Genomic DNA, 114,184 nt, shown 5'->3' with positions numbered 1-114,184 from the left:
TTCCCTGTGTGCCACATACACACTTTTTGCAACTTTACCTACACACACGCACTTAGCTATCTGAATGGGGCGATTGATAGACTTCTATTGCATTTAAATACTATATATATATATATATATATAGGTATATATACCACAGAGGCTGTCCCAGAGCCGGCATCACATAGGTCCCCTGAACTGCTGGCTCCGCCCTGATCCCCTGAACGTCCTGCTTCACCCTGGCCGCCTGCTCAGCCTGCTTTTCCCCAGGTGTTGCCTATTAGTTATCTTGTGAACCTTTGTGTATATCCCAGTGCTTCTCTTGTTCTTTGTCTAGCGTTACATATACATGGTTGTATCGTGTGGTTTATCCTGTTCCTTGTCTAGAGTTATATTTCCATTGTCCTGTTTCAATAAATTTTTACTGCACTTGGATCCAATGCCGTTTTTTTCTGCAGCAGCCACGTTTCAGAAAGAGAGCACAAAATACAGAGTAATAAAACCCATGCGGCAAAGTAAATACTGTGTATCATTCAAATAAATATTCAATGAATTGAATTGTTAATTCATGAAATGTCTTAATGTCATTTATGAATGAATGACTGGTTTGTGCTTGAGGAAAAAAAGGAAGTCGAATGAGAAAATGTAATAATCGAGTAGGAGAAAATTATAGGGAATTTATTCAGATGTATACAGAAAGTATAAGTATATGAAGTACTTCAGTTAAACACAAGAAAGGGTAGTCAGGTAGGCTAATATTTATGTGGGTGCCAGTGCACCATAAATACCCATACCCAAAGAGGGCATTAAATGCAAGTTTTTAAAAGTCCTTTTTTATAGAATTTTGCATCGCTGCTGTTTATCTATCACACAACTGCAAATTATAGGCAAAGTAAATAGGTAAACACACTTCATGAACTCACAGGCGTGAGCCGCGCGACATACATGAGACAGCCTGACACCTAATTGCCTAACACAGCTGTCAATCAAACTCATCAAGCATTATGCAAAAACCATAGACTGTAAAAAATAAAATATTATTTATTTTAGTATTTGATATGTTATAATAACTTTGTAATTATGTTAAAATAATTTAAACAACTGTTATTTAATCAATATTATTATATTTGTATAATAAACTAGTCATCATAGTGGGCGGGCCTGTGTCAGCTACGCCCCTGGTTCAAGAGGAGTCAGTGGAGCATAATCCTGAGCTGCAAGAGATATGAGGCACAGAGAGAGGTGATGAAAAAAAGCTGAGGGTTTTCAGTAGGATGTGACAGATTGTTAGAGTGTGAGGGGGATTAGAATAGTTTGGATAATTAAATGTAGTATAAGAAGGCAAGAAATGTTGTGTATGTATATATTATTTATTATGTGTGTTTGTGTGTGTATGTGTTTATATATATATATATATATGTTCATTAATCAATAATTAAATTTAATAAATAATTATTTATTATGTATATATTTGTGTCTATAAACATAAATAAAATGGGGGGGGGGCAGTCTGTGTGGATTTGAGTGCGTGATAGTGTAAAAGAAAAAAGGGATCAAGTTCACAATTAGTCACGTACAAACAACACAACAATATTAGTAGACTACATCTTTGCATTAGAATATACAGAACATGAAAGATATACAATACAACAGGGAAAAAATAATAGAGTAGTTAAAAAGCAAACAGACAAGGAAAACAAAACATTAAAGGAGCTATAGGGTTTTTTTTTTTTAAATCATATTCGTAAATCACATTCTTCTATAACGGAAAAAAAGATGCATTGCATTTTTCTTTTTCATCACTTTGAGGGCTTTTCTATAAGAAATAAACTCATTATGAAATGCACAAAACATTGGTTTCACCTTCTACAGATTTGTGTATATAAAATGTTGCAGGATAAAGTCCATAGATAATTTCATTTACAGTAAAGTTTCCAAGGTGAGGTACCTTTGGGTAAAGGCAGTCATAAAGCCATAAAGCCTCAACATACACAGCAAAAATATGTTGGGAGATTTATCACCATGGGTATTCAAATGATCACTTTCCTGGTAAACATACAGGACAGGTCCATCTTTGCTAGTGTTGAAACAGCACTGTCGAAAGTGTATTATACAAACACTGTGTAAGTGTTTCATTTTAATCACATAAGGTGTTGAGAAATGTATTACTCGTAAGTATACATATTTAGCACTTTATGGTGATTAATCCCACACACCCAGTGTATTTATTTAATGTTGATTTAATGTAAATATTGTAAATACTTATTTTAAAATGGTATTGCAGATGAAATTTTAAACAAACCGTTATTTAAAAAAAAAAAAAAAAAACCTAGTGACTATGAATTTATTTGAGCATTTATTGAAATGTTAATATATCAAACATACAGTTCTATAAAATAACTTTGTTAGTCTCCAATGCAATAACATCTTAACACCTATTTGGTATGAAAACACATTCATTATGATAAATATCTACTGCATTTCAATGACTCAGCACCATAGGACATCTGTGCATCAAACAAAGAAACATTCCTCAAGTAATTTTTCAATTGAAAATATAACAATTCCAACATTCCATCCCTTAAATCAACCTTAATGTTAAAAACACTGTCTGGTTTGTAAATTCATTAAACATGTATGCATACAAAGAAAAAATGTCATCACAAAATATACATACATTAGAGTCTTATTATAGAGTCAAATCCAAATCTAAGTCGTAAGTATTCACTGGATGGATACATCCCATTTACAATTTTAAAATGTATTTCTTTAAGTTTGTAAGGTAAACAAAAAGCTACTGGGAAAAAGTTCTAAACATACAGTATAATCTGATGCACACTCCGGAGCAGAAGGGGTGGTAGAGCACCTACAATCTGGATGTCATCCGCCATAAAACAAGAAAGAAGAATAACATAACCCGGATGGTGTGATTTCCAGGTGTGACTAGCTGTTGAACAATGGCAGGGAGACATTTAAACTGGAGTTCATCCGTTAACATCTTCAGCGGGAGCCTTTGAGAGGGCTAGCTGGGGGAGTGTTGATCAGTTGGTTTGGGAGGCATTTTGGTTAAGAAGCGCCGAGTCCACCGAGAAACATTACGAGTGGAGTGTGGGAGAGGAGTGTGAGTGTGGGAGCTCTTCTGGGCTGTCACCTAATGAAGAGAAGACAAGGAACTTTATTGGAAGAAATGGGGAAACGTGACAAAGGAGTGAAAACGATGTCGGGTAGACAAAGCTGTGCTGGAAATGGGCCAGAATGGGCTAACTCGGATGACACTGAGAGTGAAGATCATATGGAGTTTAGTCAGGAGAGAGATAGAATAAGAGAGAAACGGGGTGGTGAAAGTGGAAAAGAGGGGTCAAAGAAATTCAAAGGGATGATGACTAAAGTGGATGGAAAGGATGATAATCTGAAGATGGATGATGAGTGTAAAGTAATACTTAGATTTGAGGAAGAAAATGGAGTGCTTGGTATGAATCCAGTGAAGTTGACTACGATATTAAAAAACCAAGTGGGAGATGTCAAAATGGCCAAAGTTTTGAGGGATGGAAACCTTTTAATAATATGCAAAAATGAAGATCAAAGAGAAAGGGCCTGTAGAATGAAGGAGATAGGAAGGTTTAAAGTAAGTAGCGTTAGTCGCGTGGAGAAGAGAAACATGTGGAATAGGGGGGTGATTTGGGGGATCCCGGTTGATGTAAATGTGGATGAAATAAAAGCAAACTTAAAAGGAGGGAAAGTGAAAGATACCCGAAGATTGACCAGCTTTAAGAATGGGGTGAGACAAGGAAGTGAAAGTGTGTTGTTGGAATTTGAGGATGAAATGCTTCCTAACCGAGTATCCCTAGGATATATGATGTATAATGTGAGAGAATACGTTCCTAAACCGTTGAGGTGTTTGAAATGCCAGAGGTTTGGTCACACAGCCATGAATTGCAAAGGGAAAAGAAGGTGTGCTAGATGTGGTGAGGACCATGATTATGAGAAATGTAGAAGGGATGTGCAACCGAAATGCTGTAACTGTGGAGGAAATCACAGTGTGGCATATGGGGGATGTGAGGTAATGAAAAGGCAGGTTGAGATTCAGCAGGTCAGAGTGAAAAATAAAATATCATATGCAGAGGCCGTTGGACTGGTGAATCACAGGGAGGAAAAAGTAGTACATGAGGCAAGTGAGAATCTGAATAATGATCAGCATGAACAGATAAAAGGGGGTAAAGTTCTGGTTGATTTAAGGAAATTAGTCATCTTTATAGCAGGGGTCATCAATGCTACCACTGAGGCAAAGTCAAAAACAGAAAGGATACAAATAATAGTAAAGGCAGCAGTGAACCATCTTAACCTGAATGATTTGTCCTGGGAAGAGGTGAGGAATGAGCTAAGTGCTCAGGCCAGTCAGGAAGCTTCATTTGTTGGCTGATATCATGGTTCTTATTCTTCAATGGAATGCAAGAAGCTTGGTGGCAAATGGGCAGGAATTTAAGTATTTTATCAGTTCGTTACCAACTACACCTGATGTAATCTGTATACAAGAAACATGGTTATCACAGAAATTAGATTTTAGTATATATAATTATGTTAGTGTAAGGAATGATAGGGAAGATGGTGTAGGGGGTGGGTGTGCTACATTTATCAAGAAGAATATTACATATCAAGTTATATCAAAAGGAAGGGAGGAAGAGTATATTATTGTTAAAATATGGACTAAGCAAGAGAAGTTTTCTGTGGTAAATTATTATAATCCATGTAGAAGATTAGATGGTAATAAATTAAATCAGATTGTTGAACTAGCAAGTGACCGCATTGTTTTATGTGGAGATTTTAATGCCCATAGTTCATTATGGGGAGGGGGGAAAACTGATTTAAATGGTCTAATAATAGAACAGTTGTTGGATGAGTTTGATCTGGTATGCATTAATGATGGGAGAAGCACAAGAATAGATGTTCACACAGGTAAAAGTTCAGCACTTGATTTAACACTAGTGGCAAAGGAGGTGGCAGGTATTTGTGAGTGGGAGTTATGGGAGGACTCTACTATGGGTAGTGATCATTTTCCTGTTTTATGTAAGGTAGGTGTGAGAAAGGATGAGAGGGAAGAAGGAAGAGAGGATAAATGGATATTAAATAAGGCTATGTGGGGTAAATTTGAATATCTATGTGAGGAGGCAAGTAGTGAAATTGATTTAAGCCAGGATATAGATGAAATTGATGAAAAATTTAAAGAAGTACTGATTAGAGTGGCTAACGTGTGCTTAACTGGGATAGAGTGGGGTTCTAGTAAAGGAGCCTTAAGAGGGATATATGTGGCTTTAGTAAGACCAGTGATGGAATATGGAAGTATAGTGTTTAGAACTGCATCGAAAACATCATTAAAGAGACTGGAAATTATACAAAATCAAGCACTACGAATTTGTTGTGGAGCCATAAGGTCCCCTCCGGCTTGTGCATTGCAAGTTGAGGTGGGCGAGCTTCCATTAAGTTTAAGATTTGAGCAACTGATGATGAACTATTGGACTAATCTAAACGGTCATAATGAAAGATGACATCCTACAGTTAAGTGTCTTATCCCTTGTTGGGAAAGTGGGAAGGCTAAGATAGAATGTTTTGCTTGGGCATCTAGTAAAATAGCAAGTGAAATTAAATTGCAGGAGAGTAAGTTCAGTCCTAATGTTCCTTTTTCAAGTACGCCGCCTTGGTTGTTTTCGCCACTAATCATAGACTTCTATATTCAAGGAGAAATAAAAAGACTTAATGGGAAAGGAAACTGGGTAGAAAAAGTGGAGGACAGAATAAGGTCTATATATAATTCATTTATAGCTGCATTTACGGATGGTTCAAAAGATCCTAAGAGTGGTGTTACAGGTTTTGCATTCACTATTACAGAATTAAAGATAAATGTTAAGGAAAGAACCTCTGATCATTTGACAGTATTTACTGTGGAAATGTTAGCTATTTTAAGGGTATTACAGTGGGTAGAGGAAAACAAAATTACCGAGGTTCTAATTTGCTCGGATAGTTTATCATCATTAATGTCTCTTCAGTCGTTATCATCTAATAGTAGACTTGATATTGTGTACGAAATCTATGAGACTGTATATAGACTGCAACATATTAATGCAGCGGTCAGATTTTTGTGGATTCCGGCTCATAGGGGGATTGAGGGAAATGAGACAGCAGATATGTTGGCTAAGCAAGCTTTGAAACTCGACAGAATTACAAAAGTGGCACTAAGTAAAGCTGAAGTCAAAGTAAAAATAAAGGAAAATATTATGAAGACATGACAGAGACAATGGGATGAAGGGAAGAAAGGGCGACATTTATACAATATTGTGCAAGAAGTAGGGAAAAGGAAATCTATAGATTGATGTACTAGAGAAAGTAGCATTATTTCGAGGTTGAGATTAGGACATACTGGATTAAATAAAACTATGTATTTATTGAAAAAGCACCCGTCAGGTTTGTGTGATTGTGGAAGGGGAGAGGAATCAGCTGAACATGTGATTAGTGAATGTGTTAAATATGAAAATCAAAGGATAAAATTAAAAGAGGAATTACTGAAATTTGGGGAAAATGTGTTGAACCTTAAAAATCTTTTTAAAATTGGAGAGCAGATAATGGGAGCTTTGTTGAACTTTTTGAAAGAAACTGGTTTAATGAAAAGGATTTAATTGATTGTTGAAGTTAGTGTAAAGGTAGAAAGAAGGTAAAGTGAGTTTTTTTTTTTTTGTGTGTGTGTCTCTTGTGATGGTTACATTTCTGGCCCACACTCCAGCACAGTAGGTGGCGGATATGCACCTTAAAGTCGGTTGCCACCCGCCAATAAAAAGAAAGAAGAAGAAGAAGACATAACCCGGATGTTATAACACAAATGACTTAAAGCATGTTTCGCGTTCGTTTGTTGTTTTCGCAACTACAATGTAGGTTTTTACATTACATTTGCATGCGGTCGGATGTATATCGACATTGTGCAGAAGAGCTGGGCTAAGCAACGCCTGGGTGTTATTCCACTCAGGTATACTTGGTTTTTCATGGACTATCTTTAGATTCATGTATGACAATTCAGATAGTTTATCGTCCAGTTCCCTAGTTGTGTTGCTGTCGTATCACTTTAATCCAGAGCAACAAATTCTTTCAGGCTGTTGTTTTTCTTCTGCTGCTCATAATGTCTTTAGCTGGAGCGCTGTGGTTTGCTGTTCAGGATGATTTATTCACAAACGGTGTGTGTAACAACACATCACCCAGCATCAGCAACACAAAACAAGACAAACAACCCAGCATCAGTGAGTGCATCTCTGCGCCGGAGACACACACTGTCCTGGACGGGCTGGATGATCGCTTTCTGTCTCAGTGTTTACATCTCAACCGGCAGTGTCTGAGGTTCATCGTCGATTTCATCCAGGCCCGTTTAAAGAAGGACGTGTTTGCGCCGACCTCCACAGAAGCAAACATTCTGGCCGCGCTTGCCTACTACGCACACGGGTCTTTTCCCAGTAAAATCACACAGCGGCTGGGAATAGATCAGGCAGCAGCGGGCGAGGCGGTGAATAGCATCACCAAACTCTTATCGGACCTGAGTCCGGATTTCATCACATTCCCGAACAGTTATAATGACCGCATGGGTGCCGCGCAAGCCTTCAAGAACATGAGCGGCATCCCGCATGTGGTGGGTGTGCTGGGGTACCTGCACGTGAAGGTGAGCCCTCCGGCCGGGGAGGAGCACATGTATATGAACACTCTGGGTTATCATTCAGTCATGATGCAGGTCATATTCGACGTGGATGGGAATCTCTTGAGTCTGGAGCAGTGCTGTCCTGGAGGAACTCCGGAACAGTCTGTTTGGGAAAACTCGGACATTGGCAGACAGTTCAGCATTTTTCAACACGGTCATACGTGGGTTGTTGGTAAGAATCTTTGAGAAGTTTTATCTATAATTTATAACCAGTGCTGAGTAGATCACTTACAAATTGTAGTCGGTTACTATCTGATTTCAAATTACATGCCAAAACCCATTGCGCTACACATTTTAAATGTACATAAATTGACTACTTTTAGATTACTTTTTATGGTTATGGGCAGGTGGGATTGACACAAATATAGATTTCTATCTTGATTCAGAAGCAGTTGCAGTTCATATTTATATAACCTACTGTACATTTAAGGGAATGCATCTTTTGTTGAAAGCAGTTTGCCTTTATTCAATTCAATTCAATTCAAATTTATTTGTATAGCGCTTTTCACAATACACATTGTTTCAAAGCAGCTTCACAGAAAGTGCATTTCATAAATGTACATTGAAAAATGTTAGAAAGAGAATGTTAAAGAAAAATGTTAGGATAAGTTAATCAATCATGTATTATTTTAGGCCATAACAACGCTGGCGTTGAGTCGTCTCTTCACAGGCGTCGAGTCGTCTCATCACAGGGGCATCTGAAGTCTCCATGAGAGGCTGGATACAAACTGGAGCTGATGACCTAGTTACCTCGGGACTAGTGTCCCGAGATAACAACAGAAAAGCAGATGGGAAATAATTAGCATAGCTGCTGTTCAGAATATTAATGCTGTTGGTGCGATTTAACTGTAGTATAAAACTTATTTATAATGTGAATGCTTGGCTAAAGAGATGCGTCTTTAATCTAGTTTTAAACTGGGACAGCGAGTCTGAACCTCGAACAATATCCGGAAGACTATTCCAGAGTTTAGGAGCTAAATGTGAAAATGCCCTCCCTCCTTTAGTGGACTTAGATATCCTAGGAATGACCAGAAGCCTCGAGTTTAGTGATCTTAAAGAGCGCGATGGATTGTAGGGCGATAAAAGATCAGTTAAATACACTGGAGCTAAACCATTTAGGGCTTTATAGGTCAGTAGCAATACTTTGTAATTGATACGGAACTTAATAGGTAACCAGTGTAGAGATGATAAAATTGGTGTTATATGATCATATTTTCTTGACCTAGTAAGAACTCTAGCAGCTGCGTTTTGGACTAACTGTAGCTTGTTTATTGATGATGCAGGACAACCAGCTAATAAAGCATTACAGTAATCTAGTCTCGAGGTTATGAATGCATGAACTAACTTTTCTGCATCAGAAATAGATAGCATGTTACGTAGCTTGGCAATGTTTCTAAGGTGGAAAAATGCCGTTCTTGTAACATATGAAATATGACTTTCGAAAGACAAGTTGCGGTCTAATATAACACCCAGGTCTCTTACTGTAGTGGATAAAGCGACAGGACATCCTTCCAAGTTAAAGTTGTATTGTGAGAGGTTTTGTGGGCAGTTTTTTGGACCAATAAGTAATACCTCCGTTTTATCTGAATTTAATAGCAGAAAATTACATGTCATCCAGTGTTTAATATCATCAACACACGCTGTCAGTTTAGATAATTTAGCGTTTTCATCTGGTCGTGATGAAATATATAATTGAGTGTCATCAGCATAACAGTGGAAATTAATTCCATGTTTTCTTATAATATTACCAAGTGGCAGCATGTATATTGAGAATAGCAGAGGGCCTAGCACGGATCCTTGCGGCACCCCATAGTCTACTGATGTTATCTTTGATTTTTCCCCATTTAGACAGACAAAATGGTAGCGGTCTGATAAATACGATCTAAACCAGTTTAATGCCTGTCCCTGAACACCAGTGTAATTTTGAAGTCGATCTAATAGTATTTTATGATCTATAGTATCGAACGCAGCACTAAGATCGAGTAGAACTAGTATTGAGATACAGCCTTGATCAGAAGCTAGAAGTAAATCATTTGTGATTTTAACGAGTGCGGTTTCTGTGCTGTGATGCTGCCTGAATCCTGATTGAAATTTTTCATAGATATCATTTTCTTGCAAGAAAGAGGACAATTGAGCGGACACAACTTTTTCTAGTATTTTAGACATAAATGGAAGATTTGAAATTGGTCTGTAATTTGCTAGGTTATTATGATCTAATTGTGGCTTCTTAATGAGAGGTTTTATGACTGCCAACTTGAATATTCTTGGAACATGACCTAAAGATAAAGACGAGTTAATAATATTGAGAAGAGGCTCTTCCACTACAGGTAACAACTCTTTCAGTAGTTTAGTGGGTATTGGATCTAATAAACATGTTGTTGGTTTAGATGCAATGATAAGTTTATTTAGCTCTTCCTGTCCTATAGTTGTAAAGCGGCGTAGTAATTCTTGAGGGGCGATAATTGCGGTTGAATCATAAGACATCATTAATGATTGTACATTTACAATTTTGTTTCTGATGCTTTCTATTTTGTCAGCGAAGAAGTTCATAAAATCATTACTACTAAACTGTGACGGAAAATTTTGCTCAGGCGATGCTTGTTTATTTGTTAGTCTAGCCACAGTGTTAAATAAAAACCTTGGATTATTTTGGTTATTTTCTATTAGTTTGCGGAGATGCTCAGCTCTGGCTGCTTTTAGGGCCTTTTTATAACGTGACATACTTTCTTTCCATGCGATTCTAAAGACCTCTAAATTAGTTTGTTTCCATTTACGCTCTAAGTTACGAGTTTCTCTCTTGATAACATGTGTAGCACTGTTGTACCATGGTGCTTTATTTTTCTCTCTAACCTTTTTCAATCTAATTGGTGCTACAATTTCTAATGTACTAGAGAAAATGGTGCTCATACTGCTAGTCATTTCCTCTAGTTCATCTGTTTGTTTGGGTTCACTGAGCAGCTGAGACAGATCCGGTAAGCTATTTGAGAATCTATCTATAGTGGTTGGAAGGATTGTTCTGCCTGGCCGATAACGTGGCGCAACATGACAGATTTCAGCAGTACGCAGTATGCAAGTTACCATGTAATGGTCAGTGACATCATCACTTTGTGGTATAATATCTATATCGGTTGGGTTGGTTCCATGTGATATAATTAAATCTAGTGTGTGATTAAGACGATGAGTGGGACCAGTGACGTTTTGCTTGACCCCAAAGGAATTTAATAGATCTGTAAACGCAGCCCCTAACGCGTCATTTGTGTTATCTACGTGTATGTTAAAATCTCCAACAATTAATGCTTTATCGACGTTGACCAATAGATCTGAGAGAAAGTCTGCAAACTCTTTTAGGAAATCAGCATAGGGCCCTGGAGGTCTATATACAGTAGCCAAGGCTAGAGATAATACAGATTTCTTTCTTACATCTAATAGCGTAACATTTAGCACTAGTACTTCAAATGAATTAAACCTGTGACCTGTTTTCTGGGTAACATTTAGAATATCTCTATAGATTGTTGCAACACCGCCCCCACGACCAATCAGACGGGGCTCATGCTTATAACCGTATCCTGGCGGAGTAGACTCATTAAGACCGAAATAATCATTTGGCTTAAGCCAGGTTTCAGTAAGGCAAAGTACATCGAAACTATTATCTGTGACCATTTCATTTACAATAACCGCCTTAGGTGTGAGCGATCTAATGTTTAGAAGACCTAGTTTTAGAAATTGTTTTTGTTCACTAATATTGCGATTTTCTGGTTTAATCACAATTAGATTTTCCTAGATCCTACAGTAGATTTAATGTTTGACCTCACTAAACGAGGAATAGACACAGTTTCTATATAATGTTCTACATTGGTACTTATGTCAATTAAGTTAGGACAGCAAATACTGTTATTTGGACTTTGACTTACTAGTCATATGATGGCGGTGTGCAGCGCTCTGGAGATGTTGTCCGACAGAAGAGCCGCTCCGATTCTGCTGGGGTTGAAGGCCATCAGGACGGAAGAGCCTAGGTCTTTCTTTATCACATTTTAAAATGTTCAAGGGTTAAATTCAGTATTTTCTTGCATTCATTAAAGGGTTAGTTCACCCAAAAATGAAATTTCTTCCATTAATGACTCACCCCAATGTTGTTCCAAACCCGTAAGACCTCCGTTGATCCTCGGAACACAGTTTAAGATATTTTGGATTTAGTCCGAGGGCTTTCAGTCCTTTGAATGTAAGTCTGTGCACACTTTGCTGTCCACGTCCAGAAAGGTAATGAAAACATCATCAAAGTAGTCCATATGTGACATCATTTGGTTAGTTAGACTCTTTTGAAGCGTCAACAATACATTTTGGTCCAAAAATAACAAAAACTCAGACTTTATGAAGCATTGTCTTCTCTTCCGGTTATGTTGGAATCCGCGTTCACGAGGCCACAGTGACGCTGCTGACGTAAGACGCTGTGACGTGTTATCTGGTGCGATAAAGTGTGCACAGACTTACATTCAAAGGACTGAAAGCCCTCGGACTAAATCTAAAATATCTTAAACTGTGTTCCGAGGATCAACGGAGGTCTTACGGGTTTGGAAGTCATTAAAGGGTTAGTTCACCCAAAAATGAAAATTCTGTCAGTAATTACTCACCCTCATGTTGTTCCAACCATTTAAGACCTTCGTTCATCTTCGGAACATAATTTAGTATATTTTTGATGAAATCTGAGAGCTGTCTCACTCCTCCATAGGCTTTCAGAGGGACTGAAACTTGATGGCCCAGAATAGTAAGTAAAAACGTCATTTAAGGAGTCCAAATGACTACAGTGGCTCTGTATTAAGTCTATCATGCGACGAAAATACTTTTTGAGCGGAAAAACAACAAAAATAACGACTTTATCACACTATTATTGTTGTTCAATTTGAGCCTCTGACGAGAGTTCGCGGGAGTGCCACGACGCATGCGCGAGAACTGAGATTACGGCGTTCTTCTTCTACTACTACTTGACTGGCTGCTCACTCTTTCGGAGTAGGGTTAATCTCAGTTCTCGCGCATGCGTCGTGGCACTCCCGCGAACTCTCGTCAGAGGCTCAAATTGAACAACAATAATAGTGTGATAGTCGTTATTTTTGTTGTTTTTCCGCTCAAAAAGTATTTTCGTCGCTCTGAAAGCCTATGGAGGAGTGAGACAGCTCTCAGATTTCATCAAAAATCTACTAAATTATGTTCCGAAGATGAACGAAGGTCTTACATGGTTGGAACAACATGAGGGTGAGTAATTACTGACAGAATTTTCATTTTTGGGTGAACTAACCCTTTAATGGAAGAAATTTCATTTTTGGGTGAACTAACCCTTTAATATACGCTTTCTTAAATTTCACATTTAAAAACAAATCTAGTGTTTGATAATATCTAAATATTAAAATGCAAAACCTAAAAATAAGTAAGCAGTTATGACCTGCAATACTCATGAGCAACCAGACTAGTAGATGCATGTATTACAGAGCCATACAGGAACCTAGTGGGTAAACCATGGCATTATAAATGAAGATTATAATTTTTCCGGCCACAACATGACTCTAACTTTCCTCTTTGAATTGGAATTTTCTCCATTTTAACCTTAAATACTACACTAATTGTAATCATTAATAATATTATTTGTAATTATTTATAATAAACAAGAATTAAAAACATTACTCATTATTGGACCATAATTATTGCACAAATAGTATTTAGTACCAAAAGATCTCAAAATATGAAATGCATATTATTGAATTAAAAATATATAAGATTTATTTTATTTAAAAATAGTTACGGTGTATGAGTTTTGGTGCCACATTTTACCACCAAGGAGTATGAGTGTGTATACCTGAATACCTGAGGTTTAAATACAAGAAAAACATTCAAATTTAATGTTTCCTCTCCATCACTCTCCAGAATAAAATGATACTGTACATTTTGTCGATGTAGTAATGCACACTGTGCTGTAATGTTTCCCAAAACTCACTGCAAATACCAGTATAGTGAAGCTGTTGTCTATCCTGCTTAAAGCCATTCAAGTGTATTGACAGCGCTGATTTGTTTGGAACTATTGAGAGCTCCATGAACCATGTGAAAGCGTGCGTCTCAAGCCAAATGCGTGAGAGTTGGCAACCCTGAGACAGTAATGTGTGGTTAAATGACTCGCCGATTGATAATTCAAATAATTATTATGTTAATTAGGAGCTGATTAGATATGCAATGATGCATTGTAATCGTGACAGGTAATCAATAAAAAGCCACTGCAGTCTGATTACGAGTATTTTAAAATGTAATATAACTTAATTTTTGGAATTTGAATACATAATTCAGATTACATGTAATCAGTTACTACCCAGCACTGTATATAATGTTACAAAATGTTTGTTTTTCAAATACATGCTGTTCTTTTGAGCTTTCTATCATGAAAGAATCCTGAAAAAGTATCATTCATGTTCCTACAAAAATACGAAGCAGCACAACCGTTTTTAACTGAGAAAATTAAGAACCGTTTCTTGAGCATCAAATCGGCACATTCGAAGGATTTCTGAAGGATCATCTGACACTGAAGACTGGAGTAATGGCTACTTAAAAATCAGCTTTGCCATCATAGGAATGAATTGTATTTTAAAATGTATGAAAATAGAAAGGTTATTTTAATTTGTAGTAATATTTCACACAAGCGGTTTTACGGATTTTAGTCAAATAAATGCAGCCTCTTTGAGCATAAGAGACTTTTCAAAAACATTTTAATTCTGTTTCAGATTCAACTGGTATTCTGAGCTATTTATGATTCCCTCAACTTGCAGCCACCACCATGCTTCTCCATTTGGGTATGGTGTTATTTTGCTGATCTGATGTTATTTTTGCGGCAAACATACCTTTTACAATTTTTGCCAAAAAGTTAAATCTTGGTCTCATCCAAGTGTGCTGCACCAGTCCTGAAAGGTGAAACCAAAACGTTTCGAATGCCCCCAGGTGGCTGGATGCAGTATAGGTCATAGGGATGGGCAACAGTGGTCGAGTAATCGAGTACTCGAACGTGACAGCGATCATCGATCATGAGAACGATGATCGCCCTGAAAAAAAAAATATTTGTCTCTTTTTTATTGGTTATTGCATCGTTTTGCGGAGGTCTGATTGGTTAGCGTTTTACAGCACGCCTCCAGACCGCGGCGAAATAAAGGCGTGCACTGCAGTGATGTCTGGAATCATGAGATCATTAAATGGTTAGTGCAAGATGTGCAGCGCCAATCTGTCATAGCCTACATAGCATTATAATGAAAACACGATGGAAATAGAATGCTGTAAATGATCTGTGCTTAGTTCCCCGTGTATCAGCTGATCCACAGAGAAACTAGCGAGAACACTCAGACTAGCGCGTGAAGTTCATGTGAGCATCCGCGTCCTTATCTGCAGATGCACGTTGTAAGATACTTATGTTGTCTATCTGTTTAATCTAATATAAGAAGCGTTTGGTTGAGCTTAATAAGCTAGAATAGCGCTGCCGTTATACCGGCTGTTGTTCATTCTCTTCAGTTTCAGCTCAAACGCATATTTCATGCTCGACATTATGGTTTAGAGACGGTCATATTCTTTTCAGATAAGCTATTTCTTTCTCAGAATCATTGATATTAGTAATGCAGCACTGCTATACTGTTCTCTTATTTTTTAACAGTAGACCTAGTTTATTTAAAGTTGGTTTTTCGAGTTCGAAAACGCGCAGTGATGTCTGTAAACGCTTCGATCATGAATAATAAAATTAAGTGCATGATGTGCAGAGTCAATCTGTCAAAGCATTATAATGAGAACAGGATTTTAATAAAATGTTTCTGTGTGCTTTCGTTGTCCGTGTATCAGCGTTGTTAAGGGAAGAGCGCATTCAAAATGTTCCGTTTCAAACCCTTCTCCTGTAAAATCTAGCACGCTGAAGTTTGAAGTTTAACACGCTTGATGACATTTAGGCTAGGGCTGTACGATTAATCGAAAAATAACCAAAACCGACATTCAGAACCTCTAACCGACGTATTTTTCCCATGTCGGTTATTTCGGTTTTCACGTGACTCCGCCCCGTCAGTCACATCAGGTGCAGTTATCTGTGTTTATAGATGCCCAGAATCATTATAGTAATTGCATGTTTTACACAGTTTATTCAGGTCAGTTAATTGCCGTTCGCCTACCGATGACACACATACACACACACACACACACACAAACAAACTGACACACACACACACACAGATGGCGCGCGCAAGCCCTGGAGCCAGATTGCTTTCACTTTCGTGCTCATAAAGTTTGTCAAGTACATGCGTTTAAAGGCTTGCCAGTTTCAACATTTAAAGCGATTGTGCACTATTCAAAAACAACAATACGGAAAACTTATCCGTTCAGTGGTCAGCTTTTTTTCTGTGACACAGAGAGCTGTGTCGCGTCTCTGACAACGCGCGCGCCCTGAAGGCAGACTCTTTCACCTGCGTCCTCACAAAGCTTGTCATTTGTATGTGGTTTAAGCCCTGCCAGTTTGGACATTAAAGCGAGTTTCGACCATCAGATGTGTATTATGTTGAACTAATGCCTGATATATTGTGACAAACGAACACTCAGACAGTAGCTCGCACATCACGCGAAGATCGCGCGCAGAAACGCAGTCTCAACGCTGTCCTGTGACTAAAGTAAAGTCACTAAAGTAGCTTAGAAACTCAACCGTTATAGTCATACATTTTAATACCTTTGAAGTAAGTACAAACCACAGCTTCATAATGAATAGAGACGGTATGAGTAATTCACACACACAATCACTCTCTCATTGATGCATTCAGATAAATGTAATGTAGGCCTACTGTGTGTATTTATCTGTATCTGATGTACAACAAACAGAAATCTGCCCCATAGACAATAACTGCTGAAAGTGAACCGTTTTCTTTAAGTATTTTAAAATAACAAAGAAATGCACTTTTTCATTAGAAAAAAAATCCACCTTTTAATAGTAGAACATATTTACAGTACAAACCTTATCAGTGAACTTACTCAACCTTATGAGAGCAAAAAAAATAAAATAATATTAATCGTTCATTAATCGTTATCGAGGTAAAATGTTCAATTAATCGAGGTTTTTATTTTTGGGCAAATCGTTACAGCCCTAATTTAGGCCCAATCCCAATTCTATTTTATACCCCTTTGCCTTCCCCTACCCCTACCCGTTCCCCTTGCCCCTTGAAACAGAGTGCCAAGGTGTAGGGGTGAAAATATTCCCCTAAGAAATGGGACACCACTACTATACCATTACACGTCATCATACCCCTTTTCTTTTATTAGTGTCCTGTGACATTTAACCAGTATGAACAGCAATGAAGTGCGTAGGCTATATCTAACAGAAATCAGGCGCGAGCACGTTTAACAAATTACTCAATCCCAACAGAGTTTTGCGCTGTATTTGGACTTAATAAAACAGCGCTTGTTTTCAGTTCAAAAACATATGAGCCAGAGTTTCCTAAGATGATACAGAACATACAAGACTAGTGAAGCCGCTTTTCCATCGGGCCAAACTGTTCTCTTTGTTTATTAGCCGTTCCATTCCGCGCTGATCCGAGCCGGCCGGTACAAATATGGTTTCGTTATCTACTGTGGTGCTGCGATAATGTTCATACGTTATACGTCAAGTCAGTCGTTGCCTTGGTAACGCAAGAGTTTACAGATGATATTAATACAGTGATGTTAATATCGACTGCGTTATGAAGGATGACCAGATATATATATATTTTTAAACTATTATTAATGTATTCAAATCACTCAAATAGTGCGTTTAGCAAGCTACGGAGAAACTGGCAGCCAGGCGACACGCAAGTGATCGATCCCGAGTGGCAACATACACACATTCTAGCAGCACGGTAGTCGGTGGAGGGAAACTCCTCATACCCCTTCATTCGAAGTGTGGTCCTGAAAAATCTTCGTTTGAAGGGCCATCTGGCCCTTCCCCTTACCCCTACCACTCCAGCCAAAAGAGAATCGAGACACCCCTACCCCTTCACGTGAACGCACAAAACGAAGGGGTAGGGGAAAGGGAAGAGCTTAGGGGTAGAAATGGGATTGGGCCTTAATCTCTGTAGTCCCATTAGCCACTTGTTAGCAACCGCTTTTTCAAGACACAACATCTTTAAAAAAAAATTCAAGAGTGAGGTAATACTGATGTGTATTTTATGTCGTAGAATAAACATGAATGTGTATTGAGCTTGTGTTCACCACAGATCTTATTTCAGCCATTTAACCAAAATTCCATATAAAAAATAAAAAAAACATTGACTTCGGTATGAGGGAACCAGAAGTGCTAAAATGCTAATTCAGGTCTGCGTTTTGGCCTTCAAAGATTTGTCGTACCTGCACCACTCTATTACACTTCAAAAACATTTTTTCCAAAGAGTTTTTTTTACATCAGTAAAAAACATCATGTTTGTTTTTGACATCATGATTGACAGCTTTTTTCTGGATCTTCAGGAGGAGATTGGAGCTTTAACTTTAATTTCTACATTTCCATATCTGTTTATTTCACACGACATGAGTTGTGTGGGCGGGGCCTCGATACCGCGGCTCCACTTTACGTTCACTACTGCGCAAACTGGGGTCCCAAATCAGCGCAAGATGTAAGTGGCATATTGGGACATTGGCCGCTTAATTTTTTTTTACAATGGAAGAGAGTAAGGTTGCGTTTCATTGTCTTTTTTTTTCTATGGTCTCATCAGATCTTAACACATTTGTTTTTCACCCACATGCTTTTTGAGACTGGATATGTTTAGCTGGGCTCAGCTTGTTTTTTAGTCAGAAAAGGCATTCGTCGAGCCACCCTGCCCCATAGCCCAGAGAGATAGTTGTCACATGTGAGCAACCAGTGAGCAACCGAAAGAGCTATAACTCTTTTAATGTTGCTGTAGTAGGTCTTTTGACATCTTCCCTGTCAAGTTTCTTTTTGTCTTCTAATAATGTCACTTTTTTGTGCCATACTTTCTCTTTGTTGATGACCGTCTTTGCTGTGATTCCATGGTAAATCTCATGCCTTGACTTTTTTTTTTTTTTTGTAGCCCTCACCTGAGCGAAACATTTCAACAATGAGATTGTTGATGCTTCATGAGCTCTTTGTGGCCTACGGCTCTTGTAGCACAGTGCTCCAGACTGCAACCAAATGGTTGCATTTTGCAATCTTTTTTCCTGCTCGTGCGACTATTTTGTTAGAGGTCGCACTGGTGCTTCCACCACGGTGCCCAACTGACAAGATCTGCATCTGCCATTTCTGTTACATATGCGAAACATCAAATGAAACGAAAGAGGAGCGGAAGTGCGGAACTGCGCTACTTGTTTGAGCTGCGCGGATCGTTTCTAAGCTCGGAGCAATAATAGACAGCTTGAGCTCCTACACAGGCCAATTTCGATCACATGACACCGTGCTGGGAGATCCAGTGAGAAAGTGCTTGTATTCGTCACAGATTTAATAAAATTACTACTGCGAGATCTATTGGGAAGCATTTGGGGCAGAATTTTCTGTTATAACCCATTGATATCAGATCAAACCGCGCTGAACTGGAAACCAGGAGAGACATTGTGTTTCAGTCCACAAATCACCAACATTCACCATTGATTTAATTAAGTAACACCCCATGGTATTGTGGAAGAAACAAGTCAAATGTTTTTTGAATGGTGTCATTATTCATCTCAGTGTTCATACAACCTTTTGAGAGTTAAAGTCAAGCACTTTTCAAGGGCTTTCAAGTGCTTCACACTTTTTAATGTGATGATTTGTAAAACTAAAAGTTTAAAGGTGTAGGCCACTTAGTGGCAAATAGGCACTTTTTTATTTAAAAAAGACATGAAATTACCACTATAAATAATAGATTGCGGCAGAGGAGCACTTATTCACAATTTCAAATTAACAAATTAGAAAGTCACTTAGTCACATGAAAAACAACAAATTTTCTTCAAATTTTGACTGTATTACCCATAAAAAAAGTGAAAAGTGTTCCTTTTATAATCACTGGAGCTAGTGAGTTCAGTGTGATGCTATAAAATAATAATGGTACATTTAATAATGACTGAATGGGAATGGGAGTAGAAAATAAAATTTTTCCCTATGCAAATTAGGTTTTTGCACATTACTTTTGTTAATAGAAGTGCATTCAGTGCTTCACTGTTAAATTTCCATTAATAAAAAAAAACTATTATTAGTAACAGCACAACAATGCAAAACAATGGTCATTTTATGATTAAATTAACTTTATGATAAATTTCCCTCTGGGTGCCACTGCTCTCAAATGTTAGTCTGGAGCACTGGAACACATTTTTCTCTGAAATGTGTCACTGCATAGGTTGTACTTTTTTACATTACATTCTGATATGATTAATCTTTGGTTCACTTTTCTAGGTTAAAAAAAAAACAGCAGTTTTCACAGGGCTGTGTAATGGCTTCCTGAAATTAGGGTGGCCATACGTCCGGATTTTAAACGTTCTGTCCAGCGCAGCCTCAAGCCGGACACTCATTTGTCCTCCTTTTTGAAGTTGCGCTGAATCAGCCTATAAAAACCTGCTCTAGAATCTTTATTGGGAAGCAGCAGCATAGCGTATAATGCCGTAAGATCTCTGGTCAAACAATTGGCTGAAAGCGGTGTCAAATAAATATCTGATATATCATTTGTTAAAAACGTAAACAAGCCTCCACAATGTGCTGGCTACGTCATATCATAACGTTAACATGCCTAAATGTCAGACGTTCAGACCTCATTTAATCCGGAACGGACAAAAGAGCACAAATTTATATCAAAAAGCACACCGTGTTGCTGTGAAGTGGACGTTAGTAGTCAAGGGAAAGCCGCCATTGACTGACATGCCAGCACGGAAAAACATAAAAGTAACCGCAACGAGCCGCAGGTACATCTTCCCTTAGGTCATTTTTTTGTGAAGCACATCACCTCAGTATGACAAAATCTCCGCTGCAGAGCTTTGTAAAGTCTATCATAATCATGCAGTCAAGCATCACCAGTCATACAGAAATGCATAAATAACCAAATAATCTGGCACAGTGCCAGAAAACATAACATTTCTGGACTTCTGTAAATAACAGAAATGCTTAAATAAACAAATAATGAATGCAAAAAATAAATAAATACAATTTCAGTTCTTAAAGAGCTGCCTGAGCTGCTGCAGAGGGTGAACTTCTTTGTTAAGAACTGAAATGTGTATATATTTATTTTTTCGCATTCATTATTTGTTAATGTATTTAATTTTCAATCATGGAATTCAATTGTCAAATATTTCAGAATAATGACAAACCTAACTTAACTACAATACTGTGATCGTGTGTCGACTTTCCACAGTCTCTACACGTAACTAATACAATTATTGAAAACTCCCCTCTGTCTTTTTGTCTTTTGTTTCCCACAGGTAGCAGAAGTCTTCTAGGTTGTGGGCATGTCTTGACCCCTGTCGAGGCCTTTCGCATCAAAAGCAACGCAGCCCTGCGATTCAACAAAGCACACGCTCAGCTACATGGCCGTACGCAACAGGTCTTTGGCAGTTTGAAAAGCCGCTTCCAGTGCCTGCGTGACGTTGGCCCCATTCAGTCACCCGAGTCAGTGGCATACAGCATTAAAGCCTGCTGTGTCCTGCACAACATCTGCAAGAAGTTCTCTGTGCCGTTACCTTTGGATTTTAGCCCAGAACCGCTCCATCCACCATCAGAGGTGGTGAACATCTTGGCAGAGCAGCCATTTGACTACATGGAAGACACTAAAGAGGAGATGATAGAAATGTTTTTTAATATTTCAGAAGATGGAAATGAATGAGATGTGACCAGATGTGTGAAAGAACAGTTATGAATGCAAGAAGCCAGAGTCATGTACTGATAAATGAAATGAACATAGACAAATGCATGCTATAATGCCAGTTTATTCTTCATATTCATAAGCTTTATTCAGTTAATCAATAATTAATAAGTTAATGCTAATAGACTAATATTTGTTAACAAGTGAAATGAATAAAAACAAAATGTTTGTCAATAGAAGGCTATAAACAAAGCTGGCTTAATACAAGTCCGTTACAAGGATAAGTATTGTAGTGGTACCATAATTCAGTGATGCTCTCAGCTGGTAATACCATGGTACTTTGACATACATCATGTTCACATACCAAACATTGTAGTACTATGTCCAAAAAAGATGTTAATACCTGGTATTAAGTTAATAACTTACAAATTGCTTGTGTCTGGAAACATATCACATTGTGCCAGGTTAGGAAATGTAAATCTGTTTTTCTTCGGGGCCATTTACACAACATTTTCAACAAAAAAAAAGGAAAACTTTTTGTGTTTGGCTGTTCATTTGCACAACAACGGAGTTTTGGGGGCTGAAAACTTTTGGAAACGGGTTTCAAAGTGTACGTTTTTTAAAAGCGATACCATTATTGTTTCTGTATAAACTACAAAAATGTGAATTTGAAAAAGGTGACGTCATCCATTTTTTTACAAAGTGACAAAAGGTGCCAACTACTGGCAAGCGCGATACGTTTTTAATCGTTTTCGTGGATGTAGGTGAACGGAGATCATTTTGACAACGTTATCATCTGTATGTGAAACTTTTCCGTTTTTAGTACATCGTTGTTGTGTAAACGTACTGTTATTCCATGACTTTTGCTTTGAGCATGTTTATATGAATGTATGATTCTTCACTAAGACAGCTCAGTATTTGTACAATATTAACAGCAAATTAATTTAAAAGTTAAAATTTAAGTGCTTAAATTTCAGTTCTTACTAAAGTGACTTGCAGTGAAGAAAAAAAATAATAATAATCACATTACTGGCAAACACCAAAACCAGTAACTTGCATGATTTACCAAAGCACAACATGTTTCCAGATTAACATCCTTTGGTGGTTCTGGAACAAAAATTATGTTTCTATCCAGCAATCAGCCCTTGTTCTAACTCTATCGCTCTGTAAACTTTCACAGGCAAAATCCAGTCATTTCGGTAGGAATTATCTTGATCTAGAATTTTTTGTGATGGCAAGTGTTTTCCCAATGCAGATTCAACAGGTTCAAGTTGGTCACATTAATTTGTTGGTCACATGCCTGATTGAAAGTGACTTAAATTTGACTGAAGTAGTGGCCGAAATTTCACTTAATGTGACTACAGCTTAAAGGGATAGTTATTTACTCACCCTCATGTCATTCCGAACCCACAAGACCTTCTCATCTTTGGAAAACAAATGAAGATATTTTGGTAACACTTTACAATAAGGTTCATTAGCTAACATTAGTTAAATACATTAGTTAACATGAACTAATAATGAACTGCACTTATAAAGCATTTATTTATCTTTGTTAATGTTAATTTCAACATTTACTAATGCATTATTAAAATCTTGTTAACATTAGTTAATGCACTGTGAACTAACATGAACAAACCATGAACAGCTGTATTTTTATTAACTAACGTTAACAAAGATTAACTAATGCTGAACAGAGGTGTTGTTCATGGTTAGTTCATGTTAACTAAGGCATTAACTAATGTTAACTAATACAACCTTATTGTAAAGTGTTACTGATATTTTTGATGACATCCGAGACATCTCTGACCCCCGATAGACTGCAACGTTATTACGACTTTCAAGGCCCATAAAGGTAGTAAAGACATTAAATGTCCATGTGACTCCAGTGGTTAAAGGAACACTCCACTTTTTTTTTGAAAATAGGCTCATTTTCCAACTCCCCTAGAGTTAAACAGTTGAGTTTTACTGTTTTCGAGTCAATTCAGCCGATCTCCAGGTCTGGCGGTAGCACTTTTAGCATAGCTTAGCATACATAATTGAATCTGATTAGACCGTTAGCATCCCACTCAAAAAATGACCGTAATAATCAAGGAACTTTGCTGCCGTACTTTGGGTGCAGCAGGCACAATGATATTACGCAGCGCCTGAAAATAGTCCCCAGCACGCTCCCTGTGCAAGCAGAATGAGAGTATAGTTCCTAGTCATATCGGCCTAGAAAATTGCAACTTTTCATTTTCCGTTGGTCTTAGTACATGATGTAACTACAGAAGAGTCAAGTTTTAAATATGAAAAATATCTAAACTCTTTGGTCATTTTTTGAGCGAGATGCTAACGGTCTTGTCAGATTAAATTATATATGCTAAGCTGTGCTAAAAGTGCTACCGCCAGACCCAGAGATCGGCTGAATGGATTCAAAAATGGTAAAACTCAACTGTTTAACTCTAGGAGAGTTGGAAAATGAGCCTATTTCAAAAACAGTGGAGTGTTCCTTTTAATGTTATGAACCACTTTTAGAAGCCCAGAAAGGTAGTAAAAACATTGTTAAAATATTCCAATGACTCCAGTGGTTCAACCTTAGAATACTTTTTGTGTGAGATAAAAAAAAACCACTTTATTCAACAATTTCTTCTCTTCAACATCAGTCTCCTGTTCACGTAGTGTAAACTCAGCTCACTATTGGCTGACACTGTTCATGTGAGCACAGCAATGTATGCGTGCGATGCTGACGCAGGAGCTGGCCAATACAGAGCCGGCGTTCTGACTTAAAACCCGGAAGCATGCACTGTTTACTACGCGAACAGCCTAGGAGACTGACATGGAAGACAGTGGCGGCTGGTCAATTGAGGGGGCGCTGGGGTGCCACTCCCATCAAAATTCCAGAAATATACATGTATACAAAAATGATATAAAAGTGAAATAAAAATAAAATAGTTTACTCATACAATGCGCTGGCTGTTAGTAAGAGCCTCAGCATTTAATAAAAACTGGCTTTGATCTGTTAACTATTTTATATGTTCTTCAATATGTTTCATGCTGTTTCATGGGCGAGGGGCAGCGGACAAATGGATGTCTATTTGAGTCCAAAAATCTACGGGCAGCATGTGACCTGAAGCTGGTCTCTAATTGGTTTCTTAAAGATCCTCCTCCGGACGCAGGTCGCTGCATCCCTGGCGAATCAGAATTGGATGCGTGTTATTTTATCCAATCTGATTGGTTCTCGTCACCTGTCATTCAAACTTACGCTCTTGGCCACTAAAGCGAAAGTGTGCGGGCGACATCGTCACTCCGACTCCGCCAAAACCTTGTTAGGATGATCAGTTTTGTAGAGATGGCAGCAGTTAAACCAAATTATTTCACAAGGCGTTCGTTGGAAGAAAAAAAAGGATTTAAGGACCAACGCGATTTACAAATCCAGCAGCAGGCCAGTGACAGGACGCAGCTGCACTCGGAGCTTCATGCGCTTGTTATGAGAAACGTAGGTGGCTGGCTGGATGTGTTGTTAGCAATGCCCTTTATTGTTTTCCCTGTCTTTTATTTCTAAGTGTCCAGTACTGAAGTTTTGTGGACAAGAACGGGGGTAAGAGACCTCAAATATCTAACTGAACAATGCAAACGTCATGACACTACTGAGATGACTGACTCTAATCAGAGAATCAATTTGCTGGCCAGAAAGAAAGGAGAGCAAAATGTATGTTCAAGTAGTCAACATGCTAGTCTGTTGTGGCTGTTTTCTTTTGTTTTTCCTTTCCTCATTCAATTATATGTGGGAAATGAATGTGTAAAAAGATTAAAGTGAAGACACTGTTTTCTCTTTAACGCTTGAATTTAGTCAACATGCATCTAGATACTGCTAGAGAAGAAATTGTTGAATAAAGTTGTTTTTTATCTCACAAAAAGTATTCTAAGGTTGAACCACAGGAGTCACATGGACTATTGTAACAATGTTTTTGCTACCTTTCTGGGCTTCGAAAGTGGTAACAACATTGCAGTCTATCAGGGGTCAGAAAGCTCTCGGATTTCATCAAAAAGATCTTCATTTGGGTTCTGAAGATGAACAAAGATCTTGCGAGTTTGGAACAACATGAGGGTGAGTGATTAATGACAGGATTTTCATTTTTGTGTAAACTAACCCTTTTACCCTAAAATCTGATTGGTGTTTTTACAAAAGTATTAAGAAATTGAAAATGTTTGAAGAATATTTTTGTGCTCTTTTTATACAACAATGGTTCACAGTAACCATGACAAACAAACAAATATTTCCTTCCCCTGCAGCTCTCAAATATCATTCTATTTTTCACATTTTTGAAAAAATGTACACCAGGGTTGCCCGAATCCTGTTGCTGGAGATCTACCTTCCTGCAAATTTCAGCTCCAACTCTGATTAAACACACCTGAGCTGCATCCAAAACCGTATACTTTCTTGAGCAGGTACTAATTTTGAATTGGTAATTACTTCATTACCACTAAAGCATTACGTTCTATATAGTATGAATGTTATATGGACATACTATACGTTCACCATGCTGTCATCATCATATGACCTTCCAGCGTCAGTTGCGTCGCTTCACTGCCATTCATGGGGATATTAAAGTGTTATTCGTATGCACGCTTCAGAATCTCCAAGGAAGTAGTAGGTCATCTGGGTACTTTTTGTCTACTATTTTATGAGTACTGTGAATTTGGACATGCTTCTTTTGTCACATACTGTTTATCGCCTACTGTATAGCTGTGATTTCGGATGCAGCCATAACATTCTGGAACCTTTTATAATTACATACAGGTGTTAGATACAGGTAGGAAAAGGATTGGGCCACCCTGATGTAAATAACACATTTGTTGTCTTGAACAACTATTCTTTTAAAGCTTATTAAGCGACAGACAGCTGAGAATGCATGTCACTGGCGTAATAGAAAAACATAGTGGAAAAATACTTGATGATCATGGTTTTTTAGCATTCATAATTGGTCATGGTTTTTTAGCATTCGTCTGAAACAAATCAAATTCAGCTATATTAAATAAATCCTCTTCAATTTTAACATAACAAATGTATAATTGTTTAAAAGTAATGTGCAAAATAAACAGCTCTAAGCACAGCTCAAGCAAAAATTCAACATAAAAAACAAGGCTATATATACAGCTATTTAGATAAATAAAGATTGGCAGTTAAGTTTAAAAGGTAACCTTTAGAACTTTATAGCTTAGGCTCAAAATACCATTATCCTTTAGTCCTGTTACCAGAGTTTTATTATTATTGATATTATTATTATTTTAAATATAATAATTATAACAAATACATATAACCTATGGTGTGAAATATTTCATTCAGGGTGTTGAAAGTCGCTGAAAATTTACCAATGTGGCTTCAAGATGGTACTGACAAATTCCATGACTGTTTTTGATCTTACATTATTATTATAAGAACACGGTTTTGCTAAACACATGAATAATGTTACATTTTAAAATGTTCTTCGATATTTGCTCATATATTACTTCCGTTTTCATATTGTTTTAACGCTATTGCGTTGGCGTAGATCATGTCTGTGTTTTCATAGAGAGGCTCTGACTTAGCCACGTCTTTGGATTGCAGAGAATCCATGATGCACTGATGCAGGAACACGTACTGAGACTGTAAGAGACAGAGAGAAGAAGCGTTAGACACTTGAAGAGGGTGAAAGGCGTCTTCCACACTGAGATACATCTCTTATGTGATAATACTATTGCCCTTATACCAAAGAGTTTTTAAATTGCCGTCAAACCCAATGCCTTAATTAATACTTATATATCAGTGTCTAATGGATTATGAGCACAAATGCATGACTTATACGTAATTGTAAAAATAATATAAAAGTAACTATAACTGTTCTTATAATGCAGTATACAGTGCATCCGGAAAGTATTGACAGCGCTTCACTTTTTTACACATTTTGTTGTTACAAGCCTTATTCCAAAATGGATTCAATTAATTATTTTCCTCTAAATTCTACAAACAATACCCCATAATGACAACGTGAAAGAAGTTTGTTTGAAATCTTTGCAAATTTATATAAATATATATATTTTTTTTTAAATTACATTACACATAAGTATTCACAGCCTTTGCTCAATACTTTGTTGAAGCACCTTTGGCACCAATTATAGCCTCAAGTCTTTTTGATTCTACAAGCTCCATCAGGTTGGATGGGAAGCGTCGGAGCACAGCCATTTTCAGATCTCTCCAGAGATGTTCAATTGGGTTCAAGTCTAGCCTCTGGCTGGGCCACTCAAGGACATTCACAGAGTTGTACCGTAGCCACTCCTTTGTTATCTTGGCTGTGTGCTTAGGGTCGTTGTCCTGTTGGAAGATGAACCTTCACCCCAGTCTGAGGTCCAGAGTGCTCTGTCTGGAGCAGGTTTTCATCAAGGATGTCTCTGTACATTTCTGCATTCATCTTTGCCTCAATCCTGACTAGCCTCCCAGTTCCTGCTGCTGAAAAACATCCCCATAGCATGATGCTGCCACCACCATGCTTCACTGTAGGGATGGTATTGGCCAGGTGATGAGTGGTGCCTGGTTTCCTCCAGACATAACACTTGCCATCCAGGCCAGAGAGTTCAATATTTGGTTTCATCAGACCAGAGAATTTTGTTTCGCATGGTCTGAGAGTCTTTGCCTTTTGGCAAAATCCAGGTGGGCCGTCATGGGCCTTTTACTGAGGAGTAGCTTCCGTCTGGCCACTCTACCATACACGCCTGATTGGTGGAGTGCTGCAGAGAAGGTTGTTCTTCTGTAAGGTTCTCCTCTCTTCACAGAGAAAAGCTGAAGCTCTGTCAGAGTGACCATCGGGTTCTTGGTCACCTCCCTGACTAAGACCCTTCACCCCCGATCGCTCAGTTTGGCCGGGTGGAAGCTCTAGGAAGAGTTCTGGTGGTTCAAAACTTCTTCCATGTGTGGATGATGGAGGCCACTGTGCAGATATTCAATGCTGCAGAAATGTTTCTGTACCCTTCCACAGATATGTGCCTCTATACTATCCTGTCTCGGATGTCTACAGACAATTCCTTGGACTTCATGGCTTGGTCTGTGCTCTGACATGCACTGTTAACTGTGGGACCTTATATAGACATGTGTGTGCCTTTCCAAATCATGTCCAATCAACTGAATTTACCACAGTTGGACTCTAATCAAGTTGCATCTCAAGGATGATCAGTGGAAATAGGATGCACCTGAGCTCAATTTTGAGTGTCATGGAAAAGGCTGTGAATATTTATGTACATGTGATTTTTAATTTTAACAAATTTGCAAAGATTTCAAACAAACTTCTTTCACATTGTCATTATGGGGTATTGTTTGTATAATTTTTAGGAAAATAATAAATTGAATCCATTTTGGAATAAGGCTGTAACATAACAAAATATGGAAAAAGTGAAGTGCTGTGAACACTTTCCAGATGCACTGTAGGTATTAATGAGTCTTTATAAATATATTTATAGAATAGCAATATTTACTTATTATTAAGTACGAATGAAGCTATAATTTATTATAAGCATGGGCTTCATCGAAAGTGTTAATGTTTTTAAAGGTAAAATTCTGGTGACCACAGCTGCCATTTGCCTCTATAAATCGCTTTGATTTATTTTATTTTTATAGTTTTTTTTATAGGTGTTTGAATTCTCCAGGAGTAAGTAAGTCATAACGCAAATATATTCATCATTATCATAATAATCACTATAATAACGATAACAACACCCAGACCCAATTATATCCCAGATTGTCAATAAACCCCTCATTCCGTAAGAAATTGAAACAGTGTTACCTCAGTTTGCACCATAAGTGGCCGGCAGAGTCTCATTTGCTGGACTAGCGCTGCAATGCCCACTGCCTTTTCTCTGTCCAGCTGCTGCAGCAGAATGTCCAGTGCGATCAGTGTACCTGTCCGGCCCACTCCAGCACTAGAGTATGGAGAGGAAGACATGAGGATAAACATTTGCTTTATTTATAAGTGGTTTGTGTAATAATGCTCGCTCTTCGTGTTGTTTTGTTGTCAGCTCTCTGAATCAGTGTGACTCAGTATTAGTGTCAAGTTAATGTTTGAGTTGGGTTTTAAAGTAAGTACCTGCAGTGTACGACTGTTGGCCCTGCAGAGTAGGTACTCTCCAAGTGCTGACGGACGAGTCCTCTGAATTGGATCAGCTCCTCTGTGCCAAAGGGAACACCATGATCTGGCCACGCTGTGAAGTGGAAGTGCTTCACTGTTCGTGTCTCAGAGGTGCTTTTCTATTGTATACAAAAAATAGAAATAGACAGATTGTGTCTTAAGATTGTGTCTTAAGGTTACCTGATCATGGATGCTTTCTGTTATTCCTAAATTAAAAGGCTCATATCATGAGGTGAATGTGATTTCATTTCAGCAAGTACAATTTGTTCCTGGATCAACATCTTTGTTGATCCTGGAACAACATTTCAATCAACCAATCAGATTTGAGGGATAAATGTACAGTTTATATCAAGTTTAGGCTTACAACCAGGGTTAGGTGCTTTATTCACCAATCATTTCCTTCTGATTTTAAGGATAAGTTGAATTTAGGGGTAGGGATAGGACAACATTTTCGGACAGAAATTGTTTTTATTTTTCTTTATCTTTTGAAATAAACTAGTTTAATATCATTCAAAAAACTATTTTAACCTTTGGAACTTAACATTTCCTCACAAATCACCTTTTTAAAGTAAGCTGTAAAACAGTTTGTGAAACCCTGACAAGTTTGTGAAATCACACACATCCACATTTACACATCAATGATGGCTATTTGGTGAACAGAAACTTGTCCTACCACATCGAGCAATAATGAGAAAGTAGAATGCATACTATTATTATTCCTCAACACCAGATTAACTAAAAATGAGAGTAAAATGTCTGTGAAAACTTCTGCTATTTCTAACTGTGCACAGCACCTGCTCTGCAGATTCTACTGAAGGCTCACAAGGAACGAGCGCCTCATTTTTCTCTCTTGAGCATTTTATTTATTACAAGAGTATTAGCTCAAATTTGTCACAATGTAGTAATTGTGGTACTTTGTGAAGAATGGGGTAACGCATTAGAAGTAATGCAAGTTACATAATCATATTACTTTTTCAAGTAACCAGTAAAGTAACATTACTTTTAAATGTATACCAACACATCTGAGTAACATTTTTAAAATAAGTAACACAAGTTACTTTGTTTTCCCATTTATTGACTGACAGCTCTCCTGTCCCCATGTTGAGATAAATCAGAAGTAAATGCAGATTGTCCCTGTAAAAAGTGCACTGTAAGTCGCTTTGGATAAAAGCGTCTGCCAAATGCATAAATGTAAATGTCTGTGCTGTTGTTTAGTCTCAAGGTGAACACCAGTAATGTTTTTTTTTTCTAAGGCACGTTTATAAAAGCTACATAAATGTCCTAATTTAACTAAAGCCAGGTGCACACTACACAATTTATAATAGTCCTTTATGACTGCTTGTCAGACTGTACAAACATGATCCCTGCTGTAAGCCGTGTGATGTCACACTGTAGGATCTCAGTTGTCTTTAATGTCAGACTGTACAGCAATCAAGACACGTTAAAAATGGACGCACACAAGAAGACTTGTCCAGAGTTGTACATCATCAATCCATCATATGTTCGGTGACTGTGAGCTGCATTATATGTGGGATAGAAATGGTGGCTAGCAAACAAAACTTTTATCGGCTGTCGGTGAACATGTCAAACTAGCGAAAGACTTCAGATTTTAGCCTAGGATCAGAGGGATCTTTTAGGATTCTTAACATTCGTCTCAGACAGCCAAATCATGGCCAAAATCGTACAGTGAGAACCCTAAGCCCTTAATCTAAGCCCTGTCTGTGAAACCAGGCCTATGCATTTAATCACACTTTATTAACCAATGTCTTTACTGCTGATCTTTGATGATCCAATTCAACAACACTAATAAGCAAAAATAACTTAAAGGGTTACTTCAGTGATTTAGCATTAAGCTTTGTATTTAAACTAGGTCATTTATGAAGTAGAAATGTAAAATTATTTTTGAATTTGGTGCCTTCAAGACTGAGAAAAGACAGAAAATGTATTTTTGTCTCATGTGGATGAAAGACAACAACTCCCAGAATGCACTTGCTTCGCTGCCCTACGAGGCCACTCCGTACATCGTCGTTTTGCTCTTCATAGTAATACAATCATTTTGTTCAGTTAGAGATTAAACACTACAATTAAAAACTGAACGTGTCTTTTCAATAAAGTGTGAGTGAGCCGAACGAAAGTCACGGCACAGACGCAGCAGTGTCAGATTTAATTTGAGCTGAGCAGAGCTGAGGTAACGTTAATCGCCAGTCTGTCACGTTTTCAGATCGCATATGGAAGCTAAACTATCACAGGAATTCATTGAAAAGTTGAAACACACACTTTACTCTGCACCGCGCTCCGTTATGATTGTCCGTGCGGCCGTCTGTGTCTTACATTCTGTGTGTGAGATCTCTCCCCTATGGGCGGGTTGATAACATGCGGAACAGCTCCATCTCGTGGCTGTAGTCTTTAGCCTCTGGCCAAAAAATCCTCAGATGACGCAAAATGACGATATTTGCGTCATCAGAGGATTTTTTCCAGAAATAAAATGCATAATAATATATACTTTTAAAAGTAACTTTGCCCAACACTGGTGAAAAATTTGGCAATTAACTCTTTCCCCACCATTGACGGAAATTTACGGCTTTCCGTGTTTTCACTGTTAAAAAAAGAGGGATAGAAATTGCTCACATTTTTTACATTAAATTCTCGCAGAGTCCAACTTTTTGCTTTATCCTCTGATCTCATGGTCACAACCAGGTTTCCATAGAGACATGGTGAGTAGTCCAGTGGCCAGTACTGCTCACACTTGATCTGTAGTTCAAATAAAAACAGTTAAATCAGAAATTTAAAAAAAAAACTGCACCAGGTACAGATCTGCTGTAGTGTTACAATGTTATTATAGAAAGTTTAGAACCAGACTAATCTGTGTGAAACAAACATTGCATTAAATATGATGCAAAAAGAATGTATCATAATACTCTTCACTATATGATGTACGGTTTCATATACTGTTTAAAAAAATGGAGGTAAGCATTGTATACTACAGTATGCAGTATTCTGAACATTGCCTTACCCTTCCACTCTCAGTGCAGTTGGTTACCATGATGATGGCCTGTGACCTTTTCTCCCAGACCATTCTCCAGAAGTCATTGACGGTGGATGGCAGCGGACCTTGAGCAGCGATGTACTGCCTGCTTGCATTGGCGTATCCCTGATATGCACATAAACATCATAAACAAACGGCAATCCACCAGGGGCATTTTACAGCTGATGTCAACTAGTATATATTGGACAACTTACAGGCATGTAGTTGGCATTGATATAATCAGAATCGTTCTCATCATTTACAGTGAGATGCACTCTAGACAAGTCATCTAAAGAGAGAGAGAGAAGGATTGAATGACATCTAAGACAGAAAAACTATGTGGTAATTTTGTGTGCATGTGTGTGTGTGTAATCCTGGTACGTTATGGTGACCAAATGCCCCCACAAAGATAGCAATACCAGTAATTTTTTACCTTGTGGGGACTTTTATTTTTGGTTGCCATGAGGAAAACAGCTTATAAGTCATATTAAATATTGTTATTTTGCAAATATAAAAATGCAGCAAATAGGGGATAGAATATACTGTTTGTACAGTATAAAATACCAGTACATTTTGACCTTATGGGGACATGTTTGGTCCCCATGAGGAAACAAGCTTATAAATCATACAGAATGATCTTTTTTTTTTAATCTAAAATAGCAGAAAGTTTTAGGAGTTAGGGTAAGTGTAAGAGGATAGAATATACGAGGAAACAAGCTTATAAACCATACAGAATACGTTTTTTTTGAAAATGTAAAAAGACAGAACGTTTTCTGTGGGTTTAGGGATAGGGTAGTAAAGTGTAGCGAACCAGTGTGTGTGTGTGTGTGTGTGTGTGTGTGTGTGTGTGTGTGTGTGTGTGTGTGTGTGTGTGTGTGTGTGTGTGTGTGTGTGTGTGTGTGTGTGTGTGTGTGTGTGTGTGTGTGTGCGTGTGCGTGTGCGTGTCTGTGTGTGTGTGTGTGTGTGTGTGTGTAAACACTCACAAGGTAAAACATTTGAAAATCTGTTTTTGTCCTTGTTTTCAGGCAGAATAGCCACAGCATTAGACTGTTCTATACCCACTGAACTCAAGTCCTGTTAAAACACAATAAAAACACTCAAACACTGTAAATATTCAAAATTAACTTGGTGATTATGACATAAGCAGAAAGACGTTTTCAATGTTTGAATACTTTGCAAAACTAGCCAGAGATAAAAACGACCAAAAAATGTTACTTTTATATATCATATTTGCAGAACCCTACCTCATATTCCTCACTGAAACCTCTATTCTCATCACAACTCATGTTTTGAAAATGTTCAGGAAATGTATCCATGGGAATCGGTCTGAAAAACATTTAAAAATTGTTTGTTGTTATATTAAAATAACATCATATACAGTGGCCCCAAAAACATTTGGACACTTAAGGCACACTTAAAAAGAAGTCTGAATGAAATTGCATTAGAAAATAAAATATTCAATACATACAGTGTTGAACAATATTGACATCCATTGTATGTATATCTTAAAATATCTTCTTACTATATATGTATGTTTCACTATACATGAGAGGGTGAGTAAATAATGACAGAATTGACATATTTGGCCTTAAAGGTGAACTATGTAGGATTTTTGCAGTAAAACATCCAGAAACCACTAGGCCAGTGTTATATATTTTGTTCAGTTGAGTACTTAAAATATCCCAAATGTTTTCAACTATTTGTAAATCGTGAGAAAATTGCTATTTTAACCAAGGAGCCGGGACGTGTGAGCTATGCGTGTGAGGGAGTCGCCTGTCGATTGCGTCATATCTGCGTCACCCTCGGTCTCCGGTTTTATTCAGTGAAACACTTTACTCTCACTGCAGAGTGAACAAGTGTCATAGCAGCCGCCGAGCGAACGTCATAACTTCCTTTTCAACACACTCAGATATATCTAATACGATAAACAGAGCTGCTTTACCTCACACTCAACACTGGAGAAGAGGAAGTGCCGCCGGCAACCGTGTCATAATAAAAGTCCCGCCAGCGACTATGCCATAATAACAGTCCCGCTCTTCAATCGCTCCTGCGGCATTGCTCAGCTCCACAACACTCGCTCCTGCTCTGCTTCAGACTACAGTAATGTTAATAATCGCATCCATGAACATGATTTCTGCCCGAGTCCTATCCTGACTGTTTCCCACCGGCTGTGAGGTGACGACCACATGTCCCAAGATTCTGCGCTCAAACGTGGCGTCATCAAACTACGCCTTTGTTTTGAACAGGCGACCTCTAGTGGACGGAAAAGTTACATAGTGTAGCTTTAAGTGTCACTGTCCCAATTGTGACCGCATCTTTTTTTCTGATTTCTGAAAGCTCTAAAAGGCTTTGGGCAAGAAATTCTACTTTTAAATGATAAAATAAATTGTCTTAATTAAAATGTATGTGACTCGTGTGAGGTCACATGACCAGATCAGTTTAATTCCTGCTTGCACATCTACGAAGATGTCTTCCCCAGACTACTACAAAAAGAAGCAACTAAAACACCTAAATTAACTGATAGAACTATCATATTTTGTGCATATATTCTTTAAAGGGTCTACTACTGATATATTTTGAGAATTATACTCCTGCATATATATTTTGCTCAAAAAAGGTGTACATTTGTTAACGGTCACATTTGTGACTGGTAGTCAGTGTTGGGAAGGTTACTTTGGAAATGTAATAGGTTACAGATTACAAGTTACCCTGTTTAAAATATAACTTTTCAATTACTTTATTAAAATAATGTAACTGATTACATTTGATTACTTTTCTATTTTCCAGCACTGAAACAGTATCACTTGCCATGTTATCACACAAAACCTCAGACGGGTTTTAGCCTAAAGCTTTCAGCAGCAGTGTGGACTGATGTTATTGGCAGACGTTGTGTGCTTCAAATTCAAACAAGAGCCAATCAAAAGCATCAGAATAGCATAAATTTACTAAACCGCCTTTAAATGGCAGGAGACATCATGCACATCAAAAACAGGCAAAGCAACAAATTAATATTATTCAACATATCCTAGCTTTTTTACAGAAAACGATACTCGGTTACTTAACGTAACCTTGGTTCTCTCTAGAAGAGGGAACGAGTATTGCGTAAGTTTCCTTACGCATCGGGAAAGTATTCTTTCTTCGAGATTTCTGAAAAACCCAAAATTATCCTTAATTTTGTAACATTGTCAACGCAGTGCGGCAGCCTGGCAGACCATAGCAGGCTATTCCAGCGTGCTATTGGCTGCTCTGCTGGCAACTGCAGCAGCCTATCGGTGAGCCCGCGTGACGTGGCGACCAATGAGGGCGCTTTGCGCCCACCTGGCTTCATTTGCCTACAGGTGTGGCGTGGCCACGTGTATATAAGCAGGGCTCACGGGCTGCATATTCGGTTTTCGTAGTTCTGAAGCGTAAAAGCCCGCGGTTCTAGAGAGAACCAAGGTTACGTTAAGTAACCGAGTATCGTTCTCTTACGAGAGGTTCTCTCATATTGCGTAAGTTTCCTTACGCATCGGGAACACTTTGTCAACGCCGTCCGCGCCTCGCGTACAGCATATGTATCCCAGGGAACCGGGGACCATAACACTGCTCGGGCAGGGTGGCCGGTAAGGAAAACGGGCCACCACATATACAGACACTTCGTTCGAACTGACGGGTGGTTACAACGGGTGGTTACAACACCCTGTCTTATGAATGAGGGAACGGCACCTGCCGGTCGCCTTCAAATTCACCACACCTTGTCTCATGAATGAGGGAACGGCAACGCCGGTCGCCTTCAAATTCACAATATCTTGTCATATGAGTGAGGTAACGGCACCGCCGGTCACCTTCAAACTCACAACAGCTCTTTTCGTAAATGAGGGAACGGCACCGCCAGTCTCCTTCAAATTTACATAAGCCTCGTACCGAACTTACTACCAGTATGTGAGCTATGTCTGCGCAGAATCACTGGGCAGAACCAACAGCTTTATTGAACTGATAACACTTTTGCCTGTAAGGCAGGAACTTCCAGATTGTAAAATCTCACGAACGTAGACGGGGAGGCCCAGCCTGCCGCCATACAGATATCGTGGATGGAAATCCCTCTGGCCCAAGCCCACGAAGAGGCCATGGAGTGTGCTCTGACACCTAGCGGGCACTGCAGGTGTTTGGAAGCGTAAGCTACTGCAATCGCGTCCACTATCCACCTGGACAGGGTCTGTTTCGAGGAGGCGAGACCTTTAGTGCGCCCTCCAAACGAAACAAATAGCTGCTCAGAACGCCTGAAGGCGGCGGAGCGTGCGACGTAAACCCTCAATGCCCTGACAGGGCAGAGGACATTGCCACCGTCCCCCTCGTCGGGTGCTGGCAGAACCGAGAGGGAGACAATCTGCGCCCTGAAGGGAGTGCCTATCGCTTTGGGGACATAACCATGCCTCGGCCTAAGAATGACCTTGGAGTCATTTGGGCCGAACTCCATACACGTCGGGCTCACTGAGAGCGCGTGTAGATCCCCCACGCGTTTTACTGAAGCCAGAGCTATCAGGAACGCGGTTTTTAGCGAAAGGAACCTTGGTTCCACGGTCTCGAGCGGTTCGAAAGGATGAGCCTTCATGGCCTCTAGGACCAAGGCCAGATCCCAAATAGGAACCGATGGGGGCCGCGGGGGATTCATCCGTCTGGCTCCTCTGAGGAAACGGATGATGAGCTCGTTCCTTCCTAGCGTGCTGCCTAGTGTCGTCTGAGCGAACGCTGCTATAGCCGCTACATACACTTTGAGCGTGGAAGGGGACCTGCCCAGTTCCAACAGCTCCTGGAGGAAGGAGAGCACCCGCTGGACCCCACATTGCTGTGGATCCAATCCCTTGGAAACACACCACTCAGTGAACACCGACCACTTAGAACTATACAACCGCCTCGTCGAGGGGGCTCTAGAGTGTGAAATCGTGTTCATAACCCCTTCGGGCAGGTCAACGGGTATCCGTTGGTCACCCATACATGCAGAGACCATCGCTCTGGATGGGGATGCCAAACTGACCCTCCTGCTTGAGAGAGGAGGTCTGCTCTCAGCGGAACTGGCCAGGGGGGTGAGTGCGACAGCTTCACCAGCTCTGGGTACCAAATCTGGTTCTCCCAGCGCGGCGCTATAAGGAGCACCGGGCGGCGCGTCTCCCTGATTTTCGCTATGACCTGGGTCAATAGGGAAATCGGCGGGAAAGCATACAGCGGGAGGCTGGGCCAAGGTTGGGACAGCGCATCCTCGCTTTTGGACAGAAACGTCGGGCAGCGGGCGTTCTCTTTTGTTGCAAAGAGGTCGAGCTCCGCTCTGCCGAATAGGCGCCATACCAGCTGGACTGTCTGGGGGTGCAGGGACCATTCTCCTGGGAGAATGAGGCCCCTGGACAGCTTGTCCGGGCCCACATTGAGGTGGCCCGGTACGTGTGCAGCTCTCAGCGAGCGCAGCGAGCTGTGTGCCCACACGAGCAGGCATTCCGTCAGATTGCCCAGACACCTGGACCTGACACCGCCCTGCCGGTTCACGTAGGACACCACCGTGGTATTGTCCGACCGGACCAACACGTGGTGTCCTCGTATAAATGGGAGAAACTGCTTGAGCGCGTTCTCTACCGCTATCATCTCCAAACAGTTTATGTGTAGGAGTTTTTCTCCGCTCGACCAGAGGCCCGAGGCCGGTCTGCCCTCGAAAACGGCGCCCCAACCCGAGGTGGAGGCATCCGTCGAGATGACTTTGCGGTGTGAGATGGCTCCAATTGTCACTCCCCGCTGGTACCAGTCGGCTACTAACCAGGGCTCTAGGGCTGAAATGCAGCCCTGAGTCACTCTGAACCTGAAGCCTCTGGACGCCCAGGCTCTGTGAGGCACTCGGGCATTTAACCAGTGTTGCAGCGGGCGCATGCGCATTAAGCCCAGCTGGAGCACAGCTGCAGCTGAGGCCATACGTCCCAGCATCCTCTGAAAAAGCTTGAGAGGTGCGATTTTGCCCGGCCGGAAGTACGCAGCCATGCGCCGAACTTGGCGCGCGCGTTGGGGTGACAGGCGGGCTGACATTGACACAGTGTCCAGATTCAAACCCAGAAATGAGGTTGATTGCGTGGGCACTAATGAGCTCTTGGTCCAATTGACCGTGAGCCCCAGGCTGTCCAGATGGCTGCGCAGCATTGCCCTGTGGGCGAAGAGCTCGGCCTCTGATTGCGCCAGGATGAGCCAATCGTCCAGGTAGTTCAATATTCGCATCCCTCGATTTCTCAGGGGAGCAAGGGCCGCGTCCATGCACTTCGTAAATGTACGGGGTGCTAGTGACAGGCCGAACGGAAGGACGGTGTATTGATAAGCCTGGCCGTCGAAGGCGAAACGTAAGAATGGCCTGTGACGCGGCGTTATCTTAATTTGAAAATATGCATCTTTCAAATCTAGGGAAATTAGCCAGTCTCTCGGGCGAATATGCGCGAGGATCTGCTTGGTTGTGAGCATCTTGAACGATCTCCTCATAAGAGCTTTGTTCAGACGCCTCAGATCCAGAATCGGTCTGAGCGACCCATCCCTTTTTGGCACGAGAAAATACCGGCTGTAAAAGCCTGACTTGCTCATAGAATGGGGAACCGGTTCTATAGCCCCTTTGCACAGCAGCGTGGCTATCTCCGCTCGAAGTAGATGTGCTACTTCCTCGCTCACTCTCGTCTCTGTACGTGCACAGAAGCGCGGAGGGCGGCGAGCGAACTGCAGAGTGTAGCCGTGCTTCACTGTTCTCATCACCCATTCTGATACACCTGGAATGGCTTCCCACGCTTTCGCGTGTGCCACACGGGATAGAACGGCCTCCGGGCTCGAAACGCTGCGCTTCGCGGGTTTGACGGCCTGTATAGGAGGGGCGGGCGCGGTGCGCGCACTCTCTGTGCTGTGGGCCAGCCGATCGCTCTCGATGGCTGGCCACCTTACACACTGTATCTCTGCCGCTTTGAGCGGGGAATGGCATGTGTGTGGCCCTACACTCATCGCTCCGGCCACCCTGGGCGGAGAACAAATGGTGTGTGGCGCGGCGCGTAGCGCCTGAGGCATAATGTTCACGAAAATGTGTGAGCGTGTTTGAGCGGGCACAACTCTTACGCGTGGAACATGACCGGTTAAGAGTGGCTGTGTGACAGCGCGTGTGGTGGCTAGGCGTGGACGCAAACAAGCGGACACGTGACCTAACTCTAGCACTCGAGCGGCCGGTTGACGCTTTATGTGAGTGGGGGACACGGGGCTTATAGTGCTTGTGTGCAGGGGTGAACACAGAAAAGTGGGCACATTTACTGCATTTGAAACACATACGGCGTGGGCCGTGCAACCAGAAATAATGCAACTTTTGTGATTTTTCTGGTTTGCCGTAAAAACGGCGGTTATTGACAGGCGAGAGGGCATTTTTGCCGGCTCGTTGGCTGCATGAAATCCATCTGCAGCAGCCACAGTGGTGGGGGCTGACAGGAAAGAGAGTTTTGACGGTGGTCCGGCCGCGGCGGGACTTAACCGTCGTTTCTTGCCTCTGGCTAGGAGGACTTTGGAGGCTCGGACTTCAGCGCGATCCTAGGCCGGGGGCCCCGAGGGGGAGGCGGCTTACCACGGCTGGAAGAGCGCGATCTGGGGCGGCCGCTCGGTCTTCGCTGAGACGAAGGGGGCCGCGCTGGGCGCTGCGCGGAGCTCGGTGCTGGCTGGTCGCGAGGACGGCGAGCAACGGAGCTATTGCTGGCGCCGGGGCGTCGAGGCAGGAAGAGGTTCATGGCCTGCGTCGTTTTCTGCACTTCAGAGAAACGATCGACGATCCCCTTGACCGCTGGTCCGAAGAGCCCAGACGGGGAGAGCGGGGCGTTTAGGAAGGCCGCACGCTCCGTTTCTCGCATGTCCGCGAGCGTGAGCCAGAGGTGGCGCTCAGCTACCGTGAGGGAGGCCATAGAGCGTCCGAGGGCCTGTGCTGCGGTCTTGGTAGCGCGGAGGGAGAGATCCGTCGCGCTTCGCAAATCCGTGATCAACTCAGCATCACAGCTCTTCTCGTCCAGGTCGCGGAGGAGATTGGCTTGGAGGATTTGCAGCACGGCCATAGAGTGCAGAGCAGATGCAGCTTGACTGGAGGCAGCGAAAGCGCGGCCGATCAGCGATGACGTCACTCTGCAGGCCTTAGACGGGAGGGCAGCCTTTGAGCGCCAACCAGAAGGCGGGCAAAGGTGCGCTGCGACTGCCTCTTCCACCGGAGGGATAGCAATGTAGCCTTTCTCAGCCGCGCCGTCAACTTGCGAGAGCGTCGAAGAAGCCTGAGACGAGACCCTCGCGGAGAATGGCGCGTTCCAGGACTTCGCGAGCTCCTCGTGAAGCTCTGGCAGAAAAGGTGCAGTCCTGGAGGTGGGCGCACGGCGGCGACTGTTTAGGAAGCATCCGTCAAGTCGGTTCGGCGCTGCCACCTTGGGCGGGGCCCATTCGAGGCCTAGCTGCTCGACAGCCCGGGTGAGAAGGCGCAACAGTTCGGCGTCCTCACCCGCTCGAGAGCGTCCGGAGCCCCGGACTGAAGAGGTCGCGGAAGACCAGTCCTCGCTGTCAGAAGCCATGATGGAGCAGCTGTCGGCGCGTTCCGCGGCCGCATCCGCCTCATCCCCGGAGGCGGCAACAGAAATGGCGGCCTGGGGTGGGGGCGGGGAAGGCGAGAGTGAAGCGGGCGGGAAGGGTTCCGGCGAGCTTCTCTCAGCGAACTCTGGAGTCCGCTGCGAGCGGCGCTTCTTTCTGCGCGGCTTAGCAGGGACTGGAGGGATGTCGTCATTGAACTGAGCGAGTCGAGCCCGCAGGGTCGACAACGTCAGTTCCTCGCACTCCGGGCATCCGCCGGCGAGAAGTGCGGCGGCGGCGTGATCACGGCCCAGGCAGAGAGCACAGATCACATGGCGGTCCCCGGAACTGAGCTGCGCGTGACACGAGCCGCAGGTGGAACGAGAAATTTTGGAACAAACGCTCGGCTCTTTTTGAGAAAGTGTGACGCAGCGGCGACAACACTTTAGCGTGAAAAGGATATGGGCTGCCGGATAGCAGAACAGGCACGGATGGCTGAAGGTGGCGCGATGCTGCCGGCTTCTTCAGGCTCTGTCCTCTGCTTGCTCGTCTGCACGATCACGGCGGCGGGTTCCAGATCCAGCGATGCGAAGGGCTTCGCTGAAGAAAAGAAAATCGAATATGCAGCCCGTGAGCCCTGCTTATATACACGTGGCCACGCCCCACCTGTAGGCAAATGAAGCCAGGTGGGCGCGAAGCGCCCTCATTGGTCGCCACGTCACGCGGGCTCACCGATAGGCTGTTGCAGTTGCCAGCAGAGCAGCCAATAGCACGCTGGAATAGCCTGCTATGGTCTGCCAGGCTGCCGCACTGCGTTGACAATGTTACAAAATTAAGGATAATTTTGGGTTTTTCAGAAATCTCGAAGAAAGAATACTTTCCCGATGCGTAAGGAAACTTACGCAAAACGAGAGAACCTCTCGTAAGAGAACCGATGTTAAACCCATTTGTAATCATTAAAGTTTTCATAAGTAACTGTAATTTAATTACATATTTTTTCTCAGTAACTGTAACTGATTACAATTACATTTATTTTGTAATTAAATTACGTAATTTAATTACATGAAACTAGTTACACTGCCAGTAGTATAACAGTGTTTCAATTGAAAACACAGGTCCTGGCTGCCAATCCCAGCCATCATCCGTCCACATGTGTTGGACCTACCAGACGTGTGTGATCCCAAATATAAAACCTAATATTTCACTAACTTAGCCAGCATAAAATCAAAGAGGGCATACAGTTTGTGTGTTAGGGCGGTCTAAGGAGTCAAATGTAAATGTACTCAATTTGCAAGAAAAAAAATTGGGATTAAACGGGTTAAGTGTCCAAATGCTACGACTTTTATTTTTCAATTTTCTTGTAGTGTCACACATACCTGTATTTTTTTTTAATCCCTTTTGACTCCACTGGTTGTTTGGAACTTCTAAAGATGAGAGAAGACATTAGAGACACAAATAAGGCAGCTTCTACTGCATTTATTATAAACCCATAATCCTAGATAAATAGATAAATCAAAATCATACTTATTACGCTTTGCAGAACCATAACGAAACCATAAAAAGATTGCAGCACAAATAATGATGACCAACAGGAAAAACACAAGGACACCTGCTATAACGCCTGCAGAACACAGAAAGAAACAAACACTGAACATGTCAATACATTTGTCAAATATGTGGTATCTAAATATCTCAAAATTTAAAGCAATATTACAGGTTAAAGCTCTATGCACCTGAAGCCTGAAATTATGCAACTGATGCCAGAAATGATGAATCTATGTTAATATGGAGGCCCAATGCAGAGGGCCAAGGAACAATTTGCAGTATTTTCTGGTACCCACAGCCCTCTAGGCTGATTCTATATTTGCCATACTGTCAACTCTTGAAGGAATGTTTGATCTTGCTTCAATTTAACTTTGTGAGGTGGTTTGACTCATGGTTATGGAAGCCCATTTCCACCACAAGAAAAAAAATGTGGCTAATTATGAGATAGAAAGTCAAAATGATGACGTACAAAGTTGAAATTATAACAAGTCAATTAGATAAAAAGTGGCATTTAACATCAGAATTTTAACTTCATCTCATAATTATTACTTTTCATGTAATTTCGGTTTCTCATAATTCTGACTTTCTATGTCATTATCTCAACATTTTATGTAATAACTATAGCTTTTTAAGTAATCATTTCAACATTTTAAGTCATAATTACATTTTTAATCCAGCTTTTTAATAATTGTATAATTTTATTAGTCTTTTTTTATATTTTTAAATCAAAATTTTGACTTTTTAAGTCATCATTTAAATTTAGTGTCATAATTTCGATTTACTATGCCAATATCGACCTGTTAATAATTTAATAATTTCATTATATCTCATAATTTTGATTGTCAATTTACTTTTTAATCATAATTTTTATTTTTTTTAAGTATATGTCAGTCAGAAGAGAGATTATGAACTCTATAGATATTTGATAAAACCACATCTTTTTCCATTTGATATAAATATACTGCCAAAGAGGAGCTCAAAGTCTTCCTCAGCACTGCCATTACAAATGTCAAGAAGTGGTTTGAACTATATGAACTACTGCATTTATTAATATTGGTTAATGTTAATAGTAGGCTACTTCCTATTCTTTTTGTTTTGGCTGCTTCTCTGAAAAGATCAACCTTCTCACCTGATCTCAATGCTGCTGATATCCACATATCTATGATAAGCTCTGATGGCTATTATATTGTTGAGAACTCACATAAAGTTTTTTATTTTATTTATTTTTTTGCATAAAAAAATTGTATGTTCACATTCACTTAATGCACTAAATAGTGCTCACAAATTAATTTCTGAGATAAAGTTCTTTGCGATAAAATTCAGCTAAGTGGACATTTAAAGGAAAAGTTCACTTAAAAATTAAAATGATTGTTTCAAAAACATGATTTTCCCCTGTGGAACACATAGGGCCCTATCTTGCACCCAGCGCAATTGACTTTGTACACCGACGCATGTGTCATTCCTATTTTGCACCCGCGCAAAGCACACTTTTCCCTCCACAGAAGCACGTCGCTAAACTAGTGAATGAACTTGCGCTACTTGGGCGGTTCAGCGCAAAAAAGGAGGCGTGTTCCGGCGCAAACAATCCCTGGTGCTATTTTGCTGTTCCATTAAACAATTGCGCCACTGACCAGAAAAAACCTAGTCTAAAGTCAGTGGCGCGTTGGCCATTGTTCATTATGCTATTTTAAGGGCGCATGCTTGACCATAATGTATAGCGTGCACAACGCGCATACACTTTGCTCATGTAATCTACACAGATGCAACAGTTATTTTTGCAAATCATAAATTGTTACACTAAAAAATATTAACACATGAGATGACGGAAATCATTGTGGTGTGCCACGAAGATGTGAAAAAATAGGCATAAATCTAGCTTACAAATTATTCAGGCTAATTGTAGTCTAATAATTAAGGAGACCTGTTTACCCAATAGTGGCAACTTCTGGCAAGACATATATGTATATAAGGACATCTAACAAATTGGTTTGTCCGTCAAGAACCAGGAAAAAAAATCGGTGAGGGTGGACGCAGCGATGTCCTCTGCTGGCGTCAGGTCCTGAGTAGAGGCAGATCCACCTCCCGTTACACGGCGTGCCCGATTGATGCTGGCAAGCTTGGACTTTCCCCGTCTTCTGATGTCATTGTAGCGCTTGCGGCACTGGTGCGACGTCCTGGGGATGCCAGCTGATGAAACAATTGTGGCTATTTCCTCCCACGCCTGTTTAACCGATGCTATTTTGGGTGGGTTTCTCCCATCCCCATACAACACAACTTCTCTGTCTTTCACTGCTCTTACAAGCACATCAGTCTCCTCGGCTGTGAACCGCTCCTGGCGTGCGCCTGGTAAATACGCCATAATAATAGCAATCCATAATTGAACTTGCGCACCTGCTTTTACAGGGAATGTTGGATGACTCTGATTGGTTTATTCACGTTACGCCCAAACCACACCTATGAATAATGAAGCTACTTCAGACCAACCCATTTTAGATTTGCGCCGGGCGCAAGAGCCATTTATCCCGCCGGGAAAATAGCAACAGCGCCGAGACCCGCCCACAAAGTTACTTGCGCTTCGCGCTTTGACACTTGCGTTTCAGATCGTTAAAATAGGGCCCATAAGGTTAATTGTTGAATCTCCTGGCCACATTTCTGTACGGAAGAAAGTGAATGAGGACTGTAACGACATAAATGTGGTCCATATTACTTGTTATATTGACCAAACAATGTGTTACATTTTAAGTCGGTCAAATTTTATATTAGGTGTCTTTAACTACTCTGTAGCCTACTTGCATCAAAAAAGTACAATGTACTTGTGTTCATATCATGTTGCAAAACACTTTTGCTGCTATTGAGGTGGAATACAGGTAAGGTTAGGATAGGTTTCATAGTATGGGTAGGTGTAATACTGTGTAAAAACATGTAGCCTATGTACACAAAAAGTGCATTTTATCAAATTATTCATTTAAATGTTAGTACAGTTAAAGACAGCTAGGCACTGTGTTACACCTGGTATAAAGATAAATTCAAGGTCTAAAATGTTTTGAGCTTGTCCACTTTCAACCACTTCCAGAGGTAGTCGAAAACGCATTCGACCAGATTGCTTTCGTAGTGTACGTCATCATATCATGTGGTCGAATGCGTTCAAACAACCACAAATGACCGCCTATTAACCTAATGCGTAAACATTATGGAAAGCGCTAACCAGACAGAATTTACACTTTGTCGGCTGGAGACCGAAGTTTGGTTTGAAGATGAAAAATGTACCAAGCACAATGTTCTCTCACCATTCCTGATTTCTAAAGCCGAAAGTATACGTTTTTTAATGCGTAGGGCCTACGCGAGAGTCGCGCAGTGTAACGCACAGCCTTGCAAAGTATACTTCTTTTGACTCGTACGTGTACACAGGCATTCAATGCATTCAACTTACGGAAAAAGTGTAACTGGCACGACAATTGCGTCAAACGTAGCGTAAGCATTTTGAACTGCGAGAGATGATAAACTTTCTCTGTAAATTGAATACGGAAGGCGGTCCGCCGGAAGCTAAATGTTTTACTTTATAGCTAACGTGTTAAATATGGATACTTTTCTTACAAAAGCACATTGATTCACTTCAGAAGGCCTTTATTAACCCTCTGGAGCAGTGTTGGATTACTTTTATAATAGATGGATGCACTTGTTTGGCCTTTAAATCTTGGTCTGCCATTCAATGCCATTATAATGCTTGGATTAGTCAGGACATTTTTAATATAACTCAGATTGTATTCGTCTGAAAGAAGAATGTCATATACATTGGATGGCTTGAGGGTAAATCATGGGGTAATTTTCATTTTTGGGTGAACTAACCCTTTAAAGTCAGCATGAAACGGAAGTTGAGATCGTCTTTTTTTCCTTATTGTGACGTATATCTGAGTGAAACGGCTTCTGAAATTAGAAAAAATGTAGGACGAGGCCTGATTTCGTCCTTCGGGAATTGATTGGATCGTTGGAAGTTGAGCGTTGCTAACAAAATGGAGGCAGATTTGAAGTTTGCATTCAGTTGTGGAGAAAAACTCGATCTATCTCCTAAATAAATGTATTTTCTCTCTAAATCTTTTCTACATATGTTACTGAGCATATGTCCTCACTTTTCGCTGGTTTATGGTACAGATTTAACTTATTTTAAGCCTTTTATGGCTTTATTTCTGTAAAACTTTTTTCTCAGCTCTCCCTTGTAAGGGGGGCGCGCCGTAAGCGCGTTCACACACGCTGCATTCCTAAGTGCGAGCCGTCATGACAAGCTGTTCGTCAGACTATATTGAGTAATTTTTACATAAAAAAGCTTTTATTTCTCATATATTTCTCTCTTTTTGCCTCAAGTCCTTCTTGAAGAAGGTATTGTGTACACAAAGAAAAATGCACCTAACCACCATGCTACGATCAGTGACAGGTTTCTGAGAGGCGGTGCAGAAACGAGACGGGGCGATAACCCTGCCCTCACACCGTAGCACATGACCGGGAGAGAAGAGAGGTCTTTTCGATGGGGGAGGGAAAGTTAACATTTTTGATTAAAGATTATAAGGGTAAATTAATTTTGTTTTAAATAATGGAGTGCACAGATAAATCAGTTTTGTAAACACTAAAATATTAAATATAAAAATACGAATTGTAAAATTTGATTTCATGCCGCCTTTAAAGCTGCAGTCCGTAAGTTTTGCCTCTTTGTCGCCATCTCTGTTTGAAACCTGCAATTGCAGTTATTTGAGGAATTATCGTCTTTATGTGGATTGTGCATCGGCACGGCTCCTCACCGCGGATTAATCTAATGTTTTGAGGAATGTGTGGCTGTCATTCATCACTGCACCGGTGTGGATACTGTCTACTTCAGAATCACAGATTCTTCGTCTTGGAAATATGACCAAAACAAGAATTTTCCCCGCAAAATGTCATCTGAACAAGTAAGTAACATGTTTGCCAACTTTGTTCTTACCTACTGAGAAAAAAAGCATTACAATAAATTGCGCTACCAACGGTGATTGAATCTAACAATCACTTAGCTCATATCACATAAAACTGTGCAAATTATTATTGTTATACTTTGTTCTCAAATTGTTAATATTAACAACATCAGAATTGCGTGACTATGTGTATTTAGTGTGTATTAGCGTTACCTGGAGATTTCAGTTTCTGTACAGTTTAATCTTTTGCTTTGACTACGGGTGAATCTCAAGTTGTCACTGATGATTGTCATTTGTATCTTTATGGATTACAATCTGCCATCAAAATGATACGTTTAATTATTCCAGCTGCTGTGAGAAAAGGCTATAAAGGATCCACCACCTGCAGCATCCTCACATCCTACTACTAGCCGGACTCCTTCTTTATACAGACGTAATGTAATGATGCACAGACATGCTCAAATTTCCAGTGGAAATCCACCAGTACCACTCAAATTATAACACATTATTACAAGCTTACCGTTGTGAATCGGGCTAAGGTAAGGAGATAATTTTGAACACTGTCTGGTTATGTACTTGCTCAAAAAAAACTTTTTCGATCATTTTTAACCAAAAAAAATTAACGGACTGCAGCTTTAACCTGGAATATCTTATATTAAAAATATTTAGACCTTAGGTTACCTGCTGGATTAGTTTCACAGTTGACGGATTCTGTTATACTCTTCAAGGCTCCAGAGAATGATGTCGCTGTTACTTTGTACCATTTGGCAGCTTGCAGGCTCTTTACTTCCTGACTTTGTGTTTCATTTGAACTACGGTTGAAACTTTGTCCATTAATGTCCACCTGCACCACATCCACAACTCCATAGGGAAGATTCCAATTTACAATTAGACCATATCCTCCAGAAAAATCACAGTGAAGATGAGATACACTATTTGGAGCTAGTTTGGAAGAGAAACAGAAGGATAGTAAAACAAAGAAGTTATACTGAATATCAGATGTTTAGCAGCACAATCCAAAACAGAGCTTGTAAACTCACCTAAAGTCAGGAGATGTGAGCACTGTAGGAGTCTCTCTGACTCCAACAAATACCACAGTGAAACATTGTAGCTTCCTCCAGGATAAAGGTCTTGGAGATTCACCATTTTGTTCTCTACAGAGACATTTTTACTGATGCCGGTGCTGTTTATAGCTGTTACATGTGTGCTACCATTTACTTGAGCAATGATCGATGAATTGGTGACATTCCAGGTAAAGAACACACAGTTAACGGCTGCAGAAACACAAGAACATATGAACGCTGACTTCAAACTCAGGTGGAGTCTTAATTTTGGGATTTGTACAAATTAAATTGGATAGGCATAAAAATGCATTAACATTAACTAACAATGCATTTATTATTTTTTATTAACGTTAGTCAAAAAACTGTTCATTGATAGAGCCATTAAATAATATTAACAGATATAACTTTTAATTTAATATTGTATTAGTACATTTTGAAATGAACAAATTAAGATTAATAAATGCTTTATTAAACCTTTTTGTAAAATTTTACCAAAATATTACGTAAAGAGTTCAAGCATTCAAAACCACACAATTCATTTATTTCCATAAGCAAGCTTCCCTTCAATTAGAACTCGTGTATTTTCAAATAACTAGCTAAATGCTATCAAGAGTAATGTCAAAACTATCAAAACTTACTGGTGACGCTCTTGAAGCTGTACCCTGCATTTGTGACATCATTCACAACAGTGAAGAGAGTAAAATTGTATTCCGTCCCTGGTGTGAGAGATGAGTATGTATGTGCAATATTATCATCCAGAGGAGATGCAGTCAAATTTATGTCATTTCCATGACTTCCACGCAAGGTGTAGTTGTAGATGTTGTTATTGTTCAGCTTATTCCATGTGATGTACAACTGTGTCGGTGATCGAGTGACTCTGACTTCAGTTACGTTAGATAGAGCTGTGAAGAGATACATTTTCCAAAATAATTGATAGTAATTAATGTAAATACTGTAGAACATACAGTAAATTCCTCTCAAATTCCTCACTGATAATTTGGTATGTGGCAGGGTTGTGCACCTTTCAGAAATTTGAAACGAGGCAAACCGGGTGAAGAATTGCAATAAAAATTGGAATTTTATTTAATCATTGAAACTGAATGAAATTGAAATAAATTCATAAAACTGTTGTCAGATCAATATGTAAGTAATTATTTGCAAATCTTGTCTTAGACTAATGAAATCCCTCTGTTGTGTTGAAAGTTTTTAAACTGCAATTCAGTAAATTTCTCTATCTGTTGTTTCAATTCAAAATCATGTGTTGTAGCCAATTCAAATGCCAAATAATGAATTGAAAACAAGCTGATTCTTTCATTCTGACTTTTGCCCAACCCTGCTATGTGGTCCATTATTAGCATAATCCATAGAATAGGAGACTAACTTGTGGTGTGACTGAAGTTGAATCCAGTGCTTCTCACATCAAAAAACTCTGTGTACAGAGTGAAGTTGTAGCTTGTTGCAGGAATCAAACCTGATATATGGCTCTCGTTCCCTTTTCCATTGATATTAATGCTTTCACATGTTGTTTTGCTGCATTCAAGAGTATAGTTGTATGCTGTGTTGCCCACGCTCCATTGTAAGATCACGTCGGTGTCATTGTGCTTCACCACAACCACATTTTCAACTTTAGATGGCACTGAAACACAAGTAGATACAGTGAGATATGTCAGGTGTACTTAAACATAAACAAATCCAAACAGAATCAAGAGTAATTTAATAAACAGGGAGAATACGCAGGAGAATCAGAACAGCAACTACACAATAACACAAACAAGACCGAACAAAGAACTGAGGACACTAAGGGCTTAAATACACAGAGAGAGTTAATTAACCAGAACAGAAACAGGAAAGCATTGAAATCCAAAATACAATGAAACTAAACAGACAATAGCATAATCCTGATATGTTATACCATAGACTTTATATATAGGAATACAGCTGCAGTTAGAAGCTCCGGTGGCTATAGAAACAGGAAGTGTTCTGAGAACACAGAACGGTTTTGGAGAATTTGATGTTTTCCCATTCAAAGAGATAGGAGCTGCACTTGCATGCCCAAGAGACATTTCAAAGATGGCCGCCAAGTGAAATGACTTGTCTTAAAGAGACTTTGGTTATACAACGAACCCATCATTTACATATTTAATTAGTAAATAATCTGAGGGATTATGCACATTAATGGACCTCTTAACTCTATGACAAAAAACAGCATATTTTGAAATATTTGCTGACAATTGGGGCCAGATTGAGGCCAGTTGCCCTTCCGGAACAGTGCTGCACTGCCGCTGAAAATTTTACATTCAATGATCTTGTACCTCAATGAGGACAGACCTTTTTACGAAAAAGTAATGTTCAGATATATTTTTAAGTTTATGTTGTAAGTATAGTAATGTCAATGTACTAGCAGGAACACTCCACTTTTTTGAAAATAGGCTCATTTTCCAACTCCCCTAGAGTTAAACAGTTGAGTTTTACCTTTTTCGAATCCATTCAGCCGATCTCTGGGTCTGGCGGTAGCACTTTTAGCATAGCTTAGCATAGATCATTGAATCTGATTAGATCGTTAGCATCTCACTCAAAAAATGACCAAAGAGTTTCGATATTTCTTTTTCTATTTAAAATTAAAAATTAAACAAATTAAACAATGACAAATTAAAATTTAGTGACTTAATTTAGTGACTTCTGGATTAACTGCTTAAAATTTTTTTTTTTAAATATCACTAACTTACATCAAAGGTTAAATAAAATAGAAATGACACATTAAAGTTAAAAGTTATAACAGCATAATGAAACCACTTTTTGTGTGTGTGTTTACGTATGCTGTACAGGTCTGGTATAAAGAATGTTTTTGCTCAGGTGACCAAAATGTCTGCCCAATAGAGAAAATTTTTGCTCTGCAAGAAAAGAAATTAGAGGGAACATTGGATGTAAATACAGTAACTACAACTACTAGAGTCAAGTTTTAAATAGAAAAAATATTGAAACTCTTTGGTCATTTTTGAGCGAGATGCTAACGGTCTAATCAGATTCAATGATCTATGCTAAGCTATTCTAAATGTGCTACCGCCAGACCCAGAGATCGGCTGAATGGATTCGAAAACGGTAAAACTCAACTGTTTAACTCTAGGGGAGTTGGAAAATGAGCCTATTTTCAAAAAAGTGGAGTGTTCCTTTAAGTGTACTATTACAATAGCATACTGCTTGGGACTAAATTGGCCCAGTTTAGTGTATAAAAGTATACGTTAAGGTGTACTATATGTGTAATAGTAGTCAAATTTAAGTGCACAACTAGCCTATGTTTCTCATTTGTACTGCAACTCTACTACAAATGAATTTATATAAGTATACTAGTAGTTTACTGTTTTAATGTTTGTAGTACATTTTTGTATGTACTGAATGTACACATTTTTCTGAAGAAATACTGGCCCAATGCGATAGGGTGTAGTAGGTGGTTGCCAGGGAGTTTCCATATGATTAAGTACACTTTGAAGTGTACTCTCAGTAAACTACTAGTTTAGTAATTTTATACTGCAAGTATACTTGTACGTTTTCTTTCTGTGAACATAACATCATACTAATAGTTTACTATTCATATACTATTTTTGCACTTTAAGTGTACTACAATGTTCCTATTTAGGTATTATGTTTTATACTTGAAATATACATCTAATGCTATTTCATGCATTCTGACTTATTTACACTGTTAACCCTCCTATTCAATGTTTAATGTCTGTAAAAATACGACAGACCTCATTTTTTGTTCGTTTTTTGCTTCAGATTGAATGACTTTTCCTAATTTAATGGGGACAACTCTGTAAACATAAAATTAACATGGAGATATTTTTACAATATTCTGTACACATTTTGTAGCATCTGTGTTAATTGGGGTTAATTTGACCCAAGGCCCTTTTAGCTGTATAAAACATAAGAAATATAACTTTTTTTACACACATTTGTTTTTGGTTGTTTTATTGAGGTCACTAAAACATGCTATAAGTTTATATATTCAATATAATATTCAAACAACTTCCCTCGGTTTTAGGGCTTGTACTGGCCTGTAGTTTTACCAGAACCACTAGTAGTTATTATGGTCACGTTCTGATGCTAAACATGGCCAAATTTTTTAAAATGAGTATTTCTATTCTAAATACACTACTTCAGGATTCTAACAAGTTTCGGAAAGTTTTTTTTTTTTTGAGTATGGCCCTGTATGAGGTCATGAAGGGCGGAATTCTTTGTATGGGCACTTCTCCCGGATTAGCGCGTGCGCACATCAACCAGAACGAGACTCTTCAGAGATAGGTACTCAAGATTAACATGAGTTTGGCAGAAACTGTGTGTGTGTTATGTACCCTTTAAGTATAGGCTATTTCTGAGAAGTACATAAAAAGTAGACTGAAAGTTTAAAAGAAGTATAGTTTAAAAAAAAGTATACTAATAGCACACTTAAATAAACCAATTAGGAAGTGTTTCTATGATTTTTAATGAATTTATAGAATTACATTATAGTTTTGTTATTTCCATCTTGTTGCAAGATAACATATATATTTTTTTTTAATTCAAAGAAAATATTTTTTGTCAAGAAAACTTACGTGATAGAAAATATTTCTAGAAAATATGACTACATTGCTATAATTAAAAATGGATCATTGTTTTGTGGTGGGGTAGTGTAACTATTGGCAGGGCAAGTTAAAATTCAGCAAGGTTACACATTGTATTACATTCTAATTCAGTTAAGCATTTAAGCAATGTTTCTGTTGTTATTCTGGCATGTGAAGTTGTGAACAGGAATCTGATATAACAGAGGCAGTTGTTTTGTCTTTCACACCTCTTCCTTTCTTAATCAGTAAGTGCAACAGACCTCTGATAAAAGAGGGCAAGATTTCAGCAAAGCAGCAGATATGACACCCTAAACCGACGCAGCACGTGTCAGTGTAAGTTGACTGTCATGTTGTACTGAGGCTTACCGGTTACATTGGAGAAGTTATATCCACTGCTCTTCACATCTTCAAACAAAGTGTAGAGTGTAAATGAGTAGTTAGTCCCAGGAGACAGAGACATGACCTTGAGTTCCTCTAAAGTTGGTGTTGGTGAATTAGATGTAGTATTTGGAAGCTTTTCTTCATCCCTGTATTTCAGCTCATAAGTGTAACTGTCGTTGACTTTTCCCCATTGCAATGTCATCTCAGTCTCTTTCCGATCGATGACTGTAACACTCCCAACATTAGATGGAACTGAAGAGGAAAGAGACAGAAATGTTATATTTTCTTAACATCTGCTATTATTCATCCACCATTCAGTTCCTTCACTGACTGACCAGTTAATGTACATTGGTCCCAGAAAGTAGTTGGAAAACACATCTACAAATCTCTGAATGTTTTTTGCATTACATAAAAATATCAAGAAAAGAGCATTTATTTTAAAGAAAGACTGAACAAGCACATCTTTCATATCAGATATTACGAGAACCACTTTGTGTTTGCGATCATGTTGATAGTTAATGTGATGAGCTAAACCTGGTTACTCTGGTAAGACCTCTAACCTCTGAGGTTAGAGTTGAGAAAAGATCTAGCAGTATCATTGGCGAATTACAATTGGAATTTACTTCTGGAAGGGGACACCATTAATAAGGGTGTTCCAAACGAACGTGTACACCTAAATCCCTTCAGGAAGGGCCCTTCCATTAATCCATGTGACCCAGGGTGGTGAATTCTCACGATTAATTTTAAAGCTAGATGGCAAGAGAGTTTGAGTAAACATTTCAACAGAATCATGTATGTTATTTTGCTTTGTTTGGGATATATATTACAAGCATTTTGTCATCCATTTAATTTGAATTTTAAATTATTTTCATAGGTATAGGTGTTTAATAGTAGATAAGGTAAAGTTGAGAGCACAGAGGGAATACTCAGACACATAATGCATATTTTGCATTTGCACATAATGCACATTATAAAATATATATTTATTTGCAAATTGCAACAGTTATATTAACAGCAATAATATATATAAAAAAGACTGTTGTAAGGACAGCTAATGGGCTGATGGACGCCATGCTGCATTATCATGGTAATGAGGAAATTATGTCATCTTTCATTGCTCAAGGAAACAGTTATGTTATGACATGCAAGTGCTCTGCTCCCTCCAAAGTCCAAATGGTATTTGGTTTCCAAATGCGTTCTGGACCATTGTACTTTGCAAATGCTATTATTGGCAGTAATTGACAAATAAATGCTCACAAATAAGCAGTACTTGAAGTGTTTTTAATCATTACCATATTCCTTTTGTAACTATAATTTCTTAGATTTTGCATTAAAAAAAAAAAAAAGATTTCATTACATTTCTTTTGTAAATTTGAATGTAAAAAAAAAATACTATAGTAAAAACCTTAATGCAATTAAAAGTATGTTTCCCTAAAAATATAGATCTACAAGAGATTCCGTAAAGTACAGTTATTGGAAGTAAAATAAAGGAATGTCCATATAATTTGTCTTATGTAATTCTAATATTTTCAACAATACATGTACTACTTACTGGGCTTTTTTTCTATGTAAAAAAAATACAAATCATCTTAGTATTTACAGTGGAAAACATCAGTTTCTGCATCACTTTCAAATGTTTTCAGTACTTTTTCTAATGTTTACGTCAAAACGCCCCGTGTCACATGAATATGAGAAGCAATTGTCGAAAAATGATGGCTTGTTTAAAAGGATTAAGAAATCTTGAAGAAAGTGCAGATATTTTATGTTGTCAGTTTTTTATGTTGTAAGAAATTACTTTTTTTTATTATTTAATCACATGATTTTTCCACATGATTTTTTAAAACCAATTGGTGCAAATATTTTTTATTTAATTGTTATCATATTTGCTTTTGTCACTGTATCGGCCTTACCTAATTGTGTTTCTTATTGTTGTTTTATCAGTATCAGGGTTTTTTAATCTTACATTTTGAGTTGTTTAATTAATGATTAATGCATTCATTTACTGTCATGTGTGTCACCCTGATAGTATTTTTTGCGTGTGTGTATGGATTTGCTTTGATCAGGGGCCGGTTGCATAAACTCACTAGTCTAGTTAGTCATCAAATGGTTAACAATTTTGCATGTTCAATTTATAATGTTCGTACTTTTTTTTCATAAGTTCATAAGTCAGTTACATAAAAACATAGACTGGTCTAATTTGATAACGGAAAGTAAGATTGATTACCCCTAAATAACTGCTAGTTTGTCATAGTTCTTGAGACACAATCTTAACATAATGGCTATGTTTATGCAACTGGCCCCAAGGGCAGAGCAAGGGGGCCTGAGGTGGCCGTGGCCACTATTGACCGAAGCTTGGCCACCACGCTCACAATTGCTGTTTTTGTCGTTTTTATCTTGACCAGAATTGAAATTATTTAGATATAGAAGTCTCTTTTCGGGGTGTAACAATATGTTGAGTCACAATATATCATAATACAAAAATGCAAAAATATGTTATCGTGGATAGTGACAATATGTATTGTGAATAGTTCACCCAAAATGAAAATGACTAAGTGAGGAATATATTCTAATTTAAATAATTTTAATATTATGATGAATACATATTGTATAATAATGTAATGGGGGAAAATTTGTGGGTCCTGATGCCAAATGTCTTATGTTACCAGTAAAACGTGGCCTATATTAGTTTAAATATATCTATTCAGTTACTGAGTGCAAGCATATTCGCCTAAAATAATTCTGTATTTTCAGCTTCAGAATCATGAATTTTATTCTGGTGTCACCATTGTCCTGTGCAATGCCAGCACCAAGTCCAAGCATTCATTTCCACGCCCAATGTAACACCAAATTTAGCATTGTAATCAACAGTAAATCTTTTGTTAACCTTTTACCATATGTCTTGGTGTATCTCAATAATATCGTATAGCAGGGCCGACATTTTTAGATTGGTCTGCCTCAGCGGTCCTGTCAGTGTCAGAATGAGTGAAATCAAAGAAGGCGGAGCTTACTGTTACTGTGAATTCCAACATGGCGCTTTAGTTATATCAGTGAAAGAGTGTGTTGTAAGATGTAAGTAGCTAAACATTTAATATTTGACAACTGTTTTACGATAAAAACATTCAGGGACCAATAGTAATATCAAGTGATGCAAACTAATTTCACCATTTTGAATTGGAAATATGACATTATTCATGTAAATCTTAACTGAATTTGACGTGACAACTTTTGCATTTTTACATAGGCAGATAGTGTGAATGTGTGCATTTTTAAAAATATATATTATTTGCAAATAGTTTACTTCATAACTACAATAGAACTTTTACCTTTCTTATTTCTTTTTCTTTATTACTTTAAATCCCTTTTAATAACGTAATAATTTAATTCCTTTAAATAAACCAATAAGACCAATACCCCCAGCAAACAGTAGATATATAGAATCGCTGAACAGATGGGTAAATACAATATGATTAAATGTGGAGATGATCAAAGCAGCGTCAAAACATGAAAAAAATAATGAATGTATTTATTCATCACATTTATTAAATGTTATATTTAACATTTGCATCTCCCTAAAATGTATATACTACTATGTGAGTGCTGTTCATTTGTACTCGAAAACGGGCACCATTTTGCGCAAGTTGGCAGAGTACAAATGGAAATTAATCACATTTTATTGTGTATAAAAAGGCCTGTTAATTTGACAACAACAACCAGCTTATTTTGAATTATTGCTTACAGGTAGGGCCAGATTTTGGGCCAGTTGCATTTTCGACACACAGTGCTGCTGCACTGCCACTGAAACATACATTGTGCTTAGATTTTTATGCCTTGCAAAATTAACTGTTTTCTGTGATGCATTTTACATTGGTGTTGCAAATTCATCGGATTTGTCACAAAAATAATGTTATCTAACTTGCTTACATAGACATAAACAATATTGCCACGCCCCTCCAAATCATTGAATTCAGGTGTTCCAATCACTTCCATGGCCACAGGTGTATAAAATCAAGCAACTAGGTATGCAGACTGCTTCTACAAACATTTGTGAAAGAATGGGTTGCTCTCAGGAGCTCAGTGAATTCAAGCGTAGTACAGTGATAGGTTACCACCTGTGCAATAATTCCATTTGTGAAATTTCCTCACTACTAAATATTCCACGGTCAACTGTTAGTGGTATTATAACAAAGTGTAAGCAATTGGGAACAACAGCAACTCAGCCACTAAGTGGTAAGCCACGTAAAATCACAGAGCGGAGTCAGCGCATGCTAAGGCGCACAGTGCACAGAAGTCGCAAACTTTCTGTAGAGTCAATAGCTACAGACCTCCAAACTTCGTGTGGCCTTCAGACTGGCTCAAGAACAGTGCGTAGAGAGCTTCATGGAATGGGTTCCCATGGCCCGAGCAGCTGCATCCAAGCCTTAATTCAACAAGTACAATGCAAAGCGTCGGATGCAGTGGTGTAAAGCATGCTGGACTCTAGAGCAGTGGAGACGTGTTCTCTGGAGTGACCAATCACGCTTCTCTGTCTGGCAATCCGATGGACGAGTCTGCAGTTGGTGGTTGACAAGAGAACAGTACTTGCTTGACTGCATTGTGCCAAGTGTAAAGTTTGGTGGAGGGGGGATTATGGTGTGGGGTTGTTTTTCAGCGGTTGGGCTTGGCCCCTTAGTTCCAGTGAAAGGAACTCTGAAGACATTTTGGACAATTTCATGCTCCCAACTTTGAGGGAACAGTCTGGGGATGGCCCCTTCCTGTTCCAAGATGACTGTGCACCAGTGCACAAAGCAAGGTCCATAAAAACATGGATGAGCGAGATTGGTGTGGAGGAACTTGACTGGCCTGAACAGAGTCCTGACATCAACCCGATAGAACACCTTTGGGATGAATTAGAGCGGAGACTGCGAGCCAGGCCTTCTCGTTCAAAATCAATGCCTGACTCCACAAATGCGCTTCTAGAAGAATGGTCAAAAATTAACCTAACCTAATTAACCTAAACCTTGTGGAAAGCCTTCCCAGAAGAGTTGAAGCTGTTATAGCGGCAAAGGGTGGGCCAATTCCATATTTAACCCTACGGATGAAGAATGGGTTGTCATTAAAGTTCATGTGCATGTAAAGGCAGGCATCCCAAAACTTTTGGCAATATAGTGCATGTTTTGGCAAAATTGTTTTAGTCTTTGAAGCATCAAGAATGTGTTAAAATCTACAATTAGGATGTTTTTTTATGATTTTTTTATACATTTATAGAATTACATTATAGTTTTGTTGCAAATAAAAAAATAATAATTCAAAGAAAATATTTTTGTTAAGAAAACGTTCAAGCAAATATAATATTGCATGATTGTTTTGTGGTGGGAACAATTCAATTATTGATGCAAGAAAAAAGTCAGCAAGGTTACACATTGTATACAAAATGCATCCTAATTCAGAATCTGAAAGATATATCAGGGGCAGATGTTTTGTCTGTCACACCTTTCTTAATCGGTAAGTGCAACGGAGCAGATGTACTGAGACTTACCGGTTACATTGGAGAAGTTGTATCCACTGCTCTTCACATCTTCAAACACAGTGTAGAGTGTAAATGAGTAGTTAGTCCCAGGAGACAGAGTCATGACCTTGAGTTCCTCTAAAGTTGGTGTTGGTGAATTAGATGTAGTATTTGGAAGCTTTTCTTCATCCCTGTATTTCAGCTCATAAGTGTAACTGTCGTTGACTTTTCCCCATTGCAATGTCATCTCAGTCTCTTTCCGATCGATGACTGTAACACTCCCAACATTAGATGGAACTGAAGAGGAAAGAGACAGAAATTTTATATTTTCTTAACATCTGCTATTATTCATCCACCATTCAGTTCCTTCACTGACTGACCAGTTAATGTACATTGGTCCCAGAAAGTAGTTGGAAAACACATCTACAAATCTCTGAATGTTTTTTGCATTACATAAAAATATCAAGAAAAGAGCATTTATTTTAAAGAAAGACTGAACAAGCACATCTTTCATATCAGATATTACGAGAACCACTTTGTGTTTGCGATCATGTTGATAGTTAATGTGATGAGCTAAACCTGGTTCCCATGCAGTCGGTCACGTTCGACGTACGTCGGACGTACCGACGAATTGGGATCACTTCAGGGAGCCCCTATCAGCTTCGAGATATAGAGAAAAGGCCAATGGGCCATTGGCGTGCGAGATTTGCATCTCGCGCTCCGCCCCGCGCCGTGGCTATAAACAGGAAGCGAGAGCGAATGCACGCTGTCATTCACTTCGGAGTCGAACAGCGTTGATGAAGCAAGACTGCTTTTCTAAAAGAGAGCCTATCTGCAAGAGAGATGCTCCAGAGAACGAAAAGGACGCTCTGTGTTGGCGAAAAGGCACAATCAGCGCGACCGCATGTTCACCGCTGCATCAGCATAACAAACTGCTGTTCTCACAGCACCTGTCGGTTTGGTGAGGGCGTTTGTTTCAGTGAGAGCAAACACAGGACTGCACTTACCACCTGTGTGCTGCCGCGGCCTTCCCCTGGGTTCTTCAGCACTGTTTAAAGATTGTTTCCTCACAAAAGAGCAACACGGGTGTGACACTGCGTCTTTTTCAAGACGTCATTCCACTCGTGCGTTTCTGGATGCGGTTGTTTCCTGTCCTGACGGCCACGATCCCTCTCGCATAAACATGTTGAGACTGTGTTCGTGGGTGATCCATGTTCTCTCAGGGGAACGGGATCACGTCGACGCGCTGGTCATCTCACCTTCCGCGTGAGGGTTGAGTGTTCAGCGCGCCGTATGCCGTCTGGCTGCCGGGTGACAGCGCGGGTTGCCACGGCAACTCTGCGCCCATCACTCGGCGCCTCCGATGCGCGGTCGAGACTATGATGCCTCAAACGGGGTTGAGTCCCTTCACTTGTACCCCGATCTAGTCTCTTTTCTGGTGCACCAGAGGGGGGACTATTTTGGCTGATAAGCCTGGGTGGCCTGAGGATTACAGTGAGGCTTCCCCGCCGCGTACATCTCTGTGGGCCCCTCACTCCTCTATCGCATCACAAGCATGTTGAGACTGTGTTCGTGGGTGGTCTATGCTCTCTCATGAGAGCATAGCCACGTCGGCGCACTGTTCGTCTTGCCTTTTTCATAGGGGCTTGAGTGTTCAGCGCGCCGTGTGCCGTCTCACAGCCACGCCCACTGTCTCACGTGTCTGCCGGTAGCTTACAGATGGGATTGCTGGTCCTTGAAAGGGGACCTAGCGTTTCATTTGGGGCTCTAGCAGAGGACAGATGTCAATCGCTGCATCGGAGAGAGGGCTGTTATGTGTTGAAAATGAAGATGATGCTGAGATTCCCACCGTAATAGTGGGCGCTCGTGCTGAATCAGATTCATATTTGACAGCCATGCTTTCCCGGATGGCTGAGGCATAGTGCAACGCGTAAATCGCCTTGCCTGCCCCTTGCCTTTTTCCGGATGTGCATTGGAAGGCTTTGGCATTGTGGAACTATTGGTGCCAAAATATGGAACACCAATAGGGCCATAATCTGTATAAAGTTTTCCTCTCTCTCACTACCCTCATCGGTGGGGTGGCAGTGCCACTGGCAGGCCACCTCCGCCCTGCTTAGTACGAGGGTAGTTCTGAGCCGAGGTTGAGCTGCGCACAGCGCTGGCCCTTGGCTAGACGATGTCCACCCTGGTCCAGAAACACAATTGACCTGGATTTGGTCTGGAACTGTTCTTCCCCGGAGGAGGGCCGGGTGGAAAACCATTAGTAATTCTGTTCCGCCACTGATGTTAAAAACAGCCAGTGGTACCCAAAAAAAAAAAAAAAAAAAAAGAGCAGTTCCAATACCTCTGGGTCTCGGGAGTTCAGGAATGGCAGCGTGTGACGCTACAAAGCCTCGCTGCTTTCATTCCCCTCCCCACAAGAGGGCGAGAATGGCAGTGTGTGACGCTACAAAGCCTCGCCACTCTCATTCCCCTCTTCTCAGTGGTGCGAGGACAACAGTGCGCGACGCTATGCCTCGCCACTCTTGTTCCCCGCTGAGGAAGGAGGTGAGGCAGACCGTGCGCAACACCACAAAGCCTTGCCACGCTCAGCCCCTCCTTCATTTGGGAGCGCGCTTGGCGGTGGTCGACGCTCCCATGCCTCGCCACCCTCCCCACACTCGCACGCCCCCTCCGCGGACGCAGGTAAGTGTTGCACAGCACACTCAGATCCCACTTCGGGCCGCTCCATGCCGTCCGAGTCGGATCCCTGCATTCCGCGTCACTGCCCCGCTGCGGGTACGTCTGTGGTTAATCCCCTTGCTTGGTGTCTGGAAGCCTGGCTAGAGCTTCCCAGCCCGTCTTGGGGCCGTACCATCAGACTCGGCTATGCGATTCAGTTCGCCAGGCGTCCCCCTAAGTTTGGAGGCATTCACTTCCCAGTAGCGAAGGAGAACGCCCCCGTGCTCCGGGCGGAGATTGCAGTCCTACTGGCGAAGGACGCGATGGAGCCGGTCCCTCCAGCCGATATGAGGTCCGGGTTCTACAGCCCGTACTTCATTGTACCCAAGAAAGGCGGCGGGTTCTGGCCGGTCTTGGACCTGCGATTCTTGAACCGGTCCCTTCACAGGCTGCCGTTCAGAATTCTAACGCAGAAGCGCATCTTCAGGTGCGTCCGTCCCCAAGATTGGTTTGCAGCGATCGACCTGAAGGACGCGTACTTTCATTCTCGATTCCCCTCGACCGGCCCTTTCTGCACTTCGCATTCGAGAGACGGGCATGTCAGTACCGCGTCTTGCCCTTCGGCCTGTCCCTGTCGCCCGCGTCTTTACGAAGGTTGCGGAGGTGGCCATTGCCCCCATGAGAGAGCATGGTGTTCGCATTCTCAACTACCTCGACGACTGGCTGATCCTTGCCCAGTCGTGAGAGCAGTTGTGCGAACACAGGGACAAGGTGCTTAGTCACCTCAGCCAGTTGGGACTTCGGGTCAACTGGGAGAAGAGCAAACTCTGTCCCACACAGAGGATCTCTTTTCTCGGTATGGAGATAGACTCGGTCGCCATGACAGCGCGCCTCACCGAGGTCCCCTCTACGAGGCGCCTCTATGCGTTGAAGTGGAACCTGTTCGTCGATTGGTGCTCTTCTCGCCGAGAAGACCCCCGAAGGTGTTCGATCGGATCTGTGCTTGCCTTTCTACAAGATGGGTTGGAGCGAAGGCTGTCTCCCTCCACCCTCAAAGTCTATGTTGCCGCTATCGCCGCTAATCATGAGCTAGTAGTAGGGCTGCTCGATTATGGAAAAAATCATAATCACGATTATTTTGGTCAATATTGAAATCACGATTATGTAACACGATTATTTCACATGACTTTGGGAATGTGTTGTATTTATTAAAAATACACCTTTCAACAATTCAATTGAAATTGTAACATTTGTTGTACTTTTTGAAATATTAAAATAAATAACATAACATATATTCAAATCAAAGTATAAAAGTATTCACGTAAAAATGATAACCACAAATAAATAAGATCAACAATATGGTTCGGCTAGATATGCTTTTCAGGTACGTCTAACATTAGTTTTCAGGTACAGAAATGTATCAAATGTAAAATAACATTGCATATTTGAGTGCATAAATTAAAGATGAATCCTATTAAACTTACAAAAGCTATTCAATCCGGATCGGATATGCGTCGTCTTTATCGACTGTATAAAGTTCACTTAAGGCATATACAGACTATGTCTGCTAGGATACTCATCAAGATGGACATGTTGACATACGTTTTGTGTGAGTTTGTCCGTTCAAGAGCAAGACTTGAAAGAGAACTCAATATTTGCACGCTGTGAGACGTGTGCGCGCTCTCGGATGAGCGCACAGAGATACATTTCCTCACGGCGCGCGCGGCTTCTCATTCGCGTCTTCTGGCACTAAACCCGGGTGATGACGGTGAAAACAACTGGTCAAATTCAAACATATGGCAGCACTCGCATGCATTGAACAAAGTTTACAAAGAGAGAATTATTTGAAAAATATGAGGGGAAAAAAGGACGTTTACACGGCACCCCTGCTCTCGTCAGTTTTTGTTTCTTTATTAGATTGTCAAAGGTCACTCTGTTTAATTTTCAAGTGGTTAAACAAATTTGTGATGTTCCCTTGCGTTGCAGCCACTACCATGTAGCAAATCTTGCACGTAGCATGTTTCTGCTCATCGTCTGATTCCTCGAAGCCAAACTGTTCCCAGACAACGGAGTTGGTTTTGCCTTTTTTGCTCACCAAACGCTGCTGTAACTGCCCTCCTTCTGCCATCTTTACTCGCGCCGAGTTTTTAAATTCCAGCGGATGATATGCATAATGCACACGAGACTCACGATCTGAGAGAGATTTGTGGCTTCGGGAGGGGCGGATGAGCGCGTGCGCGTTTCATTCAGAACGGAAGACAAAATAAGAGTGTTCTTGCAAAACTGAACATGGCAAAATAATCGTTTTTTCTCGATTGTACTATTTTGGTGATCGTTGGGAGGCAAAATCGAAATCGAAATCGAAATTCGATTAATTGCACAGCCCTAGCTAGTAGATGGAAAATCTCTAGGTAAACACGATCTGGTCGACAGGTTCCTTAGGGGGGCGAGGAGGTTAAATCCGCCTCGTCCTCCCTCCATACCCTCTTGGGACTTAACTCTGGTGCTAACTGCACTACAGAGAGAACCCTTTGAGCCTCTGCAGTCAGCTGAGTTGAAAATTCTGTCGTTAAAGACAATACTCCTGACTGCGTTGGCCTCCATCAAGAGGGTAGGGGACCTGCAGGCATTTTCGGTTGACGAATCGTGCCTGGAATTCGGGCCCGGTAACTCTCATGTGACCATGAGACCCCGGCCTGGATATGTGCCCAAGGTTCCCACTACTCCCTTCCGGGACCAAGTGGTGAGCCTGCAAGCGCTGCCTTCGGAGGAGGCAGACCCAGCCCTAGCTTTTCTCTGTCCCGTCCGTGCTCTCCGGACTTACGTGGACAGAACGCAAAGCTTCAGGACCTCAGAGCAGCTCTTCGTCTGTTTACGGAGGACAGCGGAAGGGAAAGGCTGTCTCCAAGCAGAGGATGGCCCACTGGATAGTGGATGCCATCGTCTTGGCTTATGAGTCCCAAGACGTGCCCTGCCCGCTCGGGTTAAGAGCCCACTCCACTAGGGGTGTTGGCTCTTCCTGGGCGCTGGCTCGTGGCGCCTCGCTGACAGATATTTGTAGAGCTGCGGGCTGGGCGACACCTAACACGTTCGCTATATTCTATAGCCTCCGTTTAGAGCCGGTATCTTCCTGTGTGCTCACTTCCCATAGTCAGTAACACCGAAATGCCTGTTCTAGTGTCGGCTTGCTGCGCCATTCCCTCCCCTATGGTAGACGGATGCATGCGCTTATTCTGCTCCAGTCGAGTTCCCCGGATCGGCGAACCCTGTTGAGTCCTCCGCAACCCACGGCAGTCGGACACTCGGTCTAACACTCGTATGCATTGGTGGAACTTGTGTTAGGCTGGGTTCCATATGTAGTGACCTCCACGGCGGTCCCATATGTGTATTCTTCCACGGTACGGCTCCCTACGGCGAGTCCGTGTCTTTCCCTTGGCAGAGTCTCCTCTGCCGTCCCAGGTACGTGTTGTCCCCCTCCACTAATTGGCCGGGGCCACCCCTGGGACTTCCGTATGTTGTGCTGCCCACGGCCAGCCCATACGTGTATTCTCCACATGGTAACTCCCTCTGGGCATGATGTGGCTTCCGCAGCGGCCTTCACAGGCACGCCTTCCCAGCGTTATCCAATACAGTCAGCTGAATGGGCTTTTGCGGAACAGCAGCTTGGACTCTCCCTGCGTGAATTCCCCGCCCGCATCAGATCGGGGTCTGAGGGGCTCATCACTGGGCGCTGGAAGTGGTAGTAACTATGGCGTTTTCCATAAGGGATCCCAATTCATCGGTACGTCCGACGTACGTCGAACGTGACCGACTGAATGGGAACGTCTCGGTTACGTATGGTAACCCACGTTCCCTGAAGGAGGGAACGGAGACGTACGTCCCGTCGCCACAGTTGCTGTACCATCACTGCAGGTTGAGCCACTAAGTTCGGCTCCTCAGTGAAAAACAGCGTGCATTCGCTCTCGCTTCCTGTTTATACCCGCGGCGCGGGGCGGAGCGCGAGATGCAAATCTCGCACGCCAATGGCCCATTGGCCTGTTCTCTAAATCTCGAAGCTGATAGGGGCTGCATGAAGTGATCCCAATTCGTCGGTACGTCCGACGTACGTCTCCGTTCCCTCCTTCAGGGAACGTGGGTTACCATATGTAACCAAGACGTTACTCTGGTAAGACCTCTAACCTCTGAGGTTAGAGTTGAGAAAAGATCTAGCAGTATCATGGGCGAATTACAACTGGAATTTACTTCTGGAAGGGGACACCATTAATAAGGGTGTTCCAAACGAACGTGTACACCTAAATCCCTTCAGGAAGGGCCCTTCCATTAATCCATGTGACCCAGGGTGGTGAATTCTCACGATTAATTTTAAAGCTAGATGGCAAGAGAGTTTGAGTAAACATTTCAACAGAATCATGTATGTTATTTTGCTTTGTTTGGGATATATATTACAAGCATTTTGTCATCCATTTAATTTGAATTTTAAATTATTTTCATAGGTATAGGTGTTTAATAGTAGATAAGGTAAAGTTGAGAGCACAGAGGGAATACTCAGACACATAATGCATATTTTGCATTTGCACATAATGCACATTATAAAATATATATTTATTTGCAAATTGCAACAGTTATATTAACAGCAATAATATATATTAAAAAAAAACTGTTGTAAGGACAGCTAATGGGCTGACGGACGCCATGCTGCATTATCATGGTAATGAGGAAATTATGTCATCTTTCATTGCTCAAGGAAACAGTTATGTTATGACATGCAAGTGCTCTGCTCCCTCCAAAGTCCAAATGGTATTTGGTTTCCAAATGCGTTCTGGACCATTGTACTTTGCAAATGCTATTATTGGCAGTAATTGACAAAGAAATGCTCACAAATAAGCAGTACTTGAAGTGTTTTTAATCATTATTATATTCCTTATGTAACTATAATTTCTTAGATTTTGCATTCAAAAAAAAAAAAAAAAATTTCATTACATTTCTTTTGTAAAGTTGAATGTAAAAAAAAATACTATAGTAAAAACCTTAATGCAATTAAAAGTATGTTTCCCTAAAAATATAGATCTAACAAGAGATTCCGTAAAGTACAGTTATTGGAAGTAAAATAAAGGAATATCCATATAATTTGTCTTATGTAATTCTAATATTTTCAACAATACATGTACTACTTACTGGGTTTTTTTCTATGTAAAAAAAAATACATATCATCTTAGTATTTACAGTGGAAAACATCAGTTTCTGCATCACTTTCAAATGTTTTCAGTACTTTTTCTAATGTTTACGTCAAAACGCCCCGTGTCACATGAATATGAGAAGCAATTGTCGAAAAATGATGGCTTGTTTAAAAGGATTAAGAAATCTTTAAGAAAGTGCAGATGTTTTATGTTGTCGGTTTTTTATGTTGTAAGAAATTACTTTTTTTTATTATTTAATCACATGATTTTTCCACATGATTTTTTTAAACCTATTGGTGCAAATATTTTTTATTTAATTGTTATCATATTTGCTTTTGTCACCGTATCGGCCTTACCTAATTGTGTTTCTTATTGTTGTTTTATCAGTATCAGGGTTTTTTAATCTTACATTTTGAGTTGTTTAATTAATTATTAATGCATTCATTTACTGTCATGTGTGTCACCCTGATAGTATTTTTTGCATGTGTGTGTATGGATTTGCTTTGATCAGGGGCCGGTTGCATAAACTCACTAGTCTTACAAGTTAGTCATCAAATTGTTAACAATTTTGCATGTTCAATTTATAATGTTCATACTTTCATGTTCACATGCTTTTTTTAAGTCAGTTACATAAAAACATAGACTGGTCTAATTTGATAACGGAAAGTAAGATTGATTACCCCTAAATAACTGCTAGTTTGTCAGACTAGTTCTTAAGACACAATCTTAACATAATGGCTATGTTTATGCAACTGGCCCCAAGGGCAGAGCAAGGGGGTCTGAGGTGGCCGTGGCCACTATTGACCGAAGCTTGGCCACCACGCTCACAATTGCTATTTTTGTCGTTTTTATCTTGACCAGAATTGAGATTATTTAGATATAGAAGTCTCTTTTCGGGGTGTAACAATATGTTGAGTCACAATATATCATAATACAAAAATGTAAAAATATGTTATCGTGGATAGTGACAATATGTATTGTGAATAGTTCACCCAAAATGAAAATGACTAAGTGAGGAATATATTCTAATTTAAATAATTTTAGTATTATGATGAATACATATTGTATAATAATGTAATGGGGGAAAATGTGTGGGTCCTGATGCCAAATGTCTTATGTTACCAGTAAAACGTGGCCTATATTAGTTTAAATATATCTATTCAGTTACTGAGTGCAAGCATATTCGCCTAAAATAATTATGTATTTTCAGCTTCTGAATCATGAATTTTATTCTGGTGTCACCATTGTCCTGTGCAATGCCAGCACCAAGTCCAAGCATTCATTTCCACGCCCAATGTAACACCAAATTTAGCATTGTAATCAACAGTAAATCTTTTGTTAACCTTTTACCATATGTCTTAGTGTATCTCAATAATATCGTATAGCAGGGCCGACATTTTTAGATTGGTCTGCCTCAGCGGTCCTGTCAGTGTCAGAATGAGTGAAATCAAAGAAGGCGGAGCTTACTGTTACTGTGAATTCCAACATGGCGCTTTAGTTATATCAGTGAAAGAGTGTGTTGTAAGATGTAAGTAGCTAAACATTTAAGCTGCACCCCCACTTTGGGGCTCACAGCTGAAAACGACCTACCTGAATTAAAACAATTATACCTCCTGAGAACAGTGTGCTACAGGCACAATTAAGGTATCTTTGGAAAGAAGACACTTGGGACTCTACTAAAAAGCAATCAGAGTTGATAATACTCAAACAGATAAAAAATTATAATAGTTGAAATGCCTCAAAAATTATTTGCACTACACAGAATGTTGTATTATTTCATGTAAAAATATATGAAAATAGACCTGGAGGAATCCAGTTCAGTTATGGATTGAAAGCCACACGACTTATCAGTTTATAGTTCAAGTTTGAGGAAGATATAATGAAAAATGTGGTTCCTGCAAGCTTTTTTCCAAGACTATGTCTGTTCCATTTCTCCCTCCACCTGCTTGAGGCACATCCCCAGAAATGACATCTCCCAACTAAAACAATTGCAGTTGCTGAACAATTTGCACTACATGCACAATTTAGACATCTTTAAAAAGAAGACACTTTAGAGTTTATTACCCAAACATTAAAGTAGAAAAAAACTTAGAAAGACAAACAGTTATAGAAGTTGAAGTGTCTTGAAGATGATTTGTGCTACAATGAACACTTTATTATTTGATGTAAAAATATATGAAAATAAGCCTGGAGGAATCCAGTTAGTAAATGAATTGAAAGGCACAAGTCTCATCAGTTTATATTTAAAATTTGACGAAGATATCATGAAAAATTGGGTTCCTGCATGCTTTTTTCTAAGAATATGTCCAGGTGCCAAGAAACCTACAGGAGACTTGATAACCTAATGTTATGAAGTGTACTGCAAGCTGTTTTAGCCATCATATATGATGCTTGAATGCTTTTTCAACTATAAAATAATAGGCAGAACCATAAGACTTTGTATTAGTGATTTATTTGTACAACAGAACTTATAAAAATATAATAAAAATGAAATATTAATAAAAAAGAGCTAAACTTCTTTGCAACTGAAAATACAACAAGTAATATAAGTATAATAACTATAAATATAACTAGTAATATAAATAACAATATAATATAAATATATAGCTATAAAAACACACACAATTTGCAAATGTAAAAAAAAAAACATTTACTGGCCTTTTACTGGCCGATTCAGGTCTACAACAGCAAGTGCAGATCTTGAAGAATCTGAAAGCTTTCTTCTCTTTTCTGCTGGTTGGCTGGTGCTTGGATGCCATAGCTCATCTGAAGACTCAACCTGATGCCTGTAGAATGGCAAGGAAAGGAAAGAGAATTAGCACTGCATGTACTATTTCTGTATAGTTTGCCCATTCAATCAACAATCACACTGTCATCATTCACTCTAATTACAGGCCATCCCATGAACAATGAAACTGATGGGCAGTTGGTTAGACAGCATTCATATTGATGGACACCTATACATTCTCACACAGCCCAAGCATCAATCTAACGGCCGGCTATACAGTGAGCATTCATATTGATGGCGGCCCATACATTCGCACACAGTCCTACAATCAATCTAATGGCCGGTGATACAGTGAGCATTCAACAATCACACAGATGGTCGCCGTCCAGAACTTTTCTTTTTTCGTCAATTTGTTTTTTGTAGCACAGGGGAAAAAAATGCATTTTATATATATTATATATATATATATATTTTTATTTTTTCTGTGTGTGCTAGAAAAAATGCTAAATATCAGTATATGTATAATCTATACTGGTATATTGTAATTTTTCTAGCACACAGGAAAAACATAAAATAAATACAGTCTCATATATAAACAATTACATGTGTTATATATATGTTTTATTTACACACACATGGGGAAAAATTATATATACTTTTTCCCCATGTGTGCTAGGAAAAATGTAAAATATCAGCATATGTATAATGCATACTGGTATATTGCATTTTTTCTAGCACACAGAAACAATAAAATAAATACATTCTCACACACATTCTCAATATACATAAACAACTACACATAGCAACTCACCGGTATGTTATTGGATCAACTTCTCTGTCAACAAGCACCGTCATCGCTGTGTTCACTCTCCTCAATGTTTCCCACATCGCTGCTTTGAGTGAGCTCAAATAAAGCATCTTCAGCACAATAAAAACTTCTTTTGACGATCCATTGGATAATACATTCCGTCCAGTTAGTAAGATTAGCAAACAGTTACTATAAAGAGACCTCTGTTTGTTTACTAGCCCTTTAGCTGTTAGCTGTCAGATGGGGGTGTGTCAGACTCGCAGCATCTCGTGGGGAGATAGCGCCACATTGGCACATTCAAATGAATAAATATTCACGCCCATGTGACAAATATAAACATGAGAGGTCTCGTTGGAATCGTGTGTTCATTGGCTACATTTTCTGTCAGTCATGATGATTCAATGCTTTTATTGGCTCCAGATAAACAGACATTATCATTGGATGAGCACATCATGACATCAGCTAAAACGAGTGCTATGGTTGGATATTTTTGACTATATCCCGGCTATCTTTGCATGTTTTTGAGTTCGAGTGGATTTATTATGTTCGTAACATTCTAAGCTATAAACCCATGCCACTTTATGCTACCGGGAGACTGTTTTTGGTGCATTATTTTATTGCATAACAGTCTAGTATGATACTTCGCTCCGCAGAAATGCGATGTAAACAAAGGATTAACCATCAATATTACACCGTTATTGTTTCGTTGGATTAAAATGCTCTATGGGATGTTATTCAGTGGACCCTCACCTTTCCATTCGTTCTGGAATTTTTAGCAGTGGATGCGTGTGTGGCTCGTAATTAGGACACTAAAGGTATGTGCTCTGTTTTTATTTATGCTTGATTTGATGTGTATTGCTTACATTCATGCACAAATACAGCCGTTATAAGCTTTTCATTGAAAAACAGTGGTCTGTCCTCGATGCTTGAGGTTTAGACCTTTAGAATGATATATAGTTTGTCAAGATTAATGATGTTTTTTTACGTTAAATCTATTAACAAACATTACACTCGTGCTAAAAATAGCGCTTCAACCCGTGCACGTGCTCATGAAGCTTAAGGAGTATTTACGATAAAAACATTCAGTGACTAATAGTAATATCAAGTGATGCAAACTAATTTCACCATTTTGAATTGGAAATATGACATTATTCATGTAAATCTTAACTGAATTTGACGTGACAACTTTTGCATTTTTACATATAGGCAGATGTGAATGTGTGCATTTTTAAAAATATATATTATTTGCAAATAGTTTACTTCATAACTACAATAGAACTTTTACCTTTCTTATTTATTTTTCTTTATTTCTTTAAATCCCTTTTAATAACTTAATAATTTAATTCCTTTAAATAAACCAATAAGACCAATACCCCCAGCAAACAGTAGATATATAGAATCGCTGAACAGATGGGTAAATACAACATGATTAAATGTGGAGATGATCAAAGCAGCGTCAAAACATGAAAAAAATAATGAATGTATTTATTCATCACATTTATTAAATGTTATATTTAATATTTGCATCTCCCTAAAATGTATATACTACTATGTGAGTGCTGTTCATTTGTACTCGAAAACGGGCACCATTTTGCGCAAGTTGGCAGAGTACAAATGGAAATTAATCACATTTTATTGTGTATAAAAAGGCCTGTTAATTTGACAACAACAACCAGCTTATTTTGAATTATTGCTTACAGGTAGGGCCAGATTTTGGGCCAGTTGCATTTTCGACACACAGTGCTGCTGCACTGCCACTGAAACATACATTGTGCGTAGATTTTTATGCCTTGCAAAATTAACTGTTTTCTGTGATGCATTTTACATTGGTGTTGCAAGTTCATCGGATTTGTCACAAAAATAATGTTATCTAACTTGCTTACATAGACATAAACAATATTGCCACGCCCCTCCAAATCATTGAATTCAGGTGTTCCAATCACTTCCATGGCCACAGGTGTATAAAATCAAGCAACTAGGTATGCAGACTGCTTCTACAAACATTTGTGAAAGAATGGGTTGCTCTCAGGAGCTCAGTGAATTCAAGCGTAGTACAGTGATAGGTTGCCACCTGTGCAATAATTCCATTTGTGCAATTTCCTCACTACTAAATATTCCACCGTCAACTGTTAGTGGTATTGTAACAAAGTGTAAGCAATTGGGAACAACAGCAACTCAGCCACTAAGTGGTAAGCCACGAAAAATCACAGAGCGGAGTCAGCGCATGCTAAGGCGCACAGTGCACAGAAGTCGCAAACTTTCTGTAGAGTCAATAACTACAGACCTCCAAACTTCGTGTGGCCTTCAGACTGGCTCAAGAACAGTGCGTAGAGAGCTTCATGGAATGGGTTTCCATGGCCCGAGCAGCTGCATCCAAGCCTTAATTCAACAAGTACAATGCAAAGCGTCGGATGCAGTGGTGTAAAGCATGCTGGACTCTAGAGCAGTGGAGACGTGTTCTCTGGAGTGACCAATCACGCTTCTCTGTCTGGCAATCCGATGGACAAGTCTGCAGTTGGTGGTTGACAAGAGAACAGTACTTGCTTGACTGCATTGTGCCAAGTGTAAAGTTTGGTGGAGGGGGGGTTATGGTGTGGGGGTGTTACAGCTTTCCTGTAGCTCAAACAGTAGAGCATGGCGCTAGCAAAGCTAAGGTCATGGGTTCGATTCCCAGGGAAAGCAAGAACTGACAAAATGTAAAATGTGTACCTTGAATGCAATGTAAGTCGCTTTGGATAAAAGCGTCTGCCAAATGCATAAATGTAAATGTAAATGTGTTTTTCAGGGGTTGGGCTTGGCCCCTTAGTTCCAGTGAAAGGAACTCTGAAGACATTTTGGACAATTTCATGCTCCCAACTTTGAGGGAACAGTCTGGGGATGGCCCCTTCCTGTTCCAAGATGACTGTGCACCAGTGCACAAAGCAAGGTCCATAAAAACATGGATGAGCGAGATTGGTGTGGAGGAACTTGACTGGCCTGAACAGAGTCCTGACCTCAACCCGATAGAACACCTTTGGGATGAATTAGAGCGGAGACTGCGAGCCAGGCCTTCTCGTTCAAAATCAATGCCTGACTTCACAAATACGCTTCTAGAAGAATGGTCAAAAATTAACCTAACCTAATTAACCTAAACCTTGTGGAAAGCCTTCCCAGAAGAGTTGAAGCTGTTATAGCTGCAAAGGGTGGGCCAATTCCATATTTAACCCTACGGATGAAGAATTGGTTGTCATTAAAGTTCATGGCAATATAGTGCATGTTTTGGCAAAATTGTTTTAGTCTTTGAAGCATCAAGAATGTGTGAAAATCTACAATTAGGATGTTTTTTTATGATTTTTTTTGTATACATTTGTAGAATTACATTCTAGTTTTGTTGCAAATAAAAAAAAAAAATAATTCAAAGAAAATATTTTTGTTAAGAAACGTTCAAGCAAATATAAAACTATATTGCATGATTGTTTTGTGGTGGGAACAATTCAATTATTGATGCAAGAAAAGAGTCAGCAAGGTTACACATTGTATACAAAATGCATCCTAATTCAGAATCTGAAAGAAATATCAGGGGCAGATGTTTTGTCTGTCACACCTTTCTTAATCGGTAAGTGCAACGGACCAGATGTACTGAGACTTACCGGTTACATTGGAGAAGTTGTATCCACTGCTCTTCATATCTTCAAACACAGTGTAGAGTGTAAATGAGTAGTTAGTCCCAGGAGACAGAGACATGACCTTGAGTTCCTCTAAAGTTGGTGTTGGTGAATTAGATATAGTATTTGGAAGCTTTTCTCCATCCCTGTAATACAGCTCATAAGTGTAACTGTCGTTGACTTTTCCCCATTGCAATGTCATCTCAGTCTCTTTCCGATCGATGACTGTAACACTCCCAACATTAGATGGATCTGAAGAGGAAAGAGACAGAAATGTTATATTTTCCTAATGTCTGCAGTAAATTAGAAATCACATCTACAAATGTCTAAATGTATTTGCATTACATAAAAAAATCTACATTTATTTTAAAGAAAGTCTGAACAAGAATCTTTCATATAATATTGTCAACTAATGTTCTCACAAATAAGTAGTACTTATATATCTATATCCCTTATACTACATGTATAACTTTGTTTTTGTATCCAAAAAGGAAAACTAATTACGATATTCATATTAAAAATATATATTAAAAATACATGGAATATATATAATCATACAATTTAACAGAATCCAGTAAAACCTTTTTTTTTTAAATTTAATTAAGTTTGATAATTTGTTACCTAATATCATGACAATCATACATTTTTATGTGTGCATTAGTATTCTCTGTTTTTAGTTTAGAGTTAATTGCAAGTTTCAGTTAGTTTTACTTGCGGTTTGCAAATAGGTAACTTCTCGTAAATTGTGAAGAACACACTAACTCTTGAGAAAGATAATATATTAACAATTAACTTGTTACAATTAATTAAATTTTAGAATAAATGTTAGAATGATAATATTTATATAAGGTTTACAGTGTATTTTCATTTTAATATAAGGTAATTTCAATTTTATATTACCCCAATTCTTAAGTTGATCTACAGAGAAAACTTTTTATGACTCTCTTACCAGTTACAGCTGAGAAAAGAAATCCATCGCTCCGATCCCCATCGAACTCAGTGTAGAGTGTAAAGGAGTAATCAGTTCCAGGAGACAGAGACGAGACTTTAATATGATTCGTTCCTGTTACGGTGATTGTTTCGTTTGTGACACCCTCTCTCACCAGTGTATAATTGTAACTTGTGTTGCCAACTGTATCCCATTGGAATGTTAATTCAGTCTCTGTTCGATGAATTACTAAAACGTTCTCAACATCAGCAGGTTTCATTTGTCCCTGGTGGAAGAAAGGGCATTCATTAAATGATCAAATATATTTTATAAAGAAGCTACATTTCGTTAATAACAATCATTTTGTTAATAAATTCCAGCCTACTTACATTGTTATATAAAAAACTAAGAATGATAAATTCTGTGGTTTTCAATCCCGTACATCTTGTATGTTTCCCTCATCAACCCATTCAACTCATTGCATTCTCTACTAATTAGCTGATGAGTTGAATCAGGTTAGATGAGGGAGACATACAAAATGTGCAGTTCAGGACACGTTAATCTAAATGATGTGCACACATAAATTAACAAGTAATTCATCAAAACATCACTCTTATAGGTTTGTTAAAAAAATAACCCCGTAAGGAAACTTGGAGGACTGTTCGACAATCCCATCTTATCTTAGCATGCTGCACATGTGTTTGTCCAGGCTCTTACTGCAATGCTCTTTTATCCATTCACCCTGATGTGCAATCAATGAACCCATTTTACAACTCTTTGAATCTCATCACTAGCTGCCAAATTAAAGCAAAGACTTTGGGTGCTTCTCAATTGGAAGTCTGCATCCTAGTAAGGCGACCTTCCTAGAACAGCGCTTCAGAGGCTTCTAGGCTAGAGTCCTCCTCCTCAGCATTAAACACAAGTGAAGTGAATTGAAGTGAAGTGATGTGTGGCCAAGTACACTGTAAAAAAAAATTTTTTGGAAAAATTGTGACAATTGATCATTACATATTGGCCCAATAAATGACTTCCAAATAATTATCCCCATGCAAAAATATGCATTGTACTAATCATAGCTTAAGGTCTTAACTCAAATTTAAAATTGTATATTCACCGAACATATTTAATTGTGCTCAGTCAATCTATGAAGTCGAAGTGAAAAATCCATGTTGGCTGAACAAGTCCTACGTCCGAAAAACGGTATACGCATGCGCAAAATGCACTTGAAAAAAACCGTTCGTGTGGAGATTTCAAATGCGGAGCGCGAGAGCGGCAGCGCGAGCGGAGCCGAACCAGCAGGTGCTGAAGCCCGAAACAGACATTCCCAAGAGAATAGAGATATTCATCTCACAAAGACGTTGGTGAGTGTTTAGCACTGAACTTATTCTACAGAGTTTTGCTTTATGACCCGGTATGAAGTTTAAAAGACATTTTGTAGAATCAAGAGTTCATGCATTCATTGGTTTCATGCATGTGTTCTCGTTTACTCTAAGGGTAGCCAATAGTTTTATTTTCCTCATGTCTTATATGTCTAAAATTATAGGTAATAAGTAAATTAAGTCATTTGTGTGATATATGCGGCATGCGACCGTTGAACACGGTGCCGGAGATTGCATTTGGCGTTGACCTCTTTCAGGGCTTAAGTTATTGCCTTTTAATATCAAACACGTCAAGCTCGATTTTCTTATTCATCCATTAATTCGTCTCATCCTCATTATATAATGAAGTAACTTCTGTTCTGTCATTTGCCAGATGTGATGCAGGGAAACTTTGCCATTAATGTTAGTTTTTATTTTTATTTGCAGGTTTTTAGCTTGCAGTGCCGTGTTTTCTTCACCACTTAAAGACACCCTTTTATGCAGAAGACTTCTTGAATATTCAAAGTTTTCCTTATTGAAAATAAGGTATTTTCACCAAATATCCTGTGTTGGAATTTACTTGTTAATAAAGTAATGTGATATAATGTCAACCCTGTTGTCTGTGTTCTGTATTTTGCTTAATATATTTATGTTTTTAGTCATTTTTGTCTTTTGGGACAGTGAGAAATAAACAATTGATACTACAATTTAAAATATTTAATTGGACCAACCTCACAATTTCACTGTAAAACATTTCTCCAATTCAAAATTTTCTAGTGAGCGAACACATCTAAATTTTTTAGTTGGCCAAATTGAAAAATTTAGATGTGATCGCTCACTAGAAAATTTTGAATTGGAGAGGCCTTACATTTTTTACAGTGTATGGTGACTCATACTTGGAATTTGCGCTCTGCATTTAACCCATCCAAGTGCACACACACAGTGTAGTGTACCTAATATAAGTGTGACCAAATCTTGTAGGCCTATCATCAAGCGCTGTCATCAAGTGCCATTGAAGGTCATCTCAATTTGAAGATTCCATTGGTTTTCGCCGCCTTCGTGGAAGGCAGTAGCCTACTGGTAAATAAAAACTCACCAGCTACCATCAGCCCTGCTGAAGATACAAGTCCCACTCCACTGCCGCCAGAGACAAGCCATCCACCACTGACCACGACCGGCATGATGGAGTTGCCTGTGCTAATTGCAGACTGTGGAGACCAGCCTGCCGCGATAGATGAGCCCGAACCAGAAAAGAGGTTGGACTGGAGTCATAGCCCCGGAGAGCCAGTACCACCGCGAGAGTCTAACCAGGTGCGTGAGCCGGCAACATTGTGCGTCGCTGAGGGAGTGCATGTGGAGATTGAGAAGAGAGCCCTGCCCACAACTCCGCCGCAGTGGTGAAGACCTCTGGTGGTTATTTTGAGGAACTGACAGACATTTTTGAGGCAACCCCTGTTTCTCCAGCGTCTCCTGTTTCTCCAGCGCCCTCTGTCTCTCCAAAATTCCTGCTCCCCCTCCCTCTCCTACCTCCTCAAGCAGCCAGTTCCTCAGCCCCGCCTCTGCTGCTGTCCTTCAGCCCCTCTGCATCTCCCACATGCTGTGAGGACCCGCCCAGTGTCTTCAGACCACCAGCTCCATCCAGCACAGAGGATCCCCTGTCTTCGCAGCCAGTCTCTGTGCCCTGCAATCCACCGCGGTCTGACGACACATTGGCTCCGCCCTGGCACCCCCCCCCCCCCCCGACTACGTCTCCGTCCTGTCCCACCAGCTCAGCCTCTGTCCTGCGGTCATCCGTTTCCACCTTGGACACTCGTCGCCTGCGGCTCCATCTCTGTCTCCTGGGCCGCCAGTCTCATGCGCGCTCATTGACCCAGCAGCTCCTTTAGTGGCTCCATCGTCGGTGGCGTTATCCTCGTCGGTTGTCCACAGGGTGTATTCCAACGAGTCTGCAACATCATAGCTCCTCCCACCTCCAACTCCACCCTGGGGCCTCTTCCTAGCTGGTCCTTGGTGTTACATCCGGCGTCTCCTGCTCCTGGCTCCTCACTGGCTCCTCTCACCGTCCACTCCTCCTTGGACAATTTTTCTTTGCATTGGACTATGTTTTTTCTCTTTCTTTCCTTGTCCTCCTTCAGAGACGCCTACCGGGAGGGGGGCTATTAGATGTGTTCGACATCGGCTGCGGCCGGATGCAACTGATTGGCAAGAGTAGCCGCGTGCAAGCGGGGAGGAGCTGCAAACGGAGACGTGAAGTCGGACACTTTCTGCGTCCCGTATTGTGACGCTCGCGCTGTTTGCATACTTTATCACAGCTGAAGTGAAATAAATGCAATATTTGGCAATGCACAGAGGTTTCAGAGACATTATTGTAATACTTTATGCACTGCTTAATACAGCGTGTGTTTGTACAAGAATAAAGTTCAACATATAAGCCTACACTATCAATGAAGTGGGGTCTACATTTTTATCAGTTTTATTTTGATAAACATGACAATATAACATCGCGACTACATGAAAGGAGGTTTTACTGTTATAAAAAAACATATTTGTGCGCATTAGTGGAGCTGAAGGTTTTAGAATAAACACGAAACACACGTGATCGCTGTCATGCGGTGAATTTGGCCAATTGTGGAACAGCTGTGTCATCATCAGAGTCCGTGCAGCCTCGTGCAGCTGCTCTGGAGAAACCAAGGGGGTAGCCCAGCCCCCGGAAAGCGTACCACCCATAGGCGCGGCCATTGCTAACCAAGCCATCACCTGTTGTTAGCATCCCATTGACTCCCACTCATTTTGGCCTCACTTTTACAGTGAATATATTTACATCTGAGGCGTTTAAAGACTCCATTCGTCCATTGTTTATTTCTAAACAAACACGACAATGTATAAAAGGCTCCATTACCTTGTATCTTAGACTATCGCCCCGTTGAAGCTGTTTTTGTAAAATATAGGCTAACGATTGCGTCATAACCACGCGACTGTGTCGCGCTGTTGAGCAAATTACCGTATAGACCCGAGGAGAAGCTCGTAGGCAATCTTTTACTGTCTATGAGGCAATCGGGGGGACGTGGAGGCATAAACGCAGATAGAGATGTTGCAGATCCTGCTTCATTCATCAAAAGTTGCTCCTGCTCACCCTCTCGGTCTCTGCGAGATTCGGTGATTCAGATTTTACGTTGCACAACTACTAGAAGACTTGCCACTGTCAGACAGGCTGATCAAGTCACATCTACGTCGTCAAGCTCAGTCTGAGGCTGCGCAGTACGCTCAGCCATCAGGAAGTGAGTGCTTCTACCTGACTTCAATTCTCCCCGTTGAAGTCTATGGAGTCGCTCTGTCCATTTCTTTTACTGTTATGGGAGAAACTGCACCGGCTGTATTAGCTGACTGCTCTCGAATCGCTCTCGCGGCACTTTGTTGACATACGTCACTGTCACGTGGCGTCGGCGCTGTCTCAAGTCGGACAATTTCTAACCGGCATGCACTGCTTCAAGTCAGCCATCGATCGGTCTGCGCATCGCTGGGTGAAGTCGAACAAGCCTAATGTCACATGTCTGTTGTGTTCATTGTGTTTTTCATTTAGTTCCTTTTCCCCAGTCAGTCTAATTAGTCATGTCTTTCACCTGTACCTTGTTAATCACCCCAATCACTCTGTGTACTTAAGTCTTAAAGGGGTGGTAAAACACATTCTTTTGAAGGCTTGACTGTGTTTGTGGGGTGCACTGTAACATGTGTTCATGCTTCGTTTTAAAAAAAAATGCCTTATTTTTCATATATTTGACCTTTATTCTACACTGCTCTGTCCCTCCTTGTAAAACGGTCTGATGCTTTCCGGGTTGTATGAAGCCAGTCCCTCAAAAATACGCAGTGGGCTCTGATTGGTTAGCTGGCCCAGTGTGTTGTGATTCGCTAACCGCCTAGTGCACGTTTGTCGGAAACGTCACGCCCCTTACCGGAGGCTGTGCTTTGGTCAGTATTAGAAACAACGGCGTCAATAAAACCATATGAGCCCGAATCAGACCCAGAACATTTGAGTGAAGATGATCAAGCAGAACCTGTTCAGTCCTCAAGAGTAAAGACTGCGGATCTATAATGATCGCTACTGAATGGCACTTTAACTTTTGTATTTTTAGAACGATTATAGCCAAATATCTGTCGCAAGAACTAACCCAAAACGAACACTAAGCACTGGCTTTAACTAGTAAGTTAGCCAAATCACACACAGAACCATGTTTAGCAAGCCTGTAGATAAACAATACATAAAAGCTCTAATCAAAGAATCATTTACACTAATGTCAGGTTCGCTGTTGAGATTTTAACGTTAGTGTTTGTAACGTTAGGTGTTCGTCGGATAACGTTAAGTATGAATGAGCATTTAACAGACTGGTTTGCAGAACAGCGCTGTCATCTGTTTACTTCCTTGCTACAACCTATTACAGGAAAACACATCGATGAAAAATAAATCAGACTTACAGGTTGTGGCCCGTAAACAGCTTCTGTTTGTAAATCCAGCTTTCAGGACAAGCCGTTGTGCATATCCTGTATTGAACTCGCGAAGTTTGTGGAAGTTTGTGTTGTCCTACGTGAAATGTGCAGCGCGCGTCGTGCATCCACGCACCGGCAGTGTTTTTTTCACGCAGCTGACGTTGTGCAAATCTGGCATTGAAATCGCGAAGACGGTGGATGTTTTCCTCTGTTAGATGTGCTGCAGGGAGCCCCGCGCACGCCTGTTCCCCGCTGTCTCATACACACGTGCAACATGCTGTATGTTAAACGCTCTGCAACGCACTCCCGTCCCAAGGAAGGCTTAACAGAGCAAGTACCCCAGACCTGCAATCCGGATGAAAATAACAGTGTTTCCTTGGCATCGCGGCAACAACACTCCAGCCTAACTATACCACAACAGCGCCGCGATACAAAATGGCCTCACCCCCCCTTATTTAATATTCTCGGAGGAGGGGTTTATGTAAATATTGAGCCTGTTGATGTCACCAACCCTGTAGGAATGTGTGTAGTCGCCTGCTGGCCGTTTGCTGTAGTTCTTAGAAACTGATTTCTTTAAAAGCAAATATCTCCCTTTGCTTTAAACTTTGAACGTTGTAACTTTGCAGATGTTGTTTATGCTCAAGCAGCAACATTACACGTTAGCTAAAGTTAGAATAGTGAAATCGTGGTTTACCACCCCTTTAAGGTCTCCCTCAGTGTTTGTCTGTCTTCATCAGTGTATAGCCGTGTTTGCTTGATGTTCTGTCATTGGTTCCCGAAGTGGTACCATTAAAGATTACTGTTTCCAGTTCTTCATCATCTTCGTGAGTTTTGATCAACACGTATCGTGACATAAAGTCAATTGCTTGATATAAACAAAACTGTGAGTTATAAAGTCAGATTTGTGTGTTATAAAGTCAGAATTGAAAGATATAAACTAGATAAAAAGTTTTTTTTTCTTTCTTTAGAATTGGACTTTATATCTCACAATTCTGACTTCATAACTCACAGTTGTGTTTATATCATGCAAATCTGACTTTATAATGCAACAGTCAGCGGAGCGAAGCTGATTTCGATTGGTTTCATCAACTAATTGCCTGTTTATTTAATAAATAAGAAGCAAACCAGGAGCGGCGGGAATGAATTGACGAGTGTAACGAACCCACTGGCCATGTTTCCGCGGCCTTTGAGTAGCCATAAGGCTGAAAGTACAGCATCTTTCTGTTTTTAATAGGATTTGTTGAATATATGTCTTAATTACAGTAGGCCTATTATAGATAGTTATGATATTTGTGGATGCTCCGGGGTTCGTTATTTACTAGTTCTGAGAACTTCAGAAATGTGAAAAGTTATTAAATAGCTAAATATGATTCTTATTTTTTAAAATAATTGTCCTTATTATTATTAATAAAAAAGGGGTGTACTATAACTGCAACCTTTCAATGGGGTAAAGTGCTGAAACCCTTTTATACTTTATTTATTGGAAAATATATTAACCACTCAAAACTGACAAAGAATGATCACAAAAAGCACACAACAACTCTTGCTTACTGATATGAACAAGTGATTTATCTTTCATCCAAAGCCACATGAAGCAATTTTGAAATTAGAATCATAGTTACAACTATTTAATGGACACTTTTCACATTTCTGAAGTGATATACTGAAAGAGTTGTTACCTGTAGTGGAAGAGCCTCTTCTCAATATTATTAACTCGTCTTTATCTTTAGGTTATGTTCCAAGAATATTCAAGTTGGCAGTCATAAAACCTCTCATTAAGAAGCCACAATTAGATCATAATAACCTAGCAAATTACAGACCAATTTCAAATCTTCCATTCATGTCGAAAATACTAGAAAAAGTTGTGTCCGCTCAATTGTGCTCATTCTTGCAAGAAAATGATATCTATGAAAAATTTCAATCAGGATTCAGGCCGCATCACAGCACAGAAACCGCGCTCGTTAAAATCACAAATGATTTACTTCTAGCTTCTGACCAAGGCTGTATCTCAATACTAGTTCTACTCGATCTTAGTGCTGCGTTCGATACTATAGATCATAAAATACTATTAGATTGACTTCAAAATTACACTGGTGTTCAGGGACAGGCATTAAACTGGTTTAGATCGAATTTATCAGACCGCTACCATTTTGTCTGTCTAAATGGGGAAAAATCAAAGCTAACGTCAGTAGACTATGGGGTGCCGCAAGGATCCGTGCTAGGCCCTGTGCTATACTCAATATATATGCTGCCACTTGGTAATATTATAAGAAAACATGGAATTAATTTCCACTGTTATGCTGATGACACTCAATTATATATTTCATCACGACCAGATGAAAACGCTAAATGATCTAAACTGACAGCGTGTGTTGATGATATTAAACACTGGATGACGTGTAATTTTCTGCTATTAAATTCAGATAAAACAGAGGTATTACTTATTGGTCCAAAAAACTGCCCACAAAACCTCTCACAATACAACTTTAACTTGGAAGGATGTCCTGTCACTTTATCCACTATAGTAAAAGACCTGGGTGTTATATTAGACCGCAACTTGTCTTTCGAAAATCATATTTCATATGTTACAAGAACGGCATTTTTCCACCTTAGAAACACTGCTAAGCTACGTAACATGCTATCTATTTCTGATGCAGAAAAGTTAGTTCATGCATTCATGACCTCGAGACTAGATTACTGTAATGCTTTATTAGCTGGTTGTCCTGCATCATCAATAAACAAGCTACAGTTAGTCCAAAACGCAGCTGCTAGAGTTCTTCCTAGGTCAAGAAAATATGATCATATAACACCAATTTTATCATCTCTACACTGGTTACCTATTAAGTTCCGTATCAATTACAAAGTATTGCTACTGACCTATAAAGCCCTAAATGGTTTAGCTCCAGTGTATCTAACGGATCTTCTATCGCCCTACAATCCATTGCGCTCTTTAAGATCACTAAACTCGAGGCTTCTGGTCATTCCTAGGATATCTAAGTCCACTAAAGGAGGGAGGGCATTTTCATGCAATATGTATTCTCATTTTCCACAGTAGCTACAGCTCCATAAAAATAATAAATAAAGTTAATATAGTATCTGGTAAGGACCTATTATATTAATAATGCAATCAGTCAGTAAATAAAGTTTAACTCTCTTGCATCTGGTCCGTCGATGAAGCCATGTCTTTTGCATGTTTTACAAAAGGTGTCCATTCACAACTGACTTCCGGAAAAACGGGATTGACCAATGACATTTCAGGTTACTATGAAATAAGTAAAGTCCCGCCCCACGACTGACAAAAAAAAAAAGTTTTCGTGCGAGCAAAATAGAAGCTCGACCGCGAGTATGGGGAATGATGGCGCGTATGCTGCGAATCGTGTCAAAGCTCGCAACAAGGGCTTGATTTGGGCGCAGCTGAGACGCTCACGCCGCGCTTGCAGTGTGTAGCCGGCCTTATTCTCTCGCTGGAGTGAGTTACTGCGCGAGCAAGCATCAGTTGTGCGCTCGGTTACTAATGGCATTAAAATGGCGCCATATCCAACATGACTGCGCACCAGTGCACAAAGCAAGGTCCATAAAGACATGGATGAGCGAGTTTGGTGTGGAGGAACTTGACTGGCCTGCACAGAGTCCTGACCTGCGAGCCAGGCCTTCTCGTCCAACATCAATGCCTGACCTCACAAATGCACTTCTAGAGAAAAACAATTCCCATAAACACACTCCTAAACCTTGTGGAAAGCCTTTCCAGATGAGTTGAAGCTGTTATAGCTGCAAAGGGTGGGACAACTCCATATTAAACTCTACGGATTAAGAATGGGATGCCATTAAAGCTCATGTGCATGTAAAGGCAGGGCAAAACGTTTGGCAATATAGTGTATTTTAAGATATGCCAGTGCAATTAGCTTTTAGTTAAAACAGCTCAAACATGAATTTTAGTCTGGGACTAGGCTTAAGCTTTGTCTATAAAACCTTTTTTTTTTTTTTTTACCAATATTTACTAATGTTAACAAATGAAATGAATATAATAAAGTGTTGCCGAAATATCCCTAGAATTACTAAAATCTTCCCTTTACTGCAGTTCATTTAGGTTATTTAGTATGATATTTATTACACTCACAATGTGCAGCATGAAACTGATCCAGGCAGATGTTTTGACTGTTTGTGTGGGGCAGATGCAAATTCAAATTGTAATTGCATATGTAAAATCAAACAAAACAGTCATTGTGTGAATGATGTATAATAATTTATGACACTGAGCTACACAAATGCACACAGTGGCATGATAAATAAACTACAGTAATATATATTTGCATGTATATTACCAACACCTTATCAACTATGATATACATATCTTTTTTCCATTTCATATTTCAAAACTGTGTCCGTAAAAAGTAAATGTCAACCATATTGTGTGTCCAACCAGTGCGTCACTGAAACAATCTATAATTAGTCTATTAAATAATTCTCTTTGACAAGCTACCGTAACATGGAAGTATTTTTGAAAGCAGCACATTGATAAGAAAGCTGTTGACACAACAAAGAAATAGCGCATGGCGTAAATCGGGCAGCTTTTTTGAAACAAAGTACTAAAAAGTTTAGTCGCCTACTCTCATTCACTGTAGTATACAATTTTGGATAATACATTATAAAAAGTCAAGGTGTATGAAATATTTAGACCATTAGGTAGAATTAGGTACACACACAAATTAATACTCTTGTATTTTAGCTTCTTCAAAGCAGCCAGCCTTTACAAACTCAGTTTTTTCTTTTTTTAAAAATGTTTAATTGAAAGAGTCCCATATGCTGGCCTCTGGCTTCACTATCTGAAAACCTGTTTCAGAAGAATCAACAAAAGAAAATATACTATCGCAACATAAGATGTTTATTTTTTTCAGTTATTTATTTGTCTGAAGTATTTAAAGTCTTTATAATATAATAAGATTGAATGGCCTGATTGAAAGTTATAGCACATCCATATATATCCGTTTATGGAACACAGTCATAAAATGATTGTATTCACTTTTGAATGGTCACTTTAGACAACACAGTCATGACCATTACAGTAAGATCTTAATGATAACAGAATAATATACAGAAATCCTGGTTATCTTTTATCTTCAGGACTTTGGACTGGGATGGTATTTCAGGAGTGAAACATTAGACACGTCAATATAATATATGAATCCATAGAATCTGAACATAATTTAGATAGGCACAAAAACATGAAAAGTGTATTTACAATAAAAAAATACTGGGCACAAAATGTATCAAAATACAAATACAGTATTTTGTATCTTGAAAATACACAAAATGTATGTAAAATTGGCCTTTCAGTGAAGTATCACTATTAGGCTGAAATCTATCTGGACATTCTTAATTCAAAGAACTGTGTATCAAGTGCTGAAGAAGCTTCGACACACACTGTAAGCGGTAGAACTATCACAACAGACTGGGTCGTCTGACCAATCAGAGCAGAGTAGGCTTGTGGAAATGCTTGGAAATGTCAGTAACTCTTTATTTTACACTTTATTCTCGCCATTATAGTTGCTTATTAGCATGCATATTACTAGGATATTGGCTGTTTATTAGTACTTATAAAGCATATAGTAATGCCTTATTCTGCATGACCTTATTCTACATCCCTTAAAGGTGGGGTAGGTAAGAATGATCTAAAACACTTTTGTCCAAATTTGTTTAAACTTTCTTTATATGTCAATACATAGTTAAAATTTAAGTACTCTGAAAAAGAGAGTATAAAAATCGAGTGACTCTAGACTTTTTAATCTGCAATAAACACCGCTCATTATTTTCTTTCGGGCCGAAACAAGTGATTGGTTTGGGCGACTGTCACTCTCTCTCGCTACCATGGCTACCGCCGCTTTTGCTCCAGGATCTGCCAAGTGTCTGCCCCAGTGTTGCCAAGTCGGGCTACTTCTAACACTGTTGCCGCGGGCTGTTTTTCATGTCCACGGGTTGAAGCGACCCCAATTATGTAATATTTTGCCCCGGGATTTGCGAATTTTAGCAGGCAGCCCTACCAAAAAGACACATATTTTACCCCCCAAACGCGGTTTTTACCGGAAAAACACGATTGGGCTTGTTTTGGGCTAGTTTTGAGTAGCAATTGGGCGGATTTTGTTGTGAAAACCTGGCAACCCTGGTGCACCCGTTTGATTTGAGTTCAAGAGGCTGTATTTCTGCTGGACAGGTAATCTTTCATTTTAATTATACATTTTTTTGGTTTATGTTTTCATGAAGCATGTCTCACTAGCACACGTAGCTGCCTAATATAGCTAACATAACATTACTTAGCATAAAGTTACAATGTTATACACTTAGCGAACCATTAGTAGAGATGATAAATACTCAATATGCCTAGCTCAAGTTGATCGCTGTCGTGTTGAATTTCGCAAAATGTAACTTAAGATAACAAAATGCATGTGTAAAAGCTAGTACACCGCATCCAGGAACTTTTTTTAGAACTAAGTTAGCTTTAGCTACTAAGTTGCCCTCTGTCTAAACTCTTTTACCATGTTCACCGGGAACTTTACCTGCACATTTATTCCGGCCCTTGGTTTGTTTTTATATACTCTACCAATGTTTATGTTGATGTTTTTATCTTGTATCTGTGTGTGTTGTAGACACTGTGTTGTGTGTGTATTTTAAACTTTACCAGTATCGTTATTCTAGCTTGATAGTGAGTACTAAAAGACATCTTATTTGTTTATATTCATAATGATAAAGTTAGATTTTTTATTACATATGATTCTGACATGTCACTACATGCACTTCTTCTCCGCTCGCCTCAGGTAAATAATGCGTCTTTCAGCTGAGCTGATCGCGCGCGAGGTAGACGTGGCGCGTTCATGTGTTTTGGGGGCGTGGCTTTGGAAAGAGCCCAGAAGGGAGAAGGTGGAGTGAATGGAAATAATGAGCTGTCTTTAAAACAGTCGTGAGAGGTCTACAGGCACTCAAGTTTTATACTTTCTTTTTCTGAGTACTTACATTTTAATTATGTATTGATATATAAAGAAAGTTTAAACAAATTTGGAAAAAAAGTTTTTTAACCAAATCCTACCTACCCTACCTTTAATCCTACCCAATACCTAAACTTTAACGATACAAAACTACCGTACTAACTATTAATAAGCAGTAAATTAAAAGTTTATCGAGGCAAATATCGTAGTCCATTCTCACTCCCAAGGCGTCAAAATCCGAAGAGTGGCCAAGTGCCTTCCGTGTCACAACAAAGACGCTAAAGACACCCCTAGGCTTCACTATATCGATGCGCTGGGTGCTCCATTCATTTCAGTTGTTACCCAAAAATTACCCAATACGTCAGATCAAGACACATTTTATTCTTTGCATTTGTAAAAGCAGACATGATTTTATTAATATTTAAAGGTTGCCTTAATATTTTGGAGCAGCTAAACCAACTTTATACCCTAAACCTACCCACTTCTAAACAATATAAAACACGTAACAGGCAAATACAAGTACAGTCACATGTATTTATTGCAAAAAACAGTATAAAAGTATTAACTCATGTTGCATTCAAGTGGCAACCTCCCGCAGTTTCTCTTGAAGCCAATACGGAAGTGACATATACTGCAATTCATCGACTGGCCACTAGGGACAGGCTCCAGAAGGGAGCAGAATCTCATTGAGCCCCATGTTAAAATGCCCAACTTTACAGCAGAATAAAGCATGTGAACAGCCTGGTACAAATTGTGGTTTTGGTCTATACGGCTAATTTTGCCCTTCATGACAACTGTGAGGGGGGTGAATTTCTGTATAACTCATTCGTTTACATTATATAAAGCTTTAAAGTTCTGCATAATTAAGGGCGTGGCCACTTCGAGTGACAGGTGGATAGCCATTTATCTGCGGCTGTCATCGTGTCACATCAGCTTCGCCCACCTCCCGCCTTTTTGCCCATTTTCTGTTATCCGGGAGTGACGCACGATGACGCGCTGCCAAGATGGCAACGGCCATCTCGTCCATACTTTATGCTTCAAAACTGCTCATCAGAATCCTATGGGTGACGTCACGGACTCTACGTCCATATTTTTTTACAGTCTATGGTTGCATTCCTAAGTCACACAATGTCTTTATGTAAAAAACAGAGTTGATCTTAATGTTTTAATCGTTGAGATGATCATCCCACCGCTCCGTGAATACACTCATTCATCATATTTCATTCAAATAATACACACGCCTCTTTAGCATGACGCAATCGGTCACAAGACACACGAAAGCCAATGACATTTTGCAATCACAGCTGACGTTATGACGTAATTGGTCACGAGACATTCAAGAGCCAATGCAATTTCACTATGAAAACTGACGTAATGGGCAGCAATATTTGAAACTTAATTTGTTCATGATCTTCGGCAGATGGATACGCTGATCGCGTTTGGGGATTTCCTTCACACAAATCAATCGCTTGGCCTCGGAACACTTGGAATATGTTATCATCCCTACACTAGTTACCTATTAAGTTCCGTATCAATTACAAAGTATTGCTACTGACCTATAAAGCCCTAAATGGTTTAGCTCCAGTGTATTTAACGGATCTTCTATCGCCCTACAATCCATCGCGCTCTTTAAGATCACTAAACTCGAGGCTTCTGGTCATTCCTAGGATATCTAAGTCCACTAAAGGAGGGAGGGCATTTTTACATTTAGCTCCTAAACTCTGGAATAGTCTTCCTGATATTGTTCGAGGTTCAGACTCGCTGTCCCAGTTTAAAACTAGATTAAAGACGCATCTCTTTAGCCAAGCATTCACATTATAAATACGTTTTATACTACAGTTAAATCGCACCAACAGCATTAATATTCTGAACAGCAGCTATGCTAATTATTTCCCATCTGCTTTTCTGTTGTTATCTCGGGACACTAGTCCCGAGGTAACTAGTTCGTCAGCTCCAGTTTGTATCCAGCCTCTCATGGAGACTTCAGATGCCCCTGTGATGAGACGACTCGACGCCTGTGAAGAGACGACTCAACGCCAGCGTTGTTATGGCCTAAAATAATACATGATTGATTAACTTATCCTAACATTTTTCTTTAACATTCTCTTTCTAACATTTTTCAATGTACATTTATGAAATGCACTTTCTGTGAAGCTGCTTTGAAACAATGTGTATTGTGAAAAGCGCTATACAAATACATTTGAATTGAATTGAATTGAATTGAATATGTGTCCTATTTGAATAAATTGTGCATGCAGTCGTATCTGTCTGTTATATCATGTGTTTTAGCCTATATACCACACAAATGGGTAGGTTTTGGGATGGAATGGGGTTGTTGGGTTACATGTTAAAACGTGTCTAGATAGCGTAAATAAAACTATGCTGGCTGATTAAATTGAGAATCACACTCCAACATGACATAATGGCAAAATCATTACCCAATATATGATCATCATGTCGATAACGTTCCCATGCCCAACGCGTCTGTGTATAACACCAAAGGTTTGTCATTGAAATTAATGGAGCACCCAGCGCATCGATATAGGGACGCCTAGGGGTGCCTTTAGCGTCTTTATTGTGATGCGGAAAGCACTTGACCATGCTTCGGATTTGGACGCCTTGGGAGTGAGAACGGGCTCCCCATACTAAAGTGTTACTGAAATGTCTTTATATTTCACATACTGCTTTCCTTCCCCTAAATAAGAAATTACAAATGAATGATAGCTAGTGAACTCGTTAATGATAGTTAGACTAGCTCGTAGCTGTCTTAATATTTGAATGGAAATTTAATACCGGTAAGTTGAAAAGTTGAAAAGACACGTTCAGTTTTTAATTTGTTTTAAAAGTTTTTGTTCTCTAACTGAACTAAATTATTTTATTACTATGAATATCAAAACGATGTTGGGGGCGGTGCAGCGGTGGGCAAGTGATAACCAGTAGCCGTGGCTTTTGGAGTGTCCTCATTGAGCAGTGAAGCAAGTGCATTCTGGGAGTTGTTGTCTTTCATCCACATGAGACAAAAATACATTTTCTGTCTTTTCTCGGTCTAGAAGGCACCAAATTCAAAAATAATTTCACATTTCTACTACATAAATGACCCAGTTTAAATACACATTCATCTTCCCAGCACTGAAGTAACCCTTTAAAGTGCACAACAAATAAAGCTATTGTCTCATAAAAGAAAGAGTCGATTCTGAACTGCTGAAATGAGTCATCAGCAATTTCAGTCTCACTTCCTGTTACATACCTACGCTACGTAACAATGTAACAAATTTGCATAATGCCAGATTATGCTCTTTATTGACTGCCCGCGAACCACATCTACTTTGACCCACCTCAAACACTGTAGTTGTATCTGAGGCCTGGAAGAGTTTGGTTATCTGGAAGAGATGCTTTTTTTAGCGCTGCAAATCCACTTTGCATGCACTTCAAAAGGATGAGGACTCAGACTTGAATTTCTACGGAAAACTCATACCGTTCAAGTCACTGTGTATCAAGTGCTGAAGAAGCTCCGACACACACTGTAAGCGGTAGAACTATCACAACAGACTGGGTCGTCTGACCAATCAGAGCAGAGTAGGCTTGTGGAATTGTACGGTGACCGGGAGGGGACATGTTCGGTTCACTTAGTTTTGTCATGGCCACGACATATTAACTCGTGGGAACGTGATAATATGTTGTGGCCACGAGATATTAATTTGTGGTAAAGTCCTGTGAACTTGTGGGAACGTGATAAGTCATGGCCACGAGAAAAAAAATTTTTCGAGGTAATGTCATTCTTATGTTTTGGCCATGTGATGTAAAATTGTGGCCTTGACATCCTATGTTGAGGGACCGACATATTTTTCTCGTGACCACGACTTCTTTATGTTTAGGGAACGATATCTATTTTTCATGGCCACGAGTTAAATGCGTAAACAACCTGAGCGACCATAAAAGCCTGGAATTATCAGAAATGGATAGGCCTATAATAATATTCAGTTTTAATTAAGAAAAAGACAACCACCAAGAATCAACCATCACATCCTCACCTTAACTTACTCCCAGATATGTTGGGACTCGATTCGATTCCTGGTTTGATTCCAAGAATTGATTCTGATGTAATATTTCCAATTCTTATTGATTACTGAGTTGTGTGTGACAGATTATGCGTGATTATTAAGGACTGTCTAAACCACTGTGGGCCAGTAGCATCACTACAAATACTGAAACTTGAACTGGTAATGAAAAGGTGAATTGTGAAAATAACACGTCAAATTGTGAGAAATGTGATTCATTGTGGCACCTCAACGGGTAGTACTGTTGCTAAACCCTAAACTTGTGAACAGTATCATATATATATATATATATATATATATATACCTTTTGCCAAGGCCCTTTGTGAGTTTACTTGAAAACAATAAATCTTCCCTTTAATAAAGTCTTTAGAGCTAATCTTTGACTTCTCTATGCTTTGTTTCGTTGGTATCATCCACAGGTGTTTTTGTCCTGAAAATAACACCTCTTTGTCAAGTAGCCTATGGCTATGGTTTTTACAATCTGAACCCCAAATCAGGAATCTCAGGTAGCCACAAAAAACAGTTGTATGTTATACATATAAAGTAAGAGTGACTTACCAATGCAGAAAGCGCACACAGCAAACCTAAAGTCAAAACTCGTTCCATGATCAACCCAGTATGTAGTCAGAGTAAACAACTCTTTTGTCACACTAGCTTTTCCTAATTAACCCTTGCATTCAAAAACGAACTTTTATCGAAATAACTAGTCAAGCCTGTTGGCATTACAGCGTTCACACATGACTGCTTTATTTAGTCTCTTAACTCTTGGTTTCTGTCGCTTCTCTCTGCCTCTGTTCCTTCTATGCTGACTGATAATGACCTGCTTTATTGCCACTTCTCCTTTTTCTCATGACGGGAAAACAATGTACAACAACCTTTGTCCTGCCTTTAACCAAAGTTCTTCCTTCTTTTAAAACTCCTCCTTTTTATTCGTTCACAACTATTTATAACTCACTTCTTCTCTCTTTTTCATTGCCCCTCACACTCCCCTGTGCTTTATTATTAGGTTGGTCTTCATATTTCTATTATTTTACTTTTTTATTTTATTAATATTTTTTATTTTCTTTATTTTTGGGATATTCTTTATTACCAAAAGAAATGCAAAAAAACTTGTGATCATTTAGTGTATTTAGTTTTTTTCTTTGTGATGAATAGTTTGTGTGGATTGGCAAGTTGACAAAATAATCTAGAATCCTCTCAAACGATCAAACGATAAATACCTCATTATTCTTGCCTTTATTATAACAACAATAGACAAACGTTAAGGCTTTAGCTTTAGAGTCTTTATATCTGATAATGTGCACATCATGTTAAAGGTTTTGTGCAAAGTGCATACAGGTATAAACTTATAGCTGATTTCCCCCTGATGATTCACACATGTAAATACATAAATGTATATTAACAAACAAGTTATCTTTATTGTAAACTGTCTGTAGGTCTAATAAGATGTGAAGGAAATGAACTGTGTAGGGTTTAGTTTACTTTTAATTATCAGCCAACACAGGAGGAACACTGTCAGCAGTAATGTAATTGTTTCCCACTCTGTTTTTAACTTGTCATGTTTTTTTTTTTGCACTTTATTTTGGTCCACTTTATACATTGTACTAATTGTAAGTACCTTTACAACTACATGTCAACTAACTCTCAGAGTAATAATAGATTGTTAGGGGTAGGGTTAGTAAAGTTGAAAAGTTACTAATAGTCAGTAGAATGTCTGTTGAAGGATCATCAAAAATAAAGTGTAAGCAGATATTAAGCAGAGAACCTACTAAATAATAGTTGACATGTAGTTTCAAAGTTGTTAATAGAATGTCTAAAGTCAGTCCCGTTGCTGGCCCCAAGCGTAATTACTTTATGGTGCACACGATAGTGTGTATAGTTCACGACTTTGGAGCATGTGATGCGGGTGGTGGAAGCAGCGCTGTCTAAAGTGGACCATCGAAATAACAGTGTGTGAAAGTGTGATGCTGAATTAGTTGAATGTGGATTTTATTATTATCTTTACAATTATAAACAAACAAACAATGAACAACAAAAAATTTAATCATGATTGCTTATTTACACCAAATTTCAAGTTAGGATTTATTTGTGTCAGCTATATATTATTAATTCGAGAGACAAGCATGTTGCTTGTATAGTTGCAGACATGACGTATATTTGTCAAAAGCAGCGTAACAGGTTCTTCCTCTAAAAAAACAAAACAAAAAACAAAACAAATAACCTGCCTTGCCCCCTTCCACTGCATTGCGTCATTATGATCAACACAACGCTTGTTTTGTCAACTGGCACTTTCCATGAATAGATTAGGCTACAAATTCATGTCCCATTTCTTTTTAAATCAATAAAGGTGCACAAAAATCCCTTGTTCTTTGGACAGGTATAGTTCAGGAAAGCATTATCTAACATAAAAATAACATGACAAATTTCTAGTCATTTTAATACATTCAATAATTATTATTATTACTTTTTATTACCCCAAACAAATATTTAGGGGGGCGTTTACATGACACTGTTTTCAACAACAAAAAAATTAAACGTTACACGTTAAAAAAAAAAGCATTTTAGGCATTCATTAACACGACAACAGCATTTTGGGGGCCTGAAAGCTCGGGTTTCAAAGCACAAGTTTTTGAAAACGATACCGTTATCGTCTCTGTGTAAACTACAAAAACGCACATTTGTGAAAACAGTTATGTCATGTGCATGCACTCTAAAAAATGCTGGGTTAGTCCATTTTCAACCCAACTTGGGTTGTTTTAACCCAGCGATTGGGTTGTTTTAAGCAAACATTTAACCCTACAGCTGAGTTAAAATGACCCATTAACTGGGTTAAAACAACCCAATTTCTGGGTTAGTCCATTTTCAACCCAACTTGGGTTGTTTTTAACCCAGCATTTTTTAGAGTGTGCGTATTATGTCTTCAGCCTATAGGCACAAAGTGTTTCTTGACAAAGTGACATCGCCAACTACTGGCCTGCTACTACGCTCGGTAGCTACTAAGAGACACTTGTTGAACAGTTGCTGCAGTAAGTAAGCTAGATCAGGGGTTTTCAAACTGGGGTCCGGGGACCCCCAGGGGTCCAGAAGGTAATATGGGGTCCCCAGAAAATTTCAGAGATTAAAAAGACAAAGCAAAAATGGATAAAGTCTAACGAACATTCTGTTTCATTTCTACATTCTAAAAAATGCTGGGTTAAAAACAACCCAAGTTGGGTTGAAAATGGACAAACCCAGCAATTGAGTTGTTTTAACCCAGCGATTGGGTTGTTTTAAGCAAACATTTAAGCCAACCGCTGGGTTAAAACGACACATTCACTGGGTTAAAACGACACATTCACTGGGTTAAAACAACCCATTAACTGGGTTAAAACAACCCAATTGCTGGGTTAGTCCATTTTCAACCCAACTTGGGTTGTTTTTAACCCAGCATTTTTTAGAGTGTAAATGTTTCTCTCCTTTATTGCCATATACATACTTTCCAGAATTGTATGTTTGTTTTGTATCTTTTGTAGTGTGATTTTCTCACTCCACACTTATCTTGATCTCTGGGGTTGTAAGACAGTATTTTTAACGCAGTGCTGCTAATACATTTATTGTGAAAGTTGCTTATACAAATAATTTTTAATAGAAAATATTCTTCTTCAGGTTTATACATCCAACATTAAGTATAGCCAATTTAATTTTGGAAACAATATGTTGCATTTATGTCATAAATTACTTTTTTTTTTATGACAAATGGATAATGTTTCATAGACTTATCTGTCCAGGGTGGGTCATCCATCAAATTCACCCAAAAAGCAGAACACAAGCAGAACACAAGATGCGGGTCTACAGGAAGCTCTGGCAACAGGTTATGTTTGCTACATCTATGCCCCTTATAGGAAGAAACAGTTTTGTCTCAGTTTTGAAGGACACCGTTATTATTTTATTAGGTTACTAATTATTATTTACTATTATTTTTTTTAGAGCATTTTTTAGAATGTAAATGTTTCTCTCCTTTCTTGCTATATACATACTTTCCAGAATTGTATGTTTGTTTTGTATCTTTTGTAGTGTGATTTTCTCACTCCACACTTATCTTGATCTCTGGGGTTGTAAGACAGTATTTTTAACGCAGTACGTATGCTGCTAATACATTTATTGTGAAAGTTGCTTATACAAATAATTTTTAATAGAAAATGTTCTTCTTCAGGTTTATACATCCAACATTAAGTATAGCCAATTTAATTTTGGAAACAATATGTTGCATTTATGTCATAAATTACTTTTTTTTTTTTTTTATGACAAATGGATAATGTTTCATAGACTTATCTGTCCAGGGTGGGTCATCCATCAAATTCACCCAAAAAGCAGAACACAAGCAGAACACAAGATGCGGGTCTACAGGAAGCTCTGGCAACAGGTTAATAAGTGTGTTTGCTACATCTATGCCCCCTATAGGAAGAAACAGTTTTGTCTCCGTTTTGAAGGAAACCGTTATTATTTTATTAGATTACTAATTATTATTTACTATTATTTGTTATTGGTTCTGTATTACAAACAAAGCCACTAACAACAACGCACATATTTTACGCTGATCCATGCGTTTGACTCCTCAGCTGGGCCATGAAAAAGCTTACAGAAGGGATGATGCAATCTCGCCTGCGAATTGGTCACTCTGCTCTTAATAATTCACTCAAGATGATAGATAAACATGAATCCGCTCAGGGTAATAAATGTGGGCTTTCAGAAACCGTATAGCATATGCTGTATGTATGGAATAGGATAGCCTATGGAAAATATACTCCAGTTAAAAGAGGCAGCATAAATTATTTGACATTACAGAATGTGCTAAACAGTAACGTTAACTAAACCCCTGCTCAGAGCTTAACTCCACCCACTGGCAAGTGGCAAATTTTGAAAAATTCTGGAAAAGTGGGCAGAGCCCAGCGGAGACAGAGGGGACGAACCGAGGGCGGGGCTGAGCGGAGGGCGTGCACCTGAGACCCGCAGTGACGGGTTGATTGACAGCTGCCAGACTCGCGAGTCGCAAAGATGGAGAATGACTGGAGTGACGCCAGCTTTGCAACAGAGCGGTCATTTCTCCTACCTTCACCTGAAGTGGAGGAGGGTGGATTGTCTGTAGACACAAACCCGGAGCCTTATCAATGCGAGCCGCTGGCTCAAACTGCGTTAACTCCCGATGCCGACGATGCTAGTGAAGCAGCCGCGCAAGAGAACTGACCTAATCTATCTGCGTCCGCGGCAACCACTTGCGTGTCAGGGTTTGAAAGCGCGTCTAATGTATGAAACTTATCTGTACACATGACGGGCGGCAATAATATCGCAAGAAAAGCCAGACGTGTACTGACAACTGCATTATTTAACCGTATTTTCTTCAATACAATGTTAAAGCAAGTGTCAAATGAGTTTCATTCATAATAGGCTTTGAGATGCGCCTCGCCTCGCCTCGCCTCGCCTGAAATTCAGCCGAGACTAGGCGGCTGCAGTGAGTGGAGGAGTGAAAAAAGTGCAGCTAAGCCGGACAGTTCTCTTCTCGTAGTGGATCAGACACCTGCGAGATCAAAGGCGGATATCGCGGGATTCACACTCGTGCGCTTTGTTGCTGATAAACTGGATGTAATTTAAGTTCTGTTACTTTTATATGAAAATAAATATTATGAACAAGACACCCAAAGTTTTTGTTATTTATTTCCATTCGAAAGACGTGTTTATCAATCATTTTTACTTTAAAGCTACACTATGTAACTTTTCCGTCCACTAGAGGTCGCCTGTTCAAAACAAAGGCGTAGTTTGATGACGCCACGTTTGAGCGCAGAATCTTGGGACATGTGGTCTTCACCTCACAGCCAGTGGAAAACAGTCAGGATAGGACTCGGGCAGAAATCATGTTCATGGATGCGATTATTAACATTACTGTAGTCTGAAGCAGAGCAGGACCGAGTGTTGTGGAGCTGAGCAAGGCCGCAGGAGCGATTGAAGAGCGGGACTGTTATTATGGCATAGTCGCCGGCGGGACTTTTATTATGACACGGTTGCCAGCGCCACTTCCTCTTTTCCAGTCATGAGTGAGGTAACGCAACTCTGTTTATCGTATTAGATATATCTAAGTGTGTTGAAAAGGAAGTTATATATATATATATATATATATATATATATATATATATATATATATATATATATATATATATATATATATATATAGCCTATATATATATATATATATATATATATATATATATATATATATATATATATATATATATATATATATATATATATATATATATATATATATATATATATATATATATATATATAGATAGGACTCGGGCAGAAATCATGTTCATGGATGCGATTATTAACATTACTGTAGTCTGAAGCAGAGCAGGACCGAGTGTTGTGGAGCTGAGCAAGGCCGCAGGAGCGATTGAAGAGCGGGACTGTTATTATGGCATAGTCGCCGGCGGGACTTTTATTATGACACGGTTGCCGGCGCCACTTCCTCTTTTCCAGTCATGAGTGAGGTAACGCAACTCTGTTTATCGTATTAGATATATCTAAGTGTGTTGAAAAGGAAGTTATATATATATATATATATATATATATATATATATATATATATATATATATATATATATATATATATATATATATATATATATATATATATATATATATATATATATATAGCCTATATATATATATATATATAGCCTATATATATATATATATATAGCCTATATATATATATATATATATATATATAGCCTATATATATATATATATATATATATATAGCCTATATATATATATATATATATATATATATATAGCCTATATATATATATATTTATAAATATGACAACAATCACATAACCCACAGAGAGCTCGCCTTTGTTAGAGAGTTTGGGAATATTCACACATAAAAACATGATATCAGAGATTTAAAATCAAACATTTTGAAAAAGAACCATACATCACGGTTGTTTAAACCAATAAGCATTAAGCTGTGTCGTCAACAAGTCGTTTCCCATCATGCTTTTGCTCCGCGCAGTCGGTGGAGAGCAAATGCGCTCGACTGCAGAATCCGACACATCCGCCTTTCGCTCGCGAGAGTCTTTTGACATACGTCAGCATGACATCAGAGCAAGGCAGACCGCCCTCGGACACTTTTCTAACCGGAATGCATCTCGCGCTGATCACCGGTGATCGGTTCTGCGCAGATTTCACTCATCTCAAACAAGCCTATTGTTTCTACAATCTTTTTCTAATGCGTCTGGCCTTCTTCTTAATATTAATAAATGTGAATTACTCCCGATAAAAAAATCAAATATTCCCATCAAAGAAAGTGTCACCTATTTAGGAATAAAAATAATAAAAGATAATAAACTAAGATGTCAGATTAATTTTAGTTCAGTTATAGAGAAAAATTTAACCTTTGGTTGTAAAGAGATCTATCTTTGAAAGGCAGAACTCTGCTTACTAGAAGGGATTTCACGCTTATCTTATGCTGCTCAGTCTTTATTTGTGGATAAATCTACTTGCAAGCTGATTGATGTATTGTTGCTCAAATTTCTTTGGAAAAATAAGACTCATTATGTTAGAAAATCAGTTATTTTGAATTCTTATAATAAAGGTGGCTTAAACTTCATTGATTTTGATTCTCTTAACAATACCCTAAAAATCAATTGGCTTAAACGTTTCCTTCACAATCAATCTTCTATTTGGAGTATAATCCCAAAATATGTCTTTTCTCAATTAGGAGGTATACATTTCCTTTTAAGGTGTAATTATTCAGTTAGTAAACTTTCTATTAAACTTTCAAACTATCATCAGCAGATGCTTATGGCCTGGAGACTTATTTACAAGCATAATTTCTTGCCACACAATTTTCTAATTTGGAACAACTGTAATATTCTACATAAGAGGAAGTCTTTATTTCTTGAAAACTGTTTCAGTAATGGAGTGATGTTAGTAAACCAGTTGTTTGATAGTGATGGTAATTTATTTAGTTATTCCGCTTTTGTCTCAAGATACCAATTCCCAGTTTCTTGTAAAGAATTTAATATAGTTTTCAAGGCCATCTTTTTGGAAATCTCAATGCTATTTAGAAACCGTAATAATGCTACACTGACTTCTGTTTGCCCCCCTAGCCCTGAATCCACTGTGGTTGGTTCTATTTGTTTTTCAGTGCATAAATCCAACTACAAAATAAGGTCCTTATTTTTGGACCTTATTACTTCAATTCCTTCTTCCATTTCTTATTGGAATAATTTTTTTGATGACATTAAATGGTCATGTGTTTGGTCACTTCCTCAGAAATTCTTTCTAACAAATAAAGTTAAAGAAATTTCCTTCAAAATTAAGATTTTATCCAGTTAAGTACTTTTTAAAGAAATTTAGAAGTGATATTGATACTTCCTGCTCTTTTTGTGAAGCCTCTTCTGAAACTATTGATCATTTGTTTTGGGAATGTCCTTTTGTTCGATCCTTCTGGAATAATATTGATGCTCTGATTGTCCAAAAGGTTTTTTGCAACTTTTCTCTATCATTTAAACACATTCTTTTTGGGTTTTATGTCAAAGACAATAATCTAATTGATGCAAGCTTTTGTATAAACCTTCTTTTATTTATTGGAAAGTTTCACATCCATAAATGTTAATATATTAAAACTAAACCCCACTTTAACTTCTTCAAAGAAGAACTGAACTTCAACTTCTGTTAACAAAAAAGCTATGAAAACATCCAGAATTTGTGCCATGTTTAATATTCATCCCTAATACTCTGATTTTGGTGCCCTTTTTCTTTTCTTTTCTTCTCTTTCTCTGTTTCCTTTTTCTTTTAGGTTTATTGTTCAGGTGATTTTTTTTTTTTTTTGTCTTCTACATTTCTCTGTAAAATTATTGTATCATACTTTCCTTTTGTCTTTGAAAGATTGTTTATATTTGTTATATGTGTCGTTTTATTTTGTTTATTAATATTGCAATAAAAAAATAAAATAAAATAAAAAGCCTATTGTTTCTACTTCATGTAAAATGACAGTTCATACTGGAGTGAAGCCGTTCTCATCATGTGATTGGGGGAAACATTTCTGAGGGCGTGGTGAGCTCGTGCCAGGGGTGCGGATAGTGAGCCTTTGGAGGTACCATCCTACGTCACGTTGTACCACAACGTCCAATAGGAAAATTCAACTGCAGTAGCCACCGTTCAACCTTAAGAGGGCAGCACTTTGGCGGTTTTACACCATATTTTATAGAATTAAAACACTTTATACTCATATGTCAAAACATTTACTCGAATCAATGAACAGCATTAATAAAGCCCCAGTATTACAGATCATTAACTAAAAAAACGTTGGTTTAGGGTTTAGTTACCCTTTAAGGTTATAAGGCTCTTTTAAGTTTCTTGAAAGTAATAAAGTTGTATAAAAAATATAGGAAGATATTTTTTAATAGTTTCTTCCTTGATATTAAAGGCCAATTTATACTTCTGCGTCGAGTGCACGCAGAGGGTACCTCAAACCCAGTAGGTGGCGGAACCACAGACTGTAAAAAAATAAAAAAATTATGGGAGGAAACTGCTGCAAACTGGTTAAGAAGAAGACTCCACTCCTCAACTGTAGATGTCGCTGTGTAAAAGCAAAAGGGATACGCGCACTGCCGAGGAAACAACAATAGTCAGGGGGATATAAACGGGATTTATAATTCAGTCAGTTGAAATATTTCTGTTTCCAGAAGTAATTTGACACGCATCGTTGCAGAACAGGTGAGTGCAGGTTCTGTTAAAGAGAATCCGTGAACATTTATGCAGAAAGGCGTTAAAACAGTAACGTTATCTTTCATCTATCTATATATCTTTCTTTGTTTGTCCATTGCGTTTGATACAATTATAGACATTAGTTATTTGACGAGTGGTTGTCTTGGGCTTCAGCATCTGCAGGAATGTCCTCAAGGAAATCAATGCAAACATAAACTTGCAGCGCAACAAGTAACGTTAACTTAGTCCCTCCATGTGTTGGTCCTTATTTGTTGAAGGTATTGTGTTGTTAATACCACGGACCACTAAATATGATTATTTGTAACTTACTGTAATACATTCTCAGAAATTCAATATTATCTAGACATACAAAATTATCTGGAAATATTTACATATCTGTATCGTTACCCACCAGTATCCCTTTTACCCACCATTACTGTACTTATATAAATCTGAACAGAAACATAAAATATAACAAAGTAACTGTCATTTATTAATCTCATGGTTGCAGACCAGTTTTACGAAAACAGAATAAAATGCAATGGCAATTGTTTTTGTTTTTTTAAGTTTATTTATATTGCACATTTCATACAAAATTGTAATTCAAAGTGCTTTACATAGGAAAGGTATTAAACTATTGATAGATATATTATATTATCTATAAATAAATATCAATAACTTTTCCACTAACACCCAATTAAGGTCCCTGGGCCCCATTTTGAAGAAAAAACCCCTGCTATATGCTGTTCAAAGATTTACACAGTCCGAGACTTTTTGTTGGTGGAATATGAAGGAATGTTTCATGCTTTTATTCATTTTAAAACAAACAAGCAACGATAAAGCTAGTGTAAAAATCTAATTAAATCAGGTATTTTTTAATGGCATTAATAATAATGGCGCTTTAAATTGGCAGTGCCAAAATAAATATACAGCAATCCCATGAACCAGTTTTATAGACTGTAGCTGGATGGTAAGGCAAGATACTTTTTTTTTAATTATTGCCCACAGACTTTGCTTATTGTAATACAACATATGCAAATATCCATGTCATTAAATGCTGAGTTCAGTTTACAGCAACATATCTACAGACACGCATACAAAAAGTTACATGGTTTATATAAACACGCACGTTTATATTGCATGATTTTTGAGATGGGGATATCCCTGTTTTGAAGCAAGAGACCTACTTCATGGAGAGTTTCATGTCTTTTATCACTTCCCCCAGTCTTGCGTCACAGCTGATAAATCTATAAAACTTGTCAAATAGAATTCAGTTTCATACCCTCACTTAGTATCTGCACTGAACAGTGAACACACACTTGCAAGGTAAGAGAGACAGATAGTTGTGCAATATGCATATATTTACTTGTACTGTATGTTTTCTTTGCATTTTGTTAGAACATGTGATGTTTGTCTTAAATCCACCTCTGCTCCCCAGTTTGTCAAGCAGATTTATTAACTTCTTTTTTTTTTTTTTGTCTATTAAATTGTGTATTGTGATATAGTTAATCTTGTTTCTTTTCAGAAATGTCTCTAGTCAAGCAGAATCTTCACCCGAATAATGAGGCAAACATCAACAAACTGGTCAATCTCAAACTGACGGCCTCATATGTGTATATCTCCCTGGTCTGTTCACACACATTGACACGACTGTATTACATTTATTAGGTTCATGCATTTATATTTAAACAATTTTCACCTTGTACCTTTTTAAGTTGGAACTTGGTGTTTATTTATTGTATATGTAATTATTCTTAAATTCTTTTCCCTTACAGAAATGCACTAACATAAAGTATTTAATTGTCAGCAATTACTTAATGCCAAATGTACGTTGTGCACTCGACAGGCTCTGGAATATTTTTTGGAGTGTCTAGTAGGGGTGGGCGGCTCAAAATTATATCCCGATATTTAAAGACTGTTTGCGATAATGATATTTATGACGATATATAGAAAAAAATATATGAAACAATTTATGTGATTGCAATCATATGTAAGTAACGTAAAAAAGTAATTTAAGTTGGTAGTGTTTTCCCTGGAAATCTTACGTAAAAGTATAACATAATTCCGTAACATTTTAATGTAACAAATAAGTAATTTATGCCATGGTCTGTCTGAATACTCGAGTCTGATTGGTTGGAAGGTACGCAATAAAATCAATTAACGGACAGTTCCAAGTAAGTTGAATCACCTTCTATGTTAATGCGCTGTTTTCATTTAAGCGCAGAGACACACACACACACAGGGGCCTACGTCACTTGCGTACAGAGCGCGGAGATCGCGCTACACACACACACACACACACACACACACACGTCACTCGCATACAGAGCGTGGAGATTGCGCTGCACACAAACAAACATTCATGAGTTCAGATGCTTATCAACGCCGCCCTGTGACTTTTACTCATAAAATATTCGCTACTGGATCACTACATTATATTTCTCAGCAACGTTGGGGTTACATCGCTATTTTTAAATAATAAACGCACATCTTTGTTGTTAAGAGAGATGCTGAACAGAAGCAGACGAATATCTCTCTCCAGCTCTTGATAATTTATTCAAATAAATCCTATAATTCATGCATTCAAATAAATGTAATCTTACGGACTACTTTATCTCTGTGTCTGAGTCAGAGTGTGCAGAATGCTAGATCTCCCGAGCTGTAATAACTGCCAGCTTTACTCTTCCGGTCAAACATTGCGCTGCAAACATCAATAACAGCTTTAAGTTGTCAATGTTGGCAAGTGACCATGGCATAATTTCTTCGCATCGGCTGGTTCTTTGCCTCCTTTGTACTATTGAAGTGTATACCGCCGTTATCGTGGATGGTATGATATCACACACCCCTAGTGTTTAGAATAGATACTGTCTTTTATAGTGCTGATGCTATCATATGTTAATGACTGACCTCTGCATGTCTTTAGTCCCTAACGCTAATAGTGTTTCTCTCTGTCTCATAGGGAATGTATTTTGACAGAGACGATGTGGCCCTGCCCAACTTCTCAAAGTTTTTTCTGGAGCGTTCACAGAAGGAGAGGGATCAGGCGGAGCACCTGCTGGAGTATCAAAACACGAGAGGAGGACGAATCCTTCTCCAGACTATCTCGGTCTGTGAGTTTTACGGATATGGTTACATTTTCCACTGTTGGGCTGATAACGGAGCTCTTGCGTCAAATGCGTCAGTCGTTGCCTTTTAATTCAAGAGTTTACAGATGATATGAGATGTAAATAGCGACCGTGCTCTGGAGGATGATCAGATATTTAGCCAGGCAACAGACAAGTGACCAATCGTGAGTTGCGATGTCACTACACATTCTAAACGGTTTGGCACAGTTTGCCAACTGTGTTGAAAATTCTGGGCAGAGAACGGTTAGTAATTGTGTTGTGCTGTACCAGGCTCAAGTGCAAACATAACTGGAAGCGTTCTTAGAAGCGTTCGGCTCGACAGTGGAAAAGTGGCTTATGTGAGCATCAGCAATATTTATAATACAATATAAATGTGTTTATAATACTTCTGTCCCTTTTTCTCTTTATTTCTCTTTCTCCCTGTCACTTATCAGAAGCCCAGTCGTGATGATTGGAAAGGGGGTATGGATGCTATTACTTTTTCTCTGGATCATCAGAAATCTCTCAATCAATCCCTGCTGGAGATCCATCAAGCAGCTGGAGAAAACTCTGACCCTCATGTGAGTACTAGCCAAAGTTTTTTTTTTTTTAAGTATTAAAATAAGAATTGATAGCCCCTTTATCTTTCTCACTTATTTTGTGTATTAATTTATAATTGCATATTTTTGAATAACACTGTATTTTCCCCCATCATTCTAGCTGTGTGATTTCCTAGAGGGCAACTTCTTTACTGACAGTCATGACACTATTAAGACGCTGGGTGACTACATTGGCAGTCTGAGCCGCCTCATCTCTTCTGACCCTCACGGCAAAATGGGAGAGTACCTGTTTGACAAGCACACTCTCTGATCCACTCCGATGCCTTTGCCTTCACCATTCCATGTTAAACAGGATGTGCGCTAGTGATTTAATAGAAGGATTTCTGCATACCTTTTCATTATTTTTGCCTTTCAAGAGGCATTCTGTAAAAATCACCCAGTGTTTTTGACACCAACCTTTGTACCTCTTTTATTCCACGCATAAGTGGGACTATACTGTGAATTGTGCAAGTCCAAAGATTGTACTTTGGTGTTCAAGCCTTAACTACCCCATGTCTGTTTACAGAGTTGTATAGGTGCTAACTATATCTTATCAAAAACCAGCCTATAGAGTCCTGTACGTCCTTCAGGAGAAGTTTAGTACAGTGCACCACTGAAAAGGAGTGTCTATGTGTACATGTTTTAGAACTCCAAAAACGTTTTCACTGTGAACTGGTATACCTCAAACATGATGCTCAATGTCAAAAAAGCAGTAACAATAAATTAAGCGTTCCAAGTAAAGATTGTTGTCCGTTTTTTTATTTTATTGATCTTTGCTTACCTTTTAAATTTTGCATGATTGCATCAAAGCACAGTTGTACAAATTGTTTTATTAACAAAGTTCGGGAGGAGCATGTTCAAATGATCTACCCAAGCAGCATAAGAGGAGGCCTATAAATAGCCGACTCACCTATGTTCCTCAACAGTTTTTTTTTTTTTTTTTTTTTCTGCATCCCTCCACCACCCTGTCTCCTCACACTCACCTGGTTACTTACTATCCTAACCAGAGAGTTCACTCCAAATATGCATACTCTTTTACTCTATCTAATCATGTGTAAGTGGGAACTCGTGAATTGTTTTTTAGGTGTAGTTCAGTTGTCAATGTAACAATCAAAATTGAGTAAATCATTAACAGATCCCAGAGTAACTTGAGAAAGTGGAGCTTGCTGTTCTTTTCATAAACCCATTGTGAAATACTGCCCTTGCCAAAGCTGGGAGCTTTTGTAAAGGGGTTAATCGCCAAGTTATTTGTAAATCAAAACCAGGGGGAAATTTGAGACACTATGAACAAGCATATTTGTCATTTCAGGATATTATAGCCGTAATTCAACTGCAGTAGCCACCGTTCAACCTTAAGAGGGCAGCACTTTGGCGGTTTTACACCATATTTTATAGAATTAAAACACTTTATACTCCAATGTCAAAACATTTACTCGAATCAATGAACAGCATTAATAAAGCCCCAGTATTACAGATCATTAACTAAAAAAAGTTGGTTTAGGGTTTAGTTACCCTTTAACACCTCGATCATTAAAACCAGTAAGCGGCTGGGATTAGATTGAAGGAACTGAAATGTTCTCATGTGATTGCACACTGTTCCTCTGAAGTGTGAATCCAATTAGGCTGGCATTGATTTTTCCAGTTGATTACACACTGAACTTGAAACCCAATCAACAAAACTTGAAACTCATGTACCAAATCCTAAATCCAAGTCAATGACAACGTTTTTGTTACTGTATTGCATTTGTGTGTTATTGTATTTTTGAGTAGGTATTACTGTAATCATATTTTACATCCAGCTATACTTTAACTCTGACAATGTAAAAGGTATAAACTCACTGCTGGGATTTCAGTGTTTTGTGTTGATCACATTTGTAGACAGATATCGTCATGTGAAACGTCATTTTGGTGCAAATATATATAACGAATAAAACAAATGCTGTGATTGCTTTTGCTCAAGAGTTTTATGTGTTTAGACCTTTGGGAAAATGGGCCATATATTCAGCAAACGTATGTAACCAACTGGGAAAAACTGAATGTAAACTGGAGGATTTACTGTGATTAAGTAATTAACTTACCATTTTGCACAAAATATAGTATTATAGTAATTTCCGACTAGATGAATCTGCTCTTTAAAGTGCTGATGTCTGTGATGAACGCAAAAAAAAATGCTCTTCTTGCTTATTTTGACACAGCACAAATCCTCCTTACACACAGACAACTGAACAGAGCAGCTGTTTAAACTGACACTAAAAACAGTTATGAATTAGGCAGCTATAATGTGTCAGCCACAGATAAGGACTTTGAAACTGCTGACTCATTTAGTGTGTTGTTGAAAGCATTGGTGCGCTTGAATGGTTATCTGTGTGGTTTAAGTTATCAAAACCATTGAACTAGCCTGTATGCCTTACAAACAACTTATTTTATGACTACTAAAGACGTAGGTCTAACTGAAAGAATTAAATTTTAATATAAAATGCATGTACATCACACTGCTACCAGTTAAATAAAGCAAGAGGGATTTGTAATATAATTGCTTTGTCATAGTATATAGAATGAGACAAAGCAAAGTGGAAAATATGACATATTTACTGTAAAAGGTCAAACTTTAAAGCCTAATATGAAAGAATAGTCCAAAAATCTAGGTACACTGTATTTTTTTTATATTAAAAAACGAACAACATTTAATTCATCATCAATAATTCTTCCAAAATGTGTATGTGTCGTACCCTGTGTTAGGGAAACGGGTCAGTTTAGCTCAACGGGAATTATTCATTAATTTATAGAGAATTTTGAAAGAATCGTATTTAACGGCCAAACAAATTAATTGTCCAGCGCTCAATTGAATGGGCCGTAACTACCTACTCTGTAGCAGATATTAATATCCAAACTATAGCCTAGTGAAAACTATTTATTAGCATGGTAAGATCAGCAGTTTAAGACATTAGATTCATAAGCATAACACAAGAACACTTCTCTTTTAATGCAAATGAGACTTTATTGATTATTCTAACACAAATCTAATATCTAATGCAGAAACATACGCACACACAAATTCACACGATTGTACACCAGTCTAAAGGTGTTACTTGCTTTTGTTGTTCATGCCTTTGAATAGGGATCCCAGAAGGTGTGAGAAATTGCATACATACTGTATGTCACTCAACCATGTGTTTCTCATCATCTCCGTAAATAGAGAAAAGTTGCACAGTTGCAGTGTGATGCTTTGGGCAATGTTCTGCTGGGAAACCTTGGGTCATGCCATCCATGTGGACGTAACTTTGACACATACCAGCTACCTAAGAATTGTTGCAGACCATGTACAACGGTATTCCCTGGTGGCTGTGGCCTCTTTCAGCAGGATAATGCACTCTGCTACAAAGCAAAAATGGCTCAGGAATGGTTTGAGGAGCACAATAACGAGTTTGAGGTGTTGACTTGGCCTCCAAATTCCTCAGATCTCAATACAATCGAGCATGTGTTGGATGTGCTGAACAAACAAGTCCGATCCATAGAGGCCCCACCTCACAAATTACAGGACTTAAAGGATCGGCTGCTAACATCTTGGTGCCAGATACCATAGCACACATTCAGGGGTATAGCAGAGTCCATGCCTTGACGGCTCAACACTGTCAGAAAAAAAGGTACACTGGGGCGGTACCCTAAGGTACAAAACCGAAAAGGTACTAATATGTTAGCCTGGATGCCAGCCGAACTTAGCCCCGCCCACAACATTTTTACTCGGGCAGTTCGGTCTTGACTTGATCGGTAGAGAAGTAATTATGCCCGAACAGAAACTGTTCGGACCAATGAAATTGTCAGGGCGGGCTTTAGACGATGATGGACAGATGATAAACAGTAACGTAATCATCCACATCATCAAAGGCGCTTGGGTTGAGTTTGTTCTAATCCTAAACGGAGAACTTGTTCGTATATGCATTCACCTTCACTATTTCTCTCAGAAATGATGATCGTGTTGGTAAGTACTCTGTGTATCCTTAAATTCTTTTTTTTTTACAACACCGGCAAAGATCGTTTACACTCATCTTTTTCTTCTAAGGTTAGACTACTTATTCCAGCGTGCGTGCAGGTGGACAGGGTTGCCAAGTTTTTACAACAAAACCCGCCCAATTGCTAACGTTCCTCAAAACTAGCCAAAAACAAGCCCAGTAGCTTTCCAGGGGGGGGGGGGGGGAGATGGGGGGGTTCTCTGGGAAAAAAAGGCATTTGGGGGGTAAAATATGTGTTATTTTGGCAGGGCTGGCAGCTAAAAATCGCATTCCTGGGTCTGTATGTCACATAATTGAGGTCGCTTCAACCCGCGGACATGGCAACACAGTGCAGTTGAGTTCTGTTGACATTTGATAACTAACGTTATGCGTCGCTCCGTTGCTCTGATTGGTTGTAGGTCTATCCAATTGAGGTCTTTCCTGGTTCGGTTGAAACACGCCCCATAATCACAGCCCAACGGAGCAGTATCAGACTCATATTCTGACTAGAATTGAGTATGACGACGTCAGGCTACTAATATGTACCTTTAAGGTACTAATATACACTCTTAAAGTACTGATATGTACCTTTTAAGGTACTTATATGTACCATTTAGGGATGAGTAAGGTACAAAGACTTTTGTACCTTTTGTACCCAGTGACAGCACTGTACCTTTTTTTCTGAGTGAAGGCTGTTTTGGCAGCAAAAGGGGGACCAACACAATATTAGGTCATAATGTTACGCCTGATCGGTGTATACTGTGCTAAGCAATCAAAACCATATAAACATGTATATAGTGGAAAAATGGAACCTATGGCTGGATCCAAGCTGTCTATGAGAATACAAAGGATGTTTCTGGAAAATAACTTTTTAACTCAAAATTAGCACCCTCATCATTCATAACATGGAAAAATGGAACCTATGGCTGGAGCCAAGCTGTAACAAAGGACCTTTCTGAAAATTTACTTTTTAATTTAAAATTAGCAGCCCCATCCGAGACGCAGAACAATGTGAACAATTACCAAACAGCACTATACATGTTTGAAATTTCTGAATGCGACTGGTACAATGGTATTAAACCAAAACAGAAGTAAACCAAAAGGTAACACATGTTTTAATGTTTCTTTTGATGGGTGTGCCCTCTCCCAAGGTCTTACATGCACATTTTCCTTCTGCCCTCTACCCAGGTCTGGGTCTGTTTTGTCTTGTTCTGAGTATTTAAAGAAAATTGTTGCAAAATGCTCAGTGTGATTCTGTAGCAAGATCAGCCTGTAATGCGAGTGTCTGAAAGGTTTTTCTGAAGTCAGGTATACATCTTTAACTCTTTATTTCTGAGCATTTAATGTTTTGTATTTATCATTTTATTTGATTATGTAATTGGCATGATACATTTACCTGACAATAATAAATTGTTATCATTGAGTTTATTCTGATTGACTCGGAAATTATAAACTCTAGTAGATTACGTAAAGACAATAACACCACAAATCTATGCTCAGGTCAGTAACAGACTAAAATTCAGATTAGGTGGAGCATGCCGACTGATGTTTTAGAGCTCTGACTAAAACATTGGTTTCAGTCATGTGTGCTTGGACTGCAGGATGGAATTTCCACATAGAAGTGTTGCTTGACCAATCTAAATTGGGTAAACTTCAACCACTGATTATCTTTATATTATTCTAGCTTAGAGTAGGCTTACATGGGAAACCATGGCATGATTATATTAAGTTTCCATTAGAGGAAGTTAAGTTGTTCAGCTTATTTCAATGGTAATGGTCATGACCTCTGGTTAAATATAGTCTTACCATAATTAAAGGCATAGTTCACACAAAAATGAAAATTCTGTCATAATTTACTCACCCTCAAGTTGTTCAAAACCTGTATGAATTTCTTTCTTCTGCTTAACACAAAGGAGGATATTTGGAAGAATGTTTGTAATCAAGCAGATCTCGGCAGCCATTGACTACCATGCAGTGGTGGACAGTAACTAAGTACATTTACTTGAGTACTGTACTTAAGTACACTTTTTGAGGAGCTGTACTTTACTGAAGTATTATTTTTTAGGGAAACTTTTACTTTAACTTCACTACATTTGAAAGACAAATATCGTACTTTTTACTCCACTACATTTCTATCAAGGTCCTCGTTCTGTAGCAGCTTTGCAAGTCAGTGGATGATTTTTTTTCTTCTTTAAAAGTGTTTTTTTTTTATTTAATTTTGTTTTTGTAGACAGCCTATACATAAACACTTTTGTAGGGTCATAATTTCCCAACATTTTTTGAACACTGATCAGTTTATAGCAAAATGGAAGAAGACGGTTCCTCTGCACAGTGTGTGCACCCATGGCCATATTAAGTATAAGTTTCAGTTTTCTGAAAAGATTAAAGATTAGTTTCGTTGGCATACACTTGATGAATGTCTAATAAAATGTTCAAAAATGTAAATGTCTGGGAGAAAGAGAAGCATAGACATATGGATTAATCTGAAAAAGCATGATGAACGAGCTCAGATGCTAGAGCACGAGTACTGATTACAGCTTTCTTTTGTGTTTTTTTCGCACTTAAACAGACCAATACACACAAAATGTCAAAATTTTCCTTTTGGAAAGTATTCACTTAAACAAAGTTGATTATGTCATAAGTGAACGTAAACAGTTGGGGAATATCGGATGTGTATCAGTGTATAGGATCTGTGCATTCTGCCTTAAAGTGACAGCAGCGTTGTAACTTTTTTACAAGTATTTAAATTATTCAAGGTGGTCGTATGCTAGCTTGTCAGATGAAGCATCACTGACTGGCTTAAACCACCGTGATGGCTATAGTGTGCATTCATACAACAATGCAACAATAATACAATAATGCATTGACATAAAAAAGGAAATTTACAAGTACTTCTGTACTTTTACTTAAGTAAAAATAGTTTTTTACAACTTTCACTTGTAACAGAGTAATATTTGACCAGTAGTACTTTTACTTTCACTCGAGTAATGGAGTTGTGTAGTTTGTCCACCTCTGCTACCATGGTATTTTTTCCCCCACTATGGTAGTCAATGGCTGCCGAGATCTGCTTTGGTTACAAACAGGGCTGGACTGGTAATCTGGCATACCGGGCATTTTCCCGGTGGGCCGACGCACTTTGGGGCCGATACAAGGTTATTTATTTATTTACTTTTTTGCCACGGTTTGTCTTCTGAATTGACAGGCCAAAGCGAGAGAGACCTTCCCTCCTCCATAGACTCTGTCCATATTTGGCGCTGTTTAAAAATGTGGGCGCATGAAACTGCAAAAGGGGAATATCCGCCCAACAGCGCTGCCGCCGACGAACGTGCGCTGCGTTTCTGCTGCTCTATGAAGTGATGAACCGGCACCTTGACTCCGAATGTTTTATACAATCGTGTGATATGGGAACATTAAAGGTTCTGTGGTGAATCAGCTGAAAACAGCCGCGACCATGTAAATACATCACGAGGTAAATTGGAAAACAGCAATACACACAACTACAAACTTGTCACTCTAGCACAACCAAATTCAATAGTTTATTATTATTTATTTATTTATTTTCGAAACCATATACCCATGGTAATGAGGAGCATGATTTTACCTGTGACTACCATGCCTATACAGTTAAATGAAACTGACCTACAGTTAAACTCAGTTAAAATGTCATTACACTCTAAAAAAAAAGTTCTATATGGCACCAAAAATGGTTCTTGGCTCGTAATCATAGGGGAACCTTTTTTAGTGCTATAGCACCAATTTTGGTGCTTCAGTGGTTCTTCAGCGGTTCTTCAAAAGTTCTTCACCGGTTCTTTGACTAAGGTGCTATATAGCACCTCTGAAGAACCACTGAAGAACCACTGAAGCACCAAGATTGGTTCTATATAGCACTAAAAAAGGTTCCCCTATCATTACGAGCCAAGAACCATTTTTGGTGCCATATAGAACCTTTTTTTTTAGAGTGTAGGGTAATTCAATTATAATTCAACAAAACAGCTTTAAAGCCTGGATCCCATGCATTAAAGGGATAGTTCACCCAAAAATGAAAATTATGTCATCATTTACTCACCCTCAAGTTGTTCCAAACCTGTATGAGTTTCTTTGTTCTGCTGAACACAAAAGAAGATATTTTGAAGAATGTTTGTAACCAAGCAGATAGAGCAACTATTGACTACCATATAGGAAAAAAAATACTATGGTAGTCAATAGTTGCTCTATCTGCTTTGTTACAAACATTCTTCAAAATATCTTATTTTATGTTTCACGGAAGAGAGAAAGTCATACAGGTTTGGAACGACATGCGAGTGAGTAAATGATGACAGATTTTAAAAGCAGTAACTTCACTTTAATGTATCCTAGCTCAAAATCAGTGGTTTACTGTCAAGTGCATTTCTGTGTGACAAAAGTGCAATATTTCGTTTGTTATATACATTTGCAATAAATTCCATAATATCCATCATTAGTTGTCCCTGTCCTAGATTTATTTATTTACTCCAATTTAAGGCCCTAACCCCAGTAAAAACATTTAAAAGGGAACTCATGGGCCGGATGGGCTGGATTTGCCAGGGCCGAATTTTAGCCCCAGTCCAGCCCTGGTTACAAACATTCTTCCAAATATCTTCCTTTGGGTTCAGTAGAACAAAGAAATGTATACAGGTTTGGAACAACTTGAG

At 39.2% G+C, this 114,184-nt stretch overlaps 3 protein-coding genes across 7 annotated transcripts; 2 read left to right on the top strand and 1 right to left on the bottom strand.

Moving 5' to 3' along the window:
• Positions 1 to 5,681: 5,681 nt before the first annotated feature.
• Positions 5,682 to 23,179, top strand: LOC307119990 (putative nuclease HARBI1). Its single transcript, XM_079806809.1, has 2 exons — positions 5,682 to 7,880; positions 21,125 to 23,179. The coding sequence occupies exons 1-2, from the start codon at positions 7,142 to 7,144 to the stop codon at positions 21,523 to 21,525; spliced, it is 1,140 nt and encodes a 379-aa protein (XP_079662935.1). The 5' UTR covers positions 5,682 to 7,141; the 3' UTR covers positions 21,526 to 23,179.
• A 3,691-nt stretch (positions 23,180 to 26,870) lies between these two features.
• LOC307119984 (receptor-type tyrosine-protein phosphatase eta-like) lies at positions 26,871 to 92,914 on the bottom strand. Its single transcript, XM_079806801.1, has 19 exons — positions 92,622 to 92,914; positions 75,210 to 75,474; positions 74,246 to 74,512; positions 59,273 to 59,539; positions 53,743 to 54,009; positions 50,160 to 50,414; positions 49,417 to 49,680; positions 48,755 to 48,988; positions 48,396 to 48,656; positions 42,757 to 42,853; positions 42,609 to 42,656; positions 33,909 to 33,990; positions 33,648 to 33,738; positions 32,880 to 32,953; positions 32,653 to 32,790; positions 32,268 to 32,390; positions 29,598 to 29,758; positions 29,298 to 29,433; positions 26,871 to 27,130 (listed from the first exon to the last, which is right to left on the bottom strand). The coding sequence occupies exons 1-19, from the start codon at positions 92,667 to 92,669 to the stop codon at positions 26,984 to 26,986; spliced, it is 3,225 nt and encodes a 1,074-aa protein (XP_079662927.1). The 5' UTR covers positions 92,670 to 92,914; the 3' UTR covers positions 26,871 to 26,983.
• An 8,779-nt stretch (positions 92,915 to 101,693) lies between these two features.
• On the top strand, positions 101,694 to 107,469 carry LOC307119994 (ferritin, lower subunit). 5 transcript variants are annotated; one of them, XM_079806815.1, is made up of 5 exons: positions 101,694 to 101,831; positions 103,348 to 103,448; positions 104,782 to 104,928; positions 105,382 to 105,507; positions 105,647 to 107,469. In XM_079806815.1, the coding sequence occupies exons 2-5, from the start codon at positions 103,350 to 103,352 to the stop codon at positions 105,794 to 105,796; spliced, it is 522 nt and encodes a 173-aa protein (XP_079662941.1). In that variant the 5' UTR covers positions 101,694 to 101,831; positions 103,348 to 103,349; the 3' UTR covers positions 105,797 to 107,469. The 5 variants fall into 5 exon arrangements, with proteins under 5 accessions (XP_079662941.1, XP_079662945.1, XP_079662942.1 ...); XM_079806819.1 differs by having other exon boundaries at positions 101,782 to 101,831; positions 104,782 to 104,932; XM_079806816.1 differs by lacking the exon at positions 101,694 to 101,831 and adding an exon at positions 103,093 to 103,148.
• The last annotated feature ends 6,715 nt before the right edge of the window (positions 107,470 to 114,184 follow it).

Source organism: Gobio gobio (genome assembly GCF_949357685.1).
Source record: "Gobio gobio genome assembly, chromosome: 23".
In the NCBI taxonomy this organism is placed as follows: domain Eukaryota; kingdom Metazoa; phylum Chordata; class Actinopteri; order Cypriniformes; family Gobionidae; genus Gobio; species Gobio gobio.
The sequence above is the reverse complement of the archived record's forward strand: the minus strand, read 5'-3'. Positions and strand labels throughout refer to the sequence as shown.

What these genes read in the sequence shown, in the direction of transcription:
- LOC307119990 (XM_079806809.1), top strand. Translation starts at nt 7,142, where the DNA reads ATGTCTTTAGCTGGAGCGCTGTGGTTTGCTGTTCAGGATGATTTATTC. An exon ending in CGGTCATACGTGGGTTGTTG is followed by an intron (nt 7,881 to 21,124) that starts GTAAGAATCTTT and finishes TGTTTCCCACAG; the next exon opens with GTAGCAGAAGTCTTCTAGGT.
- LOC307119994 (XM_079806815.1), top strand. Translation starts at nt 103,350, where the DNA reads ATGTCTCTAGTCAAGCAGAATCTTCACCCGAATAATGAGGCAAACATC. An exon ending in CATATGTGTATATCTCCCTG is followed by an intron (nt 103,449 to 104,781) that starts GTCTGTTCACAC and finishes TCTGTCTCATAG; the next exon opens with GGAATGTATTTTGACAGAGA. An exon ending in GAGAAAACTCTGACCCTCAT is followed by an intron (nt 105,508 to 105,646) that starts GTGAGTACTAGC and finishes CCATCATTCTAG; the next exon opens with CTGTGTGATTTCCTAGAGGG.
- LOC307119984 (XM_079806801.1), bottom strand. Translation starts at nt 92,669, where the DNA reads ATGGAACGAGTTTTGACTTTAGGTTTGCTGTGTGCGCTTTCTGCATTG. An exon ending in CAACTTCTCCAATGTAACCG is followed by an intron (nt 54,010 to 59,272) that starts GTAAGTCTCAGT and finishes TTTCCTCTTCAG; the next exon opens with TTCCATCTAATGTTGGGAGT. An exon ending in ACTGCACTGAGAGTGGAAGG is followed by an intron (nt 32,391 to 32,652) that starts GTAAGGCAATGT and finishes TTTGAACTACAG; the next exon opens with ATCAAGTGTGAGCAGTACTG.